Source organism: Corylus avellana, chromosome 5 (genome assembly GCF_965113065.1).
Source record: "Corylus avellana chromosome 5, dhCorAvel1.hap1.2, whole genome shotgun sequence".
Taxonomy (NCBI): Eukaryota; Viridiplantae; Streptophyta; class Magnoliopsida; order Fagales; family Betulaceae; genus Corylus; species Corylus avellana.
In genome coordinates, this window is record NC_142494.1 from 25,494,651 (window position 1) to 25,597,787 (window position 103,137).

The 103,137-nt window shown below is 35.3% G+C and overlaps 12 protein-coding genes and 1 pseudogene across 14 annotated transcripts; 7 read left to right on the plus strand and 6 right to left on the minus strand.

Moving 5' to 3' along the window:
- Nucleotides 1-1,283: 1,283 nt before the first annotated feature.
- LOC132182339 (transcription factor MYB114-like) lies at nucleotides 1,284-2,738 on the minus strand. Its single transcript, XM_059595557.2, has 3 exons — nucleotides 2,578-2,738; nucleotides 2,289-2,418; nucleotides 1,284-1,979 (listed from the first exon to the last, which is right to left on the minus strand). Exons 1-3 carry the CDS (start codon nucleotides 2,693-2,695, stop codon nucleotides 1,469-1,471), a joined length of 759 nt encoding a protein of 252 aa, XP_059451540.2. The 5' UTR covers nucleotides 2,696-2,738; the 3' UTR covers nucleotides 1,284-1,468.
- A 4,119-nt stretch (nucleotides 2,739-6,857) lies between these two features.
- LOC132182455 (transcription factor MYB114) lies at nucleotides 6,858-8,125 on the minus strand. Its single transcript, XM_059595707.2, has 3 exons — nucleotides 7,983-8,125; nucleotides 7,734-7,863; nucleotides 6,858-7,414 (listed from the first exon to the last, which is right to left on the minus strand). The coding sequence occupies exons 1-3, from the start codon at nucleotides 8,101-8,103 to the stop codon at nucleotides 6,991-6,993; spliced, it is 675 nt and encodes a 224-aa protein (XP_059451690.2). The 5' UTR covers nucleotides 8,104-8,125; the 3' UTR covers nucleotides 6,858-6,990.
- A 6,240-nt stretch (nucleotides 8,126-14,365) lies between these two features.
- LOC148585975 (uncharacterized) lies at nucleotides 14,366-15,195 on the plus strand. The gene is made up of 2 exons (XM_088516844.1): nucleotides 14,366-14,809; nucleotides 14,893-15,195. Exons 1-2 carry the CDS (start codon nucleotides 14,366-14,368, stop codon nucleotides 15,193-15,195), a joined length of 747 nt encoding a protein of 248 aa, XP_088372970.1.
- A 5,183-nt stretch (nucleotides 15,196-20,378) lies between these two features.
- On the minus strand, nucleotides 20,379-23,089 carry LOC132181516 (protein C2-DOMAIN ABA-RELATED 4). Its single transcript, XM_059594768.2, has 3 exons — nucleotides 22,876-23,089; nucleotides 22,081-22,176; nucleotides 20,379-20,847 (listed from the first exon to the last, which is right to left on the minus strand). Exons 1-3 carry the CDS (start codon nucleotides 22,984-22,986, stop codon nucleotides 20,557-20,559), a joined length of 498 nt encoding a protein of 165 aa, XP_059450751.1. The 5' UTR covers nucleotides 22,987-23,089; the 3' UTR covers nucleotides 20,379-20,556.
- Nucleotides 23,090-26,000: 2,911 nt separating this feature from the next.
- On the plus strand, nucleotides 26,001-34,471 carry LOC132180807 (PROTEIN TARGETING TO STARCH (PTST)). Of its 3 annotated transcripts, XM_059593769.2 has the most exons (10): nucleotides 26,011-26,071; nucleotides 27,031-27,153; nucleotides 27,280-27,314; nucleotides 27,594-27,897; nucleotides 28,879-28,968; nucleotides 30,030-30,098; nucleotides 32,635-32,740; nucleotides 33,087-33,175; nucleotides 33,923-34,035; nucleotides 34,111-34,471. In XM_059593769.2, exons 3-10 carry the CDS (start codon nucleotides 27,295-27,297, stop codon nucleotides 34,211-34,213), a joined length of 894 nt encoding a protein of 297 aa, XP_059449752.2. In that variant the 5' UTR covers nucleotides 26,011-26,071; nucleotides 27,031-27,153; nucleotides 27,280-27,294; the 3' UTR covers nucleotides 34,214-34,471. The 3 variants fall into 3 exon arrangements, with proteins under 3 accessions (XP_059449751.2, XP_088372661.1, XP_059449752.2); XM_059593768.2 differs by lacking the exon at nucleotides 27,031-27,153 and having other exon boundaries at nucleotides 26,001-26,071; XM_088516535.1 differs by lacking the exon at nucleotides 27,031-27,153 and having other exon boundaries at nucleotides 26,001-26,071; nucleotides 28,885-28,968.
- A 3,957-nt stretch (nucleotides 34,472-38,428) lies between these two features.
- LOC132183008 (uncharacterized protein At4g22758) lies at nucleotides 38,429-39,506 on the plus strand. Its single transcript, XM_059596393.2, has 2 exons — nucleotides 38,429-38,983; nucleotides 39,091-39,506. The coding sequence occupies exons 1-2, from the start codon at nucleotides 38,698-38,700 to the stop codon at nucleotides 39,264-39,266; spliced, it is 462 nt and encodes a 153-aa protein (XP_059452376.1). The 5' UTR covers nucleotides 38,429-38,697; the 3' UTR covers nucleotides 39,267-39,506.
- Nucleotides 39,507-43,258: 3,752 nt separating this feature from the next.
- On the minus strand, nucleotides 43,259-43,810 carry LOC148585976 (uncharacterized). The gene has a single exon (XM_088516845.1). The coding sequence runs from the start codon at nucleotides 43,808-43,810 to the stop codon at nucleotides 43,259-43,261; it is 552 nt and encodes a 183-aa protein (XP_088372971.1).
- A 4,029-nt stretch (nucleotides 43,811-47,839) lies between these two features.
- LOC148585977 (uncharacterized protein At4g22758-like) lies at nucleotides 47,840-48,755 on the plus strand. Its single transcript, XM_088516942.1, has 2 exons — nucleotides 47,840-48,113; nucleotides 48,583-48,755. Exons 1-2 carry the CDS (start codon nucleotides 47,840-47,842, stop codon nucleotides 48,753-48,755), a joined length of 447 nt encoding a protein of 148 aa, XP_088373068.1.
- Nucleotides 48,756-59,760: 11,005 nt separating this feature from the next.
- On the minus strand, nucleotides 59,761-62,085 carry RGL1 (RGA-like 1). Its single transcript, XM_059594576.2, has one exon. The coding sequence runs from the start codon at nucleotides 61,763-61,765 to the stop codon at nucleotides 59,954-59,956; it is 1,812 nt and encodes a 603-aa protein (XP_059450559.2). The 5' UTR covers nucleotides 61,766-62,085; the 3' UTR covers nucleotides 59,761-59,953.
- An 11,907-nt stretch (nucleotides 62,086-73,992) lies between these two features.
- Nucleotides 73,993-79,848, plus strand: DHAR3 (dehydroascorbate reductase 1). Its single transcript, XM_088516478.1, has 6 exons — nucleotides 73,993-74,333; nucleotides 75,272-75,362; nucleotides 75,603-75,746; nucleotides 76,974-77,091; nucleotides 78,857-78,997; nucleotides 79,627-79,848. Exons 1-6 carry the CDS (start codon nucleotides 74,096-74,098, stop codon nucleotides 79,711-79,713), a joined length of 819 nt encoding a protein of 272 aa, XP_088372604.1. The 5' UTR covers nucleotides 73,993-74,095; the 3' UTR covers nucleotides 79,714-79,848.
- Nucleotides 79,849-81,815: 1,967 nt separating this feature from the next.
- LOC132183079 (geranylgeranyl pyrophosphate synthase 7, chloroplastic-like) lies at nucleotides 81,816-82,916 on the minus strand (annotated as a pseudogene).
- A 2,903-nt stretch (nucleotides 82,917-85,819) lies between these two features.
- On the plus strand, nucleotides 85,820-86,899 carry LOC132182954 (uncharacterized). Its single transcript, XM_059596327.2, has one exon. The coding sequence runs from the start codon at nucleotides 85,910-85,912 to the stop codon at nucleotides 86,834-86,836; it is 927 nt and encodes a 308-aa protein (XP_059452310.2). The 5' UTR covers nucleotides 85,820-85,909; the 3' UTR covers nucleotides 86,837-86,899.
- A 9,392-nt stretch (nucleotides 86,900-96,291) lies between these two features.
- Nucleotides 96,292-102,704, plus strand: LOC132181112 (uncharacterized). The gene is made up of 10 exons (XM_059594181.2): nucleotides 96,292-96,932; nucleotides 97,100-97,237; nucleotides 97,842-98,030; nucleotides 100,197-100,334; nucleotides 100,435-100,556; nucleotides 100,710-100,842; nucleotides 100,937-101,066; nucleotides 101,241-101,320; nucleotides 101,428-101,562; nucleotides 102,056-102,704. Exons 1-10 carry the CDS (start codon nucleotides 96,432-96,434, stop codon nucleotides 102,278-102,280), a joined length of 1,791 nt encoding a protein of 596 aa, XP_059450164.1. The 5' UTR covers nucleotides 96,292-96,431; the 3' UTR covers nucleotides 102,281-102,704.
- Nucleotides 102,705-103,137: the final 433 nt, after the last annotated feature.

A 103,137-nucleotide genomic window follows, 5' to 3' on the forward strand; every position in this document is an offset into this window, starting at 1 on the left:
GCGGTACAATGTGGCGGTGGTTTTAAGGGTTTTTTTTTTTTGTTTTACGCAGTTTTAAGGGGTTGAAAGAAAGAGGTAAAGTAAGTTTAAAAGAGACTTCCCCATGCCCAAATGGCGTAAAAAGGAATCAACGTGTCTTCAAATATAGCAAAGTGGAGAGGGAGTTACAACTCCCACCTCTCCGCCCCCTTTTCTCATTTTCTTCACTTCTACCGTAGATCGTCCACGATGCGTGTGTCAAAGGTCCTTGAAATGCTGTCTAGCCGTGCGTGGCTGGTCGGTGGTGGCGTGTAATGTGTGAGGGTATGCTGGGTTTTTGTTATTGTATTTTCGTTGTTTTTATATAAGATTGTATTCTTTTTAGATATGCCTTTAGTAGCAATCTGTGACATTAAACTTTATTCGTTTTCTTAGGTTTTATTTTCACAATTCATTAAGAATAACGGAATTGGTTTTCAGTTGACCTTTTGTTTTCTTATGGTTCCTTTTATGAGAGCAAACTATAGACTGACGACGAATGAGTTATCAAGCACAAAGAATAATTGTTATTATGGTAGAGATAGCGAAGGGAATTGCGATTGATAAAGCACTAGTAGTGGAGATATAACAAAAAAAAAAAAAAAAAAAAAGGAATCAATGACTTAGTCGTGGATAGAAACATGATTAGTTGAAATTTGATGTAGATCTTAAACAGATTTGAAAGATGACTTTTCGTAGATATTGTCTTATAATAGTCTAAGAGGCTATTAAGTATGTCATAGATAATGTTTGAGTTGTAAAAATTCTAAATCGTATCTTTTGCATTATATGAAACATTTTGCCCCATTTGATTATTATATCAATGAAAAAATAATTCGTTAAAAAATATATATATAAAATATTTTTTTTAAAAAAAAAAAAAAAAAATCGTTTAGTGATTCTAACGGTGTGTACCGTACTTTCATTTTCAGTCGATTGATATCTTCAAATTGTCAATCCCCAAAAAGCTACCGCCTTGTGGGCTCTTCGATCTCCGTCAATGCTTGAATGAGACCCGGCCTACTTTTATTGAGGTGCCCAATGGCCAATGCGTCCTTGTCCTGGAGACGAAATAACATCTTTTTATAAATTCCTTTTTTTTAAAAAAAAAAAAATTCCATTCTTAATAACTCTTAAAACATGAAAACACTCATCAAACGCATTAAAAAACTGAAATGTAAAGAACTAAACGATAAACTCAGATTTTTAGCAGTGTTTGTGAAAACTCAAACTAATTGTTATCACAATGGAAAAGTCTACTGGCATTGACTTTATTGAGAGGTAAATAAATCTTCTTATATCTTAATTCACAAATAGAAAAAAGAATAAGACTTAATCCTACTAGATAGAATGAGTGATCCTATAATTATATAGAATCCTAACAATCTGGTTTTACTTATTCTAATGCGGGAGATGAATCACATTTCAATATAATAGCTAAAGACCATCATTAGATCATCATTTCTTGTTCTGCATTAAGAAAATCCCAGAAGCTCATGTCAAAAGAGAAGTCGGCTGCCAAACAACTCAAACTATCATCATCAAAAGTGTCTCCCACTTCTATTTCTGGTGCTCTTTTTCCGGCCCAAAGAACTCTACTGGTTTCATCGTCTATCCCAATTCTGGTGCATTGGGTTCTTTCATCACCTAATTCCTTGTGATCTAACAGTCCATCCGACCGTTTAATCATTTTCTCCGACAGCGTTAATGGTTGAGCTATGTTGTGATCATTGTCCTCTGGTTCAAAGCTTTCTGTAGTTGTACGCTTCTCACATAACCAAGTCAAACTTTTGGAGACGGTTCGAGGTCGAGGTTTTATCACGTTCACTTTCGCAATATCTTTTGCTTTTTCTTTCATGTCGCTAATGCAAGAAATTTTCTTCTTGCACAGGTGTGTATTCCAGTAGTTCTTTATGTCATTAGCTGTTCTTCCCGGAAGCCTACCAGCAATCAGTGACCATCTACAAAAATAGAAAATATACATATAAGAAAAATGTTCAAATAAGTCCGCAACTAACTATTTATTAAACATGTTTATAAGAAAGTAGAAGGGTATGGTATTGTTTGTTCTAGCTCCATCGTTAACATGATTAGATGTAATGTATGTAATTAGAATGAGGTTTATAATCTTTCTTTTTATAATTTTTAGAGAAATGATTGAAATTTTGCATGGTTTTTGCTAAGAAAAAGAAAGAATAATTAAGAAATTAATTGGATGGCTTTCTAACTATTTGTCCATCCTGGGTTACCCCGTTGTATTTTATACTTGCCTGTTACCTAAGAGCTTGTGGAGCCTCATCATTAGATCAACTTCATCTTCTTTGAAGCCCCCTCTCTTGATGTTTGGCCTTAGGTAGTTCAACCACCTCAGTCTACAGCTTTTCCGGCACCTATTTATTCCTGCACCAAATTGCAAAAACACCCATCAATTTTTTTTTATTAACCTTGTAAATCTCTCCACTTTATTGAAAAACAGAACTTACTTTTCATTTTCTTGGATTAATGCAAAAAAATAAATAAATAAATAGAAGAGAAGAAGTTGGTTTTGCAAAAGATTACCTGCTCTGGAAGGAACTTGGTACCAATTTCCTTCTCCATGCTTCTCGATGCACCGCCTCAGAAGGATATCTTCCTCTTCAGTCCATGCACCTTTTCTCAGACGAAAAGTGCCCTCCATGGAGACCCCCACCAGTAGTACTAAAAAAGCACCTTGGCGTATACTGCTCCTCAGGCCACTTGGTGAGTCTATGATTATAGTTTTTCACCATGCACTTGCTTAATATAGACTGTTTCCCCAAGTCCTAGACGTACGCTTACGTGGGTGTCCAACATTCACAAAATTAACATGTGTTTCAGACCATGCCACATATCCTACCTCTTTTGTTGTGTCATGTCACATGTGTGTGGAATTAAGAAACACAAATTTAATATTTTAATATTATCTCTTACATTGGTTTGAAACTCTTTTTTTATTAGGTAAGACGTATTTTTAGTTTTAATATTATATTAAATTATTAATTATTTTAAAATTTTAAATTAATAAAAATAAATAAATTTAATTACTTAATCAATATTTTATAAATATAAAGGACAAAATCAAAAAATTTAACTTAGAATTGGATCACTATTCACTACATACTGCTAGCCTAGAAGAAGCAGGAATAAAACCGAAAAAGTTTGGTGAGATGGAAGCACATTTACCGGCAACGGCAAGTGCCGGCGAGTGAGCTCTTCCATAATTAGCCCTTCTTAAAAAAAAAAAAAATGCTGAAAGCACGCGGCAAAAGATGCGCATGGAATGCTGCTGAATAGCATTACTCCCCTTCAGCTAGCTTTAAAGGCTTTGCAAAAAAGTAACTTAGAATTGGAGTACTACGTACTGCTAGCCTAGAAGTAGGAATAAAACCAAAAAAGTTTGGTGAGATGATGGAAGCACATTTACCGGCAACGGCACGTGCCGGCAAGTGAGCTCTTCCATAATTAGCCCTTCGACGAACTTTAAAGGCTTTCCAGGTTGGAGGACAGTTGACGAGAAGCAGAATATCTGGTATGGATATTCTAGAGAGAGTCACCTTCCGGTAATAATTAATAAAAGTATGTTAGGAAATTAATACAAGGAATATTTAATTTAAATAAAAGTTAAATAATGAAGTGACTTTTAACTCTAATATTATATTAAATAATTATTTATCTCAAAAGTTTAAAGTTGTAAAAAAATATAAATTTATTTATTTAATCAATACTATTGGCCAATTTAGTACTGTTGTAATTAATGGACTAAGAAGAATTTCAAAAGAGAGAAGTTCTAGATCTAGATCTTTCCTCCTCTCTTTTCATGATAACAGTGCTCGGTACTTTCTCTATAGGCTCTACCGGTTTCCATTTCTGGTAGGTTGCTTTAGATCCAGATATAATCTCTTCAACCTTAGATATGATCGTTTTCTTCATCTAATGCGTGTCTTTCGAAGGGATGTCTACGATGTTGTGCTCCTCCGCTGCTGTTTGTGTGGGTTTTTATTTTTATTTTGTTTGTCCTGGCCTTTAGGTTAAGGATAGATTTGTTGTCTTGGCCTTTGGGTTGAGGATATAGTAGATCAGTGTGGGGGCTTAACTCTCACAGCATGATTTTTAGTTTCTAGTTATTTTTTATTTTTGTTTTGTATTTGAGCTGCTCATATCCTAGATTTAGTTTGCACGAAACAAATATATTCCTTAAATGTAATTGTACATGGATTAGTGGAAGCTTGAAGTCACTTTTATGACTTTGCACCCTTCATAGCTTTTGGCTACGATTTTTCAGAGCTGTATGCTATATGTTGTAAGAACTTTATACTCATTAAATTTTATCAATGGAAGTTCCATATTTTTCAAAAACAAAAGTATTGTTGTAATGTTACAAACTTGCTTTATCTTTTTAGCAGTTTTTCATTAACAATTTTTATGGTTTCTAATCTTTAAACGTTTATTACCATTTGTTATTAATTAAGACAATATAACATTTTTTTTTTAATAATTGAATAAGGAAAAAAAGGCTATAGGGAAATATCTTTATCATTCTTAATCTGAATGAAAAAGAGAATGAAAGATTATGTGAGAATGCTTCCGAAAATAAGATTAGAAGCGACTTATTTAACTAAATCATGTGCACTGTAATTGGCACGTGATTTAGCTAATTAATTGGCACAATATAGCATTTGACTTTAAGGCAATCTTGTTTCATACGGATTTTACATTGTCTTTAACAAATGGTCACGAGCCTTAAAATCACATTCCTTTTATGACATTTTAAAGGTATTGATTTTTATTTTTATTTTTTACAGTTTGGTTATTAGCATATATCGAATAAGATTGATAATAAGAAATAATAATATTTGATAATGATTAGAGTAAAAATGAGTACGTATCTACATCATGGGTTGGCTCCTTTTATAGAGGCTGTGAGTGAGTGAACTCGATCTAGTGAGACTCTCACTTGACTCCTTGATTTGTGGGAGTGGGAGACTTAAGTAGATAGGATATTTAGACTCCTTTTAATAGAGATTTAGTTAGTTGTTCTCTGATTTGGGTTGTTACTCTCAGATTGAGTTATTTAGAGAGTGATCATACTCCCTTAATCATAGGGTTACGTGAGTCTGCATGCAACCATTTCAATATGGTGCATAACCGCATGCTTGAGTGCGGACCTGATACGATTAGGCAATCGTATCAGGATTTGCTAGGACTTGGGCTTAGTGCCTTGTGTTTTGGTGAGCCGTGGGCCTCTTATTCGGAGTGGGTCTTTCGGTTTGGGCTTTGATAGATATTTTGTATCAACAATCCACATTCAATGCAATTATTTAATTAATAGCATGAGTCAGTAGGCCATTAAAACGTTTTATAAGAAGCCATCAAAGATCACTATAAAATATACTGTTGAGTCTTGGTATACAATGATTTCAATTATGATTTTCCTGATTTTGCTTATTCAGTAATATATACATTATAGCGGCATATAATCATGCAGTGGCAATGTCCACGTAGTGTCATAAAAAAAATTAAATAATTGATGTGATATAAAAAAAAAAAATAATGAATCAAAATTTTTGTGAATAAATAATAATGAACTCATGTAAAACGGTGACGTATTGCACGAATTACAGTCTACGGCCTTTTGTAAATTACTAGAATTCCACTACAGGGAAGCGTTACGTCGACGTCTAGGCCTTGTTTGTTAAAAGAGTTGGAGTTGGCTTAGGCACTGTTCATCGCTATTTCTCAAAAAAATCAATATCAAAATATTTTAACTTTTTCACTTTTTATATTACATCGTTCATTTTTTATTATTATTTAAATAAAAAAATACTACAAAACAAAATTTTCACTTTTTCATACCACTTTTTTATTTTTTTTTTATACAAAACATTCTTACTCTTTTTTTTTTTTTTTTTTTTTTTCACATTAATCTACATCAACTATAGTGTTTAGGTATCTCCAAGAGGTAGTTCAATCGGCTGAGACTATACTTAATAAAGTGGAGGTCACTAGTTTGAATCTCTCTCCCTCCTCTTGTGCGGACATGTAAAAAAAAAAAAAAAAAAAATTATAGTCTTTAGGCCAACCCATTTACCAAACACCACCCTAATGCGTGGACGCCGTGGAGCCACGACGCCCAACAGCTACAGTTGCTCTCTCTCTCCAAGACATTTTGTGAAACGATAAGAAACGTTTTTTTAAAAATTTATTGGCCTTCCTTCTTACTCCGAGAAAAGTAACTTCTCGACACAGGTCTTAAATGGTGCCAAGGAAACGCAGAAAAAATTATTGGTGTTTGCCCCCCACTTGGCGGCGTTTTCCTTTGACCCAATCCTGCCGGCAGTGATAACCCATGTGCAGACAGCCAGACAGGGGTAGACTATGACCACCCATGCTTTGAATATTTTTTTAAAATTATATTTTACTCCTTTAAAGTTGACAACGAACTCTAAAGTTTTAATTTTTACAATTCATTCTCCAAAACATTGTCAATGTTCTCTTATAAATTTCTCAATAAAATAAAAATATCCTGATAAATTTGAAAAAAGAAATAATTGAAAAAACGATTTTATTTTGAAAATTTTATTAAAAACTATTTATAAAAAAAAAACATAAATTCTTGATTAAAAAAATAAAAATAAAAATTGTATAAATAAATGGGAGTGAGTGGAGCATTATTCGTTTTAAATTTAAATAGCTCTTTCGAACCATCTATGATCGATTGACCATATTGACCAAGCTCCTCGGTTCTTCCGGCCAGATTAACCGGACTTTGAATTATAGCCTAAGTACAAAACTTAGGCAATCAAAAATAAATTTACACTACATTGTTTTAAACACTGAAATTATTTATAGGTAAATTCTTCTTATCCTAACAATCCATCCTTGATTTACTTATTCTAATACGTACGTGAGATGATACATTTCAACATAAGAGCGAAAGACCAATTAGATCATTATTTATTGTTCTGCATAAAGAAAATCCCAGAGATTCATGTCAAAAGAAAAGTCAGCCAAACAACTCGGACCATCCTCATCAAAAGTGTCCCCTATTTTTATTTCTGGTGCTATTTTTTCAGCCCTAAGAACTCTGTTGGGTTCGTCATTTATGGTGCTTAAGGGCGCTTTTTCATGATCACCTTCCACGTGATCTTTGTTCACTGGATCAAAGCTTTCTGCAGTTGTAAGTTTATCACATAACCAAGTCAATTTTTTGGAGACTGTTCGAGGTCGAGGTTTTATCACATTTACTTTCACAATATCTTGTGCTTTTTCTTTCATGTTGCTAATGCACGGAATTTCCTTCTTGCGCACGTGTGTGTTCCAATAGTTCTTCACATCATTAGCAGTTCTTTCCGGAAGTCTACCAGCAATCAGTGACCATCTACAAAAATGGAAAATATATATATGAAATTAGATGTAATTTAATTAATTAGCAAGAGCTTTTAAGGAAAGTATGGATTTCACTCAATTGTGATGCAACGCTGTTTACTTGAAATTCTAATTATAATCCTACTTAATTAATGAAATAAGCCATGCATCCAACACATCAAAATATGCAACATGCATTGCTGGATTTCCCATGCATTTAGTAAGAGATGGGATTCATGCCAACATGACCATATAGAGAGAGATTTATATTTTTCCCAAAAGAAAAAGAAAGAATAATTAAGATATTAATTTGATGGTTAACTTAGACTTGCCTGTTGCCTAAGAGCTTGTGGAGCCTCATCATTAGATCAACTTCATCTTCTTTGAAGCCTCCTCTCTTGATATTTGGCCTTAGGTAGTTCAACCACCTCAGTCTACAGCTTTTCCGGCACCTATTTATTCCTGCACCAAATTGCAATTTATTAACTTCTAAATCTCCAATAAAGATTGCGTTATTGGAAACAGAACTTACGTACTTCTCATTTTATCGGGTTCCCGCAAAAAAAAAAAAAAAAGATTACCTGCTCTGGAAGGAACTTTGCACCAATTTCCTTCTCCATGCTTCTCGATGCACTGCCTCAGAAGAATATCTTCCTCTTCATTCCATGCACCTTTTCTCACACAAAAAGTACTGCCCTCCATGAGTACTAGAAAGCACCTTGGACTACTTGTATTAGTTTTGTAATTAATATGCACTTTCTTCACTTTCTTCTTTATAAAGGCAGTTTCCTAAAGTCCTAGACGCTTACGTGGATGTCCAGCATCCACAGAATCAACATGTGTTTCAGACCATGCCAGATTTCCGACTTTTCTTTCTGTAATTTGTTGTGTGTGGAGTGCACGTACGTGGACACACACCTTCGAAATACTTCCATTGATATCTTCGCATAAGTTACAAGTTCATGCATGTGTCCTTAGCAACGTCCGATTTATTGGATTATATTCTCTTAACTTCTCTTTTTTTTTTTTTCTTTTTTTTTTTTTTTCAGCTAGGATGGTGTACGTTGCCTTATATAGGCAAATGAGAAGTGCTATACATTCTAAATTTTCTTACTAAAAGTTGATTTTTAAATGATGTGTCACAATCTCATGAGATTTATTATTTTAAAAAATATGTCACCAATTCATAAAATAATAACACATTATTTAAAAATCAACTTTTAAAACAAAAATTTAAGATATTTAACATTTCTCTAGGCAAATAGCTCTCTTGTTTGCACTATGGGAATCAGTGATGTCACCCAGCAACTCATGGCCATCAATCATCATGGTCACTTTGCCAACCATCTCATTTCCACATCACTTAAATTGTACTTGTGATATGAACTTCCCCGGGTCCTCACCAAAGCTGATGATTACAGTATTTACGAGGACTGCAACGTAAAATAATGGTCTAACGAAAAATATTTTTCTTTTATGCCATGCATCAAAAATATTTTCTTTTTATTGTGTCTTTATGTAAAAAAAGAAGAGTTTCTTGCTTCTTTTCTTTTATGACACGGTTGGTGATTATACCTCATAAAGCGGAGATCAGTAACTCGATCTTTCCTCCCTCTTTTGTGTGGACATATCAAAAAAAAAAAAAAAAAAAACTACGACAAATTAAATATAAAAATTCCATAATAGAGGTAATTAATATAAAAACTCTCTGAAATCTCTCACTCCCCATATATATCTCCGTTAGCTCCTCTCCTCCCGACATCCCCTCCTTCTCCCATCTCTCACCATGCATCCCTCCTCCACTCATTTTTTACCATTTTCTTTTGTTTTTGTTTTTTGTTTTTGTTTTTTTCTCATTTGTGTTGATAGTACGTACTAGACGTCTGGAAGTTAGATCTACCGCAAGCACTTCCTCATATTTTCCTAACCACGTGCCTCACCGTTTCCTCCTCCACCCCCTCGTTCTTCTCTTAAAAAAAAATAAGAAAAGAAAAAAATCCATGTTGTGTCTAAACTTGCATACTCGCATATCAAAAGCTTGATTGTGATACTATTTATATTCTATAAAAGTTTATTGATAATTGATAAAAGTAATAAATATTGAGATGCTTTAAAAAAACTTTAAGATAATTTTACAATAGAATATTTTAAAATTCTCCTCGATCATTATTTTTAAAATAAGGATTTCAGTATTTATTATATATGCTGACACAGTGACACTTATCAATAAGTTATTATTTATTTATTTAATTTTATTGAGACTTATCAATAACTTATCAATCGGCTATGAACTCCGCCTCATTAAGTGGAGGTTACTAGTTCGAATCCCCCTCCCCCTTCCCTTGTGTGGACATGTTAAAAAAAAAAAAAGACAACGAAATCTAAATAATTTGATTTCAACCTAAAAAAAATTTATTTAATAAAATTAATATAAAATATAAAAATCTTGAATCTAGAAAAACGCTCTATATCGGTTTTACCCTTTTTTATTTTTTTTTCTAAGCTAGGAGTTCAAGATAGGGACCCTTATTAATGGTCCATAATAGGGGTGTTTACAGTTAGCGGTTATTGGCAAAAATCGCTAACCGTAACCGCCTTAGCGGTTAGTAGATTTCACTAACTGCAATCGCTAACCGTCCGCTAACCGCTTTTTTAAAATTGGGCTTTTTTTTGGGCTTTCTTTAGGGCTTTTTGGGCTTCTTTTTTTTTTATTTATTTTTTATTTGTTTTGAATTTTTAGTGTCTTCTTGGGCCCAATTCCTATAAAAATGGCCCGTATTGAAAAATCAAAAATATTTGACCCAAAATTTACATTTACTTTAACTTTTTTTTTTTTTTTTAAAAAAAAAACAACATATAAAAAAAATAAAATTCAACGCAACATATAAAAAAAAGTTCAGAATTCAGACAACTGTCACAACATATAATGATAATACATTAATACTTAAATTGTGTTTATTAAGTAACATATTGGTCATTGTTTAATTCAGTGTCAATTACTTAATTTGATATTATACGAATCATATCATCATTGTACATTAATAATATGATTCACTTGAAGTCTTAAATAAAGTATTTGAATTGTCATTGAATCATATGATTAAGTATTTATATTATACATTTATATTATTCATATGCATATGTAGACTTATAAGTTTATAACATACATTGGAAATAAGTCTCTAGATATTTAATTGTTGTATCAATATAAATTAGTATACTTATGAGTTATGTCATATTATATATATATATATATATATATATATATATATATCAAATGATTTAATGATCAATTGATCATGTGATATAATCATATAAATTATAGTGATAATATATTAATACTCAAATTGTGATTTAATTATTTTTATAAAAAAATTGTGATTTAATGATCAAGTGATTATGTTACATGTATAAATATTTTTATAATTATAATTATAAAAATATATTATATAAAAAGACGGTTAGCTAAACCCAATAACCGCTAACCACTAGATGGTTATAGCGGTACGGCGGTTAGCGGTTAATACGATTAAGCGGTTAAGCGGTTATAGTGGTTAGCGGTTAGTGGGCAATTTTTAACTGCCCGCATTAACACCCCTAGTCCCATAACTTGATCAACCTTTTCTCAAAAAAAAAAAACTTGATCAACCAAACACCAATATTTCCATATGGACAGTGAGTCATTGACAAAATTCTACTGCCATTTTTAATCTATGGTCTTCAAGGATTCTGCGACAGCTTTTAATATAAAGACTTGTTATTTTTCTATCTCTCATTTATTTTTTATCTATATTTTTTATTAAATTTTTATAATTTAATTGTAAATTTAAAAAATATATAAATAAAGATGATGAAAAATTGAGAAATAAAGGAAGACGTTGATATATATATATATATATATATATATATATATATATATATATATCAACGTCTTCCTTTATTTCTCAATTTTTCATCATCTTTATTTATATTTTATATATATATATATATATTTGAAACATATCATACTTATTCATTGATAAAAGTTGCGAGCATAAAGCTCTTACAAACAGAGTTAAAAGCTCTGAAGTAAATCATAGCCGAAGCTAAAGATATAGTCATCAACAACAGACCAAATCAACCAAAACACAGCATCCGCTAACCTATGACTAAATATCAGGTTGAAAACTCAGATCTGCATCAAACAGACACCATCTAATGCATAGGTAGTGCTTATTAATCCTCGGCCTTAAGAGCAAAACCCCCAAGCCGATACTTATTCCTCGGCCTTGAGAGCAAAACCCCCAAACCGATACTTATTCCTCGGCCTTGAGAGCAAAACCCACAAGCCGATACTCATCCTCCTCGACTCGAAAGCCAGGATAAATTTCACATCCACAACCCAAAGGTTTGGACCAGTAATATCGGGCAGCAACCAGGCGCAACAAAGCAAGAGGAGAAAGCCTTATTACAAGCATAAATAAAACCATACAGGAAAATAAAAGGAACAACAAAACTAATGCAGGAAAAAAAATTACAGCAAATAAAACCAAATACAGGGGAACTTAAAGGAAATACAAAACAGAAAAACAACAAAATAGGAAATTAAATGCGAAAAACACTCAAAGCGGGTCACGGCAGCCGGAGGAGGCCGATCGCGAGCTGGCCAGAAACCGCCGCGGAAGGTGGCACAAAAAGCTTGGCGCGGGAGGGGCACGTGAAAAGACCCGACAACGAGCGGTGAGCAATGAAGCGAGCGCGGAGGAGATCGGCGGCATACACAAACAAACAGCGAGGGAGAGAATTTGAGTGAAAGCCCGCAAAAGTAGTACCCACCGAGAGAGAACACAAGCACAATAGAACAGAAAAAACCAAAGACAAAAAAAAAACCTAAAACAAAAATCGGGAAGCAAGGAAGGGAGGAGGGATGCAGGCAACGGGCATCCCTCATCCCCTGAGGTGGCGGCGCTCTGGAGGGGGGCTTAGGGTTTCACAAGGCTTAGGGTTTTTTCTAAGTTTTCAATTAGAAGTTGACATAACTAATAACGACTATTATTCTCAAAAAAAAAAAAAATAATAATAATAATAATAATAATAATAACAATAACGACTATTAATTGCAATAAATAGGAATATTAGGAGAGGCAGGAAACAAAAGGATTTTTTTTTTTTTTGATATATATATCCGCATAAGAAGGGGAGGGGGATTCGAACTAGTGACCTCCGCTTCATTAGGCATGATCCTAGCCGATTGAGCTACCACTTAAAAATGAAACAAAAGAAAGCTACCTCTTAAAAACGAAATAAAAGAAAGCTAAGATTCTTTCCATTTTAAGAGAACTAAATAATATCCAACGGGTTATAATAGAAGAGTATGAGACCCTTCATACAATGCAATCTAGATTGAAGGGGAAAAAAAGGTTTTATGGCAGTGAAATTGGATATGAGCAAAGCATACGACCGGGTGGAATGGGGCTATCTTGAAGCTGTGATGCGGCAGATGGGTTTTGATTATAAATGGATCTGATTGATGATGATGTGTGTCACCACGGTTCAGTATTCTGTTTTGGTGAATGGCCAACCTTATGGGGTCGTCAAGCCGGAGAGGGGATTGAGGCAAGTGGATCCTTTATCCCCTTATTTATTTCTTATTTGTGCGGAGGGCCTAAGTGCTTTGTTGAGTAAAGCCACGAATGAAGGCAGTTTAACGGGAGTCCCTACGTCTAAGAGGGGTCCTCGTATAAGCCACCTTTTTTTCGCGGATGATAGTTTACTCTTTTGTCGGTCTACTTTTGCTCAATGGGAGTGCTTGACAAATATTTTATGGATGTATAAGGAGGCGTCGGGTCAGAGGCTTAATAACCATAAAACCTCTATTTTTTTTCAGCAAGAATACGAATAAGGGGGACCGAGATGTTTTATTGGAAAAGGCCGGAATTCCTACTACGCAGAGATATGATACCTATCTAGGCCTTCCAGCCTTGGTGGGTAAATCACGGATTTCTACTTTCAGGAGCATCATTGACAGAGTGTGGAAAAGGTTGCAAGATTGGAAGTTGAAATTTCTTCCTCAGGCGGCGAAGGAAATTTTACTTAAGTCAGTAGTACAGGCGATCCCCACATATAGCATGAGCATCTTTCTCCTTCCAAAGACTTTGTGTTCGGAGATTAATTCGCTAATGCAAAGATTTTGGTGGGGACATCAAAAAAATGATAAGAAAATTCATTGGATGAATGGAGCCGGATGGGCAAATCGAAGTTTACGGGTGGCATGGGCTTTCGGGATTTCCACAGTTTCAATAAAGCATTATTGGCAAAACAATTTTGGCATCTATGGTATCATCCGGATAGTTTGCTTGCTAGTATTATGAAGGCCAAGTATTACCTGGAAGGTTCTATCTTAGAAGCCCGGATGGGACACCGCCCTTCTTTTGCCTGAAGGAGTATTCACAGTTCTAGTGATATTGTTAAAGAGGGGTTAGTATGGCGTGCGGGGAATGGGTCTTCGGTGCGGATTTGGAAAGATAGGTGGTTCCCACATCAACCCATGTTCAGAATTTTATCCCCTCCAAGATTGTTAGACTCAGAAGCAAAAGTCTATGAACTCATTGATGTAAGTACGAAGTGGTGGAAAACACAATTGCTGGAAATTTTGTTTTCCAGGGAAGAGATTACTATGATTCAATCCATTCCCATTAGCTGTACAAATCAGGGAGATATGATTATTTGGAGGGGGACGGCTAATGGTATTTTCTCGGTCCGTAGTGCTTATTATATTCACCAAGATCTTGTTGCTCAATCTTTGGCGGGAAGCTCCAATCAAGGGGGTGTACGAGAGGTGTGGAGGAAGTTGTGGGCACTACCGGTTCCGAATGTTGAAAAACATTTTCTTTGGAGAGCATGTCATGATAGTCTTCCCACACGAGAAAATCTAACCAAGAGGAGAGTCATCATGGATTCCTTGTGCCCTTTTTGTGAACCCGAGATGGAAATAGGTTTTCATATTCTTTGGCAATGTCCATCTGCTAGTGATGTATGGAGTATGGGTCCGATGAAAATCCAGAAAAGCAACTTCTATGGTCCTGATTTTATGCAGGTAGTAGAAGGCATTTTTAATGTTTGTTCGGAGGAGGAACTTCTCCATTTTGTGGGGCTTGCACAACGTATTTGGTTGAGAAGGAACGAGGCTCTCCATGGGGGTGTTTTTACCCATCCACGTGATCTGGTGCAGCGGACTGCCCGAGCTATAGAGGAGTATAAACAAGTCCAGTTATCTAGGGAGCCATTTCTAGTAGTGGAACTGGCTCCTTCCTTAACGCGGTGGGAAGTTCCGGGATATGGGTGGGTTAAAGCCAATTGGGATGCGGCCTTGGATCAGATGAATGGGCGGATGGGTTTTGGCGTTATTGTTAGGGACCATAATGGACACGTAAAAGTGATGCGCAACAAATTTTTAAGGGGCTTTCTTTCCCTGATGGCAGCAGAAACCCAGGCAACTTTGCTGCTATTCAGGTTTGTACAGAGATGGGCTTTTTGCAAGTTCATCTAGAGGGAGATGCCAAGGTGGTCGTGGATGCTGTGAAGACTATGGGGGACAATTATGGTCAAAATGGGCATGTGATGGTGGTTATTCATGAAGGTGTTCGAGCATTTTCTAACTGGAGGATGGAGCATGTCAGACGTGAGGGGAATGCTGCCGCCCATGCCTTGGCACAACTTGCAGTTTCTTCTTCTATGGATAGAATGTGGGTTGAAGGCTTTCCTGAATGCATTCAAGGAATTGTTTTACTGGAGCAACCTACTCCAGGCCAATGAGGCATTGTTTTGCATTTCTCTGCAGCAATTGACACTTCCCTCCGTGCTTAATTCTGGCTTCGAAGAACCTAATGAGGACAGTGGTGGGTGTAGCCTGTTAAGGTGGCGCTAGCTATTGTCCATTTCAGACCATTTGGGAGAGGACAGATTTGAGTTGGGCGGAGGTGTTCTTGCTCTCCGGACTGTAATGGTGAATCTGTACTATGGGAGTTGTTTTACTTCTCCTCTTTTGATCATTTAATGAATTGATGATGCTATTATTTTCAAAAAAAAAAAAAAAAAGTATTTTTGCCTTCTCAAAAAGCGAAAAGACAAAAATACTCTTCCATTATAATTAACTGAATATTATCTAATTCATTGAAAATGAAAAATATTCTATTCAAAAACGAAAGAGATCTTTCTTTCTTTTACACACATTTGGGCCGGTTATGAAGAATGCAATAAGTTTTTTTTTTTTTTTTCTTGTTTTTTTTTGTTTCTTTCTAAAATGAAATGCAAATCAATCTCATTAATAAAAATGATGAGCATAAAACTCTCACGGCCACCATAGCCAAAGAATGCAATAAGTAGTTGGTCATATTTGACGGCAAAATAGGAAAGTCAAGGTGTTGATATTATTTTAGGAAAAATATCTCTTGCAATTAATTATGGTGACCTCATGCAGATTCGTCTAGATTGAATTCTAGGACACATGAATGTCATATGAGACGTGTCGGTTGGAACTTCGGATTCTGTATCTTATTTCAAGCATGTACGTGACACGCACGCTGTAGGGACGGATATCATTATCAATTTTACATTCATAATAATTTTCAGATTTTGCCATTTGAATTACTTGCAATCTAAATAACAAATTACTCGAAATCTAGTAGATCTCACCTCCTTATATGCAACGTTGATAAACTATGCAAGCAATAAGTAATAATTAAATCAAACCCATATTAGTAAAATCCCAAAACACTCAAACAAAATTCATTATGCGCATGAAAATATTGAAATGAGTTCTACAATTCAACTGCACCAATTAAATTTAGAGAAATATTTAATCACATAAATGAGTAATGTTACGGACTATATTTTTATTTTATTTTTATATTTTTAAAGTTGATATAACTTTTGAATTAAAATTTAATAGTAATTCATTTTAATTTCAATTATAATTTTAGATAAAAAATATTGCAAGAATATTTCATAGTAAAAAAAGAAGAAAAAAAAACAACCATGCTCAAGCCTGTCGAGAAGTCAATTCAACACGTGCATGATGAACTATGCTTGATATATTATTAATAAAAATTCCAATCATACAAACTGGAATCCCAAAATTCTCCCCATTTTTGTCACCGAGGAACTAAGGGTCATACAAAGAAAAGGAACATGGCACATGCATTAATGTTCTTGCTAGCTAGGTTATACTTTGTAGGGGTGAGAGATGTGTAATTATGAGACATTTTCAATATTTCAATATTTTCTTTTCTGCCCAACATAATAGAAAAAAAGGACTCTTTGAACACAAGCCATGGGTCGCCTAGAGAAGTGTTGGTAATAGGCATAATTATATATTAAATGATGAGGGTGAAGGGAGGGGAAGAGGACCATCTCCAGTCTATTTTGGACCGGAGTTAATGGTCTAAAAAGATCATTAATGATCTTTTTAATCTATAAATTTTAGTCTATTTATAGATTAAAATTTATAAATAGAACATCTGTCTCGTTAATAAAAAAATATTATATATTTTTTAAAAAAATATATAAAAATTTAAGGAGTGGCTGTAGGGTTGCCGAACCACCCCAATTGGGTCCAGATCTTAAAAAAAAATAATTTGTTTGGCCCTTGGGAGTGGTCCGACCACCCCTGGCCGGCCATTGGGGTGGCTCTCAAGCCACTTCCAGCTAAAATTGAGTGGTTCGACTACCCCTATAGCCAAGATGAGGTGGCTAGCTACCTCTTATTTTTTTATTAATTTTTTTTTTTTAATCTAAAATATTATTTTTTTTGTAGTGAAATAAGTGTCCTATTTATGGTTCTAAGATTTTTAAAAAGAAATTTTAGCCATAAAGTAAATATCTCCTACCTATAAAGGCTATAATCCTATTCTGAAAGGAGAACCATCACTAAGAAAAAGTTGTCAGCCAAAGAAAGAGAATAAAAGCTTTTATATTATATATAAACCGAGAAAAGCGAAAGACTATGCATCCACAACGATGGTTGATTGCAGAAAAGTTATGGCTTCCCAACCTCTTTCTGACATATATACAAACAGGTAAGCAGTAACATTAATGTAGATTTCCACCTATTGTGACAATACTGGTTTCCTCTTAATTACCCCCACCATGGCCATGGGCCTTGTCTTCTAAATTACAAAACATTACACAAGTCTACTTACAATACAAGATCGCGGGCCGGGGTTTACTCCAAGATTGATGAAATAATAGCACACCTTCACTTTTGTCCTACAAAGAGCCTACTAAGTCCAATCACATACAAGTCAATAGCCCATCCACCCATTATTGGCAACATGCAGATATACCAGCTCAAAAATTTCTTACTTCAAAGCAGCAATAAGATAAAATTGCGAGGGGTTGCCGAAACTACTCCCAAATGGCTAGGTGTGATTCGGTTACTCCCAATAGTTCTCAAAATAATATAAAATTAAGAGGTGGCCGAATCATCTCTATTGGCCACGCGGTGAATTAATTGAAAGAAAGCAAGGAATTGAAGATACGGGAAGCTGATGTTTGTTGAGAATCTACTGCGGAATAGGTTTACTGGGGCAACCTAATCTATTGTGCCATATTGAGGGAGATACTTTAACTCCAACGTGGCAAGTGAGAGCTCTCACTTCGTTTCTGGTGAAGTGTTGCAGCTGATTAGGGTAGAAACCATCCTTACTGGCCCCTGCAGGAGAATCCTTCCCGTGAGGTTATCCTTAATCAAAAAATAGGTTGTTGTTAGTTCAAACATACAATTGTTTTCATAGCAGAATTTATTTATAGAGAGAAGGTTTGCAGTAGCATCAGGGCAATGTAAGATGTCATTAAGGTAAAACAAAGAATTTGAGGTGAGAAAGGAGGAGGAACCAATATGGGAGATACCAAGCCCACTACCATTACCTACTGCCACTGTCTCATTGCCCTCGTATGGTTGCTGTATGTTCAGTTTGTCCAAGTCAGGTGTGATATGGATGTTAGCCCCACAGTCTGCTAACCAGTGATCTTCATCTTCTAGAGCATTGGATTGAGATGCCATCGCAGCAAGGTTTAATGGTGGATGGTGACCTTGAAAAGCAAAGTCCATTTTGTGAAAGCAGTCGAGAGCTTAATGGTTAACTCTGCCACAAATTTGGCATGGAGTCTTGTTTGCTGTAGAATTGTTGGAGATGGCTGCTCTGTTTGGATTAAAGCTGGTAGATGATTTGGGAAATGATCTACCTTGAGGTTGTCCAAAAAAGAACCGGTTTGATAAGCCTTGAGGAGAGGCCGGTGAAAATGCATTTTTTTTATAAAGGTTCTTGTTGGTAGGAAAGTTCCTTTTAAAGTTGTTGAATCTCTACTTAAGTTGAGTCCTTTGGAAGAACATAGCAAAGGATGAGTTTTCTCTAGTGGCTACTTGGTGCTCAAGCAGTTGCTTATGTCCAAGGAGTTGAGATTGAAAATCTCCAAGTGTCATTGATTTATCCTTTGTTAGCATGGAAAAAGTCATGACAAAAAGATTGTAGTTTGGACTAAGTCCTCCTATGATGTAGGAGATCAGGTCATCTTTTGAGATAGAATGGCCAGCAATTGCTAACTGATCTGATAGAGATTTAGCCATGCGAATGAATGCAGTACAAGTCTTGGAACTTTGCCTCAAGGTATGTAGCTGACGCCTCAATTGAGTGATATGAGAACGAGATGGAGATGCATAGCGAGTGACCAATGTTGACCATACTTGTGCTGATGTTTTGCAGCTATAAATCGTTGGTATAATCTGGGCAGTCACAGTTGCAGTAAACCAGCTGAGAATGCATTGGTCTTTCTTCTCCCAGAGAGTATTCTGGATTCAAGACTTCAGGTAGTGTCTTGTCAGAGGGTGCGATAATGAACTTTGGTGGGCATGGCTCAGAGCCATCAACAATTCTCATCAAGCCATTGGCCTTTACGATGGGTTCAAATTGAAATACCCATCCTAGATAATTGATGTCATCCAATTTAGATTGACAAAGGTGTGCAATATTGAGCATAAAGAAAGCAAGAGCAGATGAGCTTGATTTAGGCATGGAGGAGTACAAAGAAAAATATATAGAGAGGCTATATAGAGAAGGTGTTAACCGAGAGGCTCTGATACCATGAAAGAAAGCAAGAAAAAACTTGCTTTTGGGCGGAATAATCTCTGTTGCTTTCATATTGAGCTTAAATAGAGAAAAGTTACAATTGTAATTGATCACGTCAAGCTAACAAGCTAATCTTGATGTGATAAGATAATAAACTAAGAGGGTTAATACAAAAAGGATACTAATTACAAATGAGAATTATCACAAGAGATTTGGTAGAATTGATCTTTTTGTATTTAATAATAATACCATAAGTATGAGTTTTTGTAGAATTAGATAACTCATAAAAGAGAGGCTCGTCTACAATCTAGTCCAAACAGGATTGCAGACGAGACTAGAAAGGCTCGTCCAGACGAGGTTGCAGACAAGAGGATCAATGGGAGTTATAGAGAGGCTCGTCTGCAATCCCGTTCAAACGAGATTGCTGACGTGCGATATGCTGCTGTTCTTCCTTAACATCAACCACCTCCAAATATGGTTGAATGGGGCAGTTGAACAACTCATTGACTATTTAGGGATAGTTTCGATAAACCCAAGATGACCAGAGGACTAGAGGGAATAGAGGGCGCCGGGGGGGGGGGGAGGGGGGGTGCACAAATGGGTGGCCCTCTTCCTACTTGGATATTTTTTTTTTTTTTGTCATTTGAAAGGACAAGACATTGCAAATTATTGACAGTTTGGAAGCGATAATTTTTAGTTTAGGAATGCTAGTTGAAAGGAGATGCGTCTTTTTCAGCCCAACATCATTCAATGGCGCGCGGGTATACTACATACCGCCATTATCGATCATTGTCTTGAAGACATTTCAATATTATCCATCAACATATACAAAGTGATGATATCCTTCGGAAGGACATTGCAAATTATTGATAGTTTCGAAGAACATTGATATAATTGTCCCATCCAAAAAGAAGATACAAAATAATGACTGATATTTAAACAACCTATTACGATGACTTAATTACCTACACACATATCAGTCATTTACATCATCTATATTACAATGTTTCTCACACAATAACTTAATTAACAGAGAGCAGACGTGATTGATCTACAAACCCCGGGAGCCAGGAATGTCAATCCACTGCAACTGGAGTTCCACCTCACCACTCTCCACATTTCGTAGCCTGAGAACAATATTTTGAACAACTCTGCCGTCCGACCAGATAATGCGACTCTCTTCAGCAAGACAATTTTGCCTGTCTGGTTGTACTCTCGTTATTATGGTTCCATTTGGAAGGCCTTCCAACCGGCACTTTAAGGCTTCAACAAATGGACCGATCTCAAACTCAGCATCCCCCATTTTATCATCCAGACTAAATGTATCTTTGTCGTACACAAACTGCAATCATAAAACGGCCCATTTGAAAAAGCATGATGATTTGAAAACGCAGAATACAAGCGAGGGCACGGTTTTAAAAGGCTGAATTACGATTTTATCAAACGCTTAACTGCATTTTCATTACCTGCAGGTTTTAAAAACCGCTAAAGTAAATGGATGCTTACAAAATTAATAACTAACCAAACAAGAAAAAACATGTTAGGTGCTGAATTTTTCAAAATCTCTCTTCATTTTCTCTCCATTATTAAAAGTTTTTAAAAGTAAGTCAACTTTAAGATTCAATCTTGACCGTTGATTAAACTACAGCATACATGCTATTATTAAAATAACAGCATGTATGCTGTTATTTTAATCAACAGTTAAGATTAAATTTTTCAAAATGTCTCTTCATTTTCTCTCTCTTATCAAAAGCTTTTAAAAGTAAATCAATTTTAAGATTCAATCTTAACCGTTGATTAAGTCAAGATTAAAATTTTCAAAATCTCTCTTCATTTTCTCTCTTATTAAAAAGCTTTTAAAAGTAAGTCAACTTTAAGATTCAATCTTGACTGCTGATTAAATTACAGCATGTATGCTGTTATTATAATCAACGGTTAAGATTGAATTTTTCAAAATCTCTTTTCATTTTCTCTCTTATTAAAAGCTTTTAAAAGTAAGTCAACTTTAAGATTCAATCTTGACCATTGATTAAACTATGGCATACATGCTGATATTTTAATAATAGCATGTATGTTGTAGTTTAATCAACGATCAAGATTGAACTTTTCAAAATCTCCCTTCATTTTCTCTCTCTTATAAAAAGCTTTTAAAAAAGTAAGTCAACTTTAATATTCAATCTTAACTGTTGATTAAATTACAGCATGTAAGCCGGATCCATATTCTAGAGATTGTACTTCAATATTGAGTATATATAATTAATGAACCTCATTTGTGGGATTTCTGCCTTACATTCTTTTTTTTTTTTTAAATTGCCTACATTCTTTTGGTGTTTCTGTAAAAGCATGATTTTAATGTCTGTGCGCTTGAGGAACTAAAAAGTACATTTAACACTCAAAAAGTCCATTTAAAAAAAACAAAAGTATTTGCTTGGTAAAAAATTTCTGAGAGCTTTTGAGTGATTAATGCAACTTCATTTTCTTTTATCCCTACGAAGAGGTAAAGCATGATAATACGAGTAGTTCTTTTAATAATTGAGGTATAAGCCTCCAATGTCACAAGAACTATAACACTTACAAGCTTGATTGGAACACTTGGATCTGCAATAGAAAGAGTCAGATCTTCATTCCACTCTGGGTTGATGTTCTTCTTCACTACACGAGTCTTCAGCTTCTGCATCAGAAAATATTTTTCATGATTAAAGCATCAAAAGCCTTGCAAGCTCCATTTTTCACACACTGAGGCCAGACAGCAACATGCAGTTATAGTAAAAACTAAAATGCATGTTCGTTAGCTGCTGTAAATAAATTGCATCTTGAGGAAACATATACAAAGGATTATATTCAACAGATTCGACATGTTATCAGTCTTCAAGATACAGAAGAATTTTTTACCTTTGCCAGTCATGGACGAAAATAATTGAAAATAGCAAAATAATAGTAAATAAAGTGTATATATATATATCATACGAATCAGTTAATTTGCTGATCAATGAAACCAAAGCCAGTGGGTGAGGTGAAAGACAAAATCCTCAGTCATTTTAGGCGATAATTCGGGGAGGGGATACTGATAGAGAAAGTCTGCCAACGATGAATCAGACTAAATAGAAATGTAAATGATTAAAGGACAAAATTAAGAATCTGAAAAACCCCAAAACAGAGTGAAAAAATTCTTTCAAAAGATCAAATCTTTGAATGCTTTGAAGTACGACGCCAAAAACCATAGAAATTACGCACAAAATCTGATAAACCCTCTTCGGGACAGTAACAACTAACACAAAACAAGCCTCTCCCAAAAAGTCAAAGCCCCAAAAAAGCAAAAGCAACCGAGAAGTGGTAACAGAGAAGCAAAAAAGTAGCAAAAACAGCTTACCTGCCTGCCCATCTTGATAATAACATAAGGGTCACTGCTTCTCACATCCCTGATTGCAAGATTCACCCCTTTCTGGACATGAATTCTAAGCAAACCGATGAGGTTCTCCATTTCAGACAAGTACCAAGATTGTGGTCGGGAAAGATTTGTAGGCTACTGCCTTTTTCTTGATGAGACTCGTGAGGTAGGTGACAAAGTTCGGTACTATCAAAAGTCTAACCCCACCCGCCCACCTGACCATATTTATACCCCCAGAAGACCAAAAACCAAGTCTTTCTTTTCGCAATTCTCAATGTATAGAAATTTCTTATAATAATTAAATAGGATTACGGCATTATGGAGCCCCGACACGGCCGTTGAAATAGTCGAAGATGTTGCAATCAAAACCATGTCAATCTCTCTTAGCCAGTTTAATTAATAGGCGAATGACATTTTCATTTGGGAAGTACGTACTCCATGTAGACCTTCCCTGGGTACTCCTGCCGTTTAAATTTTTATCTTTAATTAATTTAATTTAATGGCTAATTGCGTCACTTATCCCTAAACAAGTAATATTACTTGAGCTATTTTTTTTTTTTTTTTGTCGTATTGATAGACCGAGAAGACTTCAACCTTAATGGAGTTGAAGAGGTTATTGATACTTACAAGATTACTTTATTATAATCTAGTCCAATTTTTAGACTATAAATAATTGACATAATCTGCCTTGTTATGATTTTAATTATAATTTGCAGAAACTGTCCACAATTCATGATTTGACTTTCCTTTCCATGTTTTCAATTCTAATGGAGTGACATATTGTGATAGTGCTCTCTAGAGGTACTTACTACTTAGTTTAGTTAAATTCTTCAAGGTTTAAGGTTTGATTATTTCAATTTAGTTTTCAAATTTTCAATTTTCATCATTAACTCTTGAATTCCCGACTTTCGAATTGATGCTTCCATGGATCTATGAGCCTGTTTGGTAAAGGCCATTAGTGGCCGATACTATTCTTAAAAAATTTAATTTCCAAACATTCTTACTTTTCATAATCACATCAATAATTTTATTACTACTATTTAAATAAAAAATACAAAAAGCATTACAAAACATTTTTTGTTTTTTTTTTTTGTTTTCACACTAAACATTTTTACTTTTTTCTACATTAATCAATGTTTGTTTTCTCAAAGCCTTTGCCAGTTGGGTTGAAAATGTGGGCGCTTAATAACTGCTCACTCACTGCTAACCGCCTTATATATATATATATATATATATATATATATATATATATATGTATATATATATGCAACGAAGTTGTTTTTGGTGTTTTAATATATAAAAATGTTTCAACTCTACAAACCACGTCATATGTAGTAGGGTATTGCCATAAAAACGTCGTTTTTTTTTTCTTTTTTTTTTTTTTTTTTTTTTTATTAAAAAACGGTTAAGGCGGTTAACCGGCGGTTCTAGGTGGTTAGCGGAGGCGGTTAGTAAAATCCACTAACCGCCTAGGCGGTTACGGTTAGTAATTTTAGCCAATATTCACTATTGATAACCGCCTTTTCACCCCTGCACCCTATGGTCTATATAATTAATAGATTTGAATGATATATCATGTTATTGGCCACATCAAATTTATATAATGAATTAATTAATTTTTTTAAATTTTTTTTAATTTTATGTAATGAATTCATAAGGCATTATTAAAATCAAATATCACAAATTAAACTGAGATGACACAAAGCGTTGGGCATTAGAAATAGTCCAAGTTATTGCAATTAAAGCCACATCAATCTCCATCAGAAAAAGAAAAAGTTTAATTTGATTTTTTCTAGTATATTAATGTGTCAATTCCAACTAATTTTTAAATCAATTGTTGTCAAAAATAAAATAGAATCTAAAAATTTGTTGAAATTACGATTATGAGATAAAATGTGGTATATAAGTTTTTAATTAATTATTCTTCTAAACTTCAAAGTTCTGTTTTAGTTTTTCTCATGTGAATTTAGGTCAGGCCGGGCCGAACATCACCTTATTTCAGGCCCAGCCAAAAATTTATTTGGGCCAAGGGCACTCATAACATTTCTTACTGGACTCGGCTAGCCCAATCCATTCCCCCAATTCTTATCACGTGCTGTCCCCGAACTCGGCTTCTTCCGATGCGCCACACAGCTGGAGTACCTCCTAACATGTGTCATTATTTGGGATCAAAACCTCTCTCTGCCAGTCACAAAATCCTCACTAATAACTGCCCACTAACTGCTAACCGCCTTATATATATATATATATATATATATATATATATATATAAAAGAAAAAGAAAAAGTTTAATTTGAATTTTTCTAGTATATTAATGTGTCAATTCCAACTAATTTTTAGACCAATTGTTGTCAAAAATGAAATAGAATCTAAAAATTTGTTGAAATTACGATTATGAGATAAAATGTGGTATATACGTTTTTAATTAATTCTTCTTCTAAACTTCAAAGTTCTGATTTGGAAAGACTTCACTTTGGCCTCCTAAACTTCCACTCGATTTTACAAATTCCCTATGAACTTCTAAATCTCTCATTTTGGACCCATGAACTTTCAATTAATCTCAATTAGAACCATTCCGTTAATTTTAACCGTTAAAAATACAAAAAAAAGACGAAAATGTCATTGATTTTCATTTTTTTTAAAAATAAAAAAACGTTTTAGAAGTTGAAATTTTATATAAAAGTCAAGGGTATAAACGTTATGTAACGTTTAAAATTTGACGGAGGGGTCCACATTGAGAGTAATTGAAAGTTTAGGAGTCCAAAATGAGAGATTTAAAAGTTCAGGAGGGGTTTGTAAAATCGAGTGGAAGTTCAGGGGGGCAAAGTGAAGTTTCTTCTTCTGTTTTAGTTTTTCTCATGTGAATTTAGGTCAGGCCGGGCCGAACATCACCTTATTTCAGGCCCAGCCAAAAATTTATTTGGGCCAAGGGCACTCATAACATTTCTTACTGGACTGGGCTAACCCAATCCATTCCCCCAGTTTTTATCACGTGCTGTCCCCAAACTCGGCTTCTTCCGATGCGCCACGCGGCTGGAGTACCTCCTAACACGTGTCATTATTTGGGATCAAAACCTCTCTCTGCCAGTCACAAAATCCTCACTCTGACTCAGACACCCCAACTGCAAGTGCTCTGTGCCTCGAGCTTTCGAGAAGCCTTCCCCAAAATCTCAACTTTGTAAGTGCCCAAAAGTGTTGTACTAGAATTTCGTTGTTTTTGTTCTGCTTCTGTTTGCTTGAAAATCCCGTCGAATGTGATGGAATGTGAACTGTTTTATAGTTGCATCTTAGATTAATGTATGACGTCCTTTTTGGGTTTTTCTTCTTTTGACTGATGATCAAAACTTAGGCTTTAGTTCAAAGAATTTTGTTCAGTATGGTTTGCATTTCAGTTTGTGGTAGAGAAAACCATCATATGTTCGAGTAAATGCTTTACCCATTAAAACTGGAAACGTTTATTCTTTTGGTTAACTATCAGAAATGATAAATTTCTGAACAATTTTCAAGAAAGAGAGATGGAGATGGGGTGGTCAATACGTTTCTTTAGGACAGAGAAGTATCCGGCATTTATGGAGATTCTTTGTAAATCAGTGTTTGGAGATGAGATTTAGTATTTTTCTATGGAATTTGCAACTGGTTGGGACCATTCAATTGGTTGATTTACAGGGTGATTATGATGGAATTTGGTTCCACACGCCCATCACCAAATTAAATGCGGAATTAAGGAAAGAATGTTGTGGTTTAACATAGTCTTCCAACGTTTATGCTACATAAGCTGGGAGCTTATTCATACTGTAAGGGAAGTTGCATGAACTGGATCCCGGACTATTTCTGATTGTCATCTTGATTTAAGTAAGTAAAAACTAGACTTGTTTTTAAGACTCAGCCTATCTTTACTGATTCTCTTTATTTGAGCATCATGTAGAGGTCCTAGAGGGTGTCAATAAATTGTGAATGTGAATTACAGGTTGTTAAGAAGTGTGGAAATAACTAGTCTCTGGTCCAATTAATAGCTCCTTGTTGAACCATTTGATACATGTCCATTACCTGTTGACTTGGAACATCGATCTCTTTTTCATGTGTATTGCATTGGCATAAGAAGATAGACTTGTTGCTGACTCATGCTACTTCAAGCAGTTCCAAGTGTTTTAAGAGTGTAATCTCTTATATTATGAATGGAAAGTCAAATCATACTTAGTTTTGCTTCATCTTTGGTGCAAGCACAAGCATAGTTTTCATTTCAAATGCCTAGTTTTAGAGGTACGCCCTTTATCGAAGGCAATTCAAGGCATTATGTTCTTGTTAGTTATTATTCTTTGGATTTAGCGTACTTGCTGCGCTGAATGAGGGTCTCGGCCATTACCTTCTTTTTGCATAATTTTTCAGGAGGAACTCTTCAACATGGATATAGGCATTGCAAGGTGAGCATGCTTGACATTCATTTTATACGCGAGATCAGTTATTTCTTCTAGAAAAAGTAATTTTTGTAGAGTTTAGCCAATGTTTTACTGATTTCAATTCTTTACTAATAGTTACTTGATATTATGATTTGTTTTTATGTGGTTCTTTCACTTATTTTTTTAGATGTTAATCAAAGTGTTAATCGTTTGCAATATGCTCCTTATCTTCCCTTAAGTCTTTGCTCTTAATTGCTAGTCAACTTCATATCGTAACTCTCACTTTCTTTATGATCTGGAAAGGTGTTGCCTTGACAAACATGTGCCATGGGTCTTAAGAAATTCAAGAGCATTAGGCTGGGAAAATATTCAAAAGCATCCACATAATGTGGCTGCTTGGAATCTGAGGATGGGCTATCAAAGGTTGACTTATTCACATCAATCTTCTATCGGAAAGAATCTCATGACCCATATGGCCTGGAGAACATACTCAATGCCTGTTAGTCTGAAGGAATCTTCAGCCCTAAGTTCGGAAGATTATTCTAGTAATGATGATGCAACTAAATCGCCAAAGGAGATCCTTGCTCAACCGCTAAGCAGTGATGAGGTAAAATTCTGTCATTTCATGTGTGCTGATACTGAAGGAATCTCTCCGCATTTTAATCATCTATACTATCACTTTCTGTTTTTAATGGGAAATGCGACAAACCTTTTTCTTTCTCTAGTTTCTTTGCCCTTTTCTTTTCTTGCTAACAAGAAGTAGTCATTCTTGTGGTTTAGGAGTCGGGACTGTGTGAGTTTAAGCGTAGAAGTGGTTGAAGAGGCACAACCCGAAGAAAGTAATGCAAAGAACCTAGATCACAGAAAAATGAGAAGAGAGATGATCAACGACAGAGTGAAGTAAGAGTGAGGAAGGCCCATATTGCAGCACCTCATTTACTTCCAAAAGTCATAGCTCATCTTAATCTCTTTAAAGTGACATTGTTAGACAATCCTCTAGTGCTATCTCAAGCTCCTGGTTGTAACTAGCACAAGTTTGGAGATGGAAAATTAGCGAAAGATTGATAGCCTTTTTTCTTTATGATTCAACTTGTATCTTATGTATATTTGATAGGTTTTTGGAATTTAGATTGTTAGTCTTTAGGGAAACCTATTGTTTACTTCTGGTAGGCGGTAGGTTTCCTCTCTCAGACAAACTGTCCTGTTATCAAAAAACTATTTGGTAAGATTAGAAGTTGTATATATACATGAAATTTAAAGTGGAAACTGAGGTGGATCCTTGTATCAGCCCTCTATCACTATCAGTGATGTGTTATAAAGAGTGGGCAGTAACCTGGTTTTAACTCCTTGAGCTTGAAATTATGAGACTGTAAGCTGGGATTTCCAATGAGCTATAATTTGGTGGACCCAAAATTTCTTGGATCTCAAATCAGGATTGAAACATATGAGCTAAAAATTATTGCACAGTGATGACCCAGTCTGCTTAATTCAATACTTAGTTCTTATTGTTGACATTGGTATTGTGACTAACATACTCAAGTACTGCTTTTAGATTTTAGAGCTAATTTTTGTGGTAATTATATACTAGCTGAAGTCACTGCTGGCTGATTCTGAAAGAGCAAGGCTCATTAAAAAACTAAGTGAAGCAAATCAACAAAACCGCTTCCTCAAACGACAGGTTTGTATATGTTTACATGGTATGCCCCTTGTAACTATTCCTAAATTACGATCTGATGCATTTCCGAATTCATAAATATTTTTGGTAGAACACATTACTTATTGTTGCTAGCTTTGTGAATTTCATAGCTGGTTTGGCTGGATCTCATTCTCCTGTAAGAACAGTTGCATGATAATGGCTTATAGGTTATTGATAGTAACCCAAAATGGATAAGTATCAAATAAGATTCTTTTTATTTATTCACTAGGCCTTTTTTCATTGTTGGTTCTGGCGAGAAAATGTTGCAGCAATGCCTTTGATTTTTGAATGATAGAAGGAATCAATTGAATGAACAATTAATACAACGGCACAAATCATGGAAAACAACTTATGTGTTATGGCTTTTGGCTTTTGTGCATGGGTGAACATGGCAAAAGAATTACAAAATAGTAGAGAATGTCCCAACAAGATGGCTCTGTTTATAATTATAACCCCAGTGTGCCCAGCCCTAAATCAAATGGCCCACTAACAATGGTGCATGTATAATGTGTGAGTTCGGTACAGCAATGGTAAATTCAAGTTACCTTCACAACAGAAAACATATAAGATGCTGCTTTAGCAATCCATTTCTTTTGGCTAATGCTTCAACATATAGAAATGAGTAAATAAATTACACCATTATGTGACAAATTTTCTCCACATAATGGTGTTATTTATTATAAGTCAAAATGTATATTTACCCTTGGTATGAGTGGCGAATCATTTTTAATTTGATAAGTCGAAATGCATAAATCATGCACTTTCCCCTTCTCAGATGTCTCATTTATGCTTATAGTTGACCCTTTTTTGAAATTATATTCATACCTGATTGCTTTTCAAACAAAAGTTTTAAGAAAGGAACTTTAGTTAAATGCAGAATGATATATTGCACTAGTTTGCCTCCAACATCTCCAATTTGGAAGGGTGCATTTGTTAATTTCTGAGATCCAAAGCAAATGTTTGGATCAGCAGAATTTTAATTAGATTATTGTTAATTGAAAAGCCTTTGAACTGAGATCTTTTTTAATCTCTGATCTCTACAGTTGCACATAAAGGAGAATGCTTTGGTTAATTTCAAAAGCGAACTTGCCGTCATGGAACTTGAAATTCAGGTTATGCTTTTGAAAACCGGTTTTAATATTATGATGTCTTTCATGAGCATATGGCTTATAATCTGTATAGTGTAAAATCTTCATCTACTTATCCAGGTCACTTGTTTGTATTCTTTGTAATACAAGTAAACTTCAATTAAAAATCCTTGATTTGTGGAGGACCACAGACTCCTTGTTTTGATTTTTATTTATATACCAGGATAGTAATTCTCATATTCAGTGAATTTGGCTAGAAAACTGTGAGTGTTCAATTATTGGAGGTTATTGCTCAGATTTTGGCAAACATAGTGGTATTCTTTCCGACATGAATCAAGTATTAATGTTAGAAAAGGCCAATGTTTGTTGAGTGAGGAATATGACATGGATTTGTGTACTAGTAAGCCTCTCCACTCAATAGCTTAAACTTTTGGGTTTGATGCTCTAATATGATATCAGAGCCTGGGGTATCGTATGTTATTTGACTCCAAGTTCTTGGCTCGTTTGAATTGCTATACATGTTTTGGCCTGGTTGGGCCCATCTATTTTTTTGAATTACTTCTGTTTCTATTTGTCTTTCTTGTGACAGGGTGTTAGAGAAGTTCGCATTTTGGTTAAGCTATTTTAGTTTAAATACTGTAACAGTTGAAAACCATGAAAGTCAGGATCCATTTGTGTTAAAGGTGTAACCGCCAGTACTACCAACCATGCTACTACCATCGTTCAAATGACCACCGACCTGGATCCTCAACCTGGTCCTTTATCATCACCACTAGAAATGCTGCGGCTGCTGCTACTCTGCTTGGGCCAGTGCCACCAAAAGCTCCCTCCGTCATTACTACCATAACAAATTATGGTGGTCCTTGGGCCCAGCAAAGCTTTTCCACTCAATGTGCCCCTTAATGAGCTACCATCATTTGTAGTGATAAGTCACAGGCTTTTACTTACTGCATAAGGTGTCACTACTGTGATCTAAAGTGGTCTAGGGAATTAATTGAGCAAAGCATACTATAGTATATCAAACTTGGCTTTTCCCGTGAAGTTCTGGTCATAAATCCCCCTTGCCTAGAGTTTACTGGTGGATTACTTTAGGTTAGATTTTGTTAGACCTACCATCTGGTGAAGAAAAGGGGCAGATGACCATTATATTTGGCTATAATACCATCTAATTGTAAGTAGGCTATTTGTAAAATGTTTCCTTGCAATTATTCCTGTAATTTGATTATATGCTATGTACTGGTCTAGGTCAGTTGAGGACATAGAAGGCAAAAATAAACCTATACACACTTTGAATCAACGAGTTGGGAGGTCCTCTTGAAGTAGTCCAAACAATGAAATTTATGAATATATCGTTATTCTGCATCGGTGATGTTTTTGTAAGGACCCATTATGGCTTAGTTAACTTTGGAGAGACTCTGTGCTGGCTTACTAGTGGGTAAGAACGCCAGATGAAAACGAAATTTCTATGAGCTGTTATACATTTTACTAGTGCTAAATTAGACTTGTATTCATCAAATGGAGGCTACCCTATCACAAGAGAATTCTGGTTTCTACAGCGCCTAATACCAGGTTGGTGGCTGACCTGGTATCCAGACTGACAAGCTGATCTGTGACATGATCTCCATGATGGTTGCAACAGAATCTTTGGTGCTGCTGACATTTAGATATCAGTGCCATATGCCTGTTCTTCAAGAAATTTTATGGTTTTACTATGAGAGTGAAACAAGGGCATGTTATCACTTGAAGCATTCAATAAGAAAAAGTTGAAATTATATCAAGCATCAGAAGCTAATAAAGGTGAGCTGTTGAAATGGTGCTAGATGGCACCATCTGGCTGAGTAGGGTGGCTTGACTAATATTGTTTGGTCTTGCTTATGACACGGCTAAAATAATATATCAGGCGGGACACTCTTGAAAGTTAATCCCGCATTGGGTAAGTGGATTACCCACATTGAGTAGATTGATTTATAAATGTGTTGATGAGTGTTAAGTCCCACATTGATTCTATACTATGTGAAACTGGGCTTTATGAGTGGTTATGGCAAACTTCAATTACAATTTGACTAGTCATTTTGGAGTATAGTGTAAATGTGGCTAACGCTTTCCTTTGTTCGTTACTTTAGGAACAGATTGTTTCAACATTGATGATATTACTTCTCAGCAATAACAATAATTTAAAACATTATGCTGCATCTGAAACCTGCTTCTGTGAAGCATATTGAAGAATTAGAGCTATAACCTGTTTCATAGTGGATACAACAATTTTCTGAATGGTTTTTGCTTAGCTTGTAGAGACTGCATCCAGCTTTAACAGATCTGATTAGGCAAAGAGTGTAGTCTTAGTATTGACCTTAGTTTTTATTATATAATTCCAGTTTGAAGGTGAAATTGAGCCATACATGTAGTTCGTTTAAATTAATATTATTATCCCCTTATCTGCACTGCATGGAGAATTCTAGTCAGCATAATGTTTTAAGCTTTTCTTTTCATGCATCCTATGACAAATTAACACCTAAAAATTTTATGTAATTGTTCTTTTTTTTTTTTTTTGCATGGACAGGCTTTGGTCACACTTGCAGAAGAAATAACTAAATCCGCCATTCCAATAGGTTCAAGAAAGATCAATGGGAAATACATACAATCTCATCTTCTCTCGCGATTAGAAGGTATGATCATGTTCCTGTCCTCGCCCCAGATTGACAGACTCATTGGTTCTTCCTTATTATATGATGGATGTAAAATGTGTGTGTGTGTGTGTATTGCAAGGTTCCTAGCAATAGTTCTCTTGTGAATCCTCTCTATTATAGAGATTTACAGAAGAATTTTCAGGCTTATCTGATTATTAAGGGAGGGAAGTCAAATTGGACTTGATTAGGTTTCTGTATCTATAGATTTGTTTGCCTTAATTGATTAGAGAGACAAACTCTTCAGATTTAAAGATATGGTTATGTTCCTATGAAGTTTTTCCATGTTCTGACATAGATTCTTCTGACTTTGTGTCCATGTGTAAAGCTGTACATGTAAAGCTGAAGGAACAGATAAAGGATGTGGATATTGCACAGTCCAAGGATGTTCCCTTATTCTGGTGTGGCATGGCTGAGGTAAGCATTCTGTTCATATACCTTAGATTTTTCTTTGCTCATGAAAATGGAGTTTCATTTACATTGGGTTATCTTATCCTATTGACATATGATGATGATATGGACCACTTCAATTCAAGGCAAAGGTTGAGCTATAATCTGGAAGGGTTTTAAGATAAATGTGCTCAGCCCTCTGCTCTAATAAGTTGAAGCAGAATGACTTAGCGAGGAGCTTTGGTGTGTCAACCTAAAGGGATTATTCTCTCCATTTGTTAGCTCAAATAGCATTTCCTATCTCCAAAAAAAAAAAAAAAAAATGGATGGAAGGTGTCATCATGGGTTCAAGACCCACGGTCATGGGATGGGGGTGTGTAATTACCAACAGAAAATAAAAACATGAAAGGAACCCTGAATCTTGCTTAAATTTCGAGGGAGAAAGCCTGTAAGTGTAAATCCATGTATTGATGGTGAGATGTGAATAAAGAAGGAAACAAATTAAGAACAGGAAGAAGCGTTACATTGGCCTCTCTCCATACTTGTTCTTGGGTTCCCTTGACCTTTGTGGTTTCCTTGTTTAATTTGAAGTAAGAATCTTAATTTACATGTTCTTTCTATGATATAGTGCCTCTTAATGTAAAATGTTCTTACCTGTATTTTTATTTTGTTGGGTATAGAATAATAATTATGGGAAAGTAGGTCTATAACAATGCAAAACTCATATTTTGGATGGAGAAAAATTGTTTCTTCTCTTTCTTTGTTCTGGATCAGAGCGTGCAAGTAATGGGAACATTTGATGGATGGAGTCAAGGAGAGCAGTTATCACCAGAATACACTGGTTCTTTCACCAAGTTCTCAACAACATTAATGCTTAGGCCTGGAAGGTGCCATTCAACTGTGTCAGTTGACTTCCTCTTCTTCATCTTCTTCTTCTGAACCTATAATTTTATGTTGTGCAGGTACGAAATCAAGTTCTTGGTGGATGGAGAGTGGCATCTATCCCCAGAATACCCTACCGTCGGTGAGGGACTCATGAAAAATAACTTGTTAATCGTGGAATAACTGCTGTTCTAGGCAATATGGTTGATGCAGAAGCGGATGAGCTCCGTTTTTTTTTTTTTTTTTTTTTTTTGTTAACTTGTTTACACTACCATAGCTTAGAAGTTTGACAAGAATATTTCTTTACAAATTGATTCACTGTATATCGATCATCTTTAATCTTACAGTAACATTGCGCTTGTTAAATCTGTATTTAATTTTTAAAATCAACGGTGATGATGATATGTAATGAAAAATTCTGGCTGAAGCTGTCTTTTTTTTTCCTGATTGACTCTGTTTGATGCATTGGGTGGAAGGCAAGGGTCCTATTGTCCATTTAAAACGACAATCTTTTATGGAATAGGTTCTCTTATCAATTTTGTGGAGAATCTACCCTTTTTCTTTAATTTTACCTAATTTACAATGTTTTTCCAAGTTTTTTTTTTTTTTTTTTTTGGAATATTACAAGAAAAGTCAAAAGATGAATCAACAAGTGTTATCATTTTCCAAAAAGCAAAAGACAATTCTAGAAGAACGTTTGCCACTGAATTAATTAGTCTCTGTTGACTGGTCATAAAAGACCAGCTTCGGTGTAATTTTCATAAACTTCAATGAGTAATGTTAAAGCCCCTCTTATTTTTAAAATTGATGTAATTTTAAAAATTATTATCGAATTTATAATAAATTATTATTAAATTTTGAGTAAATGATAATTTTAAAAATTCAATAGAACATAAGAAAGACATTTAGCTTTACTATTTCTTAAGTTCAAAATCTACACTTGACCAAAAAAATTTGTGGAAAATCTGCATATGTTTTTCCAAAAATCTTACTTGGCTATTAGTCTTAAGTTTTATTATGTTTTACTATTTCACTCACCAAATGAATAAAAAATAATATAATTTTTCTCTCTTTCCATATGCTTTGAAAAAGTTAATATATATATATATTAAATCACAGAAGCACTTAAAAGACTTTTACTTATAACTCAAATACTTGAGACCCATTAAAATACTATTCAACAAAACTCTCTACATACACTTTCTTTAATTAACTTTTAATCCTAAGATGATTGTAACAGAAGCACTTAGAAAACTTAAAAATTCTAACATTAAATCATAGTAATAGAGAAGAAATTTGGTCAAATAAGCATCTTGGATATTTCCACTAAGCTAGTCTTGGTTTCTCACTCGAGACTTCCACCTCAAAATTTTCACTCAAGTTTCAACCTTTCTCTCTCTTTGAGCTTCCTCGGATGCTCACCATTCCCATGCGTGTTTGGACCAGGCATTTTTTCTGCCATTTCCACAAGCTGCACCACCTCTTATCACTATAAATACCAACTCTACACCCCAATTTCTCAACAAACTAAAGAGAAACCAACCTTCCAGCTACATTACTTCATGGCTCGCCATTTCCTTGTCCTTGTTATTTTGGTAAGCTTTTTTTTGCTATCTTCTATCATGCAAGCTCGCACTTTGCAGGCTCAAACTGGTTGCCACCATGCCAAAATAAAGCCCTCTGGAAGCCATGGAGTGACGGGTTATTATATTACTCATGTTCTTGGCCTTCTGGGAAATTCTGATCCAATCTCATCCAGAAGGGTACTTACAGGTCCAAGCCGCGGGGGCGACGGTGATGGTCATTAACTCGTTAATGGTGCATACCAGTCATGAAGATGAGTCTCAAGACACCTTAATTTGTTGAAATAATTGCTTGTTTACAATAAATTATTATGTTCTGGATCATTGTTTTGTAATCCAAGATCCCTTTAATAAACTCCTTGTAATTAATTGCTTTTGCTACGTAGAAATTGTTGTTAAATTGAGTATTAACTTCTTTATTACTTGTTAATTTTAAGTTTTTTGAAATAAGAGATAATTTAACGTAGTGTTATAATAAAGGACCCTCCATTTCACTTAACTATTCTACCAGTTTATTCAGTTAGCTATTCTACATGATAGGCTTGGTTTGTTAAGGAAGAATTTGAATCCACACGTAAGGAAAAAAAAAATGTTAAAATATTAATTAAATAATTCAATTCACAATTTCTTACTTAAGGTTTGTTTAGAATTGCGGTTTCAATAAATACGATTTTAAAAATTGCGTTTTTTAAATTGCTACTTTTTAAAATCGCAAAAACGTTTAGTAAAACATGTTAACAAATATATATCAAATATTTGTTATTTGAAATCATGATTTTTGTTTAAATTCACTATTTTTCAAATAAGAACGCCTAACCTGCTTATATAAATTGTAGATTTTTTTTTTCTATTTTAAATTAATTGCTTTTTAAATTGCAATGTCAAATGTCTTACGTTTTACTATATCTTTTAAAAACGCAAATTATTCTTATAAAATCACAATCCAAACGCACCCTTAATAGCTAGTGGACTCGCACACTTCAAATTTCATATAGTAACTCAAATTAGCATTGTTGATCACACTTTTCCTTTCTTCAATTTGTTTTATATTTTCAAAACAAAAACATTAATAAACAACCTAAAACATAAAACACTCAAAATATATATCATTTATGTCACATTCATATAATCCTTTAAAAATTATTAACAAACAGAACCTAAAATGAGGCCTGACAAGCAAACGACATTAACTTGGGCTGTACGAACGTGGACTTTGAAAGCCCAGTTAGTGAATGGGCTGCCTGAGAACAGATGTTTGGGCACAATGTTGCCAGGCTTTAGGACCTGGCACACCCCACGGGACAATGGGTTACACTAAATAATGTTCATTTTTTTTTTTTTCAAAGTAATTGGTTTCAATTTTCATATAATTTTTTTATCAAGAAGAAAAGAAACATAACATAACTAATTCTAATGATAATAGATTTTTTTTCCCCTGATAGACATATGACTTGCTTTGATTGGGCAAGGATTCTCTCCTATTTCTTTAAAGTGAAACAATAATAAGTTATTTTATGATTCATATTTTATTTTATTGTACTTAATGATGAATCACTCATGTCATTTAAAATTATAATTGATAACTACGTTTTATAAAAAAAAAAAAAAAAAGCCAATGTATGGTCATCTGTCCAAACAACGTTTTTTTTTTAGTAATGAAACTTTTTCAAAACTCTAACTATTAGTCACGTTCAGATAAAATAGCTCATAAACTCCGTAAGCACCTAAATGTTTAGCAACATCTTTGTTTCCTTTCTTGTCCTTGTCAAACTCCTTCCAAGTCTGCCAAGTGCCATGTCTTTTTGGCCTTGACCTCACCATCACCATCACCTAAATGTTAGTGGACATAAGCCTTTATCAAAATCCCCTAAATATTTTCTTTTTTTTTTTACTTGTTTTGGATTTGAAGAGTAATACTATTTAGTAGATTCTTATAAAACTATTATACAACTAGATGACTTGAAAAAGATTGAGTACTGATCCAAAAAATAATTTTTATTGCCACGTTATCCAGTTATCTAACATTTGTACAAGAGTCTACTAAATAAGATTACTTTAAGTCCAAAATCTTAATTTATCACAACAATCTATATAATTATAGAATAATGTTAATATATATATATATATATATATATATATATATATATATATATTGTAAATGATATAAATTGATTTTCATTACTACATCATCAAGCTCTGTATAAAGGTTTCGGTCAATATCGTCACTATCATCGATCAATACAATAACTATCCTCAATAAGAAAACCCTTAGGCTTGTTATACCGCAACTTGTTCAAAAATGCAGTAATGAAAGGAACGTTGGAGTTTTTCACAAGGTATTTGACCAAATAGGATCGTTTAGTTCTTGTAAAACCTATTACTAAAATACCCCTAGAGGGGGATAAGGCTAAGCGGAGTGAAAAAGGTTTTCCATGGAACGCTATTGGATTAAATGACAAAGACATGGTTGAAAAAAAGATGGCTTTTCCCTGATGAAACAAAAATTGAACAATCTATAAGAGTATAATAAATAACATTACTTTACTTTATGCATAATTATAATATTAAATTTTCACAACATTAACTATGCAATTAGATAACCTACCGATCTTCATTAATATTTCTTTGTCTAATATTACCTACCCTGGATAAAGTTATAAAAAAAATAGAGGATGGAAATAATAAAAATTAGCCCGATCAACCATAAAAAGTCAACTCTCTCTCTTCCCTGCTGTTATTCTGTACGTTCCCCTTTATAATAACCCTAACTCCCTTTTACTCTTGTTCCACTAATTGTTGATTCTGGAATGGTGGAAGCATCTCTTTCTTTCATGCACTTTTCCCCTTCTCTCTCCCATAGAGCAACTGCACGTATGACACACGCGCTGCCCTCCTCCTCCTACTCCTCCTTTGGTTCCAGCAAACAAGTCTGGTACTATCGCTGCCTCGGCCTCGACCCATAAGCCAGCGCCGACGTACCCGTCCGCTTTCTCTACTCTCTACTCTCTCCCTCTCTCCCCCTCTTGGAAAATCGACGTATTTCGTTTAAATTCCATCTGGGTTTTTGAAAACAAGAAGAAAAAGATGAAGATGAAGAAGAACGGTCCTGCAGAGAAAATTGATCAGTTGCAGAAGCAGAGGAAGAACAGCGATGGTCAAAGCGTGAAGGGGGTAAAGAGTAACAGATTCTTGATCACAGTAAACGTTCTTGGAAGCGCAGGACCGTTGAGATTTGTGGTGAACGAGAGTGATCTTGTTGCTGCCGTCATTGACACCGCGCTCAAATCCTACGCTCGCGAAGGCCGCCTCCCGGTTCTTGGCTCTGACGTGAACGATTTCGTTCTGTATTGTGCAGATGCAGGATTCGAGGGTATGCTATATATGCATGCTTCAAATTTGTTTCTTTTTTCTTTTTTAATATTGTAAATATCTTTCCTTTCTATTGATGAACATTTGTTGAATGAAAATTTTTTGTAGCTTTAAATCCGAAGGAATCAATCGGCTCCCATGGGGGAAGGAACTTTGTGCTGTGCAAGAAGCAGAGGCAGCCGCAGATGACAGATGGGAGGTCGGAGATGATAGCTCAAAAGCGAGGTGGGAGCTGGAAAGCTTGGCTTAACAATCCCTTCTGCAAAATCATCTTGTCTCGTTAAGCTGTCTTTGTCAATATTGGAGGATCTACTTTCTTATGAGGGTAGAGTTCTTCCACTTTATTATTATTATTATTATTCTGCTTCTTGATGTGATGATATATATATATATATATATATATATACTTTGATGCCTAATTGCTGTATGAGACAATTTAGAGGATATGTCCTCCATGAGTAAATTCCAAAATATATGCCTTTCCATTTCGTCTTTGGATTGTGTTGGGATCTTATTTGGCATATAAACTTGTTCATCCTTAGTAGGATACAACTCGACGGTGTAGAATCTACTAAATAGTATTATTCTTGTTATATTTTGATTTGCTTATTCATTGATTGTTGTACTACTTTTAAAAAACGGACAGTTGTGATAATTGGATGAGCTACTAACGCACAACATAATTGGAGGAGGTGGGTCGGTTATAAGACTATAACGTGATGTTGTGACTGTGCAAATTAGTCTTTAAAAGCATGTTTGAGATTGAGTTTTATAAATAGAGCTTTTAAGTTAAAATACGTTTTTTGGCATATAATTAGGCCTTTTTAGACTTTTGGATTCTTAAAAACGCTTTTAATTTTTTTACCAAACGATTACTTTTTTTTTTTCAAATGGGTTTTTGTAGTGTTATACATATTTTTAAGCTCCTCAAACACGTCAAATCAACACTTGTAAAAAAATATATATATAAAAAATAAAGTTAAGAACAAATTTTTACTGTTAAGTCATCACAATTGTATGTATATTAATTAATTGTATAATAGTATAATAAATGACATTATTCTTCTTTATATATTTTGGTTTCGTGTTTCATTGTTTCTTGCACTACTTTTGGCAAAGGAACGGTTGTGATGATTGGATGGAGCGTCCAACCCCTAACATAATTGGGAGAGGTGGGATGGGGAAGAATTAATTTAGCTTTTCATTATAAAAAAGGGAAATATGCGTTGTGAAAATAGAGGCGCTGGTTTAAAGCAGGTTCTACAATCTGTCAATCTTTGTCCCTAGAATTTGGGTTGTAAAAGTCAAAAGACAACATTATTGGCCAGGTGGAAGGCATATTCCAAGGTTTTATTGGTACCCCAATCGTCGTGCACTTTTGACCGTCGTGCACCTTTACAAGGGAGCAGATTCTAACGACTCTATGAATCGAAAAATATCTAATAAATGGTTAAATTTTTTTTCATAAATAGGATATTTGTCTTATTAATAAAAAAAATATATATATATATAAATTATAAAAAATTAAAGGGTGGCTAACCACCCATTGGGAGTGGCCAGGCCACCCCATGGCCTTCGGGAGTAGTCCAGATCTAAAAAATAAAAAATCTTTTGGCCCTTGGGAGTGGCCGGACCACCCCCAAGTGCTATGGGGTGGTCCGGCCACTCCTGGCCGACCATCAGGGTGGCTCTCAAGCCACCCCCAACTAAAATGGGATGGTCCGGCCACCCCTATGGCTATGATGGGGTGGTCCACCCTTTTTTATTATTAATTTATTTATTATTTTTTTTAATCTGAAATATTATTTTTTTTATTAATTTTTTGTAATGAGATATGTGTCCTATTTGTAACTATAAGATTTCTAAAAAGAAATTCCAGCTATGAACGAAATACTCTCCAATCTATTATGAACTGGAAAGGATTCTACTCCTTTTACAGGAAGCATCCAAGTCAAACAGTGCTCAAGTGAAATTAATATACTAAGTACGATTAAGATTTATTGGTTAGATTTTTAATTAGAAAATTATTAATTATAGCCATTACATCAAATTATTAAATTAGGCTTTATATTAATTAGTTCATGTCAACATATCTCAAAGTCCCAATATAATAATTTGATGTAATAGCTATAATTAATAATTTTCTAATCTGAATAAAAGAGCTTTTAGAAGTGCTTTTTTCACGCCAATCCTTATAATACTTTTGCAAACTTTTTGTTCTTAAAGTCAAAAACCGAGATAATTTCATTTATATCGTATTGCTATGCATCACCATTCATCTCTCAAAGCCTACACCAAATGCTATATAGGGGACCACATCACATAGGCTTTGGGAGTTATGAGAGAGCGATGTATACATAAACGTCAACTTTGCGTGCCTACTGATCAAGAGTGAAGGGAATTGGGAGCTACTGGAGAGTCCATATACAGTATACTAATGGCCCCCCACCAGAAAGTCCAGTTAATTTCGAAGAGTATTGAAGAATTACAGGTCGCCAAAGACCCAACAACCCACATCCCAGCTCGTTACCCATGCTATCCTTCCCAATAGATAGAGGAAGAGAATCTTACGTCAATAACAATTTCTTGGCGGGAGCCCCAAAAAATTCCAAGGGAAAGGGTAGATGCGTTGACCTGTATAAGGAAGCAAGGTAGACCTCACTGATTTGCAATTTTAACCTTAACAAAACTTGGCGCCAAAGTCTCTTCACCGAATCCCACCAATAAACCCTTCTAACCCTTTCTTACTCTTGCAGATCTCTTTCTCTGAAAGGCAGTTTGAGGTTATAACAAGTCCTTGCACTAACTTGGAGGAACCCAACATTTTAATTATATCCTAACGTAATATTTTTCATACATATAAATAAATAAACCGTTCCTATATACTGTAGATTTTCTGTAAAAAAGTTAAAAAAAAAAAAAAAAAACATAAATAATAAAATAAATAGTAAACAATAAATGAACACTTAAATTAAGTACTTCTCGAGGTTGGTGGATTGGCTCATTAAGGGCGGTTATCTTTATCTTTCTTTTAAGCTACCCAGTTTTTTTTTTTTAATTTTAATTTTATCTTGTTCTTGCATATATCATAAAAAGAAGAGTCGTTCACGTTTTTACGTGTAGAGATATCTTATCTCAGTTAAGGATTTTCAATCTCTATATATGTAAACTCTTGAGGGATATGGTAAATAAAACTTCATGTTTGTTGTTTGGCGAGACATAATCACATTATGATGTGATTTCATCATAGGTTCTTGCTTTTAAGAGAAAATTATTAAAATGACAAAAATTTACTCTAAATTGGTTTGGAAAAAATTTCCTTCAATTTATAGGTAGTCTAATAAGTGACAAATGTCATTGCTCACATGTTTTCTTTAATATTTTAAAAATCATTTATTGTCATTCTACTAACTTAGAAATCTAAACATTAACTTATTAGAGTAGGTTGAAAGAAATTTTCTCCTAACCAGTTTCGAAGAAATTTGTGTCCTTATTAAAATAAATAAATTAAATCAAAGGCCTCATGAGACCATTATTATTATTTTTTGCTTGTCCACACAAGAAGAAGAGAAGGAAGATAAAGATTCGATTTAGTGAGATCTAGTGAGTCAATAGCCTTAACTTCATGAGACATGGAGAAGACCTTGTAATTTTTTAAAACATCTGTCATGTTGACAATTGTCTATTTTAATTAAGAGTTTGAGTAATAAGTCTTAAGAGTTTAAAGTTATGTTAAGAGTTTATAGTTATCTCATAATAAGGGTATGAGTTTATCTTTAAGTGTTAGAGTCGGAGTTCATCCCAAAAGTTTGAAAAAAAGTTTTAGGTTTTCTCAAAATCTAAAGGTCTAAGACTCTAAGTTCTTTCAAAAAGTCTAGGTTTCTTCAAAATCTAAGGTCTACGTTCCTTCAGGTCTATGTTCCTTCAAAATCTAAGGTCGTTCCCTCAGAATCTAAATTCTACGTTCCCCTCAGACTCTAAGGTCTAGATTTCCTCAGTCTAGTTCTTTCAGAATCTAAGGTCTAGTTCCCTCATAATCTAAAATCTATTTCCCCTTATGTTTTTGCAAAATCATTCATGTAACATAATACAATTATAATTTACATTTTTCTTTATTTTTGAAAGATAAGCAGTTATGTAATTAAATAAATAGAAAGACCAATATATTCCTTACTAAAAAAATCTAATATAATAGCTTTAATTGGATATATATGAACAGAAAGAGAAAAATTGAATAGAAATACAATCGCTAATTAATAATAATTGAATAAAAAAACTAAATTTGTTTTCTCCTAATCATCTTGAGCTTCATGGACAATACAATATGGCCTTCAGCTTTGATCCCCAAGCCTTCAACTCTAACAAGTCCAAACCTCCCAGATTTATTCTTGTATAGCTTCCATGGCAGAGGAATCTGAGCTCTGCCCACCACAACTCCGCCAGAAGATGTACATGGGTCCTCCTTGGAAGAAACCCTAATCACCTCCACGTTCAAGAACCCTCTATACTTCCCCGGCTTGCCCAGTACAATGCACCTTTCCTCCTTCCATACAGGATCCGGTAATCCTAACACCACCGGCGTCAAGAACATGTCGTCCGGCTCAACCCAGTACACAACACGGTAAATCTGTTGAGCAACACAAGGACGGCTACTCGGGTTTTCGAGGCCCTCAGCACCACCAATGGCGAGACACAAAGCGACGTCGCAGTCTTCTTCTTCGGCCATCCTCTCGTGGCTCGCGGATCTCCTCCTTTTATACGTGGTGGTTGAACTGGTTTTGTTCTTGCCTGAGGCTGCTCTTCTCTTCTTCACATCATTACTCTTCATGTGTGCAGAATTATATTAGGGTTAAAGAAAAACAAAACATAATTATATAGTTTTTCACTAAGTCGGTGACCCAGTGAATGTGTAAGAAGATCGAGGTTGTGAAGAACCGAAACTCTATTGCTTAATTACACCTTCAGAAACGTACGTATATAGAGGAATTTCCTACTTATCATGAATGCATTTCAAATTGAGTAATATCAGGGACCTTCTTTTTATCCTTTTAAAGTTGATGTAGTTTTTAAAATCACTATTAAATTTTAGATGAATCATACTTGAATTTTGATCCAATGGTGATTTTGAAAGCCACATCAACTTTAAGAAGATAAAAAGATAGTCCCTATCATTATATATTCTTTCAAATTACCCGATAAGGACCTATAAATTATTTTTTATATTTGTAATTTAAGCCAATCACATTGACCAATTTTGCATTTATTACTGATGATGTGATTTTATATTAATTAGGAGGACGAAGATCATCCTACGTTATTTTGTAATTGAGAAAAATGTATTACCCAAATTTGTTTGATTCGCGTAGCTAATTATAAAACATAATAATATGATTATTATTATTTTTTATTTTTTTTTTTTAGCGTATGGTATATAACATTACTCTTTGTTAATGAGCGTGTCAAGGATGAACTTCGAGCTCAAAGAAATATGAGAATGAAACTGCTAACAAAAAAAAAAAATTTCCAATTACTTTGGGCATGCAAGTAGTCGGCCGTGAGTACTGGTTTAGCAATCCCCTTGGATTTTTTTGCCATCTTTTTATCTGATATAGGACCATTAGATTTTTGGGTTAGGCACTGGAGTGTGATCCTCTTTATAATCCTAAAGAGATGTGTTTTGTATTATTATGCTATATATCTTTTGTTAATTTTTTTTTTTTTAAAAAAAAAAAAAAATTATTACTAAATTTGTGAGACCCATATGTAGGCCTCATAGATTCAATGCTAGATTTGCACATTTTTTGTATAGAAATAGACAAGAGATGTTGAATCCTAATAATATAGTAAAATTAAGAAAATAACTGATCTTACAAATTGTTTGAATTTTTTTTTTTTTTCCCTTTTTCTTCTAATAGAATGAGGAGAAAAGGATTATAGGGGTACAAATTGATTGAATTAAGGCAAGGTCCTATAAGCTATAAATTATGGGTGGGTTTGGTTTTTCTTTTATTAAAGAAAAAAACAATTTTGCCTCGAGGCTATTGATCTATCATTAGTGTCCAGTTGTAGTGGGCGCCGTTGATCTTCTAGTTTTATTTGTTTTTTATTTTTTTATTTTTCTTCAAGAGCATTAAAGACATATCATTAGTGTCCACTTTGAAAGTGGACGCTATTGATCTTTAATTAGCTGGATGCTATTGATCTTCTAGTTTTATTTATTTATTATTATTATTTTTTCTACAAGAGCATTAGCGTCTACTTTGAAGGTGGACACAATTAATCTATCATTAGCATCCAGCTATAGTGGAAGTTGTTGATCTTCTAGTTTTATTTTTTATTTTATTTCTATTGAGCTATCATTAGCGTCCACTGTGGGTGGATGCTGATAGGTTATTATCAGCGTCGACATTTGTCGACGCTAATACATATTTTGTCGCCCCTAATTCTTTTCCCTCCCTTGGTATAATTCTCGCCGGTATATTAGCCTCAACATATTAGTGTCCACTACAGTGGACGCTAATACTAATTATTTGGGTCGACTATTAGCATCCACTGCAAAGTGGACGCTAATAATCACCTATCAGCGTCAACTTTTGAGAGTAAACGCTGATATATGATCATTAGCGTCCACTTTGCAATCGTCCCTAATAAGGTCGCCCTGATGAGTCGATTTCTTGTAGTGCTCTCTTGCATTTCATTAATGGATTCTAATTATTACAAACTAATTTGCTTTCAATTGTTCTTAGAAAAGGTTTGACAGAGATAAATAAAAAAGGTTTTACCTTTTTTTTTTTTTTTTTTTTTTTTTAGAAAATAATATCCACTTAAAACTTAGAAGACATTAGAAGAACATATAGCATTACCCTAATAAAAAAGTCCGCCAAGATACATAATTTAAGTTGCACAAAAGGAAATATATAACTCCGCTAAAAAGTGATAAAGTAGCTCCCCAAACTACCAGACTATTGCATTTTGGCCACTCCATTAGTCAAAACCGTCAGTTTGGACGAAAACTGCAAAACGACGTCATTTTGTTGGGGGGCTACTTTATCACTTTCTGAACATTATGGGGCTAAAATGAAAACGGCTAGTAGTTTGGGGGGGTTTTTTTATATTTTTTCCAAAAAAAAATTTTCTTCATAAAAGGGCATTGTAGTAACTTACTCATAACAAAACGACGTCGTTTTGCAGTTTCTGTTCAAACTGACGGTTTTGACTAACGGAGAAGCCAAAATGCAATAGTTTGGTAGTTTGGGGGGCTACTTTAATACTTTTAGAACATTATGGGGATAAATCGAAAAATGCTGGTAGTTTAGGGGCTTTTTTATATTTTTCCCAAATATAAAACAAATGAGGAGAATGTGTAACAAATCAGTTGGGATCCTGGAATAGGAGAAAAACAGGAGATCATATATAGCTCCCTGAGATGAGCACAGCCTGAATAGTTAGATCTTTTTTATTAATAATTTACTATATATGTCTTTGTTAATTATTTAGTTTCTTAGCATATTCGATATATATAGGGATTTATATTACATGAAGGTATTAACTATCTAGTTTAGGTAAGAAAGTCCTTGTAGTAGGCTAGGTCTGATTTGAATTTTACCTTCCTCAAGATTGGAAAAGATATAGTTGTGTACGTAAAATTGATCTACTCAATTACTTAAAAATTAGTTTGAAATGCATTCATAGCTTATCCATATGTATTGGTCAAATTAAAGTTGATGAAGATCGCAAATTGGGACGGATGATACCATTTATTAGAGGCTCTGTAGGGCCCACTCAAAAGTTTGACGTGGTATTTAGACACGTCAATAATTATTGACATGGTATTTTAACACGTTAGTAATTATTGACGTGACGAAATGCTATGTCAATAATTCTTAACACATATGCCACGTCAATATTTATAGACATGTACGTGGAGTTTAGTACATCGATAATTTCTAACGTGTTAGATTCAACATGTCAACAAAGCCTTTATTGACGTGGCAGAAATTAAAACATCAAGAAATATTGACGTGGCAAAATGTTCGTTACCGTAGACACGTCAAAAAATCACATTTTTTTTTGTAGTGAACCCAATAAAGCTCATCACCCCACGAGTCTTATAAGAAAGTCTATCTGCTCTCAAAATAGGCTTGGAGCCTTAAAAGAAAGTTATTCACAAGAATATGATAAATTTTATATTGGACCCTTGACTCGTGGTCCTTGTCGTATCAAGCTCACTTACCATAGATGATGCAATCCTAGTAAGTGGGGGTGATGGACTTACCCTGTTTGCAGTATATATATATATATATATGGAGTTTTCAAGAAGCAATGCAGTGGTAGCCTCTTCCACCTGCAACGGTCGACGGCTGCATGAATCCTGCGCACACATTCAACATGATCAATCATGCTGGGCGTGCTACCAATAATTCCCCATTATTTACTCTTTAGGCACGGCAAATGAGACAATTTATTATATATTTATATAATAGAAATTGCATGTTTATTCATCAAAGCCAATTTAATTAATTGTTTTGTTTCTCTCTAATGAAGAGTTACACATCAGTTTAGTAAACTTCTTTTAATAAAAAAATTGGTACCCTTAACATTTTTCTATTAATATATAAGAGAGACAATAATGCTCTCTCTTTCGTTATGAACCAAACCAGATATTATATATATCTTCTTCTCTACACTTGAGAGTCTTGAATGGTTGAAACATTTGGTCCTTTCATGCAATTACACGCACTGTTCTCTTATGGTTCCTGTAAACAAATCAATCCCTTCCGCCCTCTAAACCCTCCTTCTTGTTTCTCCTTTTGCTTTGATTTCATTTTGGAAAAAGAAGGAACAAAACACACGGAAAATGTTGAAGAGGAGCGTGTCAGAGAAAATGGTACTGCTGCAGAAGCATAAGAAGAAGAAGAATGTTGAGAATAATAATAATAATAATAGGTTCTTGATTACAATCAACGTTAATGGAAGCGCAGGACCAATAAGGTTCGTGGCGAATGAGGATGATCTTGTTGCTGGGGTCATTGCCACTACTCTCAAAGCATATGCACGCCTAGCCCGGCTTCCACTCCTCGGCTCCGATGTCAACAATTTTCTTCTCTATCAGGCAAATGCTGTTTTCCAAGGTCTAATCAATCACCTACCCATTTTCAAATTTCCCCTCTTTCTCAATTTTTATTGTATGGGATGCTTCTTTTTTACTGTTCTTTAGTTTTCTGTTTTGGTTCTTTAAAATTTCCTTTAAATTTAAGATTCTCAAATTCATAAATTTTACTTGTTCATCTCATCTAAACCTCAAAAATAAGCCATGTTTCAGCATTTAATGAGGAAACATAGCTTATTAAATTCCTTGAGGGTAGCTTCCTCGTTAAATGCTGAAACATTGCTTATTTTAGACGTTTAGATGAGATGAACGGTTGAAATTTATAAATTTGATAATCTCAAATTTAAATGAAATTTCTGACCCTTTCTCAATTTTTATTTTATGGGATGCTTTTTTTTCTTTTTCTTTTTTACTTTTTTTATTTATTTTTTTATTTTTTTGGTTCTTTAAGGTTGCCACAATCGACTCTTAAATGGAACTCTTTTTTGCAGCTTTGGATCCATGCGAAAGGATAGGATCACATGGGGGAAGGAACTTTGTGCTCTACAAGAAGAGCCAGCCGCAGATTACAAAAGGGGTGTCAGAGATGATAGCTCCAAAGGGAGGTGGCAGCTCCTCCAAGTATTGGGTGAACAGGTTTAGTCTCAGGATATTATCCCATTAAAATGTCTGCCTCATTGAGAGTACTTCTTATTATATATAATCAAGAGCTTCCAGCTTTACTGTCACTTTAATTGTAATCATAATGAAAATTATAGATGATTTCATTCTCTGGGGAAGGTGGGATGAAAAAAGAACTTCTTTTCCTTTTCCCCCAAGAGAATAATTAAATTAAGAACTTGACTTTAATTACCACAACAGAGGCTTGAGTTGTACAAGGCACCAACTTTGTTGGCCTCGTAGAACCGGTTGAAATGTGAAGGTTTTAACTGGTGATGTAATGTAAGGATTCAGCAAAAGACTGGTTATGTTGTTGAATTGATTAAAGGGGGCATCCAATTCAAAAAAGGTTTCTATCTTTTTTGTTTTTTTTTTCGACTGTTGGAGAAATTTATTAATTATGCTGATATTTTTGTCGGTGAGCAAAGATAAAGAGAAAGGGAAAATGGATTTTTTTTCATTTCACTTTAGTTATTTTATAGTTCTAATTCAAGAGTATAATATATAGGGTTCTACTTTAGAAAAAGTGATTTGACATTGTGACATATATATATATATATATATATATATATATATATATATATATATATAAGGTCTTTAAGGCAGTCTCGTCCTTTAATAATGTTTTGGGCCTGGGTGTTTTGGTTTTAATTTTAGAGAATACCCAATCAAAGTTACACCCATGCTAATATCGTCACCTCCTTGGGCCTTCACACACGTTTTTCATCTAACAAATTAAGCCCAAAGTTCCCCTTTTTTTTAAAAAAAAAAAATTATTTTTGTATTTTTCATTAAGGGCATGTTTGAGATTGCGTTTGAGATGCCTAAAAGTACTTTTAACACGTAGAAAGTCCATTTGAAGGAAAAAAAAAAAAAAAAACTCGTTTGGTAAAAGGATTAAAAGCATTTTTAATGGTTTAAAAAGCTTAAAAATGGCCAAAACACACTTTTGGCAAAAGCTTTATTGCCAAAAAACACTTTTGGACTTAAAAGCTATATTTCTCAAACGTAATCTCAAACAGGCAGTCAAGAACAATATATATATTTGACTTAGCATGGATAAATTTTCTAGAGAAATTTTTTCTATCAAGTTTCATGTAACTAAAAATTTTAATTCTCACATATATTTTTTTAGGGAAAAATACATTTTACCCTCTGAACTATCTACCAATTTGCACTTTAACCTCTAATATTTAAAAAGTAACACTTGACCTCCCCAAAGTTCCAAATTGTTGCAATTCGACCATTATGACTTTTGTTTTCCCAAAATGCCACCATCCCAAGTTAAATAAAAATAAAAATTAAATTTTTTTAAAAAAAAATTAAAAATTAAGAAGCCACCTCAGACTGGACACCCCTTAATTTTTAATTTTTTTTTTTTTTTTTTTAAACTTGAGATGGGAGCATTTTAGGAAGAAGAAAAAAAAAAGTCAAAATGGTCGATTGTAACAATTTGGAAGTTTGGGGAGGTTAAGTGTCACTTTTTAAATATTGGAAGTCAAAGTGCAAATAGATGGATAATTCATAAGGGTAAAATGTATTTTTTTTTTTTTCATTTTTTTAATAAAAACATATAATTCTTATATGCATTTTTAAACAAGTATCACTTTTTTAATAAACCGCGAGATTGAAAATGAGAAAATGGCCCATTTTGCTAAATTATGGTAAGCAAAATTTGCGATTCTATGGATCTTGTTTTACAACACAACTAGAGAATCTCTTCCACCATTTTCGAGATTTTCTCCGCTATTTCAGCTTCTTCTTGTTGGAAAGTTCAAAATGTCAACCTAAGTGTTAACTTTTGTGCCCATCATGTGACAAATTGAGCTGTAACCAGAAAATTTTCTAACTACATTCCATTTCTCTCCTTTCTCTTCTCTCTTTTCCTATTTCTAGCGGCAAACACCCCCCCCCCCCCCCCCCCCCAATAAAAAAAAACCTTCTCTCTTTTCCTATTTCTAGCGGCAAAACCCCCCCACCCAATAAAAAAAAAAAAGTTACTCACCAAACGCATACTTCCAAGCAAACATAAAATCTGAATGAAAAGCTAAACAAGACCAATTGGAATGATTTGAAGACGATAAGCTTAGTCAAAAGAAGGTGGCAAAAAAGATGGCCCGGCCAGTCAAAATCTTTTGTGGGAGGACTTAAAAATCTATGGTAGCAAGAAATTAAAGTGGATGTGTCGAATCATTGGGCAATCTGTTGGGTCATTTAGGAAGCTTCCACGACAAATAAACAACTTTCATTCCTTGGTCGGTGACTATATAGCTAGTAATAGCTAGAATAGATTCAACGAATTAACTCTTGTGCTGTCAGCAAGCATGCAAATTGCAAAGGTCACACTAAGCTGGACATCACTTAATTCTGAGAAAGTGACAACCCTAGCCAGCTTGCAGCACTATGTTTATGCACCTCTAATTACATTTTATTATCTACACACAACTTTCCTAAACATTTTTGTTGTCACTGTATTTGTAAGTGTTTTATTCCACAGTAAGAAAATATAAAAAAAAAAAAAAAATGCTTAATATACCTAAGTGGACCTTAGCCCATTAGTTTAGGCTTTTGGGTTAGAATTGTGTTCAACTATGTATATTAATGTACTTTCTTGAAACATAGGTGTCTGGATAATGCATCGGGTTTAGAGTTGTGTCTCCATCTGCAACTCTTGACGTGAGACACTCTTGAAAATGTAAAAAGACTCACAAGCGAGGGGGAATTGAGTCAATGTGAAGAGACTCACAAGTGAATTGGAGATTGTTATGAGTGTACTAGTGAGTGTTGTGTCCCACATTGAAAATATATATATATATATATATATAAGAAAAGAGTGTTTAATATACCTAAGTGGACCTTAGCCCATTAGCTTAAGCTTTTGGATTAGAGTTGTGTTCAATTATGTATATTAATGTACTCTTCGTAAAAATTCCATAATCACTTTATCTCTCAACAATTTTCCAAACAATCTGTTATCTTATTCATGATGATCATAAGAATTAAGAGGTAATATCTTAAAAAAATTAAAAAAAAAATTAATGTGGGTCTACCTTTGCATATAAGCTTGGTGTAGACCCCCAAAATTTATAAGACTTTCTAAACCCGCCTCTAAAATTCTAGTTCCGCCATTCTTTCAACAACAGCGTGTAGACCCCCAAAATTTATAAGACTTTCCAAACCCGCCTCTAAAATTTTAGTTTCGCCCTTCTTTCAACGACAGCGTGTAGACCCCCAAAATTTATAAGACTTTCCAAACCCGCCTCTAAAACTCTACTTCCGCCCTTCTTTCAACGACAGCGGGTTGTAAAGATAGCAACCTTTAGAGCCTGAAATGGGTCATGAAGACATCTTGTAATCGAAAGGGTTCTTTTAAGAAGTAGTGGGGACTCAAAGCAAGTAGTTGTTACTCACGCTCGCGGAAAAGGGAGACTTTAAGAGATGTAGAAAAGAACCCTGCACTTCAAAGTGGGGAGTGTGCATTTCTTTCTCATGCTTTGGGGGCCCCTGTGTTTGCTCTAAGAGGAAAATGTAGAGCTACTTGTCGTTGTCAAGGTCCCAACACTGTAGAAATTTGTTTGATGGGCTTATTGGAGGGATATATTGACTCTTAGCCAATCAATTAAGGGCTCTGTAGAACCAGATTACAAAGTGGTTGATTTATCTTAAGCATGCTCTTAATTTAGGCTAATCTCTTTATCTTTATCTTTATCTCCAACGGTTGCGCTTGTGTTGATAAGCCTTGAGGGGATTGAATGGGTAAAGATGCTTCACACAAGCCAATTGAGTTGTTGCTGTTGATAACTCCTCTGCAGTTGATAATGTTGACAACTCTTCTGTAGAATTCAAACTATGTTGATGTGGAACTATTGCAGCTGGTGGAGTGGGAGACATGCTTTTGGTTCTTCCCATTAGTCCTCCCGCTGTCCAATTACAGTCGGAGAACCAATGGGGATATAATTCTGAGATGGCTGTCGATTGTGATTCTTCCTTAATAGGCCCCCTCAGACGCGTGGGAGGAGTAGTGACCGTGAGTTTTTCTCTAAAGAACAAAAATCTATAGCTCAAGTGAGACCTTCGGTGAATATATATGCACATTGATCAACGGTCGAAATGTAACAAGCAACAATATCTTTACGTAGAATCTTCTATCTAATAAAATGATAATCTGATTTTATATGCTTTGTTTGTGCTTGGAAAATAGGATCAGAACCTAAAGTAATTGCCCCCAAATTATCACACCAAAGTCAAGGAGGATCAGCAAGAGAAATTTATAGATCTATAAGTAACATCATTAACCAGAATAATTAAACAATAGCTATTGCCATAGCACGGTTCTCGGCCTCTATACTTGATCTAGATACCACGAGCTGTTTCTTGGCTTGTCGGGAAATCAAGTTTTGGATCTCTAGCCCAATCTGAATCACAATGAGCATGTGATTGTAGAGGTTTATAATTAACATGATGAGCCTGCCAATCGAGCATCGAATTAAAAATTCTTCGGATATCTTTCACTATTTGTCTAAATCTACTTCAATTTCACCATGTGAATTTCACCGTATTGACCACTTATAGCGCATCTCCCTCCATAATGATTTGCCGCCATCCCAAGTAATCTTTGCAAAAATTCAACTAATTGAACTAATGCCAAGTTTTCAAAGACTTCTTTAATTTTCAATAATGGAATTCACAAATGTCAAAATTCAATCATTAAATCCCTATGACCAATCGAGTGGGATATGAAGAAATAGGCCACGTACAGGCCCACAGGTAGCTGCGGCTGGTCTATTTTTGCGCCAGTTTTATTTGTCTTAGCATAAAAGCTAATAAAATATTAAATTAAAAAATTAAAAAATAAATTAAAAAAAAAACTAAAAAAACACCCAGAATAAATGACAGTTCAAAAAATTCAACCATTGAAATCCTGAGTACACCCTACTCCTTCTTAATTCCTATATATGGCCACTCTAAACTTGTCTAGCGATATGAAACCAATAGAAGATGCATGTGGCGATTGATTGTGATTGGATTCATAGCCGGCTCCGGCTTAAACTTACGTAAGGTCTTTTTTTTTTTTAACTTAAATATTTAATTAAATAATTTTAATTTTAATTTTTTTTTTTTTTTTTTTTACTTTTGCCCTTAATTTTTTTTTTTTTTTTTTCCAAGTCCAAGTGACTTGCAAAATTCATTTTTGTTAGAAGACATCGAATTAAGGCATTCATTTTTGCCCTTAATTAATTAAGGACAATTGACTAACTTTTTATCATAATTGAGGCTCTAATTTTTTTATTTTTTTTTTAAATGAAACTTAATTAGTTATTTGGGGCCTTACACAATTGCCTAATTTGCCTAAGCATTGCCGGCACTGAGTGTAACAATGAATTCAAACACTTATTTTAAACATACCCATTAATTACTTCAGCTGATAATGGGGATCCATGCTACTAGCTAGATCTGCTAATTGAAGCCTATATATATATATATATATATATGCTTTGGTTGGGAGGTTCCTCATTGATTGAGTAGCAAGCATAGGATCCTTGTGAGATTCTGGCAGGCTGCAGACATATTTGATCTGATCATCTGCTAAAACCTGGTTTAGTAATAGAATGAATGAATATTGAATGAATAATGCTGTTTAAAGAGGAAGCACAAAGTATTTCTCTGGCCCCTACCCTCCATAAATCGAGTTCATATATAGTACAGGCAAAGTGATATGGGGAGCTGGCAATTATAGGGGAAACTGCGCCCACATGCCTACTCACCTTACCCTATCTTCACCATTGCACTCATCTCATCTCACTTTCTTCCATTTCTTCCATTTCTTCCAACCTTTTTCTTCCCTACGCGCAGGCATCATTCAATAATTCACATGCACAAAATGTTATCCATCCATCCTCACACTAGTTGGATTAATAGATGATAGACTACAAAAAAAAGTTGATATATAAAACTAAGAGTAATGTTATGCTTTACCTCTCATTCTTCTTAAGTTTATGCGGCAATCCATGTGGCGTGGTCCTCCTAGTAGGTCGGCTGGCATATTAATTCTTTTACTTCAAGAAAATCAATCCAGCTTTGTCCACGAAATTTTGTTGATACAGTTGATCGCATCGCCACATGCAGGCTAGTCAAAGTTACCTATAAAGACAAATACCAATAACACAAGTGACTCCTCGAGCTCAAGATATGTGCGAGCTAGGAACATTTGGATGCCAAAGTCAATAGGATAATTTTTGTGAAGGGTACGTTGAAAGTTAATTAGAGAGATAGGGGTGAATTGTGTTCGTGAGTGCCTTAGACTTAGGTCTTTAATCTCTTTTTATAGGATTACCCTAGATAAGACAAGTAGCTAGGCTAGAACTTGAAGATATCAAAGGTCAAGGGTCATATCCCAAAAATTTTTCCTTTGAGTTTTCCTCGTCAATCCCCTTCCTATAGGGTTGATCAGCTGGCATATTAACTACTTTGTAAAAAAATTAAAAAATTTAAGCTCACCAGCTTTGCCCGGCCACCAATTTCATTCAGCATTAATGTTTAATTAGCACCAAATTGTTCTTAGGAGAAAAATTAATGTTATAGCATGGAGTTTATTGCTACAAGCTAAGCTAGCAGTCGGCCGGCCGGCCGGGGACGTAGGTTCAGTTGAGGATATAGTTGCACGTAGCATTGTGATAGACATAATAAATAGTATGTGCCCCAACAACACAATAAATCGTCTCATGTGAGTGTCGGGGCATGTGTAACTTAAAAATAAAAAATAAAAAATAATACTACCTTTAGGGGAGGGAAAGGTTTTGGAGTTAGGGAGGTAATTAGCTAGCCCATAATTTATTTTTGAATCAAGAATGATAGATAAACCACGTACCCCCACCACGTTCGAATCTTACCATTAATAGAATTCTCACACAAATCTGATTACGACTTATTCATACTTGAAGAAGCGCCGGGCGGTTTTTCACCATCAAATTCGAGGCCTCTCATGTCATTTGTTTACAACGGGTAGAGACACCCAGGTATAATATCTACAGTCGGACGCTCCCATCTTACCCTTTTTAATTAGAAAAAAAAAAAAAAAAAAAAAAAAAAACATGTTCTCATTATCATCCATATGCATGAACCTTGATGGATGCATGAACTACCCCGAATTGGCCAAAACATGCACCGGAAAGAATGAGTGATAATGTTGACCTGAAGAGGCCAAAAAGAGTTGTTCTCAGAATAATTACTCAAAAGTTTTACTCTTTGTTGTAAGCCAGCTAGGAGATTGGGTTCTCTACAAAACCAGCTATGGTAGGTTATTTATTCTTATTATTAACTTTGTTGTAAGCCAGCTAGCTTGGAGACGATTTTATTGCATATATGCCTTTAAGAATCACAAAAATAAATAAATAATGATTCCATCATTAGTGTCAAAACAAATATTTATCAATGCTAGATTTGTTACCAAATTAGCAATTATCAAGAGTCCTATTTATATCTCCTAAATTGGAGAAGATATATAAGATTAATTGTCTAATTAATAAAACTTGAAACAGAGTTGGGTTTCTATCTATGTGTGACACAGACAACATATGTCCCAAAATATGACATGGTCACATGATAATTGGATATGGCTAGATACTGACCGACATATCTCAAAGCAAGACATGATTGCATAAGATTTGGACAGAAACCAGATCCCTTCAATAAGAAACATGATTGCATAAGATTTTGATAGAAACATGGTTCACATTGCATAAGATTTAATTTGCAAGTATGTAGCATAAAAAAGAGAAAGCAAATCATGCTTTCCAGAGAAAAAATAAAAAATAAAATAAATAAATAAATAAATTGTTCAATCATCAATGTATGGCAGTAATTCTAGAAATTTCAACCTTAGGTCATTTTATTATAACACCCATGCATTTTTAATGTTGATAAGCTTCTTCAAGCAACACTTTTACACAAGTCTAATAACAAGGCTTTATTAATGTCATCTCTGAGATCATGAAGCTAAGTATGAGGGAGAAGCTAATGATTTTGACCAATCTATGTTCCTACAATGAAGAGATCTTAAGATTTGAATTGCTTATTAGATTAGCTTGGAATAATACTAGCCATTAGTCACATAATATCTATACCTTTTTCTCATTTAGTATTTTCGGCTACCAAACAAGGGTCGCCATGGGAGGAGGCGTAGACCCACAATTGGAGACATTGTCATCGGTCTCCTCTAGAGATTTTTATTTTATTAAGGATATTTTGGTATTTCCACACATCTCATCGAGAGCATAATGGGACATTTCATGCATTTGCCGTCCAAGTTAACAAAAAAGGCTAATGCTAGGAGGTTAAGTAAAAGAGACTAATAGTTTGAGGGGCCAATTCTAACTTTTTTTAATGACACATTACAATTGAGCTGAAAGTTTAGCAAGTGTAGTTTCCCTTAGACCAAAAAAAAAAAAAAAAAAACTATATTCATACGGATTGAAATATGATGAAATGAGAGAATTTATAATGAAAGGTGAGCTACTCGCGCCCCAAAATTTGACTCTAAATATTTGGACAATGCTTTTTAGTCCAAATGTTAATTCTAACATTTCTAAGCTAGTCAATTTATTGACTCCAATTGGCTTGAAGTTTAACAATTCAATTTATATGCAGTTCGAAACGTGTTTTGTGATTTATTTCCTTTCTAATAAAATATTTTTATTTTTATTTTTTGGCTGTTGCACATATAACTAACTTGTTGGTGCAAGAGGGCCTTAGTGAGATTGGGGGATCATTGATTGTCTTCAAAATGGTATAAAATACTTGGCAGTATCGGAGAGAAGGATGAGACACGATTAAGTGAGATTGCAAAATAATTGCAATTATGTTTTAAAATAATTGTTTTTGGATGTTTCCAACAATCGAATAGCACATACTTGATGTTGGCGGCTACTTTAGAGTTCAAAGAAGTGTTTTCTAGGTATGAAAATAACAATCAATCTTTGGGTGCCAACTATATTAGAATGGATAAAAGTAGAAAATGTGCATAAAGTTTTGGAGGATTTCATGAGGTGATGAATATTATATATGGAAGTGATTATCTAACTTTTAATTTATTTCTTCCTATGGTGTGGAGAATGAAAGATGTATTGGCTAGTAAGTATAGGGATGGGAATGAATACATCAAAGCAATGGCACTAAAAATGTATACTAATTTTGAGAAGTATTGGTGTGAATGTAATATGTTGATGGCTATCGCTTTAGTGTTGAATCCAAGATACAAAAGGTGTTGGTACAATTTTGTTTTCCTGTAATTTATCAAGAGCCATAAGTGTCTAGAAATATTGAATTTGTTTTAAAGTCATACATGAATTTTTTGATGAGTATTTGAAGGCTCATAGTTTAGCAACTATGGAACAAAGTGTACAAGAAACTGGTAGTGGGGGTTCTTCTGTTAGTGTTGTTGTGCATAGTATTAAAAGTGGTCGGTCAATGTTTCAATCTTTCGTTAGAAGTATTGATTTGGATGTAGGGATAGCAATTTGTGTTAGTGTATCGGGTTTGAGTCGTGTCGAGACATGGGTATAAAACTAAATAGGTTATTCATAACCCGACCCATTAGTTAAACGAGCTAGACTTCTCAACTCTAACATGCTAATTTTATGTTGGATTCATATTAAGTTCACGGGTCATGTCAAAAATTACCAATCTTAAATGTCGTTTGTGGGGTTTGGGTCATGTCAATGTATGGGTATAAAACAATATAAGTCAGCCAGAACTCGACTCGTTTAATTAAACGGGTCAAACCTATCAATCATAACTCATTAATTTTGTGTTGAATTTATGCAGGATTCAATGACTGTGTCAAAAATTACAAACCCAATTTAATGCATATTTGAAAGATGGTGTTTTCATATGTGAGGAGGGTTCATATATGGAGTATGATGCTTTTGAGTGATGAAAAGTTAATAATCTCAAGTATTGCATCTTGTGTAAAATGACACCCAACATATGAATCGACATGGTACTGATGGTAGGGTCATTCATCCAATCGAACATCCTTATCAATGGAAACAATTCAATGTTGTTATGTGGGGCTAATTGAGTGGGGACACTTCTTGGACATAAGAAAACATCAACGGTATGTGTTACTTTTATGAATGTGTGTTCATTGTTTTTGTAAGAGTAAGGGCACTTCACTAATTTTTCTTTTCTTGTTGGTTTTTTGTAGGAGCAATATTGATAGAAATTGTGGTACCCGGATTCAAGTTCAAGTTTTGTAATGTGATAATGTATTCTGAATTTTATCATAGCATATGTTGTTTTTGTTGGACAATCTTTCTATGATGATTTCTTATTTTTCAGAGCTTATTATTCTATGTATTAAGGCGTTGAAATAAATTTTGTATTATTTATTAAACTTTGCTCGACATGTTTATCAAAGTTAGAGAAGTTCGAGAAAATAATACAAGTAAAAGAAACTTGATATATATTTTTTTAGGGTGTAATACAAGTTGCTACTGACCGTGAAGTTCGTATTTGTTGTTTCAAGCCTTTGAATCTGGTTGTATAATGTTTTTAAATTTGATTGAATTTGTAATTATTTAGGTTAAAAATGTGTAATGCAAGTCTTTTTATTTTTCAAAATTCTTCTAGTTTGCATAATATTATTATATTAGTAATAAATAAAGTTGATAATAATAATAATAATAATAATAAATAAATAAATAAATCATGACCTGAGCTAGCCGAGTACTCGACAAGGGTTTGCTGGGTACCCTAACCGAGCTCAAGCTCAAGCTCAAGCTCAACGGGGGCTATGTTTAAACATGTGCTAAGAACTCGACTCGAGTTCAAATCAAATTTGAATATGTTGTTTAAACTACTGAGCCGAATCTAAAAATCTACTACCCGGATCGACTCAACTTGATTACGGCCCTATTGAGAGTCATGCTTAACATTTATTGGAATTTAGAAGTTAATTATAGATTCACATTCTCACTGATCCAACAAAAAATATTCTAAGAAATTACATGGGCAGGGCCTTCCACTTTCACCCCCAGTTAAAAATCAAATTATTATTAAATTACGAAGAAAAACAAAAGGCTAGGGAAAGAGGAATTACACACTTGGATTGGTTTTTTAACCCCTACCTCACTCACTCGTCTAACTGAGATAATCACGCCCACTCGCTCCTGCGGTTGCCAAAACTCACTGAACTGAGTTGACTCAATGGGATTCTGTGGCGGGTTGCCAAGCCGAGGTGGCGATAAGCCGCCGAGTGTGCCACCCAAGCATGAGACACCCGTTGTTCTCCTCCACCCTGTAACCATCCCCACCCGCAAACAAGGCCAACAACATGCTGGCCTGCTTGAACGCGTTGGACCCCAGGTGGACCGGCTCGAACGAGGCCGAACCCATCCGAGCCCGCCACTGGGTCAGCGTCTCATGCCGCTCGACTCGGTCGGCCCCTTCGGAGGCCACCACGTTACAAATCTGCCTCCCCAAGTACATCTCGGACATGAGCTGGTCATCGGTGGGCGGCACCAACCCAGACCCCTCCATCGAGTCGAACAAGCTGGAATAATAATGCAAGGCCTCCGTGAACCGGTCCAGAAAAACCGGCCCGTTGTGGTTGGCTTCCTGCTCAACTAGGGTGACAATCTTGGGCCTCATGGCCTTGATCGAGGACAACACCTTGTCGATTGCGCCGGGCCGAGCCAACAGGCGGTGGAGCTCGAACACAGAGTTCACCGCCACGGCCTCGGTGTCGGCGGGGCCAAGATCGAGCATTGACGGCTCGATGTCTGCCAAGCTGTTCGCGACGAAGCCCCGGAAATGAAATTCGACGCCAATGGTGTCCGCCAATTGCGCCAATTTCCAACCCACTTGCTGCAAAGCGTCAGTGTTGTCCGGCTGGGGCGGGCCGATTCCGGTTAACCTGAACGCCGGTGGCCCGCCCGGCCTCAATGCAAGCGCTTGTATTAGTGCCGGCCATTGCATCCCTTCCTTTAGCCCGAAATCAATGACGTGAACGCTGCTGGCGGTCGCAAACGCTTCTAGTATCGCTTGGTTGGCAGTGAAATGCGCGAACTTGAGGTAAGGGCAGGTCTCGTAGAAGTACCTTTGCAGCATATCAGAGTAGCTAACGCTGAGAGAATCTTGTGGGTAAATTCTGTAAATCCGGCGAGCTAACGCTTCGGCGAAGTACCCGGCGACCTTTCCCATGGCTCCCGCCTGCGACGCCGCCAACACGTGGACGTGTTTGACGAGAGCGTCCGCGAGCTTCAGGTTGTCTTGTTGGACTGCTTCGGCACAAGCCAAGAGGGTGTGGACGAGTCGGACACCGGTCTCCTGCGAGTCAACCAGAATCACTGGCCGAGTCGGTTCGGCAACAGTCCCAATTGGTTGCGAAGATGGCAGTAATGTAGGCGGAGGTAAAGAATTACTAGACCCACTTGATGTTTTCAATCGCTTTCGGTTACTTTCCTTCTCTTGGGTTTGCGGGTACGCAGCAGAGCCAGGAATAGCTCTGAGATCGTACTCAGAGTCGTCGTTGTAGACCCGGGAGGACTGGGTGGTCTCAATCTGTTGCTGCCGAGAATTGGAAAAGCCGACGGTGCTAACGGAGGAGGATTCAGCAGGAGCCAGAAGAGGATCATCGACACGGTGGCTCTGAAGCACTGGGTGATCTAGAATATCAAGATTGGCTGCTGGATTATTGAGCTCGGTGAGCATGCTCTGGACCCACCCAGAAAGATCGGACGGGTTGAAATGGACGGTATCGCCTGGGAGATGCAGCGTTGTGCCCATGGCCATCTCCAGCTGCTCCAGCTTCTCCGCCACGTCAGCCATCTCCGATGACTTGACCTTGTACCCCAACACCTCCAGTAGCTCATCCATCCCTCCTCCTCCTGCGTCCTGCTCTTCATCCCACATCTTGGCCTTACCGCTAGACGTTGATGAGCATTCATGGCCCTTGCCTATACCACCGTAGCCAGCTCCACCGGAGCTTTCCTGGTGGCTCCTCTTGTTGTTCATCTCTCTCTGACTATTCTCAAAAAAGCAAGAAGAAAAAGCCCAAAGCAAAGCAAAACGACTCAGAATTTGCACATGGGTGTCCAATTGGGTTCTTGTTTTAGACTGGTTCGCTGGAATTCCTTTCCTTTTTTTCGCTCTTTTATCTAAAAGAAGGTGTTGAGATGGGTGGGAGGTCCAATGAAGGAACAGGAGGAGGAACTAGGGCCGGAAGAGATAAGGAACAAGCAGAGGCCATAATAATGGGATTTTCTTTTTCGGTTTTTGAAATTATACGATTTCTTTTTTCTTTATTGTTTTTGGTTTTTGTTTTTGTTGCTGCGGTGGCTGATTGGGTTGGGCATAAATAAAAAATAAAAAATAAAAATAAAAATAAATTGGGGCTCCGGCAAGTGCTTAAAAGCATCGAAGAGCCGTGGCAGCACCGCATTGCTAAAAAAGATGCTGGTGATAGTGTACAGCTCGGGTGCAAACAGACGACCACACACTAGGAAATCAGGTGGCCGTACGCTTCATCTACTGAGGGTTCTGGGGACCGAGGATGAGATGTGGGGCCCAGCTTGTGAAATGGGGATTTGTTTACTCCCGCATCATTTTCATAACCCCTCGCTGCTTTCCTGGGCGCGTATGCCCACGCCCCTCTTTAAAGGGAATTTTTTTCTTTTTCTTTTTCTTTTTCAGTTTTAACCCATTTTTACCAAACCCCACTTCATTTTCTTCTTCTTTCTATTGCACCGAAAAATAATCGTGGATTTGGGATTCTTAATGAAATGATTTAATTCTAAATGCACCGGGCCACCCCCATACCTTTCATTACTTTTATCTCAATATTTTAACATGCATTATCTGCCCACTGCCATTATTTTTGTATCATTTGCTAATCTCCTTCAAGATATTAATTATTTTTAACTTGATGACATTATAATTGTATGGTAGAGACTCAAACTGGGCAACAAAGAGAAAAAAAAAAATTAAAAAAAAAATTCTATGATGTTGAACAAGCTAGAGGATATAATCAAACCTTATCATCATGAAGGTGGGTGGGGGATATGCCTGAGAATGGGAAATGCTTAACAGATACTTTTCCCATTAACAAATAGATGTTTTTATTGAAATATTTTCTATGCTTTATCAATCATTTACTATTGACTTATATATTCAAGACAATGACTTTTCTAAAAACTCAAGAAAATTAGTTTTTTTTTTTTTTGTCTAATTAAAAATGAAGAGAATCTTAAGGAAATATAAAAGAGAATCATACCATATATTTGTTTTTAAACCAAATACAGGCTTTACTTTTGAGTGTTTAATTGGTTAGTCGACAATAAATATTTTCTAAAGGAGGAAACTCAAACTTTTTAGTTGACGGTTATAGAATTATTATATAACTGAGATGATGTAGCAGTAAAAATTAATCTTTTTATTAGTAAAGACTTTGTAAGAAAAACAAAAAAAAAAAAGGACTAATTTTTAGTGTCACGTTTTGTCTCAATTATATGAAAGGACGAAACTAGCATTTGGAGTTTGGAAGGGAAAATTAAAAAATTTAGGGGTAAAATTCTAATTTTTCAAAAATTTTAAAGATTTTTTTTTAAAAAAAAAATCGGGAAAAACATGGAGCCCCCAAATAAGCCATGTAGTTCCGTCCCTGATTGTATGACAATCGTATAATAGTTAAATAACATTTCCTTTTAAAGAAAACTTTACTTACTCCTTGAATTGTCATCCATTTTGCAATGTTCACCATAAAGTTTAAAACTTCTCAATTTAGTGTATCGAACTTTTAATTTTTTTCAATATCATCATTCGCTACAATTTTCTATCAAACCCCACCAAATTCTCAAAATACCTCATTTTTTTAAGAACAAATATTTAAAATTTGTTGCAAAGATTGTGGCATGGATATTTTTGCAAATATAGTTAAATTCGGACCAATGCCTTAATATTTCTTTTTTTAAAAAAAATAAGTGTGAATATTTTGGAAAAAATTAACTAAAGGGTGAGATTATAAACAATTAAAAGATGGACACACTAAATTAAGAGAAATTAAATTTTAACAGAAATATCGTAAAAAAATGATGACAATTCATAAACTTCTTTTAATTTATAAAGGCACAACCAAATAAATTAATTAATTAACAAAAGAAAAACTCTCAAATACAGTGAAATCATTTGACAACAAAAATATAAAAAATAATTAATTATGCTGATGAGTTCCAAGGCGTCACGTGTGGCACACCCGCCATACGCCGAGTGAGAGAGTTTTCCTTCGTACACGACCCACATGAGGGGAGAGATGAGAGGTCAACTTTTGATTTCAACGCACTATGATGGCGAGTAAGAAGCTATCACCAGTAAGAGAGAGCTTAGCGTCCCTCACAAGACCACGTGGTGCCCAATTCTCGGCCACTGTAGCGCACGCGCTTCAGGCGCAATCTATGATACCTAAACCGACGCGTAGTAGCATATAATGTGTTTGTTGTGGGTCCTCACAAGGAGAGAGAACGGGGGAGATCAAAGAAGGGGATTCAGACGTCAACATTGGATTTAGGACCATCACACCCAATGGGACCCACATGAATATATAACAATGTATAAATATACACGGGAAAAAGGAGTCGTAACGGCGTTAAATGAAACGGTTTACTCTCTCTCTTGTCGATCAGATTCAGGTAAAGGTTCATTGCCTGCTGTGTGTAAGAGGGTGTCCCTATCTGGACGTGACGTTAGGAACGAATGGGGCATCCCTCTTTTTATATATATATATATATATATATATATATATAACTTTTTATCAAACCATCCTGATAATACCTTTTTGACAGTTTCCAATTAATAATTGACATATAAGTAAAAATATAAAAAGTGTATAAAAATAAGTTAAATCAAAATATACTAAATTTTAACGTGATAAAATCTCTAAATGACTAAACTTTCACCTTTAAGTTTTAGTTTTGAATCCAAAAACAAATTTTGATGAATTAGAAACGGGTTTTAAAACATTAGAAATAGGTTTTAAAGCATTAGAAACGGATTTTGGAGCGTTAAAAATGGGCTTTGAGGTATTAGAAACTGGTTTTAAGACGGGTCACGGCCGGCGGGGTTTGAGGCGTTCACCGCCGGCTAGACCCGTGGGTCCGGCGAGACCCACGTCATAGATCTCTACCTTGGGTCTTGCTAGCTACAGGTTTTTTTTTCTCTGATTTGGTGTGATTGTTCTCACTTTTATTTTTTGTATTTTTATTAAATTGATGGTGTGTCGCATAATAATTAGAGACTGCAAAATAAGTATTATCAAGATGGCTTGATAGTAGGGCTATCTATATATATATATAGATTTTAATTTAATTAATAGTTACTATTATTTTGGTTTCTTCATTGAGACCAGGCGAGGCCGCACTGACACCTTCCGTTGCCATGTGATTCTGCCACGTTTTCCAGATTCCCATTGTTAAGGTGGTCCCCATTGTCTCGCCTTGTAGTCTGTTTCTCCTATTATTTTATTTTCATTTATTCTACTTTCTTTTAAGTTTTTTTTTTTTTTTAATCAAGATAAAGAAAATGATTGACATTAATTTATTCAAATTTCAATCTCAACTAGCTCATTTGAAAGATACTTTTTTTATTTTAAATAACTACATTTTAAAATTTGCATTCGGCCGCTTATTTTCATTTTTTTTCTTTCTAATTTATTAAAAATTATAACTGTTTATTCATTTGATTTAAAACAGGTCTCCACCAAATAGATCGAACACAACACCCACCTAACTCCTCCAGCATAACTACCACCCGTGTAACGTCTCTCCACCGTCACCAACCCAGTGTCACCGAAAAATCAATTCCCCAACCGAGAACATCATCAAACGATGCCATGAGGCTTTTGCTCAAGGAGACTTCATGGCCGGCGTTAGTTTTTCTTTTTTCTTTTTTCTTTTTTACATGTCACAAGAGAAAAGAGAGTGTGGATTGGAATTAGTGACATCTACATCTGGTTCATGAAGTGTGGTTCACAACCAATTGAACTACCTCTTGGAGACATGACTAGCATTAGTTAATTGCTGCTCTTGGTGGCCCAAATATGGAAAGATAAATCAAATGAGATAAAAAGTCAAGGAGGAACAAGGAGCGTTACACATTCATCTCTTACTTCTTCTTCTTTTTTTTAAAAAGAATTTATCATTAAATTTGTTAAATCTACATATGGTTTCACATATTCAATCATAAATTTACTCATCTTTTGCACATAAATGAACAAAAGATAAGCAAAATATGACAACCAAATATTTCTCAGTAAAAATGCACATATTTTTCTCAAACTACCACCGTTTCCAATGTCAAAAATATCATTTATAAAATAAATCCTAAAATTATAACACAAAACTGAAAAACTATAAAATAATAAAATAACAACTTAAAAAAAAAAAAAAAGAGCAAATGATAAAACAATAGGATCATTTAATTTTTTAAAAAATTTATTAAGATATTTTGTATTATTAAAAAAAATGTAAAGTCATTTTTGTCTTGTTACTATCTTAACCAAACATAACATTATTGTATCAAAGAGGTAGCTCAATTGGCTGCGACCACACTTAATGAAACAAAAATCACTAATTCAAATTTGATTTTCCCTATCTTACGAACATGTAAAAAAATTTAAAAGAAAAAACACATAACATTGTTTTGATAATTTATGGAAACACAAAACCGTTGGTTGGTAGTTGAAGAAAGATATTTCTATCCAAAAAAAACATGGAGATAGAAATTAAAGATATTTGCATTGAGCTAAAGTCAACAACATGCGGCAAAGACAATGTAACATAAATGCATTTTGCATTTGCTTTAAATAAGCCGATGAGCTGTTTTTTTTTTTTTTTTTTTTTTTTTTTTGACGTTTTGATTAACTATTTTACATATAAACAAAAAATGCATAAGCCTTCGGAATGCTCTCTAAAGTACACTTCAATTAACCAATACGATCTTCAAAATGCTGGAAGCCTGGAAGCCTGGAAGCACTTTAATTTTTTTTTTTAATTATAAATTTATGTGGTAGTCTATATGAATGTTATGTTATACAGTATAAATAAATAAATAAAAAATTACTTAACCCCCAAAATTTTTATCATTTTTGTAATCATCCCTTAAAGATTAAAAACTCTCAATTTAATATATTCAACTTAAAAAAATTTGTAATACAACTCCCGCATTTTGATTTATGTTAAATTATATTGTAAATGTGTGAAATGATCCTTATACCCTATAAAATCTATAAAATTACAAAAGTAACTTAATTAAAAAAAAAAAAAAAAAAAAAAAAAATTTGTACAACGAGTCTGGTGCCTCACGTTAGCAGGTCCCCACCAGAACCACCATACCATTATTCCTGCCATTTCTTTTTAAAAAAGGGGCATTTTGGAAATTGTCAATGCCTCCATTATGATTAAAAAGAGAGAAAGAACAAAAAAAAAAAGTTTGTAGAGAAAGACACTTACTAAAAAAAAATAGTGATAGTTTATACATTTCCTAGTTTAATGTGTGTGAAAATGAACTGCCAAACTGAAAAATTGAGTGATTTTAAGTAAAAAAAAAAAAGCGTTTTTGTTGCCAAAAATGCGTTTTGGTCATTTTTAAACTTTTTGACCCTTAAAAGCGCTTTTAATTATTTTACCAAGCAAGTACTTTTTTTTTTCAAACGAATTTTTTTTTAGTGTTAATTTTAGGGTCCTTAAATACAACCGCAAACAGACCCTTAATAACAATATGAGCTCATTTTAAACTTAAAATAATTATACTAGTCAACTTTTCTCTCATTCCTTTCCCTTTCTTTTTCTCGCATTCTTCTCTCTTTGGTTGGATAGCTCAGACTCATTGCACACCAAAAGCTAGTAAAGTGATTGATTTAAGATTTTGTCATGTAATTAAAAATAGATTTACGTATTTAAGAAGCTTAGTGGAATATAGAAATTCTGGTACGTGGTGCATGGTACGAAGTATTCTTCCTGCAATTTCTCAAAAAAGTGGGGAAATAATTAATTACAAAAAAAATGAATCGATAAAAGAGTACTCTACTCCTCCATGCTTTCTGAAGAAGAAAAAGAAGAAAAAAGAAAAAAGAGTACTCACATTATTGGTGGAGTGTTATATATTTATTGATTTAAGTATATAATTTGATTGTTTTAAAAATAATTTGCAAAGTACACGAAGTACTAGGGTACCCTACAAGTCCAACCCTACGGTGACCAAGAACATTATTAGTACTACAGCATGCTTAAATTTGTTTCAAGTTTGGTCATTGTGCTTGTGTCAAATGTCAACAGTAATTTTTTTTTTTTTTTTCTACAATATAACGTGGTACAATATGATTAGGTTTTTCAAAAGTTGAATTTATTTTATCTATAAGGATAAATTTTACTTTAGACCCCTGAATTATCGCGCGTTTTAAGAAGTCCTCCTAAAGTTCAAAAACTCTCAATTTGAACCCATCAACTTTCAATTGTAGTCAATTTAAACCCCTCCATTAGTTTTAAAACGTTAAAAGTGATACAATGACCATTATACCCCTTGACTTTTTTATAAAATTCTAAATTTACCCTTAATTTCAAATTAAAAATTAAAAAAAAAAAATCACAAGGTGACCCACGGTTGGGCCACCTTCTGATCCTTTTTTCTTTTTTCTTTTTTTTTTAAAAAAATAAAATTGAAGGGTAATTTTGTCATTTCATGGGTTTTAACGGCAAAAATTTGACAGAAAGGTAAATCGCATCAAATTGAAAGTTCAAGTGGTGAAATTGAAAGTTTTTAAAATTTATAAGGTCTTCTCAAAACGAGTGGTAGTTCAGAAATCTTTTGTAAAGTTTCTCCTATTTCTAATCATTTTATGCTATATCATGTTGTAAATTTTTTTTTTTTTTTTTTTTGTAAAATTTATATATCAGCATAACATTCAATTCATCGTATCATATATTGTACGTATTAGGCAAAGTTTTAAAATGAAAGAAAAAAAAAAAGCATCTGTGAAGCAATTATTCTATTCATGGAGATCATCATCATATATATACAAGCAATTATCATATATAAAAAACTTAAAATCACAATCATGAATCCACGTTACAAGGTGGTGGTGTCTTTAGGGGTACGTCTAGTGGTAGCTATAGCCCATATAGGATTAGCAGCTAGTGAAAAGGCCTGCTTAATTATTATGATTAAAACTTCATATCTTACTCTAATTACTTGCATCTTTTATTTAATTGGAGTTGAACATGTATACATCATTAGAATTTCTTAACAAAAAAACTCGGTTTGATTATAAAAAGCTAAGAGAAAAAGGAAGAAAAATCGTTAAATTGCATGCCAAACTGGATGATAAGGTTGCTCATTGTTTGTACTCTTCCCCTTGTCCTGCCAATAGTTTGGAGGAAATGGAATCTTACCAAGTTGCTACTAGCTAGCTCCAACCAGGAAAGATACTTTTTATTTTTGATCGCAGGACATATATATATATATATATATATATATATATATATATATATATATACTCAAATTAATCAAAATCAGAACCAATAATTTTGCACTTGTCAATAATCAGTGGCCGGTTGATGGGTCCCAGACAACTAGCTAAAGCCTTGATTTGATCTCTGCTATTATCTCTAGCAAGTGTATTAATAAGTACTTCCTATTTTTAAAATAATAATAATAATTATTAGAGGTAATCTAATTTCCTGAAAAGACAAATGGATTGAGATGGGTTGTAGTTAGTTGCTAGCATTATATGCAATGGGGAAAGTAGGCTCTGTATGTTTGTGTGCTTGCGAGAGGGAGGGGGGGAGGACGCTTTCTTTGTTTTTGGTTTTAAAATGTTTTAGTTTTTTTGTTACCACTTTTGGTAGTAATAAGACGATGAAAGTTTAGTGGTCAACAAGATTCTCAAAGTACTTGAACATTTATAAGAGTTCGACTCCTGAATTTTATTGATGTTTTAGTGAGTTGGGTTAGATTATTGTTTAGTTAGACTTAAGGGAGCGTTTACGATTTCTACCGTTTAAGCTCTTATTGTGCGGCTCTTGGATCTGGATCCCCTCCAATTTTGGAGAAATTGAAGATTTTTCAATTGTTAATTGTGACCCTTCATTTTAAATTCGATGATCTATAAAATCATTTAAACCTTGATAAAACAAAAGCCAGCATTTAATGTCTCGGTTATGCAAAAGTAGCTAGCATAACTAAGACATTAAATTTATAGACCATTAAATTTAAAATGAAGGGTCACGATTTTTAATTAGAAAATCTTCAATTTCTCCTCAATTGGAGGGGATGTCAATTCATTCGTTGTCAAAATATTCTAGTAGTAATAAAGTCCTAGCATTGTTTTCATCTAAGCCACTTGATACACACAAATGCTTATTAGATTTCAAGTAATGGCTCAAATTTCAAACCAAAAGGCCATCTAGTAAATCACGAAAAACACCAACATCAAGAATGTTTCAAACTATAAGCTTTTCTTTTTTTTCTGACGAGAGACTATTATAATCATATAAATAAGTATTCAAACCCTTATTTTACTCATCACATGCCATGTCCAAATTTTTCCATTTGTCACCACATCCTAGTCCAGCTAGCTATTCCAATTTCCACGTCCTCCCTCTCTCTCTTTCTCTCTCTCTCTATTTGGATTGAATTCCTCGTTCAAATAGAAGTCAATGAGATTCCTAAATACAAAATTAAGATACCATCATATGGGAACAATATTGTCTGGTTATGTTAAAAAAAAAAAAAACCACAATTAATTCCCAATCTCGGAGCAAATTGCAATTATTTTAAGTTATCGTGTATATATATATATATATATATATATAAAGTTTTGTTAATTACTATCAAATTATTGTTCATCCTAGATTAATATTCTTGTGCTGGCCGTGAGCCATACAAACCAAGTACATACCCCCAGGTGATTAATAGTTAATTAATCACACATCTTAACCTACTCCTTTATGATTAGTGATTACTGCCACTTGCTTAATAATATTTGAATAAATTATTAAGATAATCATTGTTGTGCATAATATTCCAGGGCTGATGAGCTCACACTTGAAAATAATAGTGAATTGACCCTTGGAAAGCTAATTATGAGACAAGAACGAGTCACCAGTCCACTGGGTCCTGTCTCTCTGTAAATCACAAAAAAAGCTTTCTGATTTCTCACATTTCTCATAACAAAAAAGGCTGCACAATAACTATATATGGTAATTAATCCTCTGCAAATTAGCAAAAAGGAGAAAGCTTAGATAAGATGGCAAGGTAATATTCAGCAGTCAATCAGGACATCATCTCAATGGTCCTCTTTACGTGCCATGCCCTGGCACAGTCTTCCAATTATAGTAAAAAAGCCTAAATTGCTTTTTGCAGCAACCCTCTTTCCCTATCTTATCACTCATGCTTTCCCTTTGGGACTTCAAAACTTTAAATTCTCTACATGTTTGTAAGCCATACTTTTTGGAATTGGGTCCTTTCCATTAATCAAGAATCAATAACAAATCTCTTGCTATCAATAGATGAAGTTAGAGTAATCTTTCGTTCAAATCTTCACTCTCACTTCTTTTAACATGTCCCACCGTCCACAACCGAAAGTTTTCAGAAGAATTTTGATTTTAAAATGCTTTTTTCTTTTTTCTTTTTTTACGTAAACAATCGTTATAGATATTGTTAATAATATTTTTTAAGATCCCTCCACCTTCTTAAAGCCAATTATGATGTTACAATTAGGCCCAACTTTACAGTAACATGAGCAGTAATTAGCCTGTTTTAAGGGGCTTTTTCGGCCCTCCTTGTTGTGAATATTGCAGCTTCACTTTGGGAACCTGCCTTTGCTGATTGAAGGTGATTCTTTCGTTATCACTGTGGCTCTAAAGCATCGGAATCTTTGTCCTGATTTGCATATGTCTCCTATCATTTCTGATATTCATGACAAGCTCAAGCAATTCTCTTACTGGTCAGCTTTCAATATTGGTCAGAATACGATTCGTTAAATAGTTCAAAAGGTAAAACAACGTATTATAGTCACATAAGTAGATTCAAATTTTAATTTCTAGGCCCATTAACACTATCTAAAGCCTATTTAACATATTGGGTTTTCCACAACCCCAAAAGATGGCTGATTGATATGTGGGTTTTGAGAAGTTGAAGTCTTGAAGATATGGGCGTCATGAGTTTATCTTTAGGCTTTTTTTATAGACCCTTAACCTTGTTTTGCAAGTTTAATTTTATCTTATTCGCATGCATGCGGTCACCGTTTGAACGGCTGTGTTACTAATGCATGGACCGTTAAGATGAACTTATGTTGGGACAATCATGTAAATGATATTAGTAGCCTTGAATTTTCATTGATGTTCTAATAGAACTGGGTCAGACTATAACTCAGTCGAACTTGAAAGAGCACCTGCAGAAACTTTATTCTAAATACTTAGACACTAATTTGAGTATCCTTAATTCTAATTAAGTGGGAGGCATCACACATGGTGCAAAGGATATCAAAGGTGATGGAACAAGATCATCTCCAGTCCATTTTAGACTGGAGAATATCCAGTTAATGGTCAAGATCTCTTTAAAGAGATCCTGTGGCCATAAATAAGACATATATCTCATTAATAAAAATAATAACAAAATATTATCTATATATATATATATATATATATATTAAAATTATAAAACAAAATTATAAAAAAATTAAGGGGTAGCTGGCCACCCATTGGAGGTGGCCGGACCACTCCAGATGTGGTTGGGGCTAGATCTAAAAATAAAATAAAAATAAAATAAAAAAATCATGGGGTGGCCGAAGCCACCCCATTGGGGGTGGCCCGGCCACCCCCAATGGGCCAAATCTTAAAAAATAAAATAAATAAATAAAGATCGTTTGGCCCTTGGGGGTGGCCAGATCACCTCAAAGGGCCATAAGCCACCCCAAGCCAAACCACCCCCAAGGGCCCTGGGGTGGCCGAAGCCACCCCATGGCCATTGAGCCACCCTCAGCTAAAATGGGGTGGTCTGGCCACCCCCTATAACCAAGATGGGGTGGCCAGCCATTCCTTTTTTTTTATTATTAATTTATTAATTATTTATTATTATTATTATTATTATTATTATTTTTTAGTGGAACAGCCATAAACTAGATATTCTCCAGTCCATTATAGACTGGAGAGGAGTGATGGGAGTGATGTGTGGGTGAAGGTTATTACAAATGGTGCAACACAACAAAGTAATTTTTCTTGTTATAAAATATATTGTAAGTGCATGAAAAAATGATAAGAATCTGTACTATCACTCCAAAAGGACTGGTCAATTTGAAGTTTTTTAGAATTCATTATAAAGTCCAATTTCACCTACTAACTAGGCAATGTAGGACTTAGTACCAATGACTATCTTTATAAATCACCTACTCTATGTAGGCTTCTTCTCATCTTTCCAATATGGGACTAGAGTGTTACAATAGTAATAAGTAAAAATGTTTATAGGTTATAATTAGTTTATTTACCTAATTTCAATGAAGCTAATAATAAATAAGCTCGAGTTCAATGAAAACGTTGACAAATCAAAATTGAATATATAAATCTAGCTCGATTTTAACTTTGAACCCAAATTAAACTCGTTAAACACTATAATACATTAATACTCAACTCAATTTGACATGACTCATAATAATTATAATCACGTTCATACATATATATTAAAAGACGAACCAAGCTAGTGACATGTGGGCGTGGCCCAGGAAGAGATATGGAAGGCCTATAGCCATTTCATTATTTATTTTAATTTCCTACTAACTTTATAAAATAATTATGAGATAAAAATGTAGTTTATAACATTACTTAATTTTTTTTTTAAAAAAAATACTTTATGATTTCTTTATACTAACCTTGAATATGCATTTTTCTTTACATCCCAATTTATTATTATTATTTATTTATTTAGGACATTCTAAAATAAGTATTCACTTTATAAAATTGGAAATTTTTCTTTATTATTTTATCTTTTTTAAAATCGATATTTTAAGAAGACCATTTTTTTTATTTTATCATTTTCCTAGTTATACAATTTCCAAAGCAAGATTTTTTAATTTTTTGTATAAAAAAAAAAGCTGTGCCACGTGCAAACCAATTGACGTTGTTACGTGGACGTTGTACGGTAAAGTTCAGCCTCTTCCACTCTTTTTCCTCGTAAAGACAGGGACCTCATCCATTCCTTGCTAAAACCTCACTCTTTTGGCACAACCAAGCAAGAACAAAGTCCCAAAGCTTCTCATTTGCAAACAAAAAAGTTCCAAGTTTCTCTCAGGAACCAAACCCAATGTCGACCGTCAAAATTCAACCCACTGCGTGTGCGCTCTCGTCGACCGTCAGGCACCTCGGCTTCTTCAATGTCCGGCTGCCCCGAGACGGCGTCGTTTCTTCCAAGAGCTGCAACCAGTTGAGACGCTACGGGACCAGAAGAGCCCTCACGCTGTCAATGTCTTCCGCTTCGCCGCCGAGCCCTCTAGAAATCTGCGTCAAAGCTTCCGTCACTACCCCCAACAAGCCCGGCGACTGTAAGCTCCCTCTCTTCTTTTAATCCGTTTGGTTAGTTACTGAGAAAATGCCTGAAAGAAAAAGTTAATGAGAATTGGGAATAAGATACTGCATTATACTGGAAACCATTATTAACGTGTTGGGAATTGAGAAACTTTGAAATCATTAATAAAAATGATTTCATCGTCATAACAAGCATCAGAATGTTTAGAAACATAGCTAAAAGTAATTTATAAGCAATGATAGGTAGTAAAGAATCGCACTCATCAGACAAAGTTCTTTCTTTCTTTCTTTTTCTTTTTTGTTGTTCCCATTCTCTTAAGTCTTTTCTTTCCTTTCTCTTTGGGTTGTAACTCGCAAGCCATAAATCTAATTTGATTGCCATGTTTAGGTCAAGTTTTTGAGACACGTTTTCGAGGCCAAAACCAAGAGAAGCCCACATACGCTTATACAAAAAATCGTCACTAATCAGTGGCAACAAAAGGAGTCCAACAATTTCAATATGCAGTGATCACTATTTGCTATTGGGTCTACAAAATGCTCAAACAAAATACACTCTATCTACTCCAGGTTTTATAGAACACCCAAAAGGGGAAGAAAAAAAAACAAAGATTATGCCGGCCCACCAAATAATAGAAAAACGCTAATATTTAATTGTAAAATTTGTGCCTAACACAATTGACTAGGGACCATGCCTCATTAAGCGGATGTTACTAGTTTATATCTCCCCTTCCCCTCCCTCTTGGGACAAAAAATTACTTATAAAAAAAAAAACATTGTAAAATTTAGCATCAAGGATTGTAGAATGGTCATCCTTTTATTGTTTTGAAAATGATATAATAATGGAAAGTTATTTAGATTAAAGATGGTGTAATAATTTAAGCTCCTTCAGGGGTGCAGTTTTCGATTTATGGTGCAAACAAAGTTAATTGTTGATATTTCTAAATCATTTCCTCAGGTCCCTTTTGCCAGAGGGTATTGCTGACTTTGGAGGAGAAGCACCTCCCATATGACTTGAAGTTGGTAGATTTGGCCAACAAACCAAAATGGTAATTATCTGATTTCATCCCTTTGAATTATGTCTCCTTTTCTTCATATAGTGAATAGGACCCATCCGTTTGGTCAAAAACCAGATGTATAACCGCAAAGACGCACATCCACTCATAATTACATATTCTAGTAGCACTTTAATAAACATCAAGTGCTTTTGTTTCAGGATTTGTTTTCATCTTTTATAACTTTGCTAATTTGTCTCTTTTTTTTTTTCTTTTTTTTTTTTTGGTATCTAGGTTCTTAACAATCAATGCAGACGGTAAAGTTCCTGTAATTAAACTTGATGAGAAGTGGATTGCGGATTCAGATGTTATTACACAAGCACTAGAAGAAAAATACCCTGTTCCACCACTGGGAACCCCACCTGAGAAGGCTCCAGTGTATGTTTTATATTCAATGGTTTTTATGCGTCAACCATATGGTTATGCATGCTCATCACTTGGCTTGAGTTCTTTTCACCCCTCCATGATGCATATTGGCAATGTTGTGAAACCTGTTTTTGACACCCTAAAAGGCTAAAAAAGAATAATAGAATATTTCAAATTTCAACACTCACGATGAAGTAATTTTTCTATTAACTTATATTCCTATTTTGTTCTGCCTTTTCTTCTTGTAGAATACATGTGTTTTTTTTTTTTTTGAGTTAGTGTTAAGGAAAAATCTGTACCACAAGTTATTTAGCAGATAAAGTCTGTGTTCCAAAATTTCAATATGAGATTGAGGGCTTTTCTCAAATTTTAAATATTTTTTGGGGTAGAAAATAGACTAGCTAGATTTTAGGAAAAATCTTGTTCATAAAAAAATATTAATATTTAAAGAATCTTATTTGGAATAATTTTTTTTTTGTGTGTAATGATTAAACTTGATTTCTAGTAGTATAATTTCTATTTTCTGCTCCCTCCCCTCCAAAAGAAAAGATTCTTGGCTCTGCCACTTTTTGTAACATTTTTGTATTTGTATGAGTGTGCATAGAGCTGGGCAACGACTTCCTTGAGTCAATTTTTTTTTTTTTCCTGACATTTTTGACAGTCGAACTAATGAGTGTCAATCATCAATAATCATCCCCCAAATTGATCGGTTAGTGCATAGCTCCCAAACCACATTGACACCAACAAGAGCTGGTCAGCTGTCGGTGGGCTGGTTAGTTTAAGGCGAATGTTGCATTTTCCAAGTGAGTGTGAGGGCTATAATTCGGGGGAGCAAGAGGTTTTGGAAGAAGAAATTTGGTCTGGTCAGTAATGGTTGGGTTTCTGACACCCACCACTGACCCCCGACCCAAACCCTATCAGTTATTTTAGCATCCTACCTGATACTGAGTCACTGACCCAACCAAGGTCATAAATTGACATATTCAGTCGGTCTCTGGTTGGGTTGGTTGGTTGGATTGTTTTTTTGTTTTGTTTTTTCCAGTTTTCTGCCTGGCCCTACAGGCGCACACACGCATGTGTGTTTGATGTTTGGAGAAAGTAACTTCTGTAAATCAATCCATTGTTGTTAGACGTTAGATGTCTATATCATAGTTTAAGTTTTATGTCTTATTGTGTTTCTAAACTGTTTGGAGTTAAAGACTGGAATAAATGGTAACTATTTTAAATGCTGTCTTGTAGTGGATCAAAGATCTTCTCCACATTTATTGGTTTCCTCAAGAGCAAAAACCCCAGTGATGGAACAGAGCAAGCATTACTGAATGAGCTAAGTTCTTTAAACGATTATCTCAAAGAAAATGTGAGTTCTCTGTCCTTATTTTTCCTGATCTATCTTTCCATAATTCGATTATTGGTTAGGACAAAAGATTGTCAATCAGCTTTTATGAAAATAATTGTCGCATTAAATGTATATCAGTTTCCTTCAATGAAAATTTGTTTGTCCCTTATATATGATGTAGTTGAAGAAGGAAAAGAAATGTCTAGTTATGGTTTACCAAGAATTTTTCCACAATTCTTGAGGCCTATGGCACACGTGGAGTGCTTACCAAACACCAAGGTTATTGAGATGTTTCAGTATGTTTGCTTTTTTTATCCGGCCATAAGACTTACATATGAGAATGGCCAAGTCAAATAGGAGGAATAACTCCATTGAGCAGTTGGTGGTTAATGGTATATTGTCTATTCAGACCAGTGTGAGATTAGAGATTGCATTGTGCAGTTCTACGACAGCCTGTTTACCATACGAGAGCTGGCAGCCTAAGTTGGATGGGCTTACTTTTGGTTCCATTGGAGAGGAGGCCATGTGGTTATGGAGAGCTTTTGAGGAAGATGAGGTCTTTGGGATGGTGAAGCCTTAAATAGTGATAAGGCCCTGGGCCTGGACAGTTTTACTATGGCATTTTTTCAAGCTTGTTGGGATGTTCTTAAAGTAGATATCACGAATTTCTTCCATGATTTTCAGGCTAAATGTTTGTTTTAAAAAAATTTCAATGCCACCTTCATCATTCTTATTCCGAAGAAACCTGGGGCTATTGATAGGAAGGACTTTCGACTTATTAGTTTAAGGCCTATTTGGGTGTGTGTTTGAGTGACCTAAAAGCGCGTTTAACACTCAAAAAGTTCGTTTGAAGAAAAAAAATATCCATTTGGTAAAAAAAATTGAAAGCACTTTTAAGCGTTCAAAAAGCCTAAAAATAGCCAAGACACTCTTTTGGTAAAAGTTTAAAAATGAATCTTTTTTCAAAAAGTGTTTTTTTACTTAAAAGCTCTATTTCTGAAACACAATCCAAATATGCTCAGTGGGTGGAGTTTACAAAATTTCTAGCTAATAGGTTGAAAATGGCTGGGAGAAGATTATTTGCATGCCTTAGAATGCTTTTATTAGGGGTAGGCAGATTCTAGACTCTATCCTCATTACCACCGAGTGTTTTGATAGCAGGATTAGATCCATGGAGCCAAGTGTGTTGTTGCAAGTTGGATATCGAAAAGGCTTATGATCATGTCAATTGGAACTTTTTGCTTTATATGTCGAGGAGATGTGGGTTTGGGGAGAAATTGTGTTGTTTGATAGTGCATTGTATTTCTTTGGAGCACAATGTTTTATGCAAACTGATGTAGGTTTTTAGTCTTTGTTTGGAGAGAGAGAGAGAGATGAGTTTTCAAACTAACGTAGGGTTATTTTGGGGGCTGTAAGGCTGGCAGCTGGAAAAGTGGAATTAGGGTTTGACTTGGGCTACAAATTGGCGGCAGGTTTAGGGTTTAATTTATGAAAATGAATCTCCTTTTTTTCTTTTTCTTTTTCTTTTCTTGAGATAGATTTGGAAACAACTCCTAGAAAGTAGGAAGGAGTTGGCATATCCTCCTTTGGAAAAATAAAGCTGGCCAGATACCAGCAGCAGAATTTCATTCCGCACAATACACAGTTTCGTGTAGAGGAACCCCTTTGATGTGATCTCTATTGTGAAATTTGATCACTTGTTTTGGTGGAATGTGTACATAAACCAAATTTAATTGATAAATGATATCTCATGACACTTTATTGTGATTGATTTTTGTCCCTGAAGGGTCCTTTTATCAATGGAAAAGAGGTTTCTGCTGTAGACTTGTCACTTGGACCCAAGCTGTATCATCTAGAGATTGCTTTGGGGCATTTCAAGAATTGGTCAGTTCCAGATTCTCTTCCCCATTTAAAGTCTTACATGAAGGTATGTCCAATATGAGCGAACTGTTAGTTGTTATTATCTATTGCTAGCAATTGTGCTCCATAGCTCTTTCATAATTCCCAACTCCTGAAATGGCTTGAACCGTGGACCCTGCAGTCCTGCACCTTTTGGAGGAGGAAGTAACACTTGTCTACAAAGGCAGCTAAAATTACTTGCTATTTTGTTTAGTTCATTTTTAATTTCTTTGTCCACTCTTTTCCTCTGTGTCTGTATGCATGTATACATTTCAAGAGTTTCCCAAGAAAAAAAAAATCCCTAGCCTTTCCAATAGCAGCTCATTTGATCAGATGCAGTCACTGGCCTTATATAAAAATTACCATGTCCTTTCTGTTGTAGGGCATTGAATTTGGAACATAAATTGGTAATCTACATGAAGTAACTTTTCTTCCTTTGAATGTGACTTCAAATGATCATTTTAGCAAGCCTATTAAGATCCTCGCCCGCTCCCTTTCCTGCCTTGAGCTTTTTGTATTAAACTCGCATGAATGCTAGTTTCTTTTCAAATCCATAATTTTCCCATGTTTAGCAATTCTTGCAATCACTAATTTCTTGTTTAGTTTGAATGTAATTAAGTTCTTCATTCGTAATATTGTGGAGTTGGACGCATGCAGGCTATTTTCTCAAGGGATTCATTTATTAAAACATGTGCACAGCCCGAGGATGTAATTGCCGGTTGGCGTCCAAAGGTCGTGGGTTAAATTTTCTTTAGCTTCTGTATAGGAAGGAGGAGGGGGGCTCTACAGGTCTACACCTGTAACCTCTTTATGCATATTATATACTTGAATGTGAGTGTAAAACTTCCTTTATTATTGATAGTCGGATTCAATTTTCCATTTACATTGCCAACTGATGACAAAGTGACCGCACGCCGTGTGCAGAAGTAAGCTGATAAAAAAGACGAAAGGTTAGAGAGGTTTACCAGAATCACCTCTAATACTTAAGTAAGTTAACGAGGGTAAGAGATAAAGCAAACTAACTTTGGGGACTCCAGCTCAAATGTCCTCAAATGTCGTTGAAACCATGGTCTAGGTACACCAATAATCTCTCAATTTTTTAGGTCAATTTAACTATGGGTGGTTCAAAGGAATTCAAGGTAGTAGGTTAGCCTAAAGGGCCCAAAGGAGGTTAAGTACACCATCAAACTCAAACGTGTTCTGTGTAGGGTTTGACTTACGTAAATTTCTTTTTTATTTTTTATTTTTTATTTTTTTTTATTTAAAAACAAAAAACAAAAAAGTCCAATGAGGTTTTACTGAAAAAAACATTATAACTATAGAAGCTATTATAAAGATGACGGACGGTTGTCTTTTGTTTTTGTTTTTGTTTTTGTTTTTGTTTTTGTTTTTTTTTTTTTTTTTTTTCAGAGGTGAGAGATAAGCTTTGTTAAATGATTCAGATGTTATAAATAAATACTCCTTTCATATATATGTAAAAGGATTATTTAAAAGAAATATGTAGCCTCGTACTAATAAACCCTAGCCGTCTCTTTTCTCTCTAGCCGCTAGAGAGAAAAGCGAAACCCTTCAGCCACATAGGGGAGGAGGGTTGGCCGTTTGGCAGCCTCCCTCCTTCCCTCGTTCTCCTCGCTCCGATGCTAGCTATTTACCTAATGCCTTAGCCTCGGTGCCTCCTCTCTTCCCCTTCCTTGGCGCTCCTTTCTCCCTCCGTTTTTCTCCATTTTTGCCCATTCCCTGCTGCTTTTCTTCCCCCGCTTTCATTTTCTGCAGCGGGCTCCTTGGCCTTGTTTTGGCTCTTTGTGGGTTTGGATTTTGTCTGTGGTAGCTGCCGACCTGTGTTGCCACTTCGCTGCCCGCTATTAGGGTTTTCTTTCATGCGTCCCCACCGCGTCGAGCTCCCACGCCCCTTACGCGGCGGTTTCCGGCCTGCACGGGTCCGGCTACCGTCTTCCCACTTTGTGCTCATTTTCCCTGTTTTTTCCCTGTTTTGGTGGCTCCTTGTTTTTTCTTTTTTCTTGTTTGTGGTTGTTTTCAGGTCCTGCTTTGCCGGTCTTCTCCGCGCCTGTTCGCCGCCCACCGTCCACTGTTGGGCCTTTCGACGCGTCCCCGCCGCGATGAGCTTCCAACGCCCCTTCGGTTTTCGGTTCCTGGCGTGTGCGTGATCGGAGTGTGCTGTTTTTTTTTTTCTTGTTTTATTTCCCTATTTTGTTGCTTCTTTAAGATGTATTTGTGTTTTGGCGTGTTTTTTTTTTTCCATGTATTGTTTAATTTTCATGTTTTGTTTGGTTTGTAATAAGGCTCTTTCCCCTCTCACTCGATTTATGTCTCCTTCGGATTAATTATTTTTGGTTAAGGCCTTTGGGTTGTGGATGTGATCATTATCCTGGCTTTAGGGTCGAGGAGGAAGAGTTTCGGCATGAGGAGGAAGAGTTTCGGCATGAGAGTCTTTCCGCTCTCAGGGTCGAGGAATAATTGCTATCCATGCATTTGGTTGAGTCTGTCTGTCACAGATTTAGTATTAAATCTGATTTTAGTCATGGGTTAGCGGATTGGTTTCGAATCTTGTACTAAACCTGATAATCTTATACCTTTATGCTATGGTTGCTTCAGAACTTTGCTCTGTGATGTAAGAGCTTTATGCTCGTGGTATTATTGAATGAAATGTTATGTTTTTCTCCAAAAAAGAAAAGAAAAAGAGTATTTAAAATTACTATTCATTATCAATCATGAATGGAAGTACCATATGGCTAAAATAAATATATACATAAAATCCCCAAGATTTTTGCACGGGAGTCCTTAAAAAAGGGAGCAAATAAGATGCAAAGGAGACGTCAAAGTCTCCTCTAATTCTGTCGATTGGCAATGTAGTAAGCTAAATAGTATAATGGGGCAGCTCTTGCAGGTTCAAAATAGGCAATCTCCTGCATTGCATGATCCGCCAGCTTGCCGGCTAACTTCATAGCCTCGTCAACGCCCATAAGCTTAGGATATGTGGCCTTGTCGCTTGCCAAATCCTTCCCGGCCGTCTTTCCGAGCTCCGCCGACGACTTTGTCACATCCAAAACATCGTCCACCACCTGAAACAACAACCCTATTCACCTAGCATAAGTCCTCACCTTTTCTATCTCAATCGCATTCCCACCTCCCATAGTCACCCCACAAACAGCTGAAGCCTCTAGGAGCTTTGCTGTTTTATGGACATGAATGTACTCCAATTCACTCAAACTCACTTGTGTTCTCTCGCTGCAAATGTCTGTAATTTGCCCCGCCACAATCCCTTCTGAGCCGACGGCTGAACCGAGTTCAGCAATGGCTTGGATAACACTCTCAGGGGAAACTTTTGTGGTCTTGGCCGCTACATGTTCAAAGGCAAGGGAGAGGAGGGCATCGCCGGCTAGGACGGCAGTTTCTTCCCCGAAAACCCGGTGGTTTGTCGGCTTTCCACGCCGAAGATCATCATTGTCCATGCAAGGGAGATCATCATGAATTAGTGACATGGTGTGGATCATCTCAACAGCACAAGCAACTGGAATCGCTAAAGACTCATCCCCTCCTACCAACTCACATGAAGCAATGCACAAAATTGGACGGACACGCTTCCCGCCAGCAAGGAGTGAGTATCTCATTGCCTCATGAATTTTCAATGGATGTTGCAGAGGAATGGCTGCATCTAGAGCTTTGTTAACAGATTTAGCCTTTGTTGCCATGTATTCTTCAAACTGAAACGTGGATAAAGGGTTTTGGAGTGACTTGGTCATTACTTCTTCAGTAAGGAATGGTTGGAACAAAGATGATTTTGCCCTAATTTCCGGAGTATCAAGTTTGAAGTGCAGAAATGAGATTCTTTTGTGGTTTTTGAAGCCATTGTTGGGTTTACTGAGATGGGCAGAAGTGTGAAAACGTGAGATTGTTGCAGAGAAGGCCATTGGAATGAGGTTTGGTGAAGAGTTTTCCTGTTGATGTTGTGGCCATTTGTTCTCATTTCTGTTGTAATTAATAAAGGTGACTGGAGATGCTATTTAGGTTGTCCTAATCTATAGCTTGTGATTATTCCATTTCATATGACTCGGACTCTAGTGCCCCTATTTGATTATTCTTGAAGCATATTTTTCCTTTTATGTTTTTTTAATGTTGTCACTTGTCATTGTAACTCGGGTCAATTCTAATTGGACCGGAACCAAACCTTCAGCTTTCAAAAATTTCAGTGATTCAACCCCACTCCCCAAAAGTTGGAAGAGGGATAATGGAACCAAGAATTTTTTTTTTTTTTTTTTGGCAAGAGCATAAATAAGAAATATATTAATATTTAAGATTAGATTAATATATGGAAGATAATATTTTTGAGAAAAATCAGTGTTACTCTTCATTTATAGATGAAAAAAGAGTACAAGAGCCAAAGATCTAAAAAGAAAGAACACTAAGCTCTAAAATAACGGTGTTGGAGATACATTCAGGGGCTTCTTTAATCCAGATTTTATCAATAAAGTTTCTAGTAGCCTCCTTCGCCAATCTATGAGTTGCTTTGTTTGCTTCTCACTTGACATGGTATATTCTCCAATGTTGAAGAGACCCCATAACCAATTTAATGTCATCCACAATTTGCCCACACCAAAGCCAATTTTGTTTTATCGCACCAATAGCCTAAACAATCGTCAATGAATCCCCTTCCAAAATTACTTCATAGATGCCTAAGTCCCTACATAACTCGGTTGCTTGCAGAGCTGCCATGGCCTCCCCCATGACAGGTTCATACACAACAGGGATGGTCTTACTTTTGGCCGCAATAACTAGACCACTTCCATCTCGAATTATCACCCCTACTCCCATACATTTATTGTCCTTTGAGATTGCCACATCCCAGTTGGCCTTATAAAGACCTGAGGGAGGAGCCTGACATTTTTGCCCAGCCCTTGTATGCTCGATTTTTTTTTTTTTTTTTTTTTTTTTTTAAATATAGATCAATTTTCAATTCAATCACCTATCAAAATGGAACTTGGCTTTTTTTAAAAAAATCTTAAAAATCATTTATGATTAAATATGTACTAAATTTTGAAGCAATTTTTTTTAACATTAAAGAGACGGTTAGAAACTTATCTCCAGTCCCCAAGAGATAGTTCAATCGGCTGAGATCACACTTAATGAAGTGGAGGTCATTAGTTCGAATCCCCCTCCCCCTCTTGTGCGGACATGTCAAAAAAAAAAAAAAACAAAAAAACAAAAAAAACTTATCTCCAATTTTGTTGTGAAGCCTAATTTTAACAATATTCATGACTAAAATACACGTTTACTAGTTACTGTAAAAACAGAAAGAGTAAGCACAAATATAACCATTTTTAAAGTATCAAATGATAATTTAACGTTTAAACTATTTGTTTTTTAAATGAAGTAATAGGTGTTGGTGAATTTTGTTAATTATGGGAGACTCTAATAAGAATTATGAAAGAGACAAAAGTGAATCAGCAATCGAATAAACAATTTATTGAAAGAAAAAAAGGCAAATGAAACACAAGTCTGTTTTCTAAGCAATTATTTAATTATCTTTCTTGAACCCTTTTTTCAATAGTATTCTCTTACTTTATCCAAAACGTCCAAATTTTTCTCTTTAATTATTTAAAGTGATAATTTGGACGCTACTAACGACAAGCATACTCAGCATCGATTCTAAAGAAAGAACAGCAAGCAAATATTAGAAAATATACCTTTGCTATGAAATTGTTAGAAAAACAAAATGACACTAAATTAATTAGTATTTACATCTAAGCTTCCCTTTCATTTATAGAGAGGTTGGGTCATGGGGGAGTGATTTTTTTTTTTGGTTTCTTTTAACTTTAATTCATAATATTGAAAATGCATGAGTGCTTTCATTTTATTTTAGCTTTTTTCTTTTTACTATTCACTTATTTTTGCCAGTTTTGGAGTTTGTTTGAAAATATGTTGTCAAAAAATAATATGAAAGATAAAAGAGAGCGGAAGTAGATAAAAGAGATCAGCGGAAGTAGAGAAAGAGATTGATGAAGCGGTACTGGTAGGATTATATCTTGTATTGAAGTGAATCAAACCTATGTTATTTAGAGAAGAGTAATTATAAATATTCATCTCTCATTTCACTCTCATACCATTAGGTTGATATGACCGTGCCCATAGCCAAAATTTTCTCTTTTTAATATTGATTAATCTAAAGGCTGATGTAACATTGTTGTATGATAGTAGGATATGAGATGAGTATGGATGAGACTGATATAGTGTTAAGGGTTATACCTTGTATTGAAGTGTATTCAATTTCAACCTATATTATTTAGAGAAAAATAATGTGGTAATACCCATCAGTTTTTGGATTAGCCTTTATTAAAAAAGATAAAAATCTAAAAATTGATAAACACTGTCACATTAACCCAGTAGTATGAGATTGAGATGAGACATGAGCATTAGACATAAGAATATAAGAGTGAAAGTGTGTGTAACATTTCTCTATTATTTATAGAGAGATTAAAAATAATGAAAAAAAAAATCAATAAATAAATAAATAAAGAATAAACCTGGAGAATAATTTTAACCTGTTTTAGCTTTTGTTTACTGTCTATCACAGCTTATTTTGGCTGTTAGCTTGATTTGTTATATTTGTGAGGGGCCAGGATTCAGAGCACGCTGGCGTGCTTCAACAGTGAAGCACGCCAGGCTAATTTTTTTTTTTTTTTTGTCAAAAAAAAATTAAAATAATAAAATAATAATAAAAAAAAAAATCACGGCGTGCTTCCGTGTTGAAGCACGCCTCTTTACCCATTTGTGAGTGGTTTTCTTAATAAAATTCTTATTTTAAATACCATTTAAATAACTACAGAAAATTTCTTCTATTTTTTATTTTTATTTATTTATTTATTTTATACAGCAATTAAGCGAAATCCGCAAACAGGGTCACCGTTGAAGGTCCACCGTAGCCATGGACTCCACCCCAACCAGCCCCCAACGCCAACCCGAAGGTCCCCCTCTCGTCTCCATCAAATCCTCTCCTCGCAAGCTCCCCATCAAACGCAAGAACCTACTCTCCTCTTCTGACCCTAACCCTAATTTCCTCTCCTCCAAGCTCCAGTCCACCCTCGACCAAAGCGACGCCGTCGCGAAGCCACCGCCGTTCAAGTTCCACCGGATCTGGACTGAGCCCGACGAGATTCGGTTCCTGCAGGGCCTCCTGGACTGCGCGTCCCGGGGGCTCTCCTTTCCCAGAGACCTCCAAGTCTTTCACGATCGCTTCTCCGGTACGATGTCGCAGCCCTACGCCAAGTCCCAGCTCTCCGAGAAGCTCCGCCGGCTGAGGAAGAAGTTCCGGCTTATATCGTCCCGGCTCGCCGGCGGGCTCAGCCCGTCGGTGCTCTCGCAGCACGATCGGGCGCTTTACGAGCTCTCCGAGAAGCTCTGGAGCCCCGAGCTGTCGTCCTCGTCGACATTTGGTAACAATTCCAACAATTACGGTAGCAATGAGAAGAAGAAGAAGAAGAAGAAGAAGAAGAGCGAGGGCAGTTTGGTTGGGGTTAGGGTTAGCTTCTCGCCGGCCCTGGCTAACTTGAGTTCTCACTCGAATCAAAACCTTCGTTTCCAGGAAATCGACGGTGATGTGAATGTCGAGTATGAGGGCAGCGAAAGTGGTGGGCTTGGTGGGGTGGCAGCGAAAGTGGCGTTGGATGTGTTTGATGAGTGTTTGGAGGAGGTTCGGAATCGGATGGTTGTTGTTTATCTGAACAATAAGTCTTCCAAGGTACTGAGGTGGCACCGGCAACGGGTGGCGGAATTGGAGGTCCTGGCACGGCGCTTGAGGTTGGTTCTCGACAACTCTCTCCATGCCCAATCACTATTTTCAAATTCGATGTAGATATTGTTTACGTTGACGTACAATTTATTATTATTATTTTTTTTTTGTGTAGCTTGATATGTTGTTAATGGACAAGGCTCTTTTTGTCATAAATTTAACTGACTTTTTGAAACATGGCCTACTCCAAGCCCATGTTAGTGTAGTTTGGGCTTTAGCTCCGTCTGAAATTGAACGCCATTCCCAAAACAAAACAACAAAGAAAAAGCAAAAATGAATATCATGTTATCTTTAAGATGATAACTTCTATAAGAAGTTGGTGTAAATTGATCTAGATTTACTGAAATTCTTAGAAGAATTTCAGTTTTTGAAATTTTAAATCTAGGCCTTCCATTTTCCATCCAAGGGTCATTGTTCTGCCACGTGTCCCTAGAAATTTCATAAGAATTTTAGTAGATCTTGATCCGGTGTAAACTAGTTCCTTTGTGCACACCAATAAGAATAGGCCACATAGGATTATTGCACCATTTCAAATAGGCACCAAAACATCAGATTATATAGGTTTTTCCATTTTTTGTTTTTTGTTTTAAGAAATTGCAAGAGGGTCAGCCCCTCTGAGGGGGCCGGCGAGAAAACCCATATGGGTGAAGGTGGCCGCGTGGCCACCCCCAGCCCATCTAGGGTGGCTTGTCGGTCACCCCATGGGTGGAGGTGGCCCGCGCGGCCACCCCCAACCCACCTAGGGTGGTCGGCGAGCCACCCCATGGGGCGGAGGTGGCCCACGAGGGTCACCCTGGTAGATCTAGAGTGACTCTCCGGCCATCCCTAGCCCATTTGGGGTGGCCAGCGAGCCACCCCATGGGCGAGGGTGGCCGTGCGGGCCAACCCAGCCCATGGAGTGGCTCGCCGGCCACCCTAAATCTGCACGCGGCCACCTTCGCCCATGGGGTGGCTCGTCGGCCACCCCAAATGGGCTGGGGGTGGCTGGCGCAACCAACCCATGGCCTAGGGGGTGGCGGCGGCAAGCCACTCCTACCTCACTTTGGGTGGCTAACAGCCACCCTAAGTTGGGGTGGGGTGGCCAGCCAATCACCCCTTTGTTTTTTTCTTTTTTAAGAAAGAAAAAAAATATTTAATTGGTTTTTTAATTATTTTTCTTTTTATATTTTGTATAGTCTGGTGTAGTAGTGTTTATTTCTTAAACTTAAGATTTTTCTGATGTACTAAGGTATCAATGGCTGATTGATGGGTACAAAGGAGCTTGTTTACATCAACTCCTTATAAAAGTTATCCTCTATCTTTAATATTGTTCCAATTTTTATATTGTGTGGTTTTTTTTTTTATTATTATTATTAAAGTAATCGACATATCATTAAAAGTATATATGACATCATGAAAGGAAAAACATAAACGACTGTCTGAAAATACGAAATTTTGAATAATAAAAACTTTATCTCCTCCAATGTTTTGTCGTTCATTTTCCTCCTTAAGTTGGAAATAAACCGTGAAATGACAACAAAATTAAAGTGACAAAAAGTGCGGATAGATTGAATACGCTACTCACAAAGCCATAGAATATTGAAATACTCTTAATTATTAAGGTTTAAAGCTTGAAGTAATTAAATTATGTAAAGAAAGAAGATGATGAGTTTGGAATGTCTTAATTATTAAAAAAATTAAAATCTCAAAAGCTTATAGAATTTTATTAATTGCAATCTTCCAGCCTTCGCCCCCCAGGTTTTTGTCTTTGTCCCAGCTAGACATTTTGAAAAAGACAATACTTCAAACGTCATTTTTCGTTAGGTTGTCACAAACAATTAATGTGTCATCATTTGATCTTTGATACACACGTGCGTGTGAGTAACAGTTGAATAAGTTTCTTCTACGGTTATGGTGGTGATTACGTGGATAGGCCACTCCCACTTATTTTACCAATCTGAGATTAAATAATTGGGGAAACTTCACTTAGGACCCCAAACTTCCACCCGTTTTGAAATACCCCCCTGAACTTCAAAGTCTCTCAATTTAGTCCCCTGAACTTTCAATTTCTATCAATTTGGACCCTTGTAACATTAAACTACGTCGTTTTGGATGTTTTATACCCATTTTACCCTTCCCCAAAACTACGTCGTTTTGTGTCCTAAAATTACAACACCTACCCAGCCCAAAACGACGTCGTTTTATGCATTAATTTTTTTTTTTTTTTTTTTTAAAAAAAAAGAAAAGCAAAATAAATAAATTAAAAAAAAAAAAAAAAAAAAAAAAAAAAAAAAAAAAGAAATCGGGGGTGGCTTCAGCCACCCCCTTGGCCAAAATGGGGTGGCCGGACCACCCCATTTTTGGCCAAGGGGGTGGCTGGAGCCACCCCCTGGCCGATCTGGGGGTGGTTCGACCACCCCCATGGCCAAGGGGGTGGTTCGGCCACCCCCGTGGCCCAAAAAAAAAAAAAAAAAAAAGGGGATCGGGGTGCTTTGGGGGTGGCCGGACCACCCCCAAGGGGCTGGGGTGGTTTCGGCCACCCCATACCGGCCGTATGGGGTGGCCGAAACCACCCCCAGCTCCTTGGGGGTGGTCCGGCCACCCCCACGATCCCCCCCCCCCCCCCCCCCCCCCGCGTTTTTTTTTTCGGCCTTTTGGGGGTGGCCGGACCACCCCCATGGCCAAGGGGGTGGTCCGGCCACCCCCAGACCAGCCAGGGGTGGCTGAGCGACCCCCTTGGCCAAAAATGGGGTGGTCCGGCCACCCCATTTTGGCCAAGGGAGCCACCCCCGATTTTTTTTTTTTTTTTTTAAAATTTTTTTTTTTTAATTTTTTTTTTTTATTATTATTTTTTTAATATTAATGACCAAAACGACGTCGTTTTGGGTTGGGTGGTAATGTAGTTCTGAAGCTCAAAACGGTGTAGTTTTGGAGTAAAAACGACGTAGTTTTGTTTAAGTCCAAAACGGCGTAGTTTTAGTCGAGGGTAAAATGGGTATAAAAAGTTAAAAGGGTCCAAATTGATAGAAATTGAAAGTTCAGGGGACTAAATTGAGAGACTTTGAAGTTCAGGGGGGGTATTTCAAAACGGGTGGAAGTTTGGGGGTCCTAAGTGAAGTTTCCCCTAAATAATTTGCTGAAAAAAAGGCTCAGTGTCACATGGGTCATGGGTCGCTGGCGATTTAAGATTGGCAGATTCATTTCTGTTGATTTTTTATTTACTTTTTCGGTAGCCCACTATTTATTGGCGTAGATTTTTATGTATGTATGGTATGGGCCATGCTCTTATCCAAATTTTTGGCTCATACATTAGTGCTTTTAATTTTTCTTTTTCTTTTTTCTTTTTCCGAGCAAGTTACAGAATAATATTATAAATAAATGAAAATATCAACCATCTTGATATTTTCATAATAATAATAATAATAGCAATAATAACACCAACAACAATAATATTAACTTCTCCAACTATATACTCTTACTTCATCGAAAGTTCAAAATATGTCCACCAACAAACTAAAGTAATGCTTTACTCTTACTTAATAGATTGTGTAATTTAGAAGTAGAGAGGGGGAGGGGTCAATAATATGATTTGCCGATCCATTCGATCGGCATTTTAGATTGCTCGAGTAAAAAATCCCCTCTATTAAATTGTCTGAATTTCTGTGATAGTCATTAATATAGCCTAATAACAGTGTCTTTATGTATGTAAATATTTTCGACTAATGATTAGATTTTAAAGTATATACGAGTAGACTGTGAAATGTTTTTTTTTTTTTTTTGACAAATTTTAGTTGTCGGAGATATTGCCGTAATTAAAAGTTTATTAATTGAGTAATAGTTTAAGAAAATTGCCTGAACTTTTATAAAACAAAAGAGAGAAAAGATTGAAATATTTATGATGACATCAACATGACGGAGCGGATTTGATGGTGTAACTAAATAATTGAGTCTACATTGAAGTGGGCGGGGGAGCTTAAAGTCCACGAAGAATCTTAACTCAAGATAATGATTTTGATATATAAATGTCACTATGTCAACCAATACCCAATGAGGTCGGTGCATGCACCCACTGAATTAATATTGGGAATTAGAAAAGGGAAACTAGGAAAAAAAAGTCAACCCCCACTGCTTTGAATTTTTATTTTTTAGAAATATTTTGTTTTTATCTTTTGCTCACCTTTTTTTTTTTTTTTTTTTTTCCTATTTTTTTTCTATTTTCTTATAAAGAGTCGGACCACATGTAACTCTTACATATTCAATAATAAATTTGCAAAAGAGATAGACAAGAGATAGACTCATCTATAAATTTAATGATAAATTTATAAAAGAAATAGACAAGAGATGGCCTCTGTATAGGAGACAGCCAATCTATCATTAAATCTATGGGACCACATATGGCAAATTTGCAAGAGATTTACAAAAGAGATAGATAAGATAGATGCGTAATATTAGAAGAAGGGCAATAGTTGTTTTTCTGTCCTTTTAAATGTAATGTAATTTTTAAAACCACATTTAAATTTAAAATAATTATTATTAAATTATGATGTATTAATAACTTTAAAAGCTACGACAAGAACTCTCATTCTAACATTATTAACGCTTTGTTTTGACTTTTTGATAGAAATGAACAAATAGAAAGGGAAGTGAATTAACAAATTAAAGGGGGAGGAATCTTATTTAAAAAATCGTCACTCATGTTCTCCTATATATTCAGATTCAAATTCATCGCTTTGAACGATGACTGTGATGGTCAAAATTATCGTTTGTCCTCCTTTTCCTTTATGTCAATTTGCTTACAACATCTTCTTCTCAAACGTCACTTTACTCAACTCGCGGATAGCATCCACTTTAATTTGTAAACACTCTCAATCCTCCATTTTTTTATTTTATTTTTAATAAATTTCTCATATTTTAAATTTTTAATACATAAAAGAGAGCTCCTGCTACCAGGTTCATCCTGATAACACTTTTTTTGTAGCCTCCAATTACTATGTGACCCATCATAAATTTAAAAAAAATACAAAAAATAAAAGTGAGAGCAATCATACAAAAAACAAAAAAAAAAATCATAGCTGGCAAGACCCAGGCCACCCACGACATGGGTTTGGCCAGCGGTGAACACCTCAAATCCCGCCGGCCGTGACCCGCCTCAAAACTGGTTTCTAATGCCCCTAAACTCATTTCTAACGCTTCAAAATCCGTTTTTAATGTCTCAAAACTCATTTTTTGATTCAAAACAAAAATCTAGAGGTGGAAGGTTAATCATTTAGGGATTTTATCACCCTAAAATCTAATGTATTTTGGTCCAACTTATTTTTGAGAACTTTTTATGTTTTTGCTTATGTGCCAGTTATTAATTAGGACTGTAAAAATGGTATTATCATGATTGTCATGATAAAATGATATCTCGAAATAAACTACTTGTATTGTAGGGAGATCATATGCTGATATGCTTATTCGTACATATGGAAGTTCTATTCTTTTGGTAATCTTTTATTTACCTTATGGATCAAAGCAAAACATCAATAAATATGGAAAATGTCATCACTCCTTCCCTTTTAATTTTTATTGAATCCATGTTTAAATCCCACCTACCAACTTTCTCTTGTTTGGATCTAACTGTCTTGATGAACTACAAAGAGAAAGGCTTTTTCTGGTAACTTCTTTTTTTTTTTTTTTTTCTTTTTTTTTTCTCCAAAACAAAAACATTAAAATAAAATAATTAAAAACACAAAAAGACATAACTTTCCTTCAGCTTAGGAATTGAGATTTACTCCAATTGAGGAGAAATTGGAGATTCTCCAACCCTTTATTTTAAATTGAATGGTTTATAAAATGCCAGTTGTTTTTGTATAAGCGATGCATTAAATGCTGGCTTTTGTTTTATCGAGGTTTAAATGATTTTATAGACCAATAAATTTAAAATGAAAGGCCACGATTAACGATTGAAGAATCTCCAATTTCTCTCTAACCTATTTAAAATAGTGTCAAATGTCTATAAATATTTAAAATGCACATTTGACACTATTTTAAATGGGTTTGAGGATATTTATTCCAAATCCAACACAAAAAATATCTAAAATTATTTTTATTCAAGATTTTTTTTTTATGCATAAGAAACAAAATGAATACAACAACAAAACACATATTAGCAACCTGTTTCACATGCACTTCACATTACGTGTATGGACCTCCAAACTTGAACTCATTTGTCTTGTCCTTTTTTTTCTTCTTTTTTGTCCTTTTTTTAAAAAAAAAAAAAAAAAAAATTCTTTCTTTTTGGTTAGAAAAAAGTTTATTGTGTTTCCCAAAGCAGTAGATAACATCCAAAAATATATATAAACTTCCAAGCAGAAAACCTTTTTTCTAAAATGTAAAACTTTTTCCCAAAAATCCCTTTTTTCCCAGCATTCTATCATCTATACCCCCCTCTCACCAACCATTTGTCTCCATCTCTCTTCCTTGCTTAAAGAAAACGACGCCATCGCATGCTCCATGATGTGATAAAGTGGTACCCATTTTTAAACCGTCTGATTGAATTTCATGGAACTGGGGCTATTGGGTGACGTCATAATTTGAAGATCAGACGGCAACTGGGCTGAGTGGTTTTGCATATGTGGTATCTTGTGTGGGCCCAGGAATGGATTTTAGAGTGTGATGGCTGATCAGCATGAGCCAACTGAAAAAGTCGCTCCCTTCGGCTCCGTTGGGTCCCAATAGCAACCAGGAAAAAGAAAGAATCCTCGTTCATATCGGGTATAGCTCTATTCCAATATTACCCTTCAAGCTCCTTCAAATTACGGATATGAACTCACTCACAATTCCACAAGAGAAAAGAGCCGCCTTTGACTTTTAATTTCAATTGACAGTTCAATCGGCTATAAACTACGCCTCACGAAATAGAGGGCGCTAAATTGAATTTCTCTATCTATTTTCTCCCTTTGTGTGGATATGTCAAAAAGTTGAGTTTTATCTCAATCTCAATTTAGCTTATATTTTTATTTTCCTCCCTTTCCGTGAACGTCGCTATTGACGTTTATTGGTCTCCCGTCTACGTGGCCTTGCACTGGTATTAATATGAGCCACCAATTCTAACACATATGATCATCCAATGCCAAGAATTTTGATTACAATAAAGGGTTCACTCCTAAATATACTAAAGTAACCTCTATTTCATATTTAAATTCATGATATTGTGTTATATGAAGTCAGAAGTCTCTCTTTATTCTTTTTAGTGTTTAAAATAATAAGAACGCTTGTGGTCCATTCAGTGCATTGTCAAGATAGACCATCATATGGTTGGTATGGCACAATGTTATTAAATGAAATGCCTAATTTTATTACTGATTACGAACAATAGTTTATAAATTGTAAAATTTATGGTTTAAGATATTCTGTTTGATAATCTCATTGCTCACACTATAAACCATATTCAATGTAGCCTATGGATCATTCCCATGCATTTGATAATTAATAATCATAAAAGAAGTACATGTAAATAGATTATATGTCCAATTCTCATTAAAATAAATTAGTGAATAAACAACTTTATTCAATTTAAGCAAAAACGTCTCGCAAACTTAATTGGAATTTATGGCACTATTCCTAACAAAAATGACAAATTACTATAAAAAAAAAAAAAACAAAAAACAAAAATAGTTAGTTGAAAATTAGATCACCTTTTTTTAATCCGAAAAAATTATTATTATTTATTTATTTTATTTCATTAAAATACATTATATATATATATATATATATATATACATACATGGTTTGGGAGTATTTTGAAAGAGATTTGTTTGATATCTCATTTTCCTACATATTTCTTGTCCATCTTTTTTTTTTTTTTTTTATTATTATTTTTATTTATTTTTTTTAAATCTATCATTAAATCTGTAGGAACCACGTGTGAGTCCAACATATTTAATAATGAATTTACACATTTTTTGTATGAAGATGTATAGAATAATGAAACCGAACATTTCTCATTTTGAATTGTGTTTTTTTTTTATAAAAAAAAGTATTGGAAGAAGAGAGTCACACATAAAAATAGAAAAGAAAAGATAAATTAAAGTATGCATTTATAAGGCCCAACTTACACCAAACTATTACTTAAAAGCAAGTAATTATTGCAAAACATCTTAAGCACACGGGAGTGCGTGCTAGTGACTAGTGAGCGCTAGTAGTCAGAAGAGCACTTGGCTCGGAGCGATTAGTTCTTGACCATTAGTAAAATCAACTGTAAGATCAAATTATTTAAATTACAGTTATAATTAAGTGTTGAGATTGAATAATGTTGCAAACAATCATTATAATTAAATCGCAGTTAATTTTAATTATAATCTAACGGGGAAGATTAAGTGTTTGTTAATGTCATGTAGTTAGATTTTAACTGAATTAGCAGCTATTTATTGTTTATAACTTTATTGCAAAATTCCATGCCGATTGGTGAACAGACATTAAAATGCTTAATTTTTTTGACATGTCCGCATAAGAGGGGAAATGGGGATTCGAACTAATGACCTCAACTTTATTAAGTGTGGTCCCAACCGATTGAGCTACCTCTTGGGGACCATTAAAATGCTTAATTGAAACTATAAATAAGTCCACTACATATCAGTTTAAAACACGTAAAATTTTATCTTAAGTAATGCTAGGATCATATTTTTATCATTTTAAAGCTGATGTGTCTTTCAAAATCACCATTAAAATCTTCTTCTGTTTCTCTCAAAACCTAAAGTAGTTATAAAATTTGAGTCTCTCTCTCATACTAAAATAGAACTACCAGTGTTTTGGTTTAGTTTTATTTGATAAATGATAAAGGCACAACTTTTGCCAAATTTTTTCTTTATGTGGTCATTTAAAAAAAAAAACAAAAAAAAAAAAAAAAATTTTTTTTGAAGCAATACATCCTATGTGTTCCTTTTTTTATTTGGTATTTTTTTTAATAAAAAAATGGTATTTTTATTCATAATAATGACCATTTAAAAAAAAAAATCAAATAAAAAAATGATCAAATAAGATGTTATTGCTTCAGTTTTTTTTTTAATTTTATTTTGTTTTGAAAAAAATTTAAAAAGAAAAAAGAAAAAAGGTGGTAGAGCAGGCTGTGGCTAAAGATGACATGATAAGATTTGGAGCAAAGCAAGGGATACGTTGATTTATTTATTTATTTTCCATTTAACTCTTTGAAGAAGAATAATGAGGAAAATGTTTTGAGTGATGGTGTGAATAGATTCAACGTTTTCTTACTCCTACACCGTGTCATCATTATTTATAGCAATTTACAAGTAAATTAATCCAATTTTTCATTATTTCAAAGCTTCAATCTGGAAGATTACACGAAAAAAATAAAGCAAAAAAAAATAAAAATTCTATAATAATGCGATAATTATAAAGTTACTCCAATCGGATAAATGGCATTTCCCTTATTAAATGAAATGATGAGGACAAAACGGACCCAAAGAAACTCAGCAACGCACGTGTCGATTTGCACGGAGAGTCCCTTTGACAGTGATCTCCTTCAAAAACCCGACTCGCACTACTATTTGGGTTCTCAGTGATCTCTTCTAGCTCGCACTCTTTTAACTCTCGTCAGCGTGAGAACGATAAACCTCACCAAACCGAACGCGCTGTTTCGGAGAGCGAAAGCGTCACCGTTTTGTGCGGCTTTGAAGCTATGGACGAGAATTCAGCAACCATCGAAGCGATTCTGAGAGAGCAGGAGGAGGAAGAGCTGGCAGTGAGCAAGAACAAGAACAAGGACGCCCAAAAGGGCAGCGAATCCGGCTGGCAAACGGTGTCGTATCAGAAGCGCAACAGAAAGGCGCCCAAGCCTCTGCCGCAGGAGAATTCGACGGATCCGCTGAGCCGTCGGCCCAACGGAGCCGCCAAAGCAGATGTCTTCCGCCCGATCGAGCTGCACTCTGAGGAGCGCCTCCGGCGTGTGATCGAGGCAAATCTCGCCGCCGAAGCCGCCGCATCCGGCGAGGGTTTGAAGCGGCATTCTGACGATGATGGGGACAGCGACGCGGAGGCATCCGGCGCCCCCGCCGCCGGCGACAATGGCGAGGTGAAGCCTAAGAAGCCAAAGAAGCCGAAGAAGCCGAAGGTGACCGTCGCTGAAGCAGCTTCGAAGATCGACGCCGCTGATCTCGGTGCTTTTCTAATTGATATCACCGTAAGCGCCACCAATTATTCAAAAGAAAAAAGAAAAAAAATCGAATTTCCCATCCACCACACTTTCCGATCTGGTCGTTTTCATAAAATTCGGATTCAATTTCGTGTATGATGGGTAAAATAAAGCGATTTTATTGCTTTTAATTTCGTTTTCGGTGTCTTGCTTAGGCTTCGTACGAATCAGATCAATTTATACAGCTAATGCGATTCGCGGATTATTTTGGCCGCGGATTCGCGTCAGTGAGTGCAGCTCAATTTCCGTGGTTGAAGACATTCAAAGAGTCCAGTGTTGCAAAGATAGTTGATGTAAGTTTTTGCTGCAATTTTAATTTTCTAATTCGCGTTGAATTTGTCTGATGAGAAAAATGTTGAACGTATGGATCTGTAGCTTGAAATTGATAGAGATATGTTGAGTTGAAGAGAGAGTTCAGGGCTAAAGGACTGTAGAGATTGCAGTTTTCCATTTAAGGCGTATAATATGTGGAATGTATGGATTTTTCGTGCGAGATTGATTCAATGATGGAAATGATGTATGCTATGATGAATTTATGTGCGTGCATGTGGGTTTTAGGTTAGAATGTGAAAGTGTACCTTGTGATTCTGTGTCCTTGTTTTCTGTCAAATGGTAAGCCTTTTCAGCAAAGTTATGATGAAGAGTATCTGATGTCTGCTACTTGATGTTCGATAAAGTGATTTTACAATGATTCAGTTAGCTTGATCTCGGGTGTGCTGTCTAATTATTCTTTATCCATTTATTATGATTCTGTTTCCATGGTCTCACGTTTGCTAATTTCTTTTACATTTGTAATGTCTAATCAGTATTTATTATATCTTTTGTTTAAATTGGAATTCAATTTTTAAATCGTAGTGAATGTCTTCATTCTTAATCATTATTTGATACTCCCAACAGATTCCTCTTTCCAGTATACCTGAAGGCGTTTATAAGACATCTGTTGACTGGATGGGAAAGCGGTCTTCTGAAGCACTTGGCAAATTTATGTTATGGTCATTAGATAGCATTCTCGCTGACTTTGCAAGTCACCAAGCAGCTGCCAAGGGATCCAAAAAGGTGGTTCAGCAAGCATCTTCAAAGTCTCAGGTAGCTTTCCAATCGGATCTTGCTTTGTGATTCCATGATCTTGGTTATGGTACATGAGAGCTTGGTGTTCTGTTGTTTAGTCTTGCATATCCGATGCTTTGGTTCACACAAAATTGTACGACAAACAATGTACTAAATGTTAGAGTACAGTTGAAGTGCAAAGAGCTGGTGTTCATTGAGATTCATGGACACAGACATGGGAGTCATCTCTCCTCAAATAAATGAAGCATTAGATAAGACAAATCCAAAAACTTTGGGGATTTCTATTAGATGAACTGTTTGACGTTTGCCCATTATGCATATATGATATGTTTCTGCAGGCATCATTTGGTCATCAATTTGTGAGCATTATGTGCTATCATGGATGCTCTTATAAAACACATGAAGCTTCTTGTTCTAAATTTTGAAAAGATAGTTGATGGTGGAGACCATTATAAGTGGTTGGACAACTTTTAGCGGGGCTTGCACTTTTTGACATGACTCGCAAACTTGATATGAACTCATCATGAAATTAGCAGGTTAGAGTTGAGGAGTTTGACTTGTTTAATTTAATGGGTCGGGTTATGGTTGCTCTATATAGTCTTATAAACATGCCTTGATACGACCCAAACCGATACACATCATTTAGAGCTGAAATTTTTTTATACAACCCACAAACACGACACGAACCCAACATGAAATTAGCGGGTTAGGGTTAAGGGGTTTGACCCATTTAATTAAATAGCTCAAGTTAGAGTTGACCTATATAGTCTTATACCTATTCCTCAACACAACTCGAACACAAGTTGCCACCCATAACTTTTAGCATGTTAATTTTTTTATGAAAAGATTTGTCCTTGTGTTTTTGAAATTTTGGGGCTATAACCATTGAAGATAATTTAGGGTTTTTTAATGGGAACTCTAAAAAGACCATAAAGAGGGGATCGGGATTCCTTTCTCACTTAATAGTTTTCCTTCATTTGAATTACATATTGATTATTGTCATATCAAGTGCCAGGCTAAATGGCATTACTTGGCCATACATGGCTTTAGACAGTTGTGGTGCACATGCACTTACTACGCAAGAGAATGACTGTTTTTCTGTTTATCTTTTGGTCTCTTTCTATTTTGATTACTTTAGCTGAAGTTGCCATAAGAACAAAAAAAAAAAAAAAATCTGCCAACTTTCACTACACGTGCTGATAATAGAAACCACTTTTTTCTTTTTTTTTTGGAGGAATTGAAACTGCATTGTTGTTGACTATAATTCAGGAAATCACATTACAACTATCTCGATAATAAACGAGGAATTTTAATTTGAACGTCTATATATTATTCATTTAACCTATAAAGGTGCAAAGATTGACTTCTTGTATTTGAACTCATTACCTAAGTAAACCCAATTGTAGAGGTAAAGAGAGAGAGAGCATCCTTTCTCTCTCTCTCTCTCTCTCTCTCTTCCATCCTTTCAGCACAATCACTCGGTGCACACTGCTCTATGTGCCAACTTCAGCAGTTCAAGCTTTGACACCATTACCACATGTCGTTATCCTTGTGTTGAGATCTTCTTTAACCTTACTTGGCTTATTGCTGTAGCTCAAGGGTTTTCAAAACTTGTGATTGAAGTAAACATTGAGGCACATGGTGTCAAAGAGCGCCTATCAGTATGTATTTTCATGCTAGCACTTCTGATCAATAAATAAAAGGTTCACAAGTAAGCATATATAGTGTGAAAGCAGAGTGGTTAACTTGCTTGTTTTCAGGAATACACGACCCCACAAGTCCATAAGTCACTAGAGTTTTTAAAGGAATACTAAAAGCATTTGATAAAACTATCTATTGGAGCGTGAATCCATATTGATCGGTGGATTAGAGTATTTATTCTCCCAACCTTGCAATCCATGGATTTGAGATCAATTTAGACCCCACTCTTACAGGAGTAGGTTAGTATGGTAATCAGATTGATTCCTTTCAACGGTGATTTTGTCATGATTATCTATATCATACTACAGCAAAACATTTTGATGTACCCAGAATTTTTATTATCACTAACAATTATTGTATATTATGAGAATATTTGTTAAATAAAATGGAATTGTGAAGGGAATTGGTAGTTCATGAGTTTCCCATCTTCTGGTCAGCTGAGCGAGTCACTAATTTGGAAATGGTATAATGTTGGATCTGCAGGTTGCTATGTTTGTTGTTTTAGCAATGGCACTGCGACGAAAGCCGGATGTGTTGATCACTTTATTGCCTACAATTAAGGAAGACCCAAAATATCAAGGACAGGATAAGCTTCCGGTCACTATTTGGGTGATTGCTCAGGTGAATTTCGGTTTCAGTGATAATCTAATCTTCCTAGTAGGGTCATCTCAAATAATATAATATGAATTTTAAGCCAGAAATTGGATTTTGATTTGTATAGGCATCTCAAGGAGATTTAGTTGTTGGGTTGTACATGTGGGTTTATTATCTCTTGCCTATACTGGCTAGCAAGTCAGGCTGTAATCCGCTATCCAGAGACTTGATTTTACAGTTGGTGGAAAGGTTAGACATTTTTGAGATTGAACATAAGTTTTATTTGTTATCTTATACATTTTTTCTTGGTACTTTTTAATTCTATTAGTTCCTAGTTGTGGAACTTTATTATCTCCTCTTTCTCACTTATTATTATTATTTATTGTCATCCCTTGAAATCAGAATTTTAGCTTCCCCAAAAGCTCGCACTATTCTATTAAATGGTGCTGTCAGAAAGGGGGAGCGTGTGGTTCCACCATCAGCTCTCGAGCTTTTGATGAGATTCACCTTCCCAGCACCATCAGCTCGGCTAAAGGTGGGTATTTTTGGGAGTATCTGCTATATATTTCCATATCATATGTATTTTTTTTTTCTTTCTAAAGTGTAGTTGTAATCTATCTTTTGCTTAGGCAACTGAAAGGTTTGAAGTTGTATATCCGACTTTGAAAGAGGTTGCCCTTGCTGGTCCCCCGGGAAGCAAAGCAATGAGGCAATTTGCACAACAGATTTTGGACATTACAATCAAAGCTGTTGGAGAAGGTAGTGGCAAACTCATAGTAGACACTCCATTCTAAATCTTCTTTTCCTTTTTTTTTTTTTCTTTTGTTTGGGTGGGGGGTGCCTGTCTTGTTTTACGACATATAGACTATAGCAATACAGGAGTTTAGGATTTTGACTTTGTATCAGAGTTTTGACTTTAAAACTCACTTGCAGGCATCCCTGACCTATCAAGGGAAGCAAGTGACATTTCTGTTTGGTGTTTGACTCAAAACCCTGAGTGTTACAAGCAATGGGTGAGCATTTGAAACTCATTATTACACTGTTTTGTTTTTGAATTTGAGAATTATATGTAATTATGTTCACATCATTGAGTTTTATTTATGTCTTTGCTTTGGAACAGGACATGCTTTACATGGATAATCTCGAAGCAAGTGTAATTATTCTGAGAAAGCTTTCTCATGAATGGAAGGAGCACTCTGCTAAACATCGTACTCTGGACACTGTTAGGGAAACTCTTCAGAGTTTCAAGCAGAAGGTAAGCCTTTCTCATATATTCTAGACAAGATAATATATTTGTTTGAGCGCATTGAATTGCTGTTGCATAATTCTATGCTTCCTTCTTCTCATCAAAAAAGTTGCGCACTGCTCTGAAATATGGCCCTAGAACAGCAGCATGCCAGCGTGTCTCGTCTTCTCCTTAACCACCAAGCACACCACTTCCACCACTCCCTCCCCTTTCTACCAAAGGGGGTGTGGGAAGTGAAAAGCACTTTAAGCTCTTGTCAACTTTTGTTTTCTGATTCGCATCTTAGGCTTTCCCTTGAATAGTTATGAATGTCCTTTCCCAAATGATTCCTTTGATGGAGTTCATCTGGTATGATTTTTTGCCGGAAAAAAAAAAAAAAAATTGCTGACCTTGGGATGTATCTGATTCAAAATTGAAGTTCACTGTACCTTCTCTTACGTGCAAGTGAAAGTGTACTACTACTCTACTTCTGCTCACTTGTTTCATTTTTGTGGTCATTTAGAATGAGAAAGCATTGGCAAAGGGAGATGACGTTGCTCACCATGCATCATTGAAGGAAGCGGACAAGTACTGCAAGGTGATTTTGAGGCAATTGTCACATGGCCATGGATGCATGAAGAGCATGGTCATTGTGTCTCTTGCCCTGGCTGTAGGTGCTGTTATTATGTCCCAAAACATGGATTCTTGGGACTACAAGAAACTCTCAGAGTTGCTGAACTTCTCTTGAAACATTCCGAGTTTTTAGTCCCGTGCAGAGGATTGGGAGCAGTAAATGGTGCACTCCATTGCCATATAGGTTTAATTATGTCCGGCATAGGTCAGTTCTGAAGGATGCCCTGTAACTAAATGGGCCGAGAATGAGTAATTTATTCCAATACTTTGACCAAATTCTATTGGGTTTTTTAGTGAAATTAGAATAGGATCAGCAGCAGCAGACCAAAGTGCATGGGCTGAACATTTACAGAGTGTTGTGTCTGGTTTTTCAGTTTGTCGGTCGGGTCAATGACATTATTTTATTTTATTTTTTTCTTTCAGAATGGGTAATCTATAGTGGGTTGTTTTTATGTTAAATTTTTAACGGCCGAAATGACTGCTGAGAGATGGAAACGAATGTTGACATCAATAAATGCTTCAAATGAGTTCCAAATGAATTCGCTCTTTTTGATGCTACCTTTTCTACCACTAATTTATATTGCGTGTTTCTACTTTTATCTAATTTTACTATTTTAGCTTACACCATTTATTTATTATGGGTGACTCTGGGTGAGGGAACAGAGGCCTGACCCTTCACTCAGGACAGTCAGCCAATCCACCTGCTTTTATAATGGCGACAGTTTCCACTGCGGCCTGGACCATTTTCTTGCTTAGCGGTGCTATACGTCATAGGCACGTCATTTGTGGTAATTGATAAATATTGAGCCGGGTTAAAATAGAAGGCTTGGTATTTTCTTCTAAATTGGGTTAGAAGAATTTTATTTACCCTACTTTATAAAAGTGGCATGTGTGTTTCGAACATGTGAGATATACATTTTTTTACTAACAGGAACAAAGTTTGAATAAATTTTATTAAAAACTCGTGCATCT

Excerpts from the sequence above, each read along its gene's own strand:
- LOC132181516 (XM_059594768.2), bottom strand. The coding sequence starts at position 22,986 with ATGGAGAACCTCATCGGTTTGCTTAGAATTCATGTCCAGAAAGGGGTG. Across the intron at positions 22,177-22,875 it reads TTATCAAGATGGGCAGGCAG|AAGCTGAAGACTCGTGTAGT; the intron begins GTAAGCTGTTTT and ends TTTCTGATGCAG. Across the intron at positions 20,848-22,080 it reads CAAGTGTTCCAATCAAGCTT|TTTGTGTACGACAAAGATAC; the intron begins GTAAGTGTTATA and ends TTATGATTGCAG.
- LOC148585977 (XM_088516942.1), top strand. The coding sequence starts at position 47,840 with ATGTTGAAGAGGAGCGTGTCAGAGAAAATGGTACTGCTGCAGAAGCAT. Across the intron at positions 48,114-48,582 it reads GGCAAATGCTGTTTTCCAAG|CTTTGGATCCATGCGAAAGG; the intron begins GTCTAATCAATC and ends TCTTTTTTGCAG.
- LOC132183008 (XM_059596393.2), top strand. The coding sequence starts at position 38,698 with ATGAAGATGAAGAAGAACGGTCCTGCAGAGAAAATTGATCAGTTGCAG. Across the intron at positions 38,984-39,090 it reads TGCAGATGCAGGATTCGAGG|CTTTAAATCCGAAGGAATCA; the intron begins GTATGCTATATA and ends AATTTTTTGTAG.
- LOC132182455 (XM_059595707.2), bottom strand. The coding sequence starts at position 8,103 with ATGGAGGGCAGTACTTTTTGTGTGAGAAAAGGTGCATGGAATGAAGAG. Across the intron at positions 7,864-7,982 it reads CAAAGTTCCTTCCAGAGCAG|GAATAAATAGGTGCCGGAAA; the intron begins GTAATCTTTTTT and ends AATTTGGTGCAG. Across the intron at positions 7,415-7,733 it reads CACAAGCTCTTAGGCAACAG|ATGGTCACTGATTGCTGGTA; the intron begins GCAAGTCTAAGT and ends CCATTTTTGTAG.
- LOC148585976 (XM_088516845.1), bottom strand. The coding sequence starts at position 43,810 with ATGAAGAGTAATGATGTGAAGAAGAGAAGAGCAGCCTCAGGCAAGAAC.
- LOC148585975 (XM_088516844.1), top strand. The coding sequence starts at position 14,366 with ATGGAAATAGGTTTTCATATTCTTTGGCAATGTCCATCTGCTAGTGAT. Across the intron at positions 14,810-14,892 it reads TTAGGGACCATAATGGACAC|GTTTGTACAGAGATGGGCTT; the intron begins GTAAAAGTGATG and ends GCTGCTATTCAG.
- LOC132180807 (XM_059593768.2), top strand. The coding sequence starts at position 27,295 with ATGGATATAGGCATTGCAAG. Across the intron at positions 32,741-33,086 it reads TCTTCTCTCGCGATTAGAAG|CTGTACATGTAAAGCTGAAG; the intron begins GTATGATCATGT and ends CCATGTGTAAAG. Across the intron at positions 33,176-33,922 it reads TCTGGTGTGGCATGGCTGAG|AGCGTGCAAGTAATGGGAAC; the intron begins GTAAGCATTCTG and ends GTTCTGGATCAG.
- LOC132182954 (XM_059596327.2), top strand. The coding sequence starts at position 85,910 with ATGGACTCCACCCCAACCAGCCCCCAACGCCAACCCGAAGGTCCCCCT.
- DHAR3 (XM_088516478.1), top strand. The coding sequence starts at position 74,096 with ATGTCGACCGTCAAAATTCAACCCACTGCGTGTGCGCTCTCGTCGACC. Across the intron at positions 74,334-75,271 it reads CCCCAACAAGCCCGGCGACT|GTCCCTTTTGCCAGAGGGTA; the intron begins GTAAGCTCCCTC and ends TCATTTCCTCAG. Across the intron at positions 77,092-78,856 it reads ACGATTATCTCAAAGAAAAT|GGTCCTTTTATCAATGGAAA; the intron begins GTGAGTTCTCTG and ends TTGTCCCTGAAG.
- RGL1 (XM_059594576.2), bottom strand. The coding sequence starts at position 61,765 with ATGAACAACAAGAGGAGCCACCAGGAAAGCTCCGGTGGAGCTGGCTAC.
- LOC132182339 (XM_059595557.2), bottom strand. The coding sequence starts at position 2,695 with ATGGAGGGCACTTTTCGTCTGAGAAAAGGTGCATGGACTGAAGAGGAA. Across the intron at positions 2,419-2,577 it reads CCAAGTTCCTTCCAGAGCAG|GAATAAATAGGTGCCGGAAA; the intron begins GTAATCTTTTGC and ends AATTTGGTGCAG. Across the intron at positions 1,980-2,288 it reads CACAAGCTCTTAGGTAACAG|ATGGTCACTGATTGCTGGTA; the intron begins GCAAGTATAAAA and ends CTATTTTTGTAG.
- LOC132181112 (XM_059594181.2), top strand. The coding sequence starts at position 96,432 with ATGGACGAGAATTCAGCAACCATCGAAGCGATTCTGAGAGAGCAGGAG. Across the intron at positions 96,933-97,099 it reads CTTTTCTAATTGATATCACC|GCTTCGTACGAATCAGATCA; the intron begins GTAAGCGCCACC and ends TGTCTTGCTTAG. Across the intron at positions 100,335-100,434 it reads CTATTTGGGTGATTGCTCAG|GCATCTCAAGGAGATTTAGT; the intron begins GTGAATTTCGGT and ends TGATTTGTATAG.